This window comes from Balaenoptera acutorostrata, chromosome 5 (genome assembly GCF_949987535.1).
Source record: "Balaenoptera acutorostrata chromosome 5, mBalAcu1.1, whole genome shotgun sequence".
Classification (NCBI taxonomy): Eukaryota; Metazoa; Chordata; class Mammalia; order Artiodactyla; family Balaenopteridae; genus Balaenoptera; species Balaenoptera acutorostrata.
In genome coordinates this window covers 129,801,693-129,945,871 of record NC_080068.1, presented here as the reverse complement: position 1 = coordinate 129,945,871, position 144,179 = coordinate 129,801,693, and the positions used below count along the sequence as shown (strand labels likewise).

General features: G+C 36.1%; 3 protein-coding genes across 6 annotated transcripts; all 3 read right to left on the bottom strand.

Annotated features, from left to right (window-relative positions):
* Positions 1–5,985: 5,985 nt before the first annotated feature.
* Positions 5,986–23,743, bottom strand: PLK4 (polo like kinase 4). Of its 4 annotated transcripts, XM_057547225.1 has the most exons (17): positions 23,486–23,743; positions 22,725–22,820; positions 21,880–21,975; positions 21,684–21,798; positions 18,461–19,487; positions 17,631–17,731; positions 14,983–15,350; positions 14,035–14,139; positions 13,558–13,660; positions 12,202–12,351; positions 11,158–11,291; positions 10,971–11,062; positions 10,672–10,819; positions 9,743–9,883; positions 8,458–8,564; positions 6,895–7,025; positions 5,986–6,338 (listed from the first exon to the last, which is right to left on the bottom strand). In XM_057547225.1, the coding sequence occupies exons 1-16, from the start codon at positions 23,513–23,515 to the stop codon at positions 6,923–6,925; spliced, it is 2,916 nt and encodes a 971-aa protein (XP_057403208.1). In that variant the 5' UTR covers positions 23,516–23,743; the 3' UTR covers positions 5,986–6,338; positions 6,895–6,922. The 4 variants fall into 4 exon arrangements, with proteins under 4 accessions (XP_057403208.1, XP_007172439.2, XP_007172440.2 ...); XM_007172377.3 differs by lacking the exon at positions 5,986–6,338 and having other exon boundaries at positions 6,383–7,025; positions 23,486–23,742; XM_007172378.2 differs by lacking the exon at positions 5,986–6,338 and having other exon boundaries at positions 6,383–7,025; positions 14,983–15,119; positions 23,486–23,741.
* Positions 23,744–51,414: 27,671 nt separating this feature from the next.
* Positions 51,415–106,662, bottom strand: HSPA4L (heat shock protein family A (Hsp70) member 4 like). Its single transcript, XM_007172379.3, has 19 exons — positions 106,320–106,662; positions 95,407–95,464; positions 92,955–93,095; positions 89,656–89,778; positions 86,748–86,847; positions 86,251–86,384; positions 84,227–84,471; positions 84,008–84,084; positions 83,223–83,374; positions 82,615–82,721; positions 81,491–81,624; positions 79,320–79,519; positions 73,628–73,726; positions 71,171–71,308; positions 67,488–67,613; positions 67,081–67,188; positions 64,793–64,912; positions 59,781–59,942; positions 51,415–56,702 (listed from the first exon to the last, which is right to left on the bottom strand). The coding sequence occupies exons 1-19, from the start codon at positions 106,424–106,426 to the stop codon at positions 56,511–56,513; spliced, it is 2,523 nt and encodes an 840-aa protein (XP_007172441.2). The 5' UTR covers positions 106,427–106,662; the 3' UTR covers positions 51,415–56,510.
* Positions 106,663–113,536: 6,874 nt separating this feature from the next.
* On the bottom strand, positions 113,537–139,610 carry SLC25A31 (solute carrier family 25 member 31). Its single transcript, XM_007172380.2, has 6 exons — positions 139,367–139,610; positions 130,567–130,694; positions 121,154–121,271; positions 118,908–119,062; positions 117,318–117,443; positions 113,537–113,737 (listed from the first exon to the last, which is right to left on the bottom strand). Exons 1-6 carry the CDS (start codon positions 139,608–139,610, stop codon positions 113,537–113,539), a joined length of 972 nt encoding a protein of 323 aa, XP_007172442.1.
* Between the last annotated feature and the right edge of the window lie 4,569 nt (positions 139,611–144,179).

The window sequence follows — 144,179 nt, the reverse complement described above, 5'->3', positions numbered from 1 at the left end:
ATACAGTGTTATTAACTATAATCACCATGCTGTACAATAGATCCCTAGAACTTATTCATCTTATAACAGGAAGTTTGTACTCTTTGACCAACATCTCCCCATTTCCTTCACGGCCTAGCCCCTGGCAACCATCATTCCACTCTCTGCCTCTAATAGTTTGTCTCTTTTAGATTCCACATACGAGTCATATCATATAGTATTTGTTCCTCTCTTTCTGACTTACTTCACTTAGCATAATGCCCTCAGGGTCCATCCATCTTGTCACAAATGGCAGGGTCTCCTTTCTTATGGCCGAATAATATTCATACACACACACTTACTTATATATTCCTTATCCATTCATCTGTTGATGGACACCTAGGTTGTCCATTGTATCTTGGCTGTTGTGAATAATGCTGCAATGAACGTGAGAGTGCAGATATCTCTTTGAGATCCTGCCTTCATCTTCTTTGGATATATACCCAGAAGTGGAATTGCTGGGTCACATGGTAGTTCTTAATTTTTTGAGGACCCTCCATACTGTTTTCCATGGTGGCTACACCAATTTACATTCCTATCAGCAGGGCATGAGGGTTCCCTTTCTCTACATACTTGCAAACAGTTGTTATATTTATCTTTTTGATAGCCATTTTAACAGGCATGAGGTGATATATTTCATTGTGGTTTTGATTTGCATTTCCCTGAGGATTAGTGATGTGGAACACCTTTTCATGTACCTGTTGACCATTTGTGTGTCTTCTTTGGAAAAATGTCTATTCGGATCCTCTGGCCATTTTTAAATCAAGTCGTTTGTTCTTTTGCTTTTGAAGTTTGCGTACTCTTACGTCCAACTTCTCCAGCTCTAAAGAAGGCTTAATCTGACAGAAATCATCCTATGATTAAATTTTAAAGATTTTCACTTTTCTCTGCCCCCATAGTAAGATTCTGCTTCATTTAGATTTATCAGGGCCATAGCCAGGTTTCTGGCTCTTTGGGTAAGTCCTGTGATCCTTCTTCTCTGATGTTCTGCAGCTCCTTCCTCTGTCTTACATTTTTTTAGGTAACTTCTAATCCTAAAGCATAAACTCCACTCTTGGTTTCGATAATATGCATGATAGAAATAACAATAATGGTAATGAGGAAAATGATAATGGCAAACTATTTTATAGAGTTCTTTCCATATTACAGGTAATGTGTAATGTACTGTTTAATTCTCATAGTAATCTTACAGAGTGAAGATACTATTATGATTCCCATTTTACAGATGAAGGAACAGAGGCACAGAGAAATTAAGGTACTTATCTAAGTAACACTGTCTTCAAAATCTACATTCTTAACTACTGTATTTTTCATAGTGATGAAAATAGCCCATAAAGTTGCAGTTAATTAATTGCTAATTGTAGGGTAATTTAAGTTACCTATACCAGTGACTCCTATTAGCAGAAATATTTGAGAAACATAATTTGAAGCCCACTGACGGGTACTTTTATCTTAGCATAATATCAATAGCTAGACCGTTTCCATGCAAGAATATGATATAGAGAAGTTTCCCAACTTCTAAAGATTTACAATATTGAATAAACTTCAGATAAACTGTAACCTTGCAAAAATGACTGCCCCCGTCTTTCTATTGAGAGTACTTTCTTCTCTGGGGGATTACACCAACACATATCTTAGCCCAGAGGAAGATAAGGAAGGGATCTTGGAGATTTCCCAGAACTAAAATAGGTGCAAGGTGGCCGGAGAATAGTGATTGAGAAAAAGAGTCCCGTTAGTTGAGGCTGTAGAGGGACAATGCGAGGCCTTTAGGCCCTAAGCATTAGGACTCCTCCAGTGGCAAGTAAGAGTTTAGTATTGTAACTTTAGGCATGATTGGAGCTAGAAGTCCAAATAATGTCATCAGGACTCAGTCTTTTTCTTTTTAGTTCAGCATACCTCTGTTTGACTTTATTTTTAGGCATTCTCTGTTTTGTGGCTTGTCTTGCCAAAAGGACCCAGGAATCAAATAAAGGAACTTATACTAGACAAAAATGAGACAATTAAAGCATTGAGTGCTTCCCTGGTGGCGCAGTGGTTGAGAATCTGCCTGCCAATGCAGGGGACACGGGTTCGAGCCCTGGTCTGGGAAGATCCCACATGCTGCAGAGCAACTGGGCCCATGAGCCACAACTGCTGAGCCTGTGCATCTGGAGCCTGTGCCCCACAACGGGAGGGGCCGCGATAGTGAGAGGCCTGCGCACCGCGATGAAGAGTGGCCCCGCACCATGATGAAGTGGGCCCCGCTTGCCACAACTAGAGAAAGCCCTCGCCCAAAACGAAGACCCAACACAGCTAAAAATAAATAAATATTAAAAAAAATAAAATAAGGCATTGAGAAGAATAATATCTGCAGCCAATTTAAACAGATCGAATGTGTGAAAATCTATGAGTTCATAATGATATTAAAAGTAAGAAACACACTGGTCACCTTTGGAGGTTGCTAGGGCTTTAACTCTTTACTAAAACCAGGAAATAAAGACTTTTAAGCTTCTCTTCTGCCTCTCCTATATCTAAACTTCAGGGTAATAAAATATTGATGAGGGAAAGTTATTTCCTATAGAATAATCCAAGCTAATAAATACAAGGGACTAATAGAAAAACCCCCATCTAGCATCCTTTAGTGAAATAATATTATAGATATGGGCACCATTCATCAGTGAATGATAAAACTACTGAGATGGAAGATTATTGAGGAACTTTCCAAAGGATGGAGGAAGCCGACAACACCTGAATGCACTGATCACTCTTAACATCATTAAAAGTGGGTCAGCGTTACGTGCCTCCTGACTTGATGCAGCAGCAAGTACTCAGCACCACCTATGAAAGTGTTCCTGCCAAACAACACTGAGTCAAAATCTAATCAAGCCCGTAGATATAAACTACCAGTTTACAGGAAATACGAAAGGCACAACTAAAAGCCACCTCTAGGAAGTAATCATCTAAGCCCAGAAGATGATATATTCTATAGACAAATGGTCCAGTTTCTTAAAATTAAAAAAAAAAAAAAATGGCATGGAAAAAATAAAAGTTGAGAGATCAGCAGTCATAGATGAAAAGAAACTTCAGAGATATATATAACAAATGCATTATATAGATCTTATTTTGGATCTTGTTTTAAGTCAAAGGTAAAAGGGGTATTTTTGAGGTAATCGGAGAAATTTGAAACTGGACTCACCATTAAATGATATTAAGGAATTACTGTTAATTCTGAGATATGTGTTATTGGTCATGCTTTTAAAAGCTCCTTATCTGTTAAAGGTACTAAAGAATTTATGATAGAAATTATATGATTTCTGGGATTTGCCTCAGAATACTCCAGTTGGGGAAGGATATCAGTAAGAGAGATGAAACGAGATTGGCAAGATATTTGTTGAAGTTGGGTGGGAGACACATGGAGGTTCCTTATCCTGGTATATCTGTACTTGTGTGTGTTTTTAAGTTTCCACACTTAATTTAACGTTTAGTGACGTCATCAGCTGTGCAGTTGAGAGTGAGCTGGCTGCAGTGTGATGTGTGAACTGGAATGGACGTGGAGGACATTTATCGTGTACGTGACCACTCTTCATTTCCTGCGGACCCTTCTACATTTGGAGAATTTCTCACATTGGGCCTCTCCTTCTAGATAGAAGCCAAAATGCATTCGTTCTCTCTACCTTTGCAGCCGAGGCATGAGCTTGTGTTTCTGGCTCTGCCAGTACACGCCTCCAATGTGAAACTTCATAAGGAACTGAGCAAGAAGAGGAAGTGAGCAGCAAAAGCAAAACTGACTTCAGTGAGGGAGCAAGGTCAGTGGCTGAATTCTGAGAAAGCAGCCAGAGCTCCCAGAACCTAGTCCCCTAGCTTCAGCAGCATGGCTGTGGGGTCTGTGCTGAGCAGGGTTGTTAGGATGTCTTCTTCTGGGGAAGCTCCTGCACTGTGATTCAGCCATTGTTTTTAGCTGCAAAGCCTGAATCTCTTTCCCTCCTCGAGGGTCTGTGAGCTGATATCCTTTAATAAATGTATTCTCTGTGTAAACTAACTAGGTTAGATTTTGATGTTTGCAAGTAAAAACCCTGACTCACACAGGAGGCAAGAGTAGATGTTTAGAGACAAGCAGGAGGCTATTGCAGTAGTTCAGATGAGTGATGCTGGTGACTTGAATTAGGGAACTGACAGTGGATTTGGGAATTAAAAGTATGTAAAATATATTTTAGAGGTAGAGTTGGCAGGATTAACTGGTGATTAGATGAGGTAAAAGAAGGTGTTAAGAATGAGTTCCAGGATTCTGACATGAACAGCTAGTGATGCAGATGCCATTTACTGGAATAAATACTGAGGAGAAACAGGAAGAGTGCAGTTGAACTAATGTTCTCATAGACAACAAAGGCATGCCAGACAGATATGCCCATAAAGCAGATAAAAACAGAATGTATTATAAAATGAGATGAAAGAAATTACAAAGTAATGGAAAGATTAAAAAATAACATCGTAATTTGAAAAACAGAAATGGGAAAATTTCCCAATGAACTAGAGAAATAAGATAATAGGAAGGTATGAAAATATTGCTGGCAGAGCTCAGGAAAGAATAAGAAACTTAAAAAATAATTTCAGACATGAAGAACAAATTAGAAGGAACACAAGAGTAAATAAGATGCCACAGATAACTTCTTAAGGGAAATTAAAGATGGAGGAAAATTAAAATAACAGAAATAGAGAAAAAAATGATGTGGAGAAAGTGATGGATATAAAAATTAGGCACAGGTGATTTAACATACATATAGCAGAAGTCCTTGAAGAAGAAAACCAAAAGCAATGAAACAGAACAAATTCTAAAAACTTTAATTCAAGAAAAATCTGCTGAAAGAAAATTTAAATATGCATATGAAAAGGAAATTCAACATGAAAGAAGGGAGGAAAGGAAGATAAAGCAAAGAAGTATGGTTAGTAGAAAACACAGAATAAGATGGGAAGTAAATGCAACAGAACTGTAATGACAAACAGTGAAAATAAATCAGAAATGATAATAAATGTAAACAAAGTAGACTACAGAGCTTATTACATTGGATTGAAAAAATTCAGCTGTATAGTATGTATAAGAGAAATACCTGAAACATAAAGACACATTAAGACTTATTAAGAAGATGATAAAAAAAAATACACCTAAATTCTGTCAAAGCAAAATGTATTTGAGTCTTTAGCCTTCAAAATTAAGCTAGGACTTCAATTATTTCCATTTTTAAGAGGAAATTCTTTCTTCTAATCATATTTTTATCCCTAAGAGAAGGGTTTACATAATTTTCCTCCCCAAAGTTGGATTACCTGTGTATTAAAATAATTCTAATAGATACTGCCAAATTGCTTTATCATTTACACTGTAATCAACAACACCTGAGAATGCCCTGCTCATTGTACCACTATTATTATTTTTTATGAATCTTTCATAAAGGGAAATGATTTTTGTTTTAATCTTGTATTTCTCTGACTACAAATGTGGTTGAGTATATTATATGGATTTTGATTCGTTATATGGATTTTCTCCTTTGTGAATTATCTGTTCATATCTTTGGCCCATTTTTCTATTGGGTTGTCTTTTTCTTATTAACTGTGCAACTTATGTTACAAATTATTATTTTTCTTCTCATTGCCGTAGGTAACAACCTCTAAAACAATGCTGAATAATTGTGACATTGGGTATTCCTGACTATTTAATGGAATTGGCTCCAATATTTCTCTGATTATAAAAATCAGGAAGCATTAACAGTCTTTATATTTAAGTAGTTTCATTCTATTCCTATTTTACCTTGAGTATTTCATTAAGAATTGCTGTTCCACTATCAAATATTCTTTTTTCTCATGTTAGTTAATTGCATTGTTGAGGTCTTCAGTGTTAAAATGTTTATCATTAAAATATACAGATATTTTCAGATAAAGGTAGAGAAACAATGTACTTACCATTTGAAAAATTAATTTAAAAAATTTAATTGGCTCTTCAACGGGCAAAAAAATTAAAAATGAGTTTACTATGTAACTTACTTTAAATTATATGTTTTTCTTTTTTTAAAAAAACTTTTGGCTGCGTTTTCATCTTCGTTGCTACGCGTGGTCTTTCTCTAGTTGTGGCGAGCCAGGGCTACTATTTGTTGTGGTGTGTGGGCTTCTCTCGTTGCAGAGCACGGACTGTAGGCGCGCGGGCTTCAGCAGTTGCAGCACGCAGGCTCAGTAGTTGTGGTGAACAGGCTTAGTTGCTCCACGGCATGTGGGATCTTCGTGGACCAGGGATTAAACCCATGTCCCCTGCATTGGCAGGTGGGTTCTTAACCACTGCACCACCAGGGAAGTCCCTAAATTAAGTATTTAATTAAATAAATCAAAAGATAAAGTAACACTGTATTTATTATTTTTTTAATAAAATGCATTTTCAGAAATGTTTCATCACAAACTAGTGCTACAAAAATAAATATAAAACAAATATACATGTTTACATATGTTACTTGTAACATAAATACACATTATTTACATGTTCAAAATACAGAAACTCCAGCATGTTTTGTCCATGATTCTTAGCATGTCTGCGAAGTAGGGAAAAAAATAAAAGCACAAATATACCACACACCATTTATATTTTTGCTTTAAAACATTGTTCAATACAAATATATGAACACAGTAATTTTAGGAGTATATGTTCTAAGAGCAAAGTTAGGTGTCCTATTTTAGTCTACGACCACTACATTTTGTAAGTGACTCAAATTTCATTCTGCTTTGTTCTCTCATTAGAATACATCCGTTATGGTATAGATTAAAATTCTCTTTTATGGAAAGGCTTTCTGAAGAAGTTTTTTAAAATGAAAAAAGTCACTTTACTTGAAAGCCAACAAAAATGTTATTTATTAAACTTACTTATATATATATCTAAAAGGAGCTTTAATCAATGAAGACTAGGAGTTGGATTAGAAAACATCAAAAGGATGGAAGAAAGACACTGTAATTTCTGTCTGATGTATTCTGGTAATTTTTCATTTTCTCCATACCTAAGTGAACGAAAGAGAAAAATATAAAATTATAACTTAGTCACTTGGTTTGTAAGAGTACCAAAAGGCACATTATATTTTTCAGTAATTCTTCAATGGCAAAGGCACTTCAGAGAGATCATACAAAATTATTTATTAGATACTTAAATTAAGCATACTCAATTTGTTTCCTTTACTTATTTTTATTTTTTAAAGACTTTTTTGATGTGGACCATTTTTAAAAAATTCTTTATTGAATTTGCTACAACATTGCTTCTGTTTTATGTTTTTGTTCTTTGGCTGCGAGGTATGTGAGATCCCAGCTCCCCGACCAGGGATTGAACCTGCACCCCCCTGCATTGGAAGGTGAAGTCTTAACCACTGGACCACCAGGGAAGTCCCTGTTTCCTTTTAAAATAGACCAATTTCTAAATGTATTTAAATAATAAAAAGAAAATTAGGTCAAAAAACTTGAACGGACTTTATAATTTCTAAAGCAAGCTGAAAATCTGGATTCCTCATTAAATTGAAGACCCTAATTTAAAGAAAATACTAAGCTAAACACATTATAAATACATTTCTATTAAATATTAAAAATTTCCAAATGACCATATCAAGTAAAATCTGAACTTTTATTTTCTGAACACGGGTTCTACCCATTTTATATCTGTATCTTTCCACTTTCTGGAGCATTTGAAAGAGTTGATTTAACAAAACCTCTTACTTAATGAGTTCTTTAAATGATGGTACTGCATATATACACACAAAAGCAGTTGGTAGATATCCACAAATTATATTTGTACCAAGTATTTTCTCTACAATATGCACTTTTCATAAAGTAGCGTGTTTGTACTGGCACTGTTGGCACCCCACCTCTTTTTAGTAAGTAATGGTTTGAAATGTGGAGACCAAACTACTGCTTATTCTTGCTATTCCCAGATCCTCCTTGTTAGCATACTTATTAGCCTGGCATATATCCTCATTTAGAATGAATATATACATTTCAAAAAAGTCTTTTAAACATTAATCACTTTACACTAGATCAGGGGATACAGCCTTTCATTTGGGAAAAATAATCTGGTTATCTTTTAAAAGACAGCTTCCTTGTTTCTATGTTCTTTTATGTAAATTGTCTAAGTATATTACTTTGAACTTAGAAGTCCATTACTTCTGAAAAGGGCCAACCTAGTTAGACTGAAGGAATAAGAAGGCTAAAGGAATCTAACCACTTGGAGTGGATAATCCGTACCAATTACCCTGCATTCCTGTAAATACTCATAAAATATGCATTAAAAAGACTATATGAGCCGCTATGAATACTTAACAGTTTAAATAATAATATGAACTTTGTCAACATGAAAATAGTAACTTTATTAAGTCATTTATTTCATCATATAGATAAAACAAAATTAGAGCAAAAAGCTGAATCTCAACCAGTATTTTAAGAACTTACCTAGATGTCTGACCATCTGGAGATGTATAACTAATAGAAGACACTCCTGCTTGCACGACCAGCTGGGACCCATCGTTAAACTGAACCCACACAGCTCCACTAGTTAACTAGAAAAGTAATAAGCAAGCAAAATTACTATAGAGGATATGAAGTTCTTAAAAGGTACTCATGTTTAACAGGTTTTTCATATAGTTAAAAAAAAAAACAAAACCCTTCAGGTAACTACAAATTTGGGGCTGTGATGGTAGTAACATTTGAGAATATTCATATCTTTTTCAGATTATTCCTTTAATGGATAGGGCATCATAAATTAAAATTATTCTACATAAATCCTGTTTCCCATTCATTTCCACTAGGATATCTGAGCAAGCTATTTTTTTTTTTTTTCCTTTCCCATAGTATTTCTAACCAAGAAGAGATTTAGGAAATAACCAAGCAACACTTTCTTAAATTAGAATTTCCCTCTATTCTTTGTTCTTAGGCCAAAAGAATTTCTATTGTGCTTGAGAATGTTACATCTTTGCTTTTAAAATTGGTTTCTTTAGTCACTGATGTTTACAATGTGCCACTCCAAACAGAGTACAGAGAAGACATGGACACTGGAATCAAATAGACCTGGGTTTACATCCAGATTCTGCAAACTAACTAGTAGGAATGTGCAAGTCAACCATCCATTATGAGCCATAATTTTACTATCTATGAAAGGCGATAACATCAACTTTACTAGGTTTTATTTTGGGAAATGAGACAATGTATGTGGAAAACATGGTACCACATAGCATGTACTCAACAAATGCTGAGTTCCCTTCCCGTTATTTCCTACCCCCATAAAGGACTAGGCTGTATTTTACTTCACTGCTAAGTAAAAATTACATGTGCTGTGCTCAAACATCTCCAAAGTTCAAGCTTTCAGAAAATATACAAATCTAAGTTTACACCTACATAAAATTCTTTAAGTTTGAAACTCAATGTAGACCTCATTTTTAGATGCAAGAATTCTTTTCTGCCATATAAAAGTTACTCTATTAATATAGCTTACAAATACTTTCTAAAACTTACGACACCCTGGGCATTCTCAAGTCCTAATGTTTAGCCATCATCATGACCTCTACTTTAAAAACAAATGGCAAAAACAGGTCACCTAGGCCCTAGCAGGCAATTTGTTATCAACAATATCTAGAGCTTTCCATCTGTATGCATATAAAAAAATGTGAAAATTATTAATGATATAATCAATGCAAAAAAGGTGTAAAAACTGTCTGCAAAGAGAAATCTAACTTCTCACCTGTGTAGCCCAACCAACATTTTTCACAAAAACAGACTTGAAAAGTTGTGCTGATTTAGGGAGACAATCTTTTAGACTACTAGGAGAGCTGTTAGTTCCAGAAGCTGCACCTGCAAGGCCAAGTCCTTCATTTGTAACCATCTACAAACAATAAAAGAAAGGAAGATATTATTCCTTAGCATTCTAATAAGCCAACTTCAGCAAAAGTAGATGATGACTGGATTTTCATTATCTTAAATTAATTTTTAAAAAACAAAATTAAAAAAATACAATCACATTACAGAAAATTGGAAAAGTATAAAATAGGAAAAAAAATCACACAACTACTGTTTTGATTTTGGTAGATTTCTTTTGTCTTTTTTTCCCAAGGTATAATTTTTCATAGCTGCAATTACAGTATGTATGTTTGTGTGTGTGAATACACACATACCCATATACACACACAGAGATCTATTTCTTTAATCTCGCACTTTACTACATTGCTATATAGTTTTTATTGGCATGATAGTTCATTGAGTAAAAATATAAGTTTGTTTAACCATGATTCTATCATGGATATTAAGGCAGTTAATGATATTTTACTAGTAAAAATAAAACAATGTGTATGTTAATATATTTAGCTTTTTCCCAGAGGAGTCAGGTTAGGCCTTGCTGAGGTAATATTTAAACTGAGACCTGAAAGATGAGAAAGAATTAGCCATTAAGGGGTTCGGGAAAAGAGTTCCAGGTCAAGTGAACAGCATGTGAAAAGGCCCTGAGAGTTTGGCTTAATCAAGGAACTAGGCACAGAGAGTGTGGGGTAGCTCAGAATGAGACTGGAAAAGTAGGTAGGTGATAGTAAGGCCACAGTAGGGTGTTTTAGTTTATATCAAGGACATTAGGCAATCATGGAAGAGTTTAAAGTACAGAAGTGACATATATTTACTTACAGAAGGATTAAGTATTGGTGCCTGTTTTGGAGAAGCAGCACTATTTATGATCATTCTATTCAGAGATGGTGTCTCTCTCATTGGGTAGTTTGGATCCACAGAAGGAGGAGGTGTGAAGGCCTTAGGTGAACTAGTACTACTAGGTTTTCTGAAGGAGAAAGATATGTCAAATACATTCCTTTAAAGCTTTCAATTTATAGAAAACAAAAGAATGTTCATGATGTAAACACTAAACTGGTTTTTTTAAAAAAACATTTCTACACATTTTAGCCATATTTAATAAATTTTCAAACATTTACCTTCCTACGATTATTGGGAAAAAGGGAGCACTTCCACTTTTCTTTTCCTCTTCTGAAATTATGGATTCCAGTACTAAACAAATACGGTGGCCCTATTTCAAAAGAGTGCTTTCTGTCATTACTTCATCTATGTCATTTGTATTATTATTAATTGGTAAGAAAAAACCTACTAAAAGTCGGTACATACCTCATTAGCTTGGTTCATATACATTTTTATTTCCTCTTTCAAGCTATTAACTTCACTTTCACCTTTTAAGGTGTAAGATTTGCCAGTCTTTTCGATCACCTGGATTAAATCTTCTGTTTTGTGTATCTTTGCTCCTTAAAAATTAAGCCGAAAACCCTTTATTATTTCTTTAAATATTCCTAGATTTATATTCATTATCATACCCCAGTACATAATGACTCCTAGATCAAGGTAACATTTACATTCACTTATTGGCCATTAATAAAATGAGGCTCTCAAAGTAGTATTCAAAAAATATAGGCCATTTTTCTTTTCCGCATGTAACTGGCTTAAGTTTGATACTTTTATATTTTTAAAAAACCACTACTCTCAAACAAAAACATAAGTGAAGGACAGCTATAATTATGTGTACTGTGTGAGTGTATGTACTATGTGTCCCTTAAAGGAGGAAACTTTACAGATTAAAAAGTAAACATCTTTATAGATTTAGAAAAGAAAATTCTCTGGTTCAACCTTATCCTTTTGTGACATTTATTATTCTAAAAATTTGGTATGTGTCCATTTAAATTTCTAATAAGAAACAGGATATTGTTTATTTCATGTTATTTTTTATATCAATCAGAATGTTGTTAAACTGGAGCCAAAAGGGGAAAGAGAATTAATATACATATTAGAGAATAAATTGTTTACAAGCAAGTATATATAAATTTTGATTAACATTTGACATACAGTATACTGTGCTGTATAATTTTTATGTATGGATATACACACACACACACACACACACACACACACACACCTCGCTGTGTTGGGGAGTTCCCTGGTGGTCTAGTGGTTAGGATTCAGAGCTTTCACTGCTGTGGCCTGGGTTCAATCCCTGGTCGGGGAACTGAGACCCCGCAAGCCATGCAGCGCAGCCGTAAATAAAATAAATAAATAAATCTCACTGTGTTGAATTTACAAAAAACAAAAAAACAAAAAAACCCACAACTACTAAGTTACAAACTAAAGGGAAAAAAATTACCATTTCTAAATGGCACTTACCATCATAAAACCAAACCTCAAAATCAGCACCAGGGGAATTCTCCATCAAAACACATTTAGCATATCTTGTAAAATAAGTGATTTTGGGAGATTTAGATCTTACAAGCTGCACAAATCTGGAAGCATATTGATATTTTCGCCAGTACTTTTCTAGGGAGAGAAAACAAAAAAGTTACCTAACATTAGGGAATAAAGTGTTGACATAAATTCCATAACAGTCTAACATTTATTTCTACTCTTCCTCAAAAATTCAAGTTGAAAGTTAATAATCGCATTACCCAAAGTTAACAATCCCATTACCCAAACAAAAATATTTTAGAGATGTAAGTCTACTATTTTAATGAAAACTAAAGACAGTATAATAAAATTCCTAAGAAGTATATAACAGAATCTGATGATTAGTATCATGATTATTTATTAAAGATTTTTTTGATGTGGACCATTTTTAAAGTCTTTATTGAATTCGTTGTAACATTGCTTCTGTTCTGTTTTGGTTTTTTGGCCATGAGGCATGTGGGATCTTAGCTCCTCAACCAGGGATCGAACCCGCACCCCCTGCGTTGGAAGGCGAAGTCTTAACCACTGGACCACCAGGGAAGTCCCAGTATCATGATTATTTAAAAAATCTCTTACTTTGAATCACTGACTCCTTATTAAAAGTAAGATAATGACTCCAGGAAAGTTTTAATAAATGAAATGAAAAGAGTTCTACCTGAGATATCAGAACCAAATGACTTTTAGGAAAAGAAATGTAGCACTTTTTATATTAGTAAAGCATAGAGTAGTAAATTTTAGCAGTTCCCTGTAACTATGGTCATTTATAGTATTTGATAGTCTTGTCTACGTGTTTTAATTTCTAACAGAGTTAGATTAGATAGGTTCTCTTATTTGTTTCTAAGTTACCTTAGGGAAGTCTTACTACTCAGTACTTAATTTCCCAATTCATAATATCCAGAAGCTAAACCAGGAGCCAAATTTGGTTAACCACAATTACAAGTGATCATTATGTAGCACAGTAATGATTTCAAAAGTCAAAAACCAGATACTTCACGTTGAATTTTTAACATGATTCTACACAAATTGTAACTATACAAGTGTACAAATTATATTTGTGTGACACATGACTAATATTCTAGAGTTTTTACTTAAGTAAACAATAAAATACCATTATAACACAGAATATGACTAAACATTGGATTAGTAAGGTATAGCACATCCCACCAGATATAAAGTTATAAGAACATAACCTGCATCCCGACTGAAGCCAAAATATTTACAATTTATGATACCCACAGTATAGAGTATATGTATATATAAATCCATTATCTAAGTTTATTCCCTGGTAAATCTACATACCTGGTAAATTGTCAAAACTGTACCTACTGATGTTGTCAGTAGGTGAGGGCGGTCTATCTGCAAGAGGAAAACCTCTTCCATCATTTGGATAATAAATAGTGATCTGGCAAAAAATTTTTAAGAATTCTGATTATATGCCATTAAGTTAGAGCACTGTATTTTGTTACTAAAATTATAAAAAGAGCTCACATGTATATTATTTTTATTGAAAATGCTAAATATTCTCTAAAAGTAATTTTTTTGCTTTTTAAACTTAAGCCTAAAGTTTAGATTTTGTTCCTAGTTATAATTATTTTTTACACCACACTAATTTATTTAAATGTTATGTAGTATGCTATTTTAGTTTTTGAATTCCAGAGATACTATCATATCAGGAAAAGTGACTAAAAATTGTTTTTTAAATATCATTAGAGAACGAATGGAATGCTAAATGCTTAAGTGATGAAGCTGCAAGATAATAAAGGAAATCCACATTACCATATTTCCATCACTAGATATTTGAAGAACTTCTTTCACATATTCTTGAGATGCATACTCCTTTAGAAGCTCCACACATACCTCCTCTGAATCAAGTATGCTCACCTAAAAAAAAAATAAAACTAAAATCAGTAACAATTCTCTTATTTACCAGAACAGTTCTGACATACATATTAGTTAACAGAAAAGTACTTAACCATGGCAGAAACAAAAATTAAAGTAAAAATCAAATAGCTGCTTCACTGCAACTGTCTAGACCACAGGTGTATTTCAGCACAACTGTGAAACATAAGGAGCAAAGGAAAGAAGGTATAATGATGTGTGAAATGATAACCAGTGAGCAGAAAGAAAGCAGAAGGTAGGGTGGAGAATTTAAGGGCTTGAAAAGACAATAGCACGCCAAATAAAGGCAAGACTGGGTAAAAGGGAAAACGGACAAACAGGATGAAGACGGAATTAAAAAATCAAAATCACCATTCCCAATGCACACATGACATTAAAAAGAAAAATCCTATACTTAATTTTGTGCATACTCCTTTTCTTTAAATAGTTTCAGATGTTAAAAAAAGTTATATTTTCTAGTTTATCTTTTTGAGACTAGATTAAATGTAAAACAATGAAAACAAAAGCAAAAGATAGTATTAAATATTAACTTAGTGATTAATATTTAACACAGTATTTAGCCAGTATTACTTTTAAATGTTTTTCATTATCAATAATTTAAAATTCAAAAATTACTATCAATTCACCATTCTTAAAGTACCCAGAAGGAAACAACAGCTATTTTTCCATAAACACCCAGTCTCTTTTAAGTGAGTTTATCAAGTACGTATCAAAAATACAGGAACATTATAATAGGGAACTGAAAAGATATCATTATGTTTGATACCAGAAACCATATACTCAAGGAAAATATCATCCAGTGATTTAGAACAATAATAGACATACCACAGCCTTCTTGGTTTTCTGTCTGATTGGTTTTAACCTGTAAGCAGTCAAAGGAGATGTAACGCTTCGTAATGTATGTTTCTGATAACCCAGTGGTGGCTCCACACCCCTCGCCTTGCTTTGTTCGGAAGAAGGATCTAAGCCAAAAATAGATTCTTGTTGAATTATCTCAGGTTTACGGTGAAATGCAGTCATATATTTCATGGTATTCAACTGTTTTGCAGAATGCGCATTATCAGAAGCATCGGGGCTCTTTTTGGCTCTTATATCAGCCCAGGCATTTCTTGATGTGTCCTGCAAATCTGGATGGCCCTGGAAATCTCTGTTTGGGCTAATGCTGTTGCGCTCAGTAGTTTCTCTTAAATGAGCTATAATATACATAGAATAAAGCAATTTAGTGAATAATTAAAAAGTCAAGTCTACACAAAACTGTCATGCTGGTTACAATAGCATTCTTTTTTCCTGAGGAACAAAAGAAATCTAGTTTAAAAAAAAAGCTTGTAATTTTTCAGTTTAAGATTTGGCAAAAGGGAATTCCCTGGTGGTCTAGTGGTTAGGATTTGGTGCTTTCACTGCCAAGGGCCCAGGTTCAATCCCTGGTTGGGGAACTAAGATACCACAAGCTGCACGGCTCGGCCAATTAAAAAAACAACAACAAAAAGATATGGCATAATAAAATAGTGACTTTTTTTTTTTTTTTAAATTGAGGATCTTGAATCAGATGCGTATGTTTGATTGATTGATTGATTGATTGATTTTGGCTGTGTTGGGTCTTCGTTTCTGTGCGAGGGCTTTCTCCAGTTGTGGCAAGCGGGGGCCACTCTTCATCGCGATGCGCGGGCCTCTCACCGTCGCGGCCTCTCTCGTTGCGGAGCACAGGCTCCAGACGCGCAGGCTCAGCAGTTGTGGCTCACGGGCCCAGCCGCTCTGCGGCATGTGGGATCTTCCCAGGCCAGGGCTCGAACCCGTGTCCCCTGCATTAGCAGGCAGACTCTCAACCACTGCGCCACCTGGGAAGCCCCTAAAATAGTGACTTTAAAAGGACATTTTAAGCCAGCCTGCGAAGGAATACCTTTAATCTAAGACTAAGAAAGAAAAGATATTAATATGAAATTAATTTTTCAATCAAAGCAAAAACTAGTCACCTAGGGTCACCTACTAATACTAAAGCAACTGCCAATGCTGCAACAAATACAGATTTGAGAGGAGTTCCCAGGTAATCATTCTACATAACATGTAAATTCACTCTCTTTAAGCTAAGGACTATTTCATCTTTACCTACAAAATATGCAACTAAAACCAAAACACTCTAAAATATATGAAATAGGTTTATTATTAATACTTAATATTACAAACATATTTGTACCCACATTTCTGAAACAGTTCTTGAACTTTACCCATTTAAATTTTATATAGTTTTAGAGTTCACATGGGAACATTATTATTTTTTTTAAGCCCTTAAAATGATTAGACTATATAAAACTTTGTAAGGCAATTTTTCTAGTGCTAAACTCTAAAAATCTATATCTCAGCTTTCCCCTTAAATGACTTTTAAGTGCCTCCCTCCATAACTCCCATTATGACAGAAAATATCTTATATCAAATAATATACTTTAAAATTGTAGCAGCACTACTAGAGTATTATAAACAGGTTACTTCAGACATGTCCATGTTACCAAATAAAAGTATCTATAAACACAATAGAAGGTTAAGTGCAAGATTAAGCACATGGCAGTTTTGTAGTTTTAAAAAACATAAACTTGAATTATCATCTTTGACAAGTACACATGAGAAGATTAATTCTTTTGGGCCCTTGAAAATAATATACATGAAAAAAACAGACTCTTGAGGTGACATAACAACTCTCTGCTTAAATTACAGCCATATTATGCACTTTGTCTGAGGTAACATGATACTTAGTAAAAAATTCTCTCCTCCTCTCCATATGTTTCTTTTTTATTCTCTTTTTTCCAACATTATTTTCCAAACCACCTTCTGTGAATGTCATGTTCAATAATGAGAAATGTTTAACTTTCAAACTCTGTATCTATAAATAAAATAATGACTTGGATGACAGCTGTTTAAAAATGTTTAGGTATATAAAATTAAAAAAAAATGTTTAGGTTTTAGTAGCTGTGTATTTTAGTGTATGTGAGGTCCCATTGGTACACTATGATGGTCCACATCACCTTCTACTTAAAAATAAAGTCAACCATCTTTTGATTATTTGATAGGCACTGATAGTAGGCACTTATTACAGAGAGGCTGCAAGAGCAGAGGGGTTAAGAGTAAAGTCTCTGAGCCAGACTGCTTGGGTTAGACTCCTGTCTCTTGTATTTATGGACAGTGCAGCTTGGCAAATTAACCTTTGCGCACTACTATTTCCTCATTTGTAAGACAGGGCTAATAATAGTATCTTCCTCATATGGTTTTTGTGAGAATTTAATAAGTTAATAATATATGTTAAGCATTAAGGACAGTGGCTGATACAGTAAATACTCAAACTGTGTTAACAGTTATTATTACTATTATTGTAACAGTTTATTGAAAATGCACTATTTTCTTAAGAAAACCCAAATAGAAAACTGCAATGCTTGGTAAGTGGCCAAGTCATTAACTTTTTATTAAGTAGTCCATTAAAAACTCACCATTTATTTGCAGATTCCCAAACCACTGTTGCACCATTTCAGTTTGAGCTGTCTGGTCTGGAAATGGAAAAGGAGTTTTTCCTGGACAAAGATGATTGGAGCTAAACAAAGAAAAAAAATTTCCCATAAACTAATAAAAAATTATCAGGTAGTAACCTTTTAAGATAAAAAAACACTAAAAAAGGGAGCTCTCTTCTGATATGAATACCTAAAAATTTTTACATTAACTGTAGAACCCAACATTTGCATAACTAAATTGTGTCTATGAAGCTAAATTCCCATGCCAAAATGCCCATAGCACCGTGACAACGTTTCTATATGGCTACTGTCCTCTTTTAATTTAAACATAAAAACCAAAGATCAGAAAAAGAAAAACACTAGTCACTAAAAACTTGCCTTCATGTGAGAAGCAGTCAATAATATGTTTACTCATCACTTAGGGTCAACTTCTCTTTCTCTATTTGTGTGTGTGTGTGTACAGTTACTGTTAAGAGTACTTTAGGAATCAGACATGTTTAATATATGATACATTGCACTGGAGACCTGCTTCATATAAAATTTAAAATGACACTAGAAATTCCCAAGTATTAAACACATACTACAAATACATTCATGAGCACATACACTCATTTTAAGAGATTCTTAACCACAATTCAAGATCATCATTCTGATTCTCTTCCTATTAAAAAATAGAAGTCATAGTTAAAAGTGCCCCAGGAATATCTGACAAGGTTAGAAAAAAGGTAACCCTTAGTTAGATGCAGCTTCATGTTTGTGCTAATACAATGTTTATCGAAAAGTAAAATGCTTTTTGATAGAATTATTCTTACAGTGCTTGATTGTTATCAGGTCTTTCAAAAGATCCAGAACCATTGGATGTCTTTTCTTTAAAGAAGTGAAGAATATTAGCATTGCTGTTTGTGGATGAGTATCTTTCTTCATTTTCATCTACTCCTGATCTTTTGGATTTTGAAAGCATTTCTGCTGAGTAACATCGTTCCATTGTATACGTTTTCGCTCGCGACTGACTATTAGAGATGCCAGATCTATCAGAGGAATGGGCTCTACGAAGGTATCGAGAATGTGGCCTTTCTTCTGCCTCCTGGATTGCTCTTCCCCTTCCACTATTACTGGTTTCTTGTTCTTGATTTCCCCACTGAGTATAAAGGCTGCTTCCATCTCCTGAAGAAGAAAAATCACTTGAATTTTTATTCTTTGGAAATATAGTCATTTTATTTGGGAGTGGCTGGTCAACCAAAAGTCTTCTTCTGTCAAATAAACTACCACTCATACTGGTACTGGAAGAAGCCGTAATCGCAGTAGAAATTGTGGCATGTCCACTATCAATCGAGTCTTCTACAGTTCCTAAATCTTTACTTTTTGTTGAAGAATTTCGGGACATAAAAGGATGATCTAATACTGAAGACAGACTTAAACGATCTGCTGGATTTCTACGAAGTAACTGGTGAATAAGGTCCTTGGCTTCTCTTGACAAAAAAGTTGGCATTTCATAATCTGCCAATACAACTTTATTTAACGTGTTCTTGATGGTGTCAGTGTCAAAAGGTGGTCTTCCAATAAGTAATGTATAAAACATACAGCCCAAGGACCAAATATCAGATTCAAGTCCATGTGCACTTCGAGTTGCAATTTCTGGGGAAATGTAATTAGGAGTTCCACATAAAGTATAGTGCTTTTCATGTGGCATTTTCAATTGAGTGGCCAGCCCAAAATCAGCGATCTTGATGTTCATATTACGCGTAAGTAAAAGGTTAGAAAGTGTGAGGTCCCTGTGTAATATACCATGAGAATGGAGATACAGCATTCCTGTGATGATCTGGTGCATGAAGTGTCGAGCTGTTAGAATGCAAAAAATAAAACTTACAATTTAGAAAATCCGAAGATTCAGTATTTAGAATACATTATGAAACCCAAGTACATATGCCAGTATGACAGTTAGTAAACTGGTTTGTAGCTTAGTTTTACCAGCCAAAATACCACTCTGATAATTTCATAATATTCTTTAATAATTCCCATTAAGACAACTAGGCACTCCTTTTAAACTTTGTCCTTTCCAACTAATGAGTTTTCTAAATACAGTTAAGGGAAGCTTAATTTTATTAGGAATTGGGAGTGACTAGAGTTAACTAGGGTAACCAGAAGTCCATAGAAAGAGAAAATACTTATAATTAAACAATTCATAAATAATTCAAATTGTAAAAAAGAGAAAAAAAGAAAAGCAAGCTGAAGTTCCTTTGATGTCCTCCCAAACCCTCCTAAAAAGTAGTCACTATTAACAGTTTATATATATTCTTTTAAACTTTTCTTCCATGTGCTTATGTACATTTAAATCTATAGAAATACACTGTAATAAATGTTTTTAAAATATAAAAATGGTATAAAAATATAGTTTATTACTTTTTTTGCCACTTCACAATATTTCTTGGAGATATTTCTATGTCAGTACACATAGATCTCCATCTTATTAAATTGCTATTGATTAATATTTGGGTCATTTCAAGATTATAAAAAAATATAGCAATAAACATTCTTGTACATGCTTGTTTTCTTGTGCATATATATGGGATGCTTCATTATGGTAAATTCAAGAAGTAGAATCACTGGGTTGAGAGATAAAATTTAGTATTTTAACGCCTTGCCAATCACCCTCCAAAAGACTGTTATTTTCAAGCATATCCTTGTTGAAATTAGGTAGTCTCAATCCAATGGGTAAAAAAATGGTACTCATTATTTTAGTTGGCATTCTTATGATTACTACTGATTTTGAGCATCTTTTCGTATGTTTATTGGCCAATTATACTTTCTCTTCTGTGAACAGTCTGCTTACATCCCCTGTCCATTTTCCTATACAATTATCTTTTCTTTTAAGGCATGCCTTATATTTTAAATATTAATTGGACAGCCATTTGTTATACAAATATTTTCTTCCTATCTTTAACTTTTAAATTTGTTGACAGTATCCTTTGTCATACACATTCTTAATTTTAATTAGTCAAATTGGTAATTCATTTCCTTCCTATCTTTTGCAAGTTGTCTTATTTAAGAAGGCCTTACTATTATACAGTATTATGAAAAATGCAGTACTCATCATCAATATGTATATGAATTTATTTTCTTATTATGTATTATGTTCTTATTTTCAGTCTAAGGATATGAACATTTCCTTAACTCTTAACACATATGACCAAATTGTTTTCCAAATGGGTTAAATATAGATCAAATGGACAAAAAGCCTATCAGCAACCACCTTTCTTAGCTTTCAATCTTAGCCTGCAGTGTCAGTTAGCAGGGTAAGATAATTTGAAAACAATCATTTGTGTGATGATACACGGACCTTACTTGATCCTGATCTGAACTGTAAAAAAAGTTACTTATAAGAAACTGGGGAAGCTGAAACTGACAATGTGTTTGATAGTAAGGAATTATTAGGTGTGATAGTGACTTTGTGCTTCCTTTTTTTTTTTTTAAGTCTGTATCGTTTAAAGATAAAAAGATGTCTATGATTTGCTTCAATATACTCTGAGGAACTGGGGGAATAAGAAGGGTACAGATGAAACAATGAGTTGATAGTTTTGGAAGCTCAGTGGTAAGTTCATAGGGGCTCATTATATTACTCTCAACTTCAGTGTTTGACATTTTCTATAATAAATGGTTTCAACAGATACTGTGTTTGACTTAGAAAGTACTTTATAGTCATCAACAGCATTCTAAAAAGCTTTTTCTAGATTTGAAAGGATACACATTCATCTGTGACCAATGACTTAATTTAAAATGTTTTGGCAAAAGATGGATAGCAAATTTCTTCTTCTACTTTACTTCTGTAATGCCTGAATTATTTATAAGAATTAACAGCTTTTTTAATTTGGGGGGGAAAAAAATCTCTTTTTATGGCCCAAAGTAATAATTGAAACAGTTTTACTAAATATTATAAAACAGTACATTCTTCAAAACTACAAAGAGTAAAATTTGTATTTTCCAAAAAAAAATTTTTTTAAGAAAAATGAAAGAAAGAATAAAAGAAGCACAGCCTACCTTCATTTTCTGAGAATGGTTTTCTTCTGTTTTTTAGATACCTGTTCATTTCTCCATTATGGCACATTTCTAATACTAGGTACACATAATTGTTATCTTCAAAATAGTTATACAGCTGAAATGTAAAAGGGCATAATAAATTATAATACAGAAAAATCCAATGCCCTTGGCCACTTTTATAAAATTTGTATCTTACCTCCAAGATAGAAGGATGTTTCAATTGGCAATGTATTTTCACCTCATTTTGGACTCTCTGTACCATTCCAGCTTTGTACATGGCTTTCTTATCTATCTAAAAATAACATGAGAGGTTTAAATGTTGATGATAAACTTTCAAATGTGAAGTTGTCAGGTTAACTTTGAAAAGAGAAAGTATACTTTAAAATATTCTGAAGTCCTTTTATCTTCTTCTTTTTGAGATCAATTTATTTCGTTGTCTATTTTCCCCATGCACCTAGCAGAGTGCTTGACAGAGTGGACATTCAATAAGCTTGCCCAATGCATTCTAATACACTCTACCAACTTAAAGAATTTAATAGCTCAACCATCGTATCTATGATAATAACAACAAATAAAATTTAGCAAACCTTTAAAACAAAACTTCCCTTCCCTTTTCCTACTGGTTTAGGTGTTTCTTAATTTGCCTATGTTACTCCTATTAGACTGACTTCTAACAATCAAGAATAGTATTTTAGCTTTTTACAGTGTAATACAGAACTATGCACAAGTGTATTCCTCTTATTATAAACAAATTATTATTTGTTCTTTGACTGCTACCAATTACTCCAAGTACATATAATTAGAACAGATACCAAATCTAATGAACATGAGTAAAGATAGAACACTTATTTAAGCATGGTTAAGGATCTCCTAAGAGATCCTTAAGTTCAACTGTTGGAACTACTGTCTTCTGCCTAAGCAATGGGTTTTTTTACAGCATAAAGAAAAGGCTGGCAGGTAAGGAGTTTCTAACATCTCAAGTAGCAAACCTCCCTAGTTACTTGCAAAGTAGAAGTGAGAAACTGATTAACATATTCTTACCATTTTGATTGCAACTTCCAAACCAGTGTGAATGGACTCAGCTCTATAGACACCAGCAAATGATCCTTTACCAAGCAGATTTCCAACTTTAAAATCCTTAAAAGTTAAAATTAAAGAATATGTGTGATGATTTTCGACGTAGAAAGGAAGAAAAATAGGAAGGGGCTGGAAAAAAGAGGCTAAAATGGATCGGGAGGAGAATTTGCATTCAAAATTCAAGCAGGTATCACACCTCGATACAGCAGGTGTCTGGGGTGGACAGCATGTTGACGCCTTGCGGGTCTCTGAGCTTCCAGGCTGGTCTCTAGATAGAGCACCCTAATGATCTGGTTCCTCAGCCTCAGCGTAGCCTCAGCATCCTCGTCCCACCTCCAGCCAGCCCCCGAGAGCTACTGCCCTGAACGGAACCCCGCCGCAACTCCCGCCGGAGGTAACCGCCATCCCCTTGGAGAAGGGGAAGATAGCCTCGCCCTGCTCTAGCGCGGCAGCTCCGGCGGGATCGCTGACATGAAGCCGCGGTGCCTAGGGACAGAAGGGCGGGGCCGCGAGCAACACACCTGTCCTACCGCCCCCGCGTCTCAGAGGGGCGGGCCGCTCCGCCCTCAAACAGCCGGGACCCCGGCGGTTGGGACCCTCCCAAAGCACTCCGGCGTCCAACCTGCAGCCGTTAGCTGCGCTCTATCCCCTTCCTGCCAGGGTCTCGATGAGTCCCGGCACTCCGACTCCCACCCGCCCTACTGAGGACTATCGAGTCTTTTCACCTCGATCTTCTCCCCGATGCAGGTCGCCATATTTCCAGGCCGCGGTCCGTGCTCCCCGGATTAACTCCCTTCACGCAGTCCTTTCGAGGCAGCGCTCCAAGTAGGCAGCGTGTCTTGGCGTCCATCAGGCTCGGCTCTCTAGGCCGCCGCTCCCGGCGACGACACCACAGCCACCGAAAGGTCTCCCGGGCACCTTCCGAGGCCTGGGCGGCGCCTCCGCGCTCCCATTTTGAAAAACTCCCGCCGGTTGCCGTTCTAGCGAGGTTGGAGGGGACGTAACGAGGCGGGGCGCTCCGCAGAGGCTGCGCCGCGGCGCGCATGCGTGGCAGACTCCTTATCCGCTCGCCCGCGGGCCGAGGGCCGGAAGTGCTTCGGCGGCTGAGAAGTCGGCTGGGAATGTTGGCAGTTCGGCTCTTGGAAGACCCGCGCAAGACGGATAAAAAAGGTAGCCTAAGATATGAGACATTCACAACGGGTTAGTTACTCACTTCACGGTCTGAAAAGCTACTTCTTCCAATTCTGTAAAGGATTTAAAACAATTTTTGAATTCCAAATGCTTAAACTTGACGGAACAGCATAGGGGGAAAAAAATCAGTACCTGACTTAACCACCCGTTTACACCTCTGTGCTTACTCCAGTTTCTCATACCTGTGATGAATGGATACGGTGCTTTAAGAAAATGGACTCCATTATTTATTTTGGTAAATTTCTATTAATTTTAATGCCATTTGTAGAATAACATTTGAGAGTTCTCACACACGTGCGATAATGTATTGATCAAAAAAGACCTCTGAAATTTTTAGAAATTTCTAAAAATCTTATATGTTCTGGTATAATGTTATGTCATAATTCTTGTTATTACTTTAAAATGTATATCTCAGAAATAACTAAAAAAAAAAAAAACCTCTGAGGTTGGTATGATACACTTTATGCAGATGAGAAGATGGTGGTATTCAGCAAGGATATGTAACAAACTGAGAACTACTCCACAAACTTAGGTCAGTTTCTAAATGGAAAGCTCTTTTCTTCTACATTAATGGATATATCAGGTTTACGTAAGTTTGTCTACCTACAAGCTGTATAAAAGCTGTTCAGAGAAAAGTCAACTTTTCCCTTCGTTCCTGGAAATCCTTCCTTTAGGGTTATATGTTACAATGCTTGAGGGGTTGGTTCGAGAGTCCAGTCTTCCAATTAGACTTGCTTTTGCTGTTAAACTTTGAGAAGTTCCTGTAATTTGCTGTCATTGTGGGGTTTTTTTGGGGGGGTGGTGGAGGTTGTGGTGTTTATCCTTTATTCTGTTAGTATCAGGGATTATATCGACTTAAAAAAAAAAAGAGTTTTTTAGAGCAGTTATAGGTTCACAGGAAAAGTAAGTGGAAGGTACTGAGAGTTCCCATATACTCCCTCCTCTCAAACATGCATAGCTTCCCCTATTATCAACATCACTCAACAGAAAGGTACATTTTTAATAAGGATGAACCTACTTGACTCATCATAATCATGCAAAGCCCATAGTTCACGTTAGGATTCACTCTTGGTGTTGTATATTCTGTGGGTTTGGACAAATGTATAATGACATATACCCATCATTATAGTATTTTCACTGCCCTAAAAATCCTCTGTGCTCCTATTCACCGCCCCTACCCCACCCCAGCAACCACTGATCTTTTTACTTTCTCCCTAGTTTTGAATTTTCCAGAATGTTGAATAGTTGGAATCACGTAGAATGTAGCCTTTAAAGATTAGCTTCTTTCACTTAGTAATATGCATTTAAGTTTCCTCCATGCCTTTTCATGGCTTGATAGCTCACTTCTTTTAACGCTGCATAATGTTCCATGGTCTGGATATATTAGTTTATTTATCCATTTACCTATTGAAGGACATCTTAGTGCTTCCAACTTTTGGCAGTTATGAGTAAAACTGCTATAAATGTCCACTTGCAGGATTTTCTGTGGACGTTTTCAACTCCTTTCAGTAAATACCAAGGAAAGCAATTGCTGGATCTTATGGTAAGAGTATATTTTAGTTTTGTAAGAAACTTCTAAACTGTCTTCCAAAGTGGCTGTACCACTTTTCATTCCCACTAGCAATGAATTAGGATTCCTGTTCACATCCTCACCAGCATTTGATGTTATCATTGTTCTGGATTTTAGCCATTCTAATAGCTGTGTAGTTGCATCTTGTTTTAATTTGCATTTCCCTGATGATATATGATGTAGGGCATCTTTTCACGTTTATTTGCCATCTGTATGTCTGTCTCCTTTGGTGAGATATGGGTTGAACAGTTTGCCTTGTTTTTTTAATCGGGTTGTTTGCTTTCTTATGGTTGAGTTTTAAGAGTTCTTTGTATTTTAGATAACAGTCTTTTATCAGTGTTTCTTTTGCAACATCCTCCCAGTCTGTGGCTTGTCTCTCATTCTCTTGACGATGTCTTTCGAAGAGCAAATGTTTTTCGTTTTAAAGAAGTCCAGCTTGTCAATTATTTGTTTCATGGATTGTGTCTTGGTGTTGTATCTAAAAAGTCATTGTCATACCCAAGGTAATCTAAGTTTTCTCCTGTGTTATCTTCTAGGAGTTTTATAGTTTTATTTTTAGGTTTATGATCCATTTTGAGTTAATTTTTGTGAAGGCTGTAAAGGCTGTGTATAGAGTCATTTTTTTGCACGTGGATAACCAGTTTTTTAATCACCATTTGTTGAAAAAACTATCTTTGCTTCATTCTATTGCCTTTGCTCCTTTGTCAATGATTAATTGACTGTATTTCTGTGCGTCTATTTCTGGGCTCTCTATTCTTTCCCATTGATCTAATTGTCTGTTCTTTCACCAATACCACACTGTCTTGATTACAGTAGATTTATATCACCCAATACCCTTAGTAGTATCGGTCCTCCAACTTTGTTCTCCTTCAATATTGCACTGGCTATTCTGGGTCTTTTGCCTCTCAGTATACACTTTAGAATCAGCTTGTTGATAGCCATAAAATAACTTGCTGGGATTTCAGTTGGGATTGCATTGACTCTGTAGATCAAAGTTAGGAAAACTGTCATCTTGACAATATTGAGTCTTCCTATCCATGATCACAGAATATCTCTCCAGTTATCTAGTTCTTTGATTTCCTTCATCATAGATTTGTTGTATTCCTCATATAGATCTTGTACATATTTTGTTAGATTTACACCTAAGTATTTCATTTTTGGGGTGCTACTGTAAATTGCATTGTATTTTAAATTTCAAATTGCACTTGTTCAGTGCTGGTATATAGGAAAGCAATTGACTTTTGTATATTAACCATATATCCTGCAACCTTGCTATAATCACTTATTGTTCCAGGAAGGTTTTTTGTTGTTCTTGTTTGGTTTCCTACATAGGTGATAGAATAATCTGCAAACAAAGACAGTTTTGTCTTCCTTCCGAACCTGTACATGTTTTCTTTTCTTTTCTTGTTTTATTGCAGTAGCTAGTACTTCCAGTATGATGTTGAAAAGGCATTATGGGAGGGGGCATACTTGCCTTGTTTCTGATACTAGTGGAAATGCTTCTAGTTTCTCACCATTAAGTATGATGTTAGCTGTAGGTTTTTTTCTTAAAAAAAATTTTTTTTTTTTTGGCCATGCCACGCGGCTTGCGGGATCTCAGTTCCCTAACCAGGGATTGAACCTGCGCCCCCTGCATTGGGAGTGTGGATCTTAACCACTGGACCACCAGGGAAGTCCCTGTAGGTTTTTTATAGATATTCTTTATCAAAGTTAAGGAAGATCCCCTCTACTGCTAGTTTATTGAGAGTTTTTATCATCAGTGGGTATTGGATTTTGTCAAATACTTTCTCTGCATCTACTGATATGATCATGTGATTTTCTTTTTTATCCTGTTGATGTGATGAATTACATTAATTAAATTTTGAGTGTTAAATCTCACTTGGTCATGGTGTATAATTCTTTTTATATAATTTTTTAATTCAATTTGCTAATATTTTGTTGAGGATTTTTGCGTCTGTGTTAATGAGAGATATTGGTCTGTAGTTTCTTTCCTTGTAATGTTGTCAACTGGTTTTGGTGTTACGGTAATGCTGACCTAAGAGAATGAGTTAGGAAGTATTCCCTCTGCTTCTATCTTCTGAAGGAGATTGTAGAGAATTGGTATAATTTCTTCCTTAAAAGTTTGATAGAATTCACCAGTGAACCCATCTGGGCCTGGTGCTTTCTGTTTTGGAAGGTTATCCATTATTGATTCAGTTTCTTTAATAGATAATAGACCTAAACAGATTGTCTGTTTCTTTTTGTGTGAGTTTTGGCAGATTATGTGCTACAGAAATTGGTCCATTTCATCTAGGTTATCAAATTTGTGGGCATAGAGTTGTTCGAAGTATTCCTTTATTATCCTTTTCATGTCCATGGGATCTGTAGTGATGTCCTCTCTATCGTTTCTGATATTAGTAATTTGTAACTTCTCTCCTTTTTTCTTAGTTAGCATGGCTAGAGTCGTATGAATTTTTTAATCTTTTCAAAGAACTAGCTTTTGGTTTTGTTGATTTTTCTCTATTGATTTACTGTTTTCAATTTCATTGATTTCTCTAATTCTTTTTTTTTTAAATATCTTTATTGGAGTATAATTGATTTACAGTGTTGTGTTAGTTTCTGCTGTATAACAGAGTGAATCAGCTATATACATACGTATATCCCCATATCCCCTCCCTCTTATGTCTCCCTCCCACCCTCCTTATTCCACCCCTTTAGGTGGTTGCAAAGCACTGAGTTGATCTCCCTGTGCCATGCAGCTGCTTCCCACTAGCTAGCTATTTTACATTTGGTAGTGTATATATGTCAGTGCTACTCTCTTACTTTGTCCCAGCTTGCCCTTCCCCCTCCCTGTGTCCTCAAGTCCATTCTCTACGTCTGTGTCTTTATTCCTGTCCTGCCCCTAGGTTCATCAGAACCATTTTTTTTTTGATTCCATATATATGTGTTAGCATACGGTATTTGTTTTCCTCTTTCTTACTTGCTTCACTCTGTATGACAGGCTCTAGGTCTATCCACCTCACTACAAATAACTCAATTTCGTTTCTTTTTAAGGCTGAGTAATATTCCATTGTATATATGCACCACATCTTCTTTATCCATTCATCTGTCGATGGACACTTGGTTGCTTCCATGTCCTGGCTATTGTAAATAGTGCTGCAGTGAACATTGAATTTCTCTAATTCTTATTGTTTCTTTTCTTTTGCTTACTTTTTTTTTTTTAATTTTTATTTATTTATTTATGGCTGTGTTGGGTCTTCGTTTCTGTGCGAGGACTTTCTCTAGTTGTGGCAAGCGGGGGCCACTCTTCATCGCGGTGCACAGGCCTCTCACTATCGTGGCCTCTCTTGTTGTGGAGCACAGGCTCCAGACGCGCAGGCTCAGTAATTGTGGCTCGCGGGCCTAGCTGCTCTGCGGCATGTGGGATCTTCCCAGACCAGGGCTCAAACCCGTGTCCCCTGCATTGGCAGGCAGATTCTCAACCACTGCGCCACCAGGGAAGCCCTGTTTCCATATCTTGACTATTGTAAATAATACTGCAGTGAAACATAGGGGTGCATGTGTATTTTTGACTTAGTGTTTTTGTTTTATTTGGATAAATACCCAGGAATGGAATTGGTGGTTCTATTTTTAATCTTTTAAGGAAACACCGTACTGTTTTCCATGGTGGTTGCACCAATTTACATTCCCATCATCGGTGCACAAAGGTTCCCTTTTCTCTATATCATTGCCAACACTATTTGTTGACTTTTTGATGACAGTCATCTGGCAGGTGTAAAGTGGTATCACATTGTGGTTTTGATTTGCATTTTCCTGATTAGTCATGATGAGCATCTTTTCCTATGCCTGTTGGCCATCTGTATATCTGCTTTGGAAAACTCTATTCAGATCTTCTACCCATTTTTCAATTGGGTTGTTTGTTTTTTTGCTGTTGAGTTGTGTGAGTTCTTTCTATATTTTGGATATTAACCCCTTATCAGATATATGATTTGAAATTATTTTATCTCATTCAGTAGGTTGCCTTTTTGTTGATGGTTTCCTTTGCTGTGCAGAAGCTTTTTAACTTGATATTTTGCCACATGTTTTTCTTCTCTTGGCTTTTGCTTATGGTGTCAGATTTAAAAAGTCATCGCTAAAACCTATGTCAAGGAGCTTACCACCTATGTTTTCTTGTAGGAATTTTATGGTTTCAAGGCTCGTGTTCAAGTCTTTAATCCACTTTGAGTTAATTTTTGTGTATGATGTAAGATAGTGGTATATAGTCTCATTCTTTTACATGTGATTGCCCAGTTTTTCCAACACCATTTATTGACAGATTGTCCTTTCCCCACTGTATATTCTTGGCTACTTTATCATGAATCAGTAGATTGTATAGGTGTGGGTTTATTTCTGGGTTCTTGATTCTGTCCCATTGATCTATGTGTCTTTTTTTTTTTTTTTTCCTGCACTGCTTAGCCTGCGAGATCTTAGTTCCCTGACTAGGGATTGAACCCAGGCCATGGCAGTGAAAGCGCCAAGTTCTAACCATAGGCCCGCAAGGGAACTACCTATGTGTCTTTTTAAATCCTGGTGCCATACTGTTTTAATTACTATAGCTTTGCAACATAGTTTGAAATTAGGACTCATGATGCCTCCAATTTTCTTATTCTTTCTCAAGATTGCTTTGGCTATACGGGTTCCTTTGTGGTTCCGTACAAATTTTAGGATTGTTCTATTCTTGTGAAAAATACCAGTGGAATTTTGATGTTTTAACAATATTAATTCTTCCAATCCATGAGCACGGCATCTCTTTCCATTTATTAGTGTCTTCAGTTTCTTTCATTAATATCTCGTAGTTTTCAATATATAGATGTTAAATTTTTAGGTCAAATTTATTTCTAAGCATTTTATTCTTTTTGATGCAGTTGTAAGTGGGATTGTTTTCTTAATTTCTTTTTCTGATAGTTTGTTATTAGTGTATAGAAATGCAACTGATTTTTGTGTATTGATTTTATATTCTGCAACTTCACTGAGTTCGTTTATTAGTTCTAACAGTTTTTTGAGGGAGCCTCTACTGTTTTCTATATATAATATTATGTCATTTGCAGATACTGACAGTTTTATTTCTTCCTTTACAATTTGGATGCCTTTTATTTATTTTTCTTGGTTAATTGCTCTGGCTAGGACTTCATGTACTCTGTTGAATAAAAGTGGCAAGACCGGGCATCCTTGTCTTGTTCGTGATCTTAGATGAAATGCTTTCAGCTTTTCACCTTTGCGTATGATGTTAGCTGTGGGCCTATCATATATGGCCTTTACTATGTTGGGATATGTTCCCACTGTACCTGCTTTGTTGAGAATTTTGTCATAAATGGATGTTGAATTTTGTCAAATGCTTTTTCTGCATCAGTTGAGATGGTCATATGATAATCCTTCATTGTCTTAAAAAAGTTATGTGTATCACATTGACTCGTTTGTGGATGTTGAAACATCCTTGCATCCCTGGAATAAATCCCACTTAATGATGGTGTATGATCCTTTTAATGTATTTTTGGATTCAGTTTGCTAATACTTTATTGAGGATTTTTGCATCTCTTTTCATCAGGGATACTGGCCTGCAATTTTCTTTTCCTTTGGCATCCTTGTCTGGTTTTGGTATCAGGGTTATGCTGACCTGTGAAATGTGTTTATGAGAGTACCCCCCTCTTCTATTTTTCAGAAGATTTAATTCTCCTTTTATTGTAAAAATATATCAGATACTAAAAATTTTCAGATATCATAGAATGATAATGATTTCCAGTAGTCAACAAAAATTTTTAAATGTGTGGTGGAGTGAGTTTTTCTTTTTTTTTTTTAAATTTATTTAATTTATTTATTTATTTTTTGGTTGTGTTGGGTCTTCGTTTCTGTGCGAGGGCTTTCTCTAGTTGCGGCAAGTGGGGGCCACTCTTCATCGCGGTGCGCAGGCCTCTCACTGTCGCGGCCTCTGTTGTTGCGGAGCACAGGCTCCAGACGCGCAGGCTCAGCAATTGTGGCTCACGGGCCTAGTCGCTCCGTGGCATGTGGGATCTTCCCAGACCAGGGCTCGAACCCGTGTCCCCTGCATTGGCAGGTAGATTCTCAACCACTGCGCCACCAGGGAAGCCCCGAGCTTTTCTTTTTTATGGAGAAAAAAATAGCTCAAAAATTCCCAAAGTTTTTGAAAGACTTTATTAAGTATACATATTCAAGAAACTCTTTAGATCCCAAGCAGGAAAAATACCATGAAAACCACACCTAGGCACATCGTAATCAAACCTAAGAAAACTAGAGAAAAAGAGAGAACTTTGAATGCAGCTAGAGAAAGGCAATATATTGCTGCAGGGAAACAATGATGTAAGTGATGCTGACTTCTCATGAGAGATAATGGAACAAGAAGACAGGGAATTGACATATTTCAGTGCTTGGGCGGGGTTGGAGGGCAAACCCTGCCAACTCAGAATTCTGTACCTAACAAAACATTAATTCAGATGAATAGAAACAAAGAGAATTCATCATCTGCTAACGTGCACTACAAGAAATGCCAAAGGAACATTTTCAGGCTGAGTGGAAATGATACCAAATAGAAATTTAGATCGTCAGGAAGGAATAAAGAGCACCAGAAATGGGAAATATATGGATAAGTATAAATAAATATCACTTTTTCTTAATTTCGTTAAAGTTTACATCAGTAATTAAAGTAAAAATCAAAACCTTTTACTTTGAGTTTTATGTTGTATATAAACGTAATATATATGACATTTACAGAATAAATGGAAATCGGGTAAGTTAAATATGTTTGGAAGATTCTTTGAAGTGAAGTGGTACAAAAGTAACCCCCAAATAGACTATGAAAGTTAAGGATATATATTGCGATCCCTGGAGAGACTGCTAAAAACAAGAACAAAAAATAATGCAAACAGGTGTGACTAGTAATGTCAGTGAAAATGGTGGAGTAGGAAACTGGGGTTTTGTACTTCCCTAGAAACACCCACAAAAAACTGGCAAATTGTCAGGATCAAATTTATTGGAATCCTGGAAGATAGTCAAAGGTTTATAGCAATTAAGTGAATGCTTCATTAGGAAAAGGGTGACTGAAGCACATAGGAGAGCTTTGTGGCATTTAAGTTACCTTTCTCACACTTCTCTGTTCCCAGGTTGGTCCTGGTTTTGAAGGCATCAACCTGTGTTCTTGGTGTGGGTTTCTAGTCCTGGAGGGAACAGAATAGACCTTGTTCTCAAAGAATTTTGATTGTCTGTTTCGATTTGTCTTCTGGTTCCTTGACATATAGATGTTTGCCTCTGTTTCACCCAATGTGGAATTCTCTAGGTGGAGAATTGGCTCCACGGAAGGCATCCCTTAAACACATTGAGAGACAAATGAACAAACCACTGCCACAAATGAACAAGATGCTGTGGCAAAAGATAACAGTTGGGACAAGCAATAGTTACACAGTAGTCACACAACCTCAGAGGACAAACTGGGAATAAGATACTTTGGGGCAATAGGGACTTTCAGAATTTCCTTTGTATACCAGGGAATCTACAAGGTTATCCACATGACCAGAGCAGAACACATACAAAATACTTGAGAAGACCCTAGCCTTTCAATATTGGTTGATCTTTAGTCTCAGTGCAAGCAGGAAGTGAAGGCTAGAGTAGAGTTTTATATGGCCCGGCTAAATGTTGAAGGAGTGCCCTCAAATCTGAAAAAAGAGAATCCTTTTTTATCTTGTTCCTTGTCTTGGCTCCAGCATCCAGAAATCTCTGTCAAAGCATTAGCTGAATACTAAGCTAAAGAAACATATACTTCTGAGAAAAAAGTATAGTCTTCACAAAAATAATGTAGAAAGTTCACTAAACAGTCAGTTACAACCCACCACAAGTAACAACAACAAATTCTGAGGAGGGGGTGGTGAGAGAATATTATTTCCAGAGGTACCACATTATAATACTAACATGTCCAGTTTTCCACAAAAAAATATGAGGAATGCAAAGAAACAAGGTATGGCCCATTCACAGGAAAAAAAATTCACAGAAACTGCCCCAGTGTCTGAGGAAGCCTGGACATTGTACTTACTAGACAAAGACTTAAAATCAAATGTCTTAAATATGCTCAAAGTGCTAAAGAGAACCATACACCAAGAACTAGAGAAAACCAGGAGAATTTTGAGAATGTCTGAACAAATAGAGGATCTTAATAAAGAAATAGAAATTATAAAAAAGATTCAAATGAGAATTCAGTAAATAACTAAAATAAAATTTCACTAGAGTGTTTCAACAACAGATTTGAGCATGGAGAAGAAAGAATCAATTAACTTGAATAGGTCAATTGAAATTATCCAGTTTGAGGAGCAGAAAGAAAAAAGCTTGAAGAAAAATGAACAGAGGTTAAGAGACCTGTGGAACACTATCAAATATTCCAACATATACATAATGAAAGTTCCAAAAGTAGAGGAGAGAAAGGGACAGAAAGAATATTTGAAGAAATAATGGCTAAAAACTTTCCATATTTGATTAAAGACATGAATCTTCACATCCAAGAAAGTCAACAAACTTCAAAAAGAATAAATTTAAAATGATCCACACTAAAACGCGTTATAAACAAACTATTGAAAAACAAAAACAGAGAAAATCTTGAAAGCAGCAAGAGAGAAGTGAATCACCACAAAGAAGGGATCCTCAGTAAGATTATTTCTTATTAGAAACCTTGGAGACCAGAAGATAGTGTGGTGACATATTTAAAATACTGAGAGAAAAAAAAGAAAACAAAAACGAAAACTCTGTAAACCAATACTTCCATATCTGGCAAAACTATTCTTCAAAAATGGAAAAAATAAGACGTTCCCAGATAAACAAAATCTGAGGGAGTTTGTTGGTTATAGAACTGCCTAAAAGAAATGTTAAAGGGAATCCTTTGGTTAAAAAATGAAAGGACAGGGACTTCCCTGGTGGTCCAGTGGGTAAGACTCTGTGCTCCCAATGCAGAGGGCCTGGGTTCAATCCCTGGTCAGGGAACTAGATGCTGCATGCATGCTGCAAGTAAGAAGTTCGCATGCCGCAATTAAGACCCAATGCAACCAAAATAAATAAATAAATAAATGTGTTTTTTTAAAAAATGAAAGGACATTAGACAGTAATTTGGAGCATATGAAGAAATAAAGAATACTAGTAGGGATAATTACATAGTTAAGTATAAAATATAATATTTTTTTTGTTAGTAAATTTTTTCCTATATAATTTAAAAGACAAATGTGTAAGTGGTAATAATAAGCCTATATTAATGGACACACCATGTATAAAGGTATAATTTGTGACAGGAACAACATAAGAAGAGATGGAGCTATAAAAGAGTAGATTTTTTGTATACTGTTGAAGCTAAGTTGATAGTTATTGGAACTAGGTTGTTATAAGTGTAAGATATTAATTGTAATCCTTAGGGTAACCACTAGAAAAATGACTTAAACTATATATATTGAAAGGAAATGAGAGGAAGTAAAAACAGCATGCTATATAAAAATCCATTAAACACAAAAGGAGGCAGTAATAGAGGATAAAAATGATATGACATACAGCAAACAAATAGCAAAATGGCAGAAATCCTTCCATATCAGTAATTGTTTTGAATGCAAATGAAGCTGAAAGGATTTTAAAAGATAATCAACTATATACTGTCTATAAGAGACTCACTTTAGATTGAAGGACACAAATAGGTTAAAAGTGGAAAGATGAGAAGATATTCCATGGAAACAGTAACCAAAAGAAAGCTGGGTGGCTATACTAATATGAGATGACATAGACTTTAAGTCTATGTCTATAGTTATAGGAGGAGGGGGATCAAGATGGCACAGTAGGAGAACCTGGAGCTCACCTACCTCACAAACATCAAAAATACATCTACATGTGGAACAACTCTCACAGAAAACTAACTGCCAACTGGCAGATCTCCTATACAACCAAAGTTGCAAGAAGGATCTCCATGTAACTGGGTAGGACAAAAGAAAAAAAAAAATGGCCTCAGGTTGGGACTGGTGCCCCTGGGAGGGGTCTGGAAGGAAAAGGAGGTCCACATGGATAGATCCTCACACTAGGGAGCTCCCTTGCCTATTGGTAAATCCACTGAGACAGATAGAAGGACTGGAGAAGCCTAGACTCTACTCAGGAGCAGTGTCACACGTGCTGGCTTGCAAACAATCAGGGTGGAAAGAGACTTAACACTGTCAGCTGCCGCCTTGCTGCACTTCCCAATCTGAAGAGGTGAACACCCCCATCCCTCTCATTCCACACCACAACCTGACACAGATCAGGGCAAAGATTCAGTCTCTCTGTGTAGAGACAGACCAGGGTGCCTGGGGTGTGATCTTGGTGGATCCACAGAGAACATTGTCAGTGCACCTATCGGGGTGGCTGGGCAAGCCAGGCAGACGCTGTCAGTGTGCACATGGGGTGGTACCACAAGAACACACAGCAACTAAGTGCCGAATCTCAGGCAGACAGGCCCTGGGAGAGGACTCATCTAGCCATGCAGAGACAGCCTGGAGGGCCTGGGGTGTGATTCAGGGGGAGCTGAGGAGCTCTTTGTCAGCCTATGCATGATGGTGGGCCCAGCCACAGCACACATTGTCAGCCCATGCACTGAGCAGCACCACAAGAATGCGCAGCAGCTAGGTGCTGAATCTTGGGTAGTCAGGCCCTGTGCAGTAGCATGTGGCATTTCGTTTCCCAGCAGGAGTGCCCCAGTTCTGCCCACTCTATACCACAGCTTCATGCCAGATCTGGGGCAGATGGGTTTTGGGAGAGGTCTGCCAGAGGCAACCCAGGTCTCAGGTGGCAGCACAGCCACAGTGCCTCAATCCCCAGCCACAGCCTATTCCACACCACAGCCTTTCACTACATCTGGGATGAACACAATGGAAAAAGAGATGCTACCTTGGGCTGCTGAGCGGAACCATGGATGCCTGCACAGGCAGCGCATAGGGTCACTGTGACCACACGGGCCTCATTTGCTTCAGCGATCACCTCCTTTGGGGTAGAGCACACACTCAACTGGATGGAGCCTGATTAAACCCAACCCTCAGGGCTTCTACTTGAACAACTGGGGAGCAGACCCTGCCCCCAACAGGGTGGTGACAGCCACAGAACAAAGAGGAGGCCCTGCCTCACATCCAGCGCAAGCTTTGAACACCACAATAGCAGTCACACCCCCTCTCAAGGGGATAATGACCGGCACACATTGAAAAAGACATGGCTGGCATCCATACCAAAACCAGCCCTTGCACCAAAAATATTGGACACACACAGTCTACACAGGGATGCTCCTACATAAAAACACCCCTTCAAAACCATAGTGGGTAACTTTCTCCTAAATTAATAGAGACAGAGAAAGTTAAGTAAAATGAAAAAACAGAGGAACTACTCCCAATTAAAGGACAAGAGAAATTCCCTGAAAGGATTCTAAAGGCAGCAAGAGAAAAACAAGGAGTTACAAGGAAACTCCCAGTTCCCCTATCAGTTGATTTTTTTGCAGAAACTTTGCAGGCCAGAAGGGAGTGGTATGATATATTCAAATTCCTGAAAGGGAAAAACATGCAACCTAGGATACTCTGCCCAGCAAGATTATCATTTAGAATAGAAGGAAAAATAATTTCTCAGACAAACAAAAACAAAGAATTCAACAATGCTAAACCTACCCTAAAAGAAATATTGAAAGATCTCTAAAAAAGAAACAAGATTCTAAAGAAAAGGGGAAAATCCCAGCAGGAAAGGCAAATATATGCTTGAAGATCACTTAAGCCATGACATAGATTTAAAAAAAAATCAAATAATTTTTGTAAAACATTATAACTACAAGTAGCACTAAAAGATAATCATGAAAACATAAAATAGGACATTAAAAAAATATGAGATAGGGGAGTTAAAAAATGTAGACACTTTAGAATGTGTTTAACTTGTATGACTATCAGTTTAAAGCAAGCAGATATAGTTATGGGTCGGCATCCTTGAAATCCAGAGTAATCACCAATCAAAACCTTATAGTAGATTCACAAAAACCAAAAAGAAAGGCTCTTAAGCATCCTATTGGGCTGACCAAAAAGTTCCTTTGTTCTTTTTTTTTAAATAAATTTACTTATTTTATTTATTTTATTTTTGGCTGCATTGGGTCTTCGTTGCTGCACACAGGCTTTCTCTAGCTGTGGTGAGTGGTGGCTCCTCCTCATTGTGGTGCGCAGGCTTCGCATCGCCATGGCCTCTCTTGCTGCGGAGCACAGGCTCCAGGCGCGCGGGCTTCAGTGGCTGTGGCTCTTGGGCTCTAGAGCGCAGGCTCAGCAGCTGTGGCACACAGGCTTAGTTGCTCTGGGGCATGTGGGATCTTCCCGGACCAGGGACCGAACCTGTGTCTCCTGCATTGGCAGGTGGACTCCCAACCACTGTGCCACCAGGGAAGTCCCATTCCTTCAGTTTTTAAGTAAAAATAAAAGACATTTTTCATTTTCACCAAGAACTTTATTGAACAACATATTCACCGTTTTGTTCTACTACCTTCTGCCATTTTTCAGGCAAATTCATAATTCCATCTTCCCAAAATTTTTTATCTTTTTGAGCAAAAAACTGTTCCAGGTGCCATTTACAGTCTTCCAGAGAATTGAAATTTTTTCCATTAAGAGAATTTTGTAAAGACCGAAATAAATGGAAACCGAAGTTGCAATGTCTGGTGAATATGGCGGTTGAATCAGAACTTCCCAGCCAAACTGTAACAGGTTTTTGCCTGGTCATCACAGAAACATGCAGTCTTGCGTTATCCTGAAGGAAGATTATGCATTTTCTGTTGACTTAATTCCGGATACTTTTCGTCAAGTGCCGCCTTCAGTTCGTCTAATTGGGAGCAGTACTTGTTGGAATTAATTGTTTGGTTTTCCAGAAGGAGCTTATAATAGAGTACTCCCTTCTAGTCCCACAATATACAACATCATCTTCTTGGATGAAGACTGGCCTTTGGTGTGGTTGGTGGTGGTTCATTTTGCTTGCCCCACGATCTCTTCCATTCCACATTATTGTACAGTATCCACTTTTCGTTGCCTGTCACAATTTGTTTTAAAAATGGAACATTTTTGTTACGTTTAAGTAGAGACTCACATGTGGAAATAAGGTCAAGAAGGTTTTTTTCGCTTAACTTATGTGGAACCCAAACATCAAAGTGATTCACATAACCAAGCTGGTGTAAATGATTTTCACTGCTTCATTTGGATATTTTGAGTATGTTGGCTATCTCCCGCATGGTATAAAATTGATTGTTCTCAGTTAATGTCTTGATTTGATCACTGTCAACTTAAACTGGTCCACCCGACTGTGGAGCATCGTCCAGCAAGAAATGTCCAGCATGAACCTTCGCAAACCACTTTTGACATGTTTGATCAGTCACAGCACCTTCTCCATACACTGCAGAAATCTTTTCTTGTACGCTTCAATTGCGTTTTTACCTTTCTTGAAATAAAGCATAATATGCCGAAAATGTTCTTTTTTTCTTCCATCTTCAATATTAAAATGGCTACACAAAAATTCACCAATTTTTAAAATATCTTTATTGGAGTATAATTGCTTTACAATGTTTTGTTAGTTTCTGCTGTACAACAAAGTGAATCAGCTATATGTATACATATATCCCCATATCCCCTCCCTCTTGAGCCTCCCTCTCACCCTCCCTATCCTAGCCCTCTAGGTCGTCACAAAGCATTGAGCTGATCTCCCCGTGCTATGCAGCAGCTTCCCACTAGCCATCCGTTTTACATTTGGTAGTGTGTATATATCAATTCTACTCTCTCACTTCATCCCAGCTTCCCCTTCCCCACCGTGTCCTCAAGTCCATTCTCTACATCTGCATCTAGAGTCTGTCATACAGAGTGAAGTACGTCAGAAAGAGAAAAACAAATACCATATGCTAACGCACATATATGGGATCTAAAAAAAAACGGTACTGATGAACCTAGTGGCAGGGCAAGAGTAACTTCACCAATTTTGGTAAGTTTTTAAAAAAATGCACGCCGATATGACAGCTGTCACAAAACAATCTAACAAAATTGTTTCGAATGAAGTTAAAGTCAACTAAGTGCTACTAGGCCCATCTTACAGAAAAATCTGAACGAGCTCTTTGGCCAACCCAGTGCAAAAGAAAACCATCAAACAACTAAAGGAAAAAAATGAAGAAATGAACAAAGAAGAAATACAAAAACAACTGGAAAACAAGGTTCAAAATGTCAGTAAGTACATACCTATCAATAATTACTTTAAATGCTAATGGACTAAATACTTCGATCAAAAGACATAGAGTGGCAGATTGGATAAAAAAGAACCTACAATATGCTGCCTGGAATAGTCTCACTTCAGGGCAAAAGACACATGTAGATCAAAAGTGAAGGGATGGAAAAAGATATTTAATACAAATGGAAATGAGAAGATAGTGGGGGTAACAATACTCATATCAGACAAGATACTTTAAAACAAAGTCCATAAAAAAAGACAAAGAATGGCATATAATGATAAAGGGACCAATACAAGGAGAAGATATTACATTTGTTAACATATATGCACCCAACATAGGAGTGCCTAAATATATAAAACAAATACTAGTAGGCACAATGGGATAAACTGATAGGAATACAATAATAGGAAGAGTCTTGAACACCTCATAGACATCAATAGACAGATCTTCCAGACAGAAAATCAGTAAGGCAATAGAGATTCTAAATGACACGGTAGACCAATTGGACTTAATTGATATCTATAAGGCAGTGCATTCAAAAAACAAAACAAACAGAATACACATTCCTTTCAAGCACTCCTGGAACATTCTCTAGGATAGACCACATACTAGGTCACAAAAAGAGCCTCCACAAATTTAAGAGGATAGGAATTATTTCAAGCATCTTTTCTGACCACAGTAGAAATCAACCACAGAGAGAAAACTGGAAAAAGATGAACATGTGGAGACTAAACAAAATGCTACTAAAAAAATTTTAAAATGGGTCAAAGATGAAATCAAAGAAGGAATCAGAAAATACCTCGAAACAAATGAAAATGAAAACACATAAAATCTACGGGATGCAGCAAAAGCATTTCTAAGAGGGAGGTTCATAGCAATACAGGCCTTCCTCAAGAAACAAGAAAAATCTCAAACATCCTAACCTAAAAGAGTTAGAAAAAGAAGAACAAACAAAACCCAAAGTAAGCAGAAGGAAAGAAATAATAAAGATCAGAGAAGAAGTAAATAAAATAGAGATTTTAAAAAAAGTAGAAAATATTTATATAACCAAGAGCTGATTTTCTGAAAAGATCAAAAAAAAAAAAAAAAAAAAAAGGACAAACATCTATCCAGGCTCACCAAGAAGAGAGAGCACCCAAATAAAATAAGAAATGAAAGAGGAGAAATAACAGCTGATACTACAGAGTTAAAAAAAAAATCATAAGATAATACTGTGAACAGTTACATGACAACAAATTGGACAACCTAGAAAAAGTGGACAAGTTTCTAGAAATATACAGCCTATCAAAACTGAGTCAATTAGAGGGACTTCCCCGGTGGCGCAGTGGTTAAGAATCCACCTGCCAATGCAGGGGACATGGGTTCGAGCCCTGGTCCTGGAAGATCCCACATGCCGCAGAGCACCTAAGCCTGTGTACCACAACTACTGAGCCTGTGCTCTACAGCCTACAAGCCACAACTACTGAAACCCATGTGCCTAGAGCCCATGCTCCACAACAAGAGAAGCCACCACAATGGGAAGCCCGCACACCACAACTAAGAGTAGCCCCCGCTTGCTGCATGTAGAGAAAGCCTGTGCGCAGCAACAAAGACCCAACACAACCATAAATAAATAAATTTTAAAAATTAAAAAAAAACTGAGTCAGTTAGAAACAGATAATTTGAACAGACTGATCACTAGAAGGGAAATAGAATCTGTAATTAAAAAAAAAACAAAACTCCCTGCAAACAGATGTCCAGAACCAAATGGCTTCACTGGGGAATTCTACCAAACATACAAAAAACAATTTATACCTATCCTGCTCAAACTATTACAAAAAATTGAGCGGGAATGTACACTTCCAAATTTATTTTATGAGGCCACCATTGCTGTGATACCAAAACCAAAGACACTACAAAAAAATTACTGACCAATATCTTTGATGAGTATAGATGCAGAAATCCTCAAGAAAATATTAGCAAACTGAATCCAAAAATACATAAGATCTACACCATGATTAAGTTGGATTCATTCCAGGGTCACAAGAATTGTTCAACATACATACATCAATCAGTGTGATACACCACATTAACAAAAAGGAAGACAAAAACCACATGGTCAACAGACACAGAAAAGGTATTTGACAAAATTCAACATCCATTCATGATAAAAACTCTTACCAAAGTGGGTATAGATGGAACATATCTCAACATAATAAAAGCTATTTATGACAAACCCACAGCCAACATAACACTCAACGGTGAAAAACTGAAAGCCTTCCTTCTAAATTCTGGAACAAGACAGGGATGCCCACTCTCACCACTTCTATTGAACATAGTATTGGCAATCCTAGCCACAGCAATCAAACAAGAAAAAGAAATAAAATATATCCAAATCAGAAGGAAAGAGGTATAATTGTCATTATATGCAAATGACATGATACTATATATAGAAAACCCTAAAGACTCCACACAAAAACTACTAGAACTGATAAACGAATTCAGCGAGGTGGCAGGATACAAGATTAATATACAGAAATCTGTTGCATTTCTTTACACTAGCAGTGAAATACCTGAATAAGAAATTAAAAATAAAAAATCCCATTTAAAATCACATCAAAAAAAAAAAAAACCCAAAAAAACCTAGGAATAAACCTAACCAAGGAGGTGAAAGGCTTACACACTGAGAACTATAAAACACTGATAAAGGAAATCAAACATGATTCAAGGAACTGAATTTATGGTTACCAAAGGGGAGGGGGGGTATAAATTAGGAGTATGGGATTAACAGATACATTTGCAGTCACCCTATTTCTAAATAAGGTCACGATCTGAGGTACTAGAGGTTGGGACTTGAACACATCTTTTGGGGGGAACACAGTTCAACCATAACACACACTTAACAACAGTACTCCAAAATATATGAAGCAAAAATGGAGAATTGAAGGGAGAAATAGTTCTATCAAAATATTTGGAGTCTTCAGTACCCCTCTTTCAATAGTAAATAGCTCAACTAGACAGAAGACTAAGAAGTAAATAGAGAATGTGCACAATAAATTACTGATATACACAATAACTTGGATCAACCTCAAAATAATCATGCAAGTGAAAGAAGCCAAAAGAGAATAGACTGTAATATTCTATTTATACAAAATTCTAGAATGAGATAAACTATTCTGATAAGAAATTCAAAACAATGGTTGCCTATAGTTGTATCAGAATTAATATACAGAGCATAAAGAAAATTCCTGGGATAACTGAAATGTTCTAATCCTTGAGAGGGCTTTATTACACAGGTGTATGCATTTGTGAAATCACATCAAATGTTAAGATTTGTGCATTTCACTTTATGTAAATATTACCTTAAAAATGTAAAGAAATATCAATACCTCTACTTAGCACTATGAGTGTTTAAGTGTTTAGGGACAAAGTTTACTGATAGCTACATCTTAGAAGTTTGAAATTCAGATATATTGATGAATTGATTGATAAGATAGTTATGTGATAAAGCAAATACAGCAATCAGAATGTTTGTGGTGAAGGTGAATTATGGATGCTCCCTACACAGTTCTTCCAACTTTTTGCTATGTTTGACGTTTTCAAAATAAACTAATATAAAAATATTTAAGCAGTGTGCTTCATTTTCATCTTCATCTGGCATTTTTTTCCTGCTTGACAATATTACATTTATTTTCTGCTTAACAAAACCAAAGATCAAGGAATAAATGGTTGCTATTTTAAGCCATTTAGTTTTGTGGTAGTTACGTAGCAATTATTAAAGTAATTGCTGACTAATAGAGAACACAGTTATTTTTACATTATCTCAGTTATCACAATTTGTAGTTTTTTAAATTAAAATACTGTTTGAATGAACAAAAATAATAAGCTCTTAAGAAATGTAAACTGAATAGGATTAAAAGCTTTAGAACATATCTCATTGGGTGTCTTGTGGATTCCTAGAGGTATATCTATTTCATATTTGGGTGACCTTGAAAAAGTGTTTGATTTTAGTAATAGATTTCTCTATACTTGCAGTTTCTATAAATGCAATTAATTTCCAGAGAACAGCTGATTTTTATATACTAATAATCTCATTATAGGAAGACAACCATATGAAAATAGGGGCTCCCAGGGAGAATATAGTTATATGAAGATGGAGGCAGAAGTTGGAGTTATGCTGATTTTTATATACTAATAGATCTTTTTGTTTGTGAAACTAGGACACAACATGCAATACAAAAGTATGGTAACATAATCACTACTTCCAGTCCACATGGAAAATTTTGTTGAGACGGTTGTTTTAAAGTTGTCTTTGAGTTTCTTTGAGAGTAAGAGCCATTTTATTTTAATACTTTTTATGTTGTAAAATATAGTATACCTGTTGAAAATTACATTTCAACACTTCTGAACAGTTTGATAAATAAAGTGAACACCCATATTACACAGTTCAAGAAATAGAATGTTGCCCCCACCTTGGAAGTTCCTTTCTCTTCCTGATCACAACCTTTTCCATTTCTCCAAAGTTAACCACTATCCTGACTTTAATTGTAATAATCTTTGCTTCCTTATAGATTTATGCTTGTATATGCATCTCTAAAAAGTGTAGTTTCATTTTGCCTGGTTTAACACTTTATGTAAATGGAATTAACATAATATGTATTTCATGTGTGTGTATTTCTCGTTCAGCATCATGTAAGAATCATCCATGTTGCATGTAGCTGTAGTTTATTATTTTCACTCCTGTATGGTATCAGAGTATTAGAGTATGACTATATCAAGGTTTATTTATCCATTCTACTATTAATGGACATTCTGGTTGTTTCTTGCTTGGGACCAAAGCCAGTTATACTGCTATGTAAATGTATTACCAGCATGTATCCTGGTGTCCGTATGCATGAATATCTTAAATATCTTGAACTGGAGTGTGTATAGTATGTTCAACTTTACTAGATAAATGCCAGCTGTTTTCTGAAGTGGTTTTAGCAATTTATACTTACACCAGCAACAGTGAGAGTTTCTGTTCCTCCAAATCCTTGTCAACACTTGGTATTGTCAAACTTTGAAATTATTGCCAAGCTAGTGGGCATATAGTGTTATCTCGCATTAATTTTAATTTGCATTTTCCCTGGTTACAAATAAGGTGATAACATTTTCATATGTTTATTGATCATTCCTCTAGTGAATTGCTTATTCAAGGGTTTGCCCTTTTGTCCAACAGGCTGTCTTTTATTTTATTTTATTAATTTATTTTTATTATTATTTTTTTGGCTGCGTCAGGTCTAGCTGTGGCGTGTGGGATCTTCATTGAGGCATGTGGGATCTGTCATTGCAGCACATGGGCTCTTCAGTGTGGCGTATGGGCTTCTCTCGAGTTGTGGTGTGTGGGTTTTCTCTCTCTAGTTTTGGCGCAGGGGGGCTCCAGGGCACGTGGGCTCTGTAGTTTGCGGCACATGGGCTCTCTTGTTGAGGCGCATGGACTCAGTAGTTGTGGTGCACGGGCTTAGTTGCCCCATGGCGTGAGGGATCTTAGTTCCTGGACCAGGGATTGAACCCACTTCTGCTGCATTGTAAGGTGGATTCTTTACCACTGGACCACCAGGGAAGTCCCTAGGTGGTCTTTTAAAAAATAGATTTGTAGGAATTTTTTGCTGGATTCTGGATACCAGCTATTTATCATTTATTTGTGTTTCAAATATCCTCTCCCACTTTGTGACTTATCACTCATTTTGTGTCTTAATTGAATTTCTTAATTTCATGGCAGTTGGATTTTTCAATCTTTTCATTCAGGATTGTACAAATCTTTTCCTACCTGGATGTCATGAGGTATTTTCTTCTAAAAAGTTTTGATACAAATATTGAATCATGAAGTTGTACACTGGAAATGAATACAATGTTGCATTTTAATTATACCTCAGTTAAATGAACAAACTTCTGTAGTTTTGACTTTCACAGCTAAGTCTTTAGTCTACTTGGATTTGATTCTTCTTTATACTGTGACATAGTACTTAGTTATGTGTTTTCCCCCTGTGGATGACAACTTTTCCCTGTACCTTTTAGTGAGTGTCTGACCTTTGTCCAATGTTCTATATTGTCAGCAAATGAATGGTCTTTTTGTGGGCCCTCTATTCTGTTCCATTGCATTCCTGCACCAATATTATGCTATTTTAACTAAAGCTTAATAGCTTTATATGTATAATGCTGTAGCCAATACCCTGTTTTTATTTTTCTTTAAGAGTGTCTGCAGTTCTTGGCCTTTTGCTTTTCAATATAAATATTAGCTTGTCATTCTCCAAAAGACAACTGCTGAGATTTTGACTAGACTTGCATTGCATTGAAATTGGAACTGTATTGAGTCTATGTAGCAATTTTGGGAGAACTGTCATTAACAAGATCAAGTCTTCCAATTTTTGAACATGGTATTTTTCTTCATTTAGGTCTACTATAATGTCTCAGTAATGTTTTATAATTTTTTCTATCTATGTAGATTATATAGAGACCTCTCACAGAGGTCTTTTTTTTTTTCCTGAATCGTTCGTTGATTTATCTTTTAATCTTTGTGTTTTCCTGTTTTTACAGTATTTTTACAATGAGTATGTTACCTTTTAAATTATTTATTTATTTATTTATTTGAGGTATAGTTGCTGTCCAATATTATATGTTTGAGATATACAACAGTGATTCATAATTTTAAAGGTTATACTCCATTTATAGTTATTATAAAATATTGGCTATATTTCCTATGTTATACAATATGTCCCTGTAGCTTATTTATTTTATACATAGTAGTTAGTTTGTACCTCTTAATGCCCAACCCATAACTTGCCCCTCCCCCCTTCCATCCCTTCATTGATAACTACTAGGTCATCCTCTATATTTGTGAGTCTGTTTCTTTTTTGTTAATTCACTCGTTTATTTTTTAGATTCTAAGTGATATCATAGAGTATTTGTCTTTTTCTGAGTTATTTCACTTCGCATAATACTCTGCAAGTCCATCCACGTTGTTGCAAATGCAACATTTCTTTTTTATGGCTGAGTAGTTTTCCATTGTATATATACACCACATCTTCTTTATCCATTCATCTGTTAACGGACATTCAGGTTGTTTCCATATCGTGGCAATTGTAAATAATGCTGTTATGAACATTGGGGTGCATGTATCTGTTCAAATTAGTGTTTTCATATTTTTCATTTATATACCCCAGTGTGGCATTGCTGGATTATATGGTAACTATACTTTAAGTTTTTTAAGGAACCTCTATACTGTTCTCCATAGTGGCTGTACCAATTTACATTCCCACCAACAGTGCAAGAGGGTTCCCTGTTCTCCACACCCTCTCTAGCATTTGTTATTTGTAGAGTTTTTTATGATGGCCATTCTGACTGGTGTGAGGTGGTACCTTATTGTAGTTTTGATTTGCATTTCTCTAATAATTTGTGACGTTGAGCATCTTTTCATGTGCCTATTGGCCATCTGTATGTCTTCTTTGGAGAAATGTGTATTTAGATCTTCTGCCCATTTTTTGATTGGGTTGTTTGTTTTTTCTTATTGAGCTGTATGAGCTGTTTGTATGTTTTGGAGATTAATCCCTTGTCAATTGCTTCATTTGCAAATATTTTCTCCCATTCTGCAGGTTCTCCCATTCTGAGGGTTGTCTGTCTTGTTCATTGTTTCCTTTGCTGTGCAAAAGCTTTTAAGTTTCATTAGGTCCCATTTGTTCACTTTTGTTATTTTCATTACTCTAAGAGGTGGGTCAAAAAAGATCTTGCTGCTATTTATGTCAAAGAGTGTTCTGCCTATGTTTTCCTCTAAGGGCTTTATAGGGTCCGGCCTTACATTTAGGTCTTTAATCCATTTTGTTTATTTTTGTATATGGTGTTAGGGAGTATTCTGATTTCATTCTTTTACATGTAGCTGTCCAGTTTTTCCAGCACCGCTTATTGAAGAAACTTTTCTCCATTGTATATTTTTGCCTCCTTTGTTATAGATTAGGTGACCATAGGTGCATGGGTTTACCTCTGGGCTTTCTATCCTGTTCCATTGATCTATATTTCTGTTTTTGTGCCAGTACCATACTGTCTTGATTACTGTAGCTTTGTAATATAGCCTGAAGTCAGGGAGCCTGATTCCTCCAGCTCCGTTTTTCTTTCTCAAGATTGCTTTGGCTATTCGGGGTCTTTTGTGTTTCCGTACAAATTGTAAAAATTTTTGTTCTAATTCTGTGAAAAATGCCATTGGTAATTTGATAGGGATTGCACTGAATCTGTAGATTGCTTTGGGTAGTATAGTCATTTTTACAATATTGGTTCTTTCCTGGGCTCTCTACTCTGTTCCATGGATTACTGTAGCTTTGTGGTACAGTTTGAAATCAGTGACTGTGCTACCTCCAGCTTTGTTCTTCTTTCTCAAGATTGCTTTGGCTATTTGGGGTCTTTTCTGTTTCCATATAAATTTGAAAATTATTTGTTCTAGTCCTGTGAAAAATGCCCTTGCTATTTGATACGGATGGCACTGAATCTGTAGATTACCCTGAGTAGTATGGTCACTTAAACTATATTAATTCTTCCAGTCCATGAACACATTATCCCTTTCCATCTGTTTGTTTTGTCCTCAGTTTATTTCATCAGTGTTTTATAGTTTTCTGAGTTCAGGTCTTTTACTACCTTAGGTAGGTTTTATTCCTACGTATTGTATTCTTTCTGATGGGATTGTAAATGGGATTATGGGTAGATTTTTAACTCAAAATCAATCTCTTTAATGCTTATGTTTGTTTTCCTTGATTAACTTTGGTAGAGGCTTGTCTGTTTTTAAAAATATTTTCAGGTACAGGTTTTGATTCTTTATTCCATTTACTATTGATTTCAGCTCTTATTTCCTTCTTTACCTTTAACTTCTTTAAGTTCATTTTGCTATTGCCTACCGTTTTACTGGTATTCTTAGGTCATTACATCTTTTACATCATTTTAAGTACATGCATTAAAGCATACAGGCATACCTCAGAGATATTACAGGTTCAGTTCCACACCATGGTAATAAAGTGAATATGACAAAGTGAGTTTCACACATTTTTTGATTTTCCAATGCCTGTAAGTTATCTTTGGGACTTCCCTGGCCGTCCAGTGGTTAAGACTCATGCGTCCACTACAGGGGGCACGGGTTTGATCCCTGGTCAGGGAACTAAGATCCTGAATGCCGTGCTTGGTGCAGAAATAAAATAAATAAATAAATAAATAAATAAAAATAAAGTTATGTTTACCCTATACTGTAGTCTATTAAGTGTGCAATACCATTGAGTCGAAAAAAATACGTACATACCTTACGTAAAAAATACTTGATTGCTAAAAAATACCTACCATCCTGTGACAACACACGGTTGCCATAAAGCTTCAATTTGTAAAAAAGTGTCTGTAAAGCACAGTAAAATGAGGTATGCCCGTATAAAATTCTAAATTAGTGCTTCTGCTGCATGTTACCAAGTTGCATTTTATATGCAGGTTCATTTACTTAAAGATTGCTGAGTGCTTATTATGTGCATGCTCATGTACTGCAATGAAAGAAAGAGTAGGTCCAAAAGAGATTGAGGTTTAAGGGGTACAGCTGCCATTTAAAGCAAGTTTATATTGTCGTTCAATTAGAAGTATTTTCTGATTTTCAACAGGATTTTACTTTTCTATAAGTTCATTTTTTTTCAATTCAAGCATACGGAATTTCTTTTGGCTGTGGTGTCATGTTTACTAAATATTGCATATGTAAAATAGTTTTACCTAATAGCTGAGTGACAGTTCATATAATTATATTAGATCTAGGTTTTAAAGTTCTATTCATTTCTCTTTATACTTATAGCCTACTACCAGTTATCACTGTTATTGTGGGCCTAAACTTCTTTTCGTAATTGTCAATCGCTTTATATATTTAGAGGCTGTTGTTGCAGAGTTATGTTTCTGGTGAATTGCTCTACCATTATTAAAACTCTGTATCCCAATACTCCCCCCCTTTTTTCCCCACTTTGTAAAGGCAACTTGATCTGATTAATAAGTTTCTTTTGATTGGCATTTTCTTATATTTTTTCATTAATTTACTTTCAACTATTACATCATTATGTTTAAGAAGTGTATTTGTAAACACTACATATAGTTCTTAAACTGCTAAGTTTATGGTACTTACATTGCCGTAACTACTGATATTTGGATTTCTTTTATTTCTCTTTGTTCTTTGCTTCTCTTTGCCTTCAACAGGGTTAATTTTCTTTACTACAAATTCCTAGTTATTTGTTCTTAATTTAACGTGAATCTTGTTATGTCTAAAACCAATACACAAATCCTTTTCAGCGAGGTTAAACAGGAGACCAAATGTAATTGTGAAGAAAAGTAAGGAAATGCTGCTCAACAGAACTGCTTCAAATTGCCTTTTGGGATTTGCAGAATGCATGAACCATCCTGAACCGATTTCTTTACCTTTCAGCAGAGGGGAGAGCTTGAGGATAAAGTATTAGGAGGTACTTACAGTCAACGGACATTCCTTCTTCACTTCAGGAAGGTTATCACCTCTTTGCTGTTTAATCACTAGGGATTATGGGTTAAAAAAAAAAAGGGCGAAATCCTCTCCAGTTCTCCCCCACATCAGGATAAGATGAACAGGAATGAACTGCCAACTGGTCAGCCTTCTAGACTTTGAAAGTATTTATTTCCGTTTCATTGGAAAGTTATGTGGGGGTATAAATATTTTTCTGAGTTGAGGATTTATTATCCTTCTTATTCTCACAAATTGTTCAAGCACTAGAAGATTAAGCACCAAATGCTGTAATCTAGACCAGGGGACCTCAGTTGTTTTCTTATCCCAACATGCTATTTGACACATTTTCAACTGGAATAGCAATTCTCAAAAAGAGGTTAGGAGAAACTTGGGCAGGGAGCTCCTCTTTGTGTACTGAAAATTTCTGAAGTCTAGTTCATTTATTGCTAGGTTTTCTCTTCTAATATAAAGTTATTCGCTGACAACACAGTATTAGCAAACTACTACTGTAGTTTTCAGAATCGATATCATTTGATGGTTTAAAAAGTTTGCCAATTTACTCCGAACCCTCACTGCCAAGCAAGTTTATGTAAATGACTCTGATGACCTGTCCACAAACCACCAAGTCAGTGAAGTTCACTAGGTGAACATTAAGCCTCAGGTGTGTAAAACTCATGGTTCAAAGAGTAAGTAGATAAATATATTTATACTTACATAACTTCTTGACAATGTGCACTTGCCATCCAAAAATGAAATGCATTTATCAATTGCTATTTTGTTCACTAGTATGAAGATGCCATTTTACATACATAGAAAATGTTTTATATACTTTGATTCTGTCAAATGTAAACATTTTATAAATGTTTGTGAACCAAAATTGTATGCCACATATATATTAGCGTCGTATATAATAACATTACTGACTTAACATCACAAACCATTCTCATGTCTGCTTATTGAAACTAAGGGTCTGTTATATGCAGTTTATAGACACATCACACTTGATTATGATTTTCTGCATTGCACCGGTCACTCTTTGTGCTGAAAACAAACTGGGAAATTGAGAAATCAAATGCAGTAGTTTTCTTTAAAAAAAAAAAAAAAAAATTAGCTAGTAGGTACTAAACTGCCAGAAGGTATTTTATACTAATGACTGGAGTCGGAGTCACTATGTGTATAAATTATTTTAATAATGGTTGGGGAAAGGAAAAATGACTTGGATGCCATATTAGTACTAAACAATTCAGTAACTTCATTAAAAATTTGCTTCTATATTAAACAACAATGGCTTCATCCTGCCAAATATAACATGTTTTACTTTTAATGTGAGTCTCCTTCCAAGACACTAAGCCATAAAAGTATTATTTCAGGGGAAGAAACCACAACACTTTAAAGTTTCCTTTGCTTAGCTCTCCATTTCTAATTACATTTTTACATCTACATTCTGGGTGGGTCCAAATGATTTCAAGAGCATGTTAACTCAAGGTCTTGGAAGCAAAAAATTTAAGAAATTCTGAAAAAAAACAAGGAGGATGCACAACACATGTATGTAATCAGAAAGCAGCAAAGAATTGAAGTTGTCTGACCTTTAACAACTATTTTGAATTTCTGACCCTTTTTGTTACATTGATATCTGGATTAAAAATGAGGGATGTTGATTACTTAATACACAGTACTCACAAAATTGACCTCTTTTGGTCTAGAACTACTTAAAAGTATTCAAAGGCCAGAATATGAAAAATCTATTAAGCCACTATTAAATTTTAGAGAAATTACATATGGAAACTTATAACATGGCTTTTCAAATATAAATTTGAGTCAAAAAATTCTTAACAGTAAGATTTGGTTTTAAAGTAAAAAGAAGACAGGTAATAAAATTAGCTATCAAAGTAATCGTAAAAGAAGTATTTTTTAAAATCCATGAAATAAAAGACTTAAAGAATAATCCAAAATAAAACAAAATATAATTGAGAGAAATATAATGATTATTTAAGAGTCCAGAACTGAAAGATAAAACAAGATAACAGGAAAGACTAAGATAATTTCCATTTATAGTGTATATACTATAATGCAATTAAACTATCTAAAACATGTTGAAGTTCACTAATCTCTTTATAGGATGGGTAATCAGTACACTTCCCTAATACTCATCATGTGACCTAGGACATGACAGTAAATTAGAGATTCCAAAGCAAAGATCATAACCATTTATTTTTGTTGTTGTTGATACGGATTTTGACCTGCCTGACAGACTGAGTCAAATGTTCATGATTCAATTGTTAGTTTTCTTTCTTTGACTTGAAAGCTCCAAGTCATTTAACGATGTATCTTAACAGACATGCCTTTTCTTTTAATGCTTACTCCAACAATATGCTAGAGGTACCCCTAGAGATCTGGAAGGTGAAAGAGCCATTACCCCCTATAGGTACTGACCACTGCCATAGACATTTAGGGGTTTTTCTTCTAAGCAGTTTGCTAATATTCTAAAAATTCCAGGTACCCTGTTATTGTATGAAACAATTACCCTTGAATTTAACAAGGGAAAAAAAACTTAAGACATCTGGCTATATTATAAACCCAGAGCTGTTTGGTTAGGAAACATGAGTATATGGAAGAATATTAATTTTAGTTTATTGTGTATTAGAGATGTGAAAGTAAAATAACTAAAGCTTTTGTTTGTTTTGGTTAAAGACCTGGTCTTGATCTGCATTAAATCTTATTACTTTTTATCAAAAGAAAAGATTATGTGCTTCCTGGAAGTTGTTTTAAAATTATACTTTGGCTTAACCTTGACAAAAAAAAAAAGGTAATTTTAAAACTGTTTTCTCTTTTTTGATCAAAAAGTCTGTCTCTTCTGAAATTGACTAAGAAGATTGGTAAATGACTGATAGTTATAAAACATACTGTAGTTAAGAGGATAATAAAACATTAGAATCAAACTTTATAAGCATCCCTACACCTTTGTCATTTGAAAAGTCATCAGTGGCTGACTTTAATCAATGCCATCAGATTTTAAATACTGATGTATCAATACAATTAGATATGCCTCTCATTAAGTTTTACAGAATCCACTATCACAAAACCAAATTCCACTTAAAAGTTCTGAAGTCTAACCACAAAACAACATCTACTTTAGAACTGAAGTTTTTTTGTCAGATTCTAAAAGCTGAGAAAGGTGAAGTTATATTTTTCTATCACTTCTAAATCTCTGATATGTAAAATTAATGCCAAGACTTTAATTGTTGTGGACTACCAAATACCAACTATTAAAAACAAAACAGAAAATCCTATTGGGAATGTTTGTAGGCTTAGTATTACGATTCAAATTTATGAAAACGGAGGGATGGTTAAATCTGTTTTGGGTCAACTGATATAACTGTATTCAAATGTCTGTTATCTTTAAATATAATCTTTCAAAACAGTTGAAGCTGTGCTAATTTGGATAAACTGTTTTAACATATCACTTTATTATATTGATAACTGATCCCCCAAATTCACTTTAAAGACTTCTAGCTAGGAAATATAATCATAAGTATACTAAAAATTGACCCCCCAAAGTCTAAGAAATCTTTATTTCTTCTTAATTACAGTCTAATTTTTACCTTTTTAAAATTGAGATTATCTGTTATTCCAATAGCCTACTTCTTTGGTGTGCTGTTTGTATCAATAGTTGTTTTAAAACTTAAGTATTCTGTATATTGCTAAGGAATTAAAACATCACAGACTTTCTTTTGTTACATTATTTAGCGAACTTTGTTTTTAAAATCACCATGTGATTGGCTATCAGGAGTTGATTTCTAAAACCAAATAATTTATACTTTTCCATAGAGTCATAGTGTATTAGATTAATACATTAGATTAATCATATCCTATTAATCCTATTAATCATTTCCTACATACTTAGTTCTTATTTGCTTACTACAGGAAAACATCCTATTTTGCAATGTATTTTTTAAAATAACTTCTAAAATAGTGGCTTATTTTGAAAAAAGATCTGTAATTTTTCATCTAAGCACTGCATATTTCATACAGATTAAAATTAAACTGAACCCATGCCTTCTACCCAAAACTATATTAAGGAGAACATTTTCTCTTTTATTACTGTATTCAATAAATAATTATAAGGTTAAGGGCTTTTGAAAATCATTTAAGTTGAATAAATGGGTAGGAAAAGTATACATATTATCTTTGGATATATTTAACTTATTAAATGAAGTGTTACATAACTGCAGGAATTGGAATGTTATAATTCTGACTAAAACACAGAACTATATAAACTGACTTAACGGAACTGAAAAATGTCTGGATATACTACACAATTCAGATGCAGAAAGGTTTGTTCCCACATATTCCCAATTAGTTTTGGAGGTACAGCTCCTAACAAAGTGGGTGGAGATTTTCTTCATAACAAAAAGCTGTGAACTCCCTATGTGTACTGTTATATATTCCCTTTCATAACTTTTATGCCCTTACTGAAGTGAACCATATATTCAACATACAAACGAAAAGTAACAATACATGCTTTAAAAAAAATGTATTTCATCATTACTAATGGATATAATTACTTCATTAGTTTGAAAACATTAAAAAATATATTGGGTCTATATGATTTTTTAATGCAAAAAAGGGACATCTCGCTCAAAAAGGATGAATAAAAATCCCTGCAAAATGCACTGCTCCATACTTTCCTTTCAGTGCAGACTACATTGTAGAAACAGAATCTCTCTTAGAGAACTAGTTGTGAGAAGTAACAACTATCCCTAAAGATATTAAACTCTCAATTTTTATTACTTAAGAAAAGCCCATATTAATTTTTTAAAAAATTCTTAATATAAAGATGATGTAGCTTTGGGGAAAACTGAGCCTTTCAAAATTTTAACCTATGTCAATCTAGTTGATTGGCATTAAGAACACAAGTGCCCATGCATTGTCTATGCTTCTTTTTCTTGTAGGTTGAAAAGTCATTTCATTCTGCTCCCATATCAAGCTTCTGCACAGAACTGAACAGTGTGAACAAGTCTGGTGATGAAGCACAGATTAAGTCTTTAAAATATCTTAATTTCACAGCCCCTCAACCCATATAATTTATATACGAAGCACCAAAACTGGAGCCAAGGTCTGAACAGGTAACGTAACAGCAGGAACTATAATTTAATCACATCATATCATATTACACTATGTAACATTCTATATTTTGCCCATTGATATGTAACACAGTTAAGTTTATTACAAGCAGTATTTCCTAAGACCTATGGTATAAGTGCTTCTTTTCAAGTATTACTGCTTATTTAGTGTTTATATGTTAACATTAAGTAAATCAGTGATAAATGTATATAATGCAATACACATTGTGCCGTTTCTCCCTGCCCTCTGTTAACATATTAACAAAATCAATTAAGAAGACCAAAACAACTGTTAAAACTAAAACAAGGTTATCAACATCACAGATGCATGTCTGAGTAGGTCAACAGCATTTTCCCCTTAACATGAAGGTATTTTCATCAAAAATGCTTCATCATTTTTGGGCCAGCATTACTTTAGCAGAAGCTGGTCTTCAGGACAAGTAGATCAGAAGTTTCAAGTGCTAAAGACACTGAATTACTCTGAGAAACATCAATCCACATGACTAATGAAAAGAAGCTAACTGCTGGTGTAACCTTAACATAAAATTGTGCGTTTTCCCTTTCAATGTGTGATTTAGTTCATTTATATGATGAAAACAAAGTTTTGAAGTTCTTATGACACACCAACGAGATGGACTAATTTGTCAAGGAACCTCTTATTTGTTTTAATATTTAAATTATAACAATACCATAACTAGAAAAAGGTCAGTGACTTGGTGGCTTTAAACCACATCAATTTCAATATTTGTTTTTCAAAATAATGATGCAATTAAATCTATGCTTCTGCAACAGTAGCACAATACAGTATCCTTTCCTGAATAAAGGAGCTGAGGTTTATCCAAGGAGAAGCTTTAAATAAGGTTGCCAACTACTTATCAATCTTGCATGTTTGACATAAAATATATTAGGAAAGCTTAAACTGACTTGTTAATGTATATTCAGCTAAAGCTTCACATTAAGCAGCAATGGAAATGAACAGAGGTGCACTCAATATAAAACACTTTTCAAAACTACTCCAAAAAACAAATGACAAAGAGTGGTTAAGAACAACTAAACATCTGTTGTGTGTACCAGATGTAAAAGAAGAAGAATGGACCCTGTGGTTACTTGTACTGTTTGAATTATGTGAAGGTAAAATTAAGACTTAGTCCACTTCCATCTCTCCAGAAGATTTAGTATGCTGTGTGCTGTCTTTTGTTGTATCTGGTTTAGTTTCAGTCCCACTCTGTCCATCCACTGGTCCGTTGTGTTCACTATTAGCTTTTGCCTTGTCTTCAGCAACCTCTACTTTCGGTTTGGGCTTATAAATGATGGGGTTACAGAAATGATCCAGTTCCTAAAGACATGAAGAAAATTGATTATATTAAAAATATTATGTAACAAGTTACCATTAACATTCTAAAGTCCACATTAACTTTCTAAATTTCCACATAATTCCACATTCCTGAATAGCTGTTGGCTCAGCTAGATAACCAACTAATTCTTAAACTACCTTAATGAAGGATTTAACTTCTCGGCTAGTGTTTGTCAGGGGTGATAAGAAACTATTCAGTCTTTAATAATACATTCTGTATTTACTGTTCCTAAAATTTTTTCCTCATAATTTGAATACAGTTTATTTTGGCAGGACTAGCTTATTTATTTATTTATTTATTTATTTATTTATTATTTATTTATTTTTATAAATTTTTTATAAATTTATAAATTTTTTAAATTATTTTTATTTTTTATTTATTTTTTTGGCTGCACTGCGCAGCATGCGACATCTTAGCTCCCCGACCAGGGATTGGCAGTTAGAGCGCGGAGTCCTCACCACTGGACCGCAGGGAATTCCCAGGAATAATTTCTAATTTCTAATTCATCCCTTTAAATTATGCTGAGAGCTCTGTTATGAAATTTACATCACGTAATACCTATTGCATAATTTAAAGTTTCTCAACATTTACATAAAAAGTTTTAATAAATGGAATTATATAAATATACACACTAACTTTATTTACTTTCTGAAAACAGCTCAGTAGCCTTTTCTGTTGAAGGAAAAATAAACCATGAAAGTAAATTCAACTTAATAATTTAAAAGAGATAAATTTTCCATATCCTTGCTTTTTCTACACAGAAATAAAAGACCATTTCAGATAAAGCTACTGAAACACTTAAAGTTCTTTCAAGACCAGTGTCACAGATATTGGGATAGGGACGGAAACATAGGAAGTAATATCCTTGGGGAGTGTTTTAGTGCACACTGTTCTTTAATACACTCTGCATCTCATCTGACTAGGAGTAAATTACTATAGATTCTTTGCCAAACTTTCTCAAAAGGAGAATACTCTTATTGTTTCATGATTTAAAAAAATACCCGTTTTGGTACAGGAAAAGTTGCTCAACATCACTAATCATCAGAAAAATGCAAATCAAAATCACAATGACATATCTCACACCTGTCAGAATGACTATCATCAAAAAGAACACAAATAACAAATTTTGGCAAGGATATGGAGAAAAGGGAACCCTAGGTACACTTTTGGTGGAAATGTAAATTGGTACATCCATTATAGAAAACAGTATGGAGGCTCCTCAAAAAGCTAAAAATAGAATTACCATATGATCCAGCAATTCTACTTCTTGGTAAATATCCAGAAAAAATGAAAATACTAATTTGAAAAGATACATGCACCCCAATGTTCCTAGCAGCATTATTTACAATAGCCAAGATACAGAAGCAACCTAAGTGTCCATCAACAGATGACTGGACAAAGAAGATGTGGCACGTGTATACAATGGAATATTACTACTCAGCCATAAAAAAAGAATGACAATTCACTTGCAACAACATGGAGGGTATTATGCTTACAGAGAAGGACAAATACTGTATGTTATTACTTACATGTGGAATTTTTAAAATAAAGCAAATGAGTGAATATAACAAAAAAGAAATAGATTCACAGATATAAACAAACTAGAGGTTACCAGTGGGGAGAGGAACTGGGGAGGGGAAAGATAGGGGTAGAGGATTAAGAGGTACAAACTAGTATGTATAAAATAAATAAGCTACAAGGATATATTGTACAACATAGGGAATACAGCCAATATTTTATAATAACTTTGAAGTATAATCTATAAAAACAATCACTGTGTGTACACTTGAAACTAATCTTGTAAATCAAACATACTCCAATAAAAAACACCCTAAAACCTGTTTTTGTTTTAAAAATGAATCAAATACCTACAGACATACTGAACTAGATTAAAAAGAATCACCTGAAATTCCATCTCCTATAGATTAACATAACTAACCTTTTGGTGAACATCCTAGATGTATGTCCATGCACACACACATCTCCAAACATACAAATCTATGAACATGCTAATTGATACAGTGAGATTACAGAATCTAAATAAAGTTATCTTTCCTTTTTCACTCAACAATATGTTGTATAAATCTATATATCTAAATAGATTTATCTCTGATATCTTAAATACTATATTGTCAAAATGTGTTGTAATGTTGAAATATGCATCAATTTATTTATCTAGTTTCTTACTGATAGGTATTTAGGTTGTTGCCAGGTTTTTGCTATCATAAGCAAGGGTATTTATCTGCATATACTTACGTAACAGTCAAATTAAGATGAATTCCTAGAATTGTGATTTCTGCATTAAAGGGTAAACTCATTTTAAATTTCTATACATATTCTGAAATGATGTCCCAGAAAAACGGTAACAAATTTAACCAAGTTGCTCAGGAAGAGCATCCATTTCTTCACACCCTTGGCAATTATGGCAAAGATTGTGAATGTAAACACACAGCCAAATCAGAGAGAAGAGATTTGCATTTCTTAGATTAGTAATGAAGATGAACACCTTTTCAAGTGTTTATTGGATATGTATTTCTTTGTCAGTTGTTTTACCAATGTCTTTACTCATTTTTCTACTTAGATGCTGATCTTCATTATCAAGTTTGTCCCCGTGTTTTTCATAGTGTTTTCTATAACCTTTAACATTTTCAGTAGTAATGTTTTTTAAACTGGAAAGTTTATCTCATAAGTAAGATTTTACGATGGAATTTTACACATTTCAAACTATGTCAAAGACAAATATATATTGCCGTTTTACAATGGAGGCTCAGAAGTATTATACAGCCTAGAAAAATCGGACATATTTGGAGTTCCGCATTGCTTTACTTCATTCTGTATTACACTTAAAATCTAAAAAACAGCTTTGTGTATATGACTAATTAAATCAAGGAACAGAGATGTCCCACCTAGAATGGTTTTTTTTCCCAAAATTAAAGATTAGCCTCAAATTCCTGTTTTTCTATATTCTTCTGCCAAGTTGATTATTTCTCAAAGTATGGCTCCCATTAAAAAAGTTTAGTGACTGAACCCATGAAAAAGAGAAGTTTATAGTTTCTAACCTTTGACTTTGCGACTATTTCTGAAACTTTCACCACAGGATCTTGAGTGAGACTTAGTTTGTTCTGTGCATTCATCTTACTGTTCAGCCAACTCATGGGTTCACTGATATATTTTTCAACTTTTTCCATTTCAGCAGGATCCAAATGATCGTATCTTTCATCCTATTAGGAAAAAAAACACTTTACATAATGTAACAGGTTTTTCAATAAGCACCAATTTATTGATAATTTCTGCTTTATTGATAATTTACAAACTACACAGAACTGAAGAAACTGGGAGAAAGAAAAATCAGTATGGGGTTTTAAAAGGAAAGGCCTTCTGAAGAAGTCAGGTTTGGAAAAGAATGGTGAAGAGTGTTAGAGGAAAAAGTAGTACTTAGCCAAGAAAGAAGCTGCATGGACTTAAATTTGTCAGGGAGTAAAGAAAAATAAGTTAAGCAGGCACAGAGCAAGCTAGACAGAAAATTCTGACTTTTACAACAGAATATGTTTAAGCTGTTGACAAGAATTACTGGGTTGGCCAAAAAGTGCCTTTGGTTTTTAAGTAAAAATAAAAGACACATTTTCCATTTTCACCAAGAACTTTACTGAACAACGCATTCACCCTTTTGTTCCACTACCGTCTGCCATTTTTCAGGCAACATCTTAATTCCATTTTCCCAAAACTTTTTATCTTTTTGAGCAAAGAACTGTTCCAGGTGCCTCTTACAGTCTTCCAGGGAATTGAAATTTTTTCCATTAAGAGAATTTTGTAAAGACCAAAATAAGTGGAAATCCAAAGGTGCAATGTCTGGTGAATATGGCAGATAAATCAGAACCTCCCAGCCAAGCTGTAACAGTTTTTGCCTGGTCATCAAAGAAACACGTGGTTATCCTGATGGAAGATTATGCGTTTTCTGTAGACTAATTCCGGACGCTTTCCATCGAGTGCTGCTTTCAGTTGGTCTAATTGGGAGCAGTACTTGTTGGAATTAATCGTTTGGTTTTCCAGAAGGAGCTCATAATAGAGGACTCCCTTCCAGTCCCACCATATATGCAACATCACCTTCTTTGGATGAAGCCCGGCCTTTGGTGTTGTTGGTGGTGGTTTATTTCGCTTGCCCCACGATCTCTTCTGTTCCACATTATTGTACAGTATCCACTTTTCTTTGCCCGTCACAATTTGTTTTAAAAACGAAACGTTTTCATGGGCTTCCCTGGTGGCGCAGTGGTTGGGAGTCTGCCTGCCAATGCAGGGGACACGGGTTCGAGCCCTGGTCTGGGAGGATCCCACATGCCGCGGAGCGGCTGAGCCCGTGCGCCACAACTGCTGAGCCTGCGCGTCTGGAGCCTGTGCTCCGCAACGGGAGAGGCCGCGATAGTGAGGGGCCCGCGCACCGCGATGAAGAGTGGCCCCCGCTTGCCGCAACTGGAGAGAGCCCTCGCACAGAAACGAAGACCCAATACAGCCAAGAATAAATAAATAAATAAATAAAAGTGAAATTCTTTAAAAAAAAAAAAAAAAAAAAACGAAACGTTTTCATTACATTTAAGTAGAGAATCACGTGCGGAAATATGGTCAAGAAGGTTTTTCTCACTTAACCTATGTGGAACCCAAACATCAAAGTGATTCACATAACCAAGCTGGTGCCAATGATTTTCAACACTTGATTTGGATATTTTGAGTATGTCTGCTGTCTCCTGCGTGGTATAACGTTGATTCTTCTCAATTAATGTCTCGATTTGATCACTATCAACTTCAACGGGTCTGCCCGACTGTGGAGCATCATCCAGCGAGAAATGTCCATCATGAAACTTCACAAACCACTTTTGACATGTCTGTTCAGTCACAGCACCTTCTCCATACACTGCACAAATCTTTGTGTTTCAGTTGCATTTTTACTTTGCTTGAAATCATAAAGCATAATATGCCGAAAATGTTGCTTTTTTTTCTTCCATCTTCAATATTAAAATGGCTACACAAAAATTCACCAATTTTGATGTTGTTTTTAAAATGCACGCTGATATGACAGCTGTCAAAATACAATCTAATAAAATTGTTTTGAACGAAGTTTAAGACAACTAAGCACTACTAGAGCCATCTTACAGAAAAAACTGAATGAACCTTTCAGCCAACCCAATACATAATAAAATTTTGTCTGAAAGAGACAACTGCAGCTGTCACATGTAGGCAACGATCTAAGATGTCGTGATTTAGACTGGCAGTCTCAAAACCAGAAAGAAATGACAATGCAACATATAGAAAGAGGATCTCCTCCCCATTCATCCCTCTGTCTGCATGTTTTTTTTTTTTAAAATGCACAACGTGAAAGTTGCAAGTTTTTTTTTTTAATTTTTATTTATTTATTTATTTATTTATTTATTTATTTATTTATTTATTTATGGCTGTGTTGGGTTTTCGTTTCTGTGCGAGGGCTTTCTCTAGTTGCGGCAAGTGGGGGCCACTCTTCATCGCGGTGCGCGGGCCTCTCACTATCGTGGCCTCTTGTTGCGGAGCACAGGCTCCAGACGCGCAGGCTCAGTAATTGTGGCTCACGGGCCCAGTTCCTTCGTGGCATGTGGGATCTTCCCAGACCAGGGCTCGAACCCGTGTCCCCTGCATTGGCAGGCAGATTCTCAACCACTGCGCCACCAGGGAAGTCCCTGTCTGCATGCTTTTAAAATAATCTCTAGCCTGAACCTCTTCCCTGAACTCCCTACTCTATATCCAACTTCCAACTTGAATTCTTATTTGTAATGTTTGAAACGACTTACCTATGTTTCAAATTCATGATTATCTCCCCACCTACTCTTCCAGGTTCTCCCCATTTCAGTAAATGGCAACTTCACCCTTGCAGGCCAAAAATCCTTGGAGTCATTTGACTCCTTTTTCTGTAATATTTACATAAAATCTATCAGTGAATCTTATTAGCTCTGCCTTCAAAATATATGCAGCAGAAATCCAACCACTTCTTCCCCCTACACTCTCCGGGTTCAGGGCTCCGTCACTTCTTGCTTGTGTCATTCTAATGTTTTAACTAGTCTCTCTGCTTCCATAGCCTTTAAAAGATAAGTCAAAATTTAAAATTCTATGCTCAAAAGCCTCCAGTGGATTCCTATCTTAGTGTAAAAGCCAAACTTTTATAATGGCCCACTAGGCCCTTCATGATCTGGCAACTGATAATCCCACCCTGCACTGTTCTGAGCCACAGTGGCTTCCTTACTGTTACTCCAACACATTCTCCCCTTTGCAACTGCTATTACCCCTTTGTTAAGTACATTCTCTTTATAGTTATCATACATCTTGAACCCTCAGCTTCTTTAATTCTCCCCTCACATGCTGTCATCTTATTAGTCTGCCTTTCTGACAAATCTCCTCCACCTACGGCAGTCCCTTACTTCTCCCATAGCCCTTATCACCACCATCTGACTACTTCATAGTAACTCATTTATTGTCTATCTCTTCCCACTGAAGCATATTAGAAACAAGTTCAGTGTTTTGTTTGATGCTGTAGTTCCAGCACCTTGAAGAGAGCCTGGAACATAGTAACTCAAAATTCTTGAGCATATGTGAAATCTTGCCTTGCTTTGAATAATATTTTAAACCTGCATCCTCAAGAAGACTGCTACAGCCTGGCGAACACTAGGTTATAGTAGTTGTATACAGATCTTCCAATACCAGGTGTGAAATATTCTTGGTGTTTTTATTTGTCTGCTTGTTCCTTCTTACTTTTCCATTATCCTTACATTCTATTTGTACTTATATGGACATTGACATTGGCAGGCACATTCACAATCCGTACCTGGATGATTCTTTTAGGTTGGCTGGATTGCACTCTTTATTTTATAGAATTTACAAATCTTTTATTTCTAAAATAAGTAATCACCCTCCACATTGTGTAGTGAAAAGCAGTATAGTTGTTAAGGGTTTGTATGTTTCAGATTGCTTAGGTTTTATCCTGACTGCATCTCTTAAACTACCTGTGTAATCCTTGACAAGTTTGCTTAAGCACTGCAATTCTCTTACATAATACATTCTTGTGAGAGTACAGTGAGATAATTCATGCAAAGTGCCTAAAATTTAGTAAGTGCTTGATAAATGTAAGCTATGATAACACCCTGCCTAAATCTTTCTGGTGCTGGCCTCTCCAGCCCACTGATGCAATTTTAACATCAGGGGTAAAACCTGGGGGAATTATAGTGAATATTTGTTTAAAACAGGAGTCAGCAAACTTGTCCTGCAGGCCAAATCCAACCTGCTGAATTTTTAAATAAAGTTATTTTGGAACACAGCCATGCCCATTTGTTTATACATTGTGTGTTTGCTCTTGCACTACAATGGCAAAGTTGCGTAGCTGTATAGAGATGGTAGGCCTACAGAGCCTAAAATATTTATTATTTGTTCATTTAAAGAAAAAGTCTGCTAACCTCTGATTTAGAGGGAAAAAATCATCAGCTTAATTTTGTCAAATCTTACTGTTACATCCAAATGGAGATACTATCTATATAACTAAACATTTGAGGCTGAAAAACAGTGGAAAGGTTAAGGGTAGTAAGATAGATTTGGGCACATATATAAAACAATAAATGATACGGGAGTTACAGATGACTGAAAGACTGGAAGACAAAGTGCAACCAAAAGAAAAAGAGGCCAAGGGACAAAATGAATGCTAGCAGAGTCCAGTTTCAAAGAGGCCTGTAAATTAAAAAAGGTCCAAAAAAACCTTTTGCACTATAATGAAACCCCTAAGAAGAAAACAATGAATTTGGTCACTGGATTAATTTATAATATAGTTTTAGGGAATTTTAAAAGATTAAAGCCACATATCTGCACTGTATTTTAAATTATCAGTATCCTTTACTGATAATTTTACAATAAAGAAAAAAAGTTTTAAGTTTGGTGCACAATGTCTCTGGAACTTGGTAGCAACAACTGCTATAGCTTTGTAGTTGAGAATTTTTAGATTTACCCCACCCTCTCTGCGTAATACACACATTACCATCATCACCAGTTTACTTTATGAATTCAATACCTTGTTTCTGTATGCTTCTATAACTTTCATGACAAGTTGGATCTTTTTTCCCAAGTCGTTTAAAGCTTTTGGTCTCTCTTCATGTTCCACGTACCTCATTTGAATAGGCTGGCCATATTTCTGTTAACGTAAGTTTTTTAAAAAGAAAAAGTTATTAACAGAAAACTTTTATTGGGCCCTTACAGAATGATGAATAGGAAAGAAAGGTGGTCAGATTAAAATATGTCCCCTCTTATTTTCCTACGTGGAGATGATTATTTGCTTATTGAATCCTACACAGGAATGCCTGTCTTCTCTCATTCATTAAGATTACCTCTTGATTCCTCTCAAATCCAAAGAAAAACTTTAATTACTTTAAAGTTACGTGTTAAAAGTCTATAAAACCATTAAGAAAACCATAAGGACTATATGCTGCGGGCAGAATTCATGTATTTGAAACTTGGTTTCAAATATTTATAATGCATATAACTCTAAAAGCAACAAGATTACTGGGATTTCCTGATATTTAATACCTACTGAATATTATTTATGTTATATTTATTCATTAGATTAAGATGTGTATTTTAAGTACAGTGCTTAAAAACAAAAAGACCCATTCAGCCCCTTGCCCCAGCTGCCTGGTAGGAGGGAGTTTCTAAATTTTAAAACAGCCTCCTATAACTTTGAGGAGGGGAATGCATTAGAAAAACAAATATTTTCTTTCAAATCCTTTACATATTTAAATAAAAATCAGCTTATTTTACAGCAATTTTAGGTTTTCAGAAAAGTTACAAAGGAAACAATAAAGAGCCAAGCACCTTTTCTCTAATGTTAACATCTTATACCATCGTGGTACATTTGTCAAAACTAAGAAACCAACACTGGTGTATAACTATTAACTGAACTCCAGATTATGTGGATTTCATCTTTTTCTGTTCCAGGATACCATGTTGCATTTAGTCTATTTACACATTATACTTTTTATTGTCAATGTTTTTGAAAGCATTTTTAATTCCTAAAAGCCATCTCAAAAAAACAGTAAAGCCTGTGAAAACATCTATAACATTCATTTCTATGGTTACTTATATACTTGAAGTGAAATAATCCATTCTGGGAGCTGCTGGGCTTTTCAGTTATTTCTGTTAGCCTCAGCTGCCTGGTTTGCTCCTCTAGCCCCAAGTATATGTATTTTAGGGAGATGGGGAGTAAAAACCACCAAGATAAAATACAGTAAAGCTAGTTTTGCATTCATAAGCTTAGGTTTTCAAGTTGCTTTTTAATTATTCCCTTTGAAAGTAATTTATTGGCATGAAGGTAATTTTTGCAAGGTATTAACTTCTTTTGCTTTTAAGTTAAGTAACTTCTTTTGCACACACCGCCCCCGCCAATCCCTGAAGGGCTTCCTTTTCCCATACGCTAGAAGTCCTTACTAATGTCATCACTTAGCATCTGTGTATTCACTTGCTACTCAAAGAATGGTTCAGGGACCAGCAGCATCAGAATCTCCTAGAAGCTTATTAAAAAATGCAGAATCATGGGCCCAAGTCAGATATACTGAACCATAATTTGCTTTTCAATAAGGGCCCCTGGTAATTCATGTGCACATTAAAGCACTGCTACGATTCACACAAAGAAGGAAAGACTAAAATTTCCTGTCATCCTTCCAATCTTAACTTTTAATCTTTTAAAGCATTTTTTTTTTCTGTGTGGGGGAGCGCTGGGTAGCAAGCAGAAGGAAAAGAGTAATAGTGGTCTTTTCTTAAAGTCAGACCACTGACCTAGTAGAAAAAGGGCAGCTGGTGGACACATCTCCTTATTTATTTGTAAAAGGACACTGAAGAGCAGGGGTACTATTTCTCAAGTTCTTTGCTGGCCTGGTGTCCCACTAATTTCACATTAGTTACAATGTGAAAATACAAAAGGGCAGTGTATTACTCCTCAAAATCGGAGCAGTCAAGAGGGAAAGAAGCAGAGCAATAATGGATAAGGGGTCAGGTTGACAAATCACTTCTTAATGACATCTCAGAAACATATGGCTTGTATGAAAGTAATATTAACACTCTGGTCATCTGCTAAATTTTTATATCTGAGTATCATGATAGACAAATATGATTATACATTATTTAATTTCAGTTATCATGTAGCATTACTCACCTCTCAAATTCAGAGAACACTTCCTTTTACACATACCTGCCTTAGTAATTTCTTATATATTTATTTATTAAACACATACACTGTGCTCTTACACCATAATTTTTAGGACAACTTAATGTTCTGTTCAACACTAACATGGACTTTAAAAAGTTTACCTTTAGTTCTTGAAGCTTATCCACATAAATCTGTTTAGCTTGGTCTTCTCCTTCTTCATAAAGCCAATTTTCTGTGTCTTCCAATATTGCAGACAGTTTTCTCAAGTCCTAGTTATACATTTAAGAGATACTGATTGAAAATGCTCTCCTTAGAAATAAAAGTCATCAAGGAAGGACAAAATGTTTTTCAAGTGTAAAAAATTATTTTTTTTCTAACTTTTTGTTTATAAACATCTTTCTCACCAGCCTTCTGCAATTTGGAAGAATAACTAAGAACCATTCCTAAATGTACTCAAAAAGATTGACAACAATAACACATTTGGTGCATTTATTTACATAATTCGTATTAGCATTCTCAAGCAAACATTTAAATAGTTCTCATAAAAAACTACAAAATTTAGACTTACTTCTTGTGTGATGAATTTTTCATAGACAGTGCCAAGCTTGTCCCTAAAATCATATACATATTCTTCAACAGCATTCTTCGCATCATTTCTTTCTTTCTCTAATTTATCCTGCATTATCATCTTCCCCTATTCAAAAAGTTTCAGATTAGCTGCCATGAAAACACTAGGGAAATACAAACCAAAACTGCAATGAAATACCACTTCACACCTACTAGGATGACTATAATCAAAGAAATGGAGCATAAGTGTTGGTGATGATTTGGAGAATTTGAAACCCTTGTACATTGCTGTTGGGAATGTAAAATACTGCAGCTTAGGGAAAAAACAGTTTGGTGGCTCCTAAAGAAGCTAAACAAAGAATTACAATATGGGGCTTCCCTGGTGGCATAGTGGTTGCGTGTCTGCCTGCCAATGCAGGCGATGCGGGTTCAAGCCCTGGTCTGGGAAGATCCCACATACTGCGGAGCAGCTGGGCCCATGCTCCACGACTACTGGGCCTGCGCTCCAGAGCCCCCGAGCCACAACTACTGAGTCCGTGTGCCACAACTGCTGAAGCCTGTGCACCTGGAGCCCATGCTCCGCAGCAGGAAAAGCCACTGCAGTGAGGGGCCCCCGCACTGCGCCAAGGAGTGGCCCCCCCCACTCACCGCAACTGGAGAAGGCCCGCGCGCAGCAACAAAGACTCAAAACAGCCAATAAATAAATAAATAAATAAATAAATAAATAAATAAATTCTAAAAAAAAAAAAAAGAATTACACTATGACCCAGCAATTTCACTCCTAGGTATATAACCAAAAAGTTGAAAGCAGGAACTCAAACGTATTTGTACACCAATGTTCACTGCAGCATTATTCACAATAGCCAAAAGGTGGAAACAACTCACTTGATCTGTAACAGATGAATGGATAAAATGTATACATACAAAATGGAATGTTACTCTACTATAAAAAGAAATAAAGTTCTGATACATGTTACAAAGTGGATAAACCTTGAAAACATTATGCTAAGTGAAATAAGCCAGATACAAAAGGACAAATATTCTATGATTACATTTATATGAGTTATCTACCAAATTCATAGAGACAGAAAGTATTGATAGATTGGTTTACTGGGGGTTGGGGGAAGGGAGGAATGAGAGTTATTACTTAATGGTTACAGTTTCTGTTTGGGGTGATGAAAAGGTTTTGGAAAAGATAGTGGCAATGGTGGGACTCCCCTGGTGGTCCAGTGGTAAAGAATCTGCCTTAGAATGCAGGGGACACGGGTTTGATCCCTGGTCAGGGAACTAAGATCCCGTGTGCCACAACTATTGAGCTCACGTGCCTCAACTACAGCCCGCGTGCCGCAAACTACAGAGCCCACGCACTCTGGAACCCACGCACCACAACTACAGAGCCCAAGCACCACAACTAGAGAAGAGAAAACCTGCACACCACAACGAGAGAGAAGCCCGCGCACTGCAACAAAAGATCCTGCATGCTTCAACGAAGATCCTGTGTGCCACAACTAAGACCCAATGCAGCCAAAAATAAATAAAATAAATAATAAATAAATCTTTAAAAAAGATAGTGGCAATGGTTATATAACTGTGAATATAATTAATGTCACTGAATTGTTGTACACTTAAAAATGGTCAAAATGGCAAATTTCACGTTATATGTATTTTACCACAATTTAAAAAATTAATAATGTAATACCAAAAGCCACTGAACTGTACACTTTAAATTGGTGAACTGTATGGTATGTGAATTATACCTCAATAAAAGCTTTTAAAAAAAATAACCATAGACTATGTCATTGTACATATTGGTGTTCAAATCCCAGGTTTCCCACTTACTACCTTTGAAATTGCAGCAAAGTCACCTAACCTAAGCCTCAGTTTTCTTATCCTAGAGCGCTTACTTCTATCTGTCTCGTATGGCTGTTAATAAGATTGATGTAATTCACATAAAATATTTAGTACAGTGCCTGACACATAACTGGTACTGAATAAATGTTGGCTTTGGTAAGTGACACAGTATAGCGGTTGTGATCTTGAACTTTGGAGACAGACTACCTGGCTCCAAAACAAAAGGTTACTCTCTGAACTTTGGTGATTCAGTCTACCTCTGCCTATTTCCTCATCTATTAAAAGAATACTTACACTTCATAGGTTTGAGGATTAAATAAGATATCAAAGTATTTAAAGATGTTAACAAAAATCATTATTGTCAAATCAAAAGCAAAGAAAGAATCTGAAGACTAATAAAAAACAAAATTTGTACTTTAACAAAAACATAGTATTTTAAACATAATACAACAATGCACTGATACTTGTGAATTTAAAATAGTGAGACAGGAAATCTAAAAAAGTGGATATATGTATAGGTATAACTGATTCCCTTTGCTGTAGAGCAGAAGCTAACACAACATTGTGAAGTAACTATATTCCAATTTGAAAAAAACATAGTGAGACATGGACTTCCCTGGTGGCACAGTGGTTAAGAATCCGCCTGCCAATGCTGGGAAACGGGTTCAATCCCTGGTCTGGGAAGATCTCACATGCCCCAGAGCAACTAAGCCTGTGCGCCACAACTACTGAGCCTGTGCTCCAGAGCCCGCGAGCCACAACTACTGAGCCCGCATGCTGCAACTAGTGAAGCCCGCACACCTAGAGCCCATGCTCCACAACGAGAAGCCACCGCTATGAGAAGCCTGTGCACCGCAATGAAGAGTAGCCCCCGCTCACCGCAGCAACGAAGACCCAACGCAGCCAAAAATAAATAAATACAATAATTTCTTTTAAAAAATAATAAAAAAAAAATAGTGAGCCATTTAAAAATTTAAGAAAAAATCTTATACACAAAATTTATCATTAGCTGCACTTCCCCACAATTCATTCCTTGGAGAAAATTAGTCTCAAATCATACAAATTAAGAATTATTCAGGATCTCTAGAAATGCTTGCTTCACATAAAGTGTAGCCTTTAATAATTAATGAATAGGTGATATACTTAGGTACTAGAAAGAGCAGCATTGTAAAGTCAAAAATCTCTTGAGGAAATTCCTAGAATAACATGCAGCAATTGGAGAGTATGTGGCACTTCAGAGAAAACGGACCTTCTTTAATGCCAGTCAAGCCCGTAGAAATTAGTAACTACCACTTAAGTGTAAATTTTAATATAAAAAAATTACTTTTTACACACAACTACTGGTAAAGAAACCAAACTCTTTTCCTCAAGAGACTGTAAAATGAAACATGTAAATATGTAAAGAAAATTTCAAGAATGACAACAGATTCTAAAAAGTATTAAATGGAAGTCAGAAAACATTCTGAATTGAACCTTAATCTTTAAGGACAACACATTAGAAGAGGGGAGCTGGTAATACTTTCCTATACAATGTCTGCTGGGTGTGCTACTGTTAAGACACAATAAAAGGGGGTAAGAATTACTAGTATTGGAAAGGCCTTTCTCTATAGTGGAGACAATCCATGTTTTTCATGTAACTAAGGTGAAAGTTACACTGTACATGACACAAATACAGCTCAGCATTTTGTCCAAAATAAAGTAGTTTAATAATCTATTTAATAATTCCTTATGAGTTATAGCCTAGTTCCACAAATTTGAGGGAGAATCATTTACTTCTACAAAAATTTCAGAACACACTACCACCTACTTCAACATCAATTCTGATTTATATACCTCATTTTCAATGTAGATGTTGAGAAGATCTTGGCCCAATTGCCTACACAGGCTACTCTGGATAGGTAGATCAATACTCTTGACTCTTCCTTTTTTAATGGTCTGGTTTAATCGCTCTTGATTATCTGAGGGTACAGACTGCAAAAGAAATGCAAGAAAAGTGTAAATATATTTTTAAGCTAGTTTTAAAAATTTAAGAGACTGATTTCTGATGAAACAAAGTAAAATCAAACAAAACTATTATCATCTACTATACTTTAATTAAAAACATTATTTTAATATTGATAGTATTTTACACCCTGTATACACTAAATCTTTCTACATAAAAAATATTGTGCTGGAAATACAAATTAAAACCACAATGAGGGCTTCCCTGGTGCTGCAGTGGTTAAGAATCCGCCTGCCAATGCAGGGGACACGGGTTTGAGCCCTGGTCCGGGAAGATCCCACATGCCGCAGAGCAACTAAGCCCGTGTGCCACAACTACTGAGCCTGCACTCTAAAGCCCGCATGCCACAACTACTGAAGCCCGCGTGCCTAGAGCCCGTGCTCCACAACAAGAGAAGCCACCACAATGAGAAGACTGCGCACCGCAACGAAGACCCAACCCAGCCAAAAATAAATAAATAAAATAAAAACCACAATGACATGCCATTTCATACCACTAGGATGACTATAATAAAAAAAAAAAAGAGGAAAAGAAGAGTTGGCGAGGATATAGAGAAATGGGAACCCTCATACATTTTTGACAACATAGTAAAATATTGCAGCCATTTTGGAAAACAGTTGGGCAGTTCCTCAAATTGTTAAACACAGAGATACCATATGACCCAGCAATTCCATTCCTAGGTACATGCCCAAGAAAAATGAAAATATACATCCACACAAAACCTGTATATCATTGTTCATAATAGCATTATTCGTAATAGTCAAAAAGTAGCAACAATCTAAGTGTCCATCAGCTGATGAATGAATACATGTGGTATGCATCTGTATGATACAATATTACTCAGCCATAAAAGGGAATGAAGTACTGATATATCCTACAACCTGGATGAACCTTGAAAACACGGTTAGTGAAAGAAGCCAGTCATTAAAGGATTACATATTGCATGACTGTGTTTATATGAAATGTCCAGAACATGCTTAGTGAAAGAAGCCAGTCATTAAAGGACTACATATTGTACCACTGTATTTATATGAAATGTCCAGAACAGGCAAGTCAATGAGACAAAAGATTAGTGGGTGCCTAGAGCTGGCAGGGAGAGGGTTGGGAGGAAAATAAAGAGTTACTGCTAATGGGTACAGGGCTTCTTTTTGGAGTGATGAAAATGTTGTAAAATTGTGATAATGACTGCATAACTCTGTGAGTATATTAAAAACCTTTGAATTGTACTTTTAAATGGGAGAATTGGATGGTATGTAAATTATATCTCAATAGAGCTGTTGAATAATTAAAGGCAAACATACTGAATAAAATAAAAAATTTAGAAAAATGGGTTTCAGGTTTTATATTACTTGAGCAACTAGGATTTATAACTGAATCTTTATAGCCTTTGGAAAAAATCTATACAGCTAACCATCACAGATTAAATTCTATTCAGGTTAGAAAAATCTGTCAAAGATGATAGTTTAGAGCTGTAGCCACATTCATCTGGGTGACTGGGGCAGGGTGTTTCTCCGTTCTCTTCTATCAGCAATCATTTTTTAATAAAATAATGACTCTTAATAATAGAGTCATTTACCCTTTAAAATTTTACTACCAAAAATATTATTTTGCACAAAAAAAATGCTTTATGATATGCAGCAAAATGCTTAGAGTGGTTAATATTCAGATGCAGCATTATTGCTAATTTAAGTTTTCTTCATTTGTCCTATTCCGGTTTCTATTTTCTGAGACTACATGATTTTTTTTAAAAAAATAAATTAAATAAATTAATTAATTAATTTATGGCTGTGTTGGGTCTTCGTTTCTGTGCGAGGGCTTTCTCTAGTTGCGGCGAGCGGGGGCCACTCTTCATCGCAGTGCGCGGGCCTCATCGCGGCCTCTCTTGTTGCAGAGCGCAGGCTCCAGATGCGCAGGCTCAGTAGTTGTGGCTCACGGGCTTAGTTGCTCCGCGGCATGTGGGATCTTCCCAGACCAGGGCTCGAACCCGTGTCCCCTGCATTGGCAGGCAGATTCTCAACCACTGCGCCACCAGGGAAGCCCCAAGATTACATGATTTTTAATGAGAAAAAAAAATTAATGAAAAACATCTTTTTTTCCTGCCAAAAAAATAATTTTATTCATTCTTTTAAAAATCTTCTATAGTGAATCACTGAAATGTATTTATTCTGGTTATATGCTTTCATAATACGAAATTAAAAACACCAGGTGTATTAAAAGCATGCATTACACAGCAAATGTATTAACTCAAAATATCAATCTCAAAAAGACACAACCACAGTATAACAAACCTTTGTTTTGGTTCCTGTATGATCAATTTCTTCTTCTGGAGTGTGTTCAGCATGACATTTTTGATGACCCTCTTCTTCCTGGTCAACCTGCATTTTATCCTGCAAAGAAAATATGTAATTGACAATATCTGTAGTCTTTTTCTTTCTTTCTTTTTTCTATTTGTTTGGTAATGAACAGCAGCTTAGAGTTCAAGCCTGTTTTCAAATGTGTGAACACAGTGAAGTAGAAGCTGTTTTTTGAGAGTAACTATAAATAATTAGATTAACAGGTAGTAAGTAAAATGAAAAGATCTATTTGATGCTATGTGAATAAATCTTGTTTCATTCACCTGTGGCCAAATAACTGCAAAATAAATGGAAAATTGTTCTCAAGTCAAATTCACAAACCAAGATTCACAAAAAAAGAGAACATTAAACTTGACATGAAAAATGTTTATAAAGAACTTAATGTGGAAAAATAAAGAGAAAAAGATACAAAATTTAAGTATTACACATAAATTCAATTATATTTTTTAAATGTAGGAAAATACTCAAACGAAATGTATCAAAACTGTCAAAGTAGATGTCTCTGAATTATCACAATGTAAACTTTTAATATATTTTTTTTAATGTCTAAAAGACAAATTTTCAACCCATAAGATTGCCAAGATGGACTTGCCACTTGGCAAACAATCACAAGTATTACGTTTTTCTGGTCTTTCTTAATCTTACCCACCACCATCCTCCTAAAATGGAGAAAGCTTGGAATTCAGGAATCAGGATAATTTAGGTCTTCATATATATATATGGAGTTAAGTATACATATAATGTCCAGAAGGCTATCCTGAATAAATGCTTATTTGTGCCAAAGAGAAAAACAAGTTAGAAGATAATTTACACCACTGTTCTTTGTAGTTAAAAGGTCAGCTACTGAAATTCCACCCCCCATCCTCCCTGCCCTTCCACCTTCCAACTCTACAATTTCCCCAACCCTATGATGGAAAAGAGGTGGAAAATGTGTTATAGTGGTGAGTTGAGGTAAAGCAGAAAGACAAAAATACGTTAATAACTCTATTTCATGTAATACTAAGAAAACAATGCTGCTAATTAAGGCCAAAATACTTTATCACTTAGCATTTTTATTTTATACTTATTGAAAGAGCTCTTCTATTGTGTATATATTCATATCTCTGAAAGAAATAAACCAAATAATATGGTTAAGGTATTTCTAAAACTACTTCACATTAAGAATCCAACTCTTCTGAATCACTTAATTCAGTTGTTGATGTTTGAATTATTCTACACAATATTGTCCTCTGTGCCATCAAGAGCATTAGTGACCCAGCCATTTGTTTAAAAATTGCTCCAGTATGGTCTCTAATGTTTTCTTATAAGCCACTGATACCTCTTCTACAAGTTTTTTTTTTTTTGGCTGCGCCATGTGGCAGGCGGTATCTTAGTTCCCCAACCAGGGATTGAACCCGTGCCCCCTGCAGTGGAGTCTTAACCACTGGACTGCCAAAGGAAGTCCTCTATTCTACAAGTTTTATGATGCTTTTTTCTTTATCTTACCAGAAGGAGTCAATAGACTATTTTCGGACAACAACCAGGACTGATATTCCTTCCTTGAATGGTCCTTAAACAATCTGTTTAATGTCAAAGGGTTGCAATTGCTTACTCATGCCATTAGGAATAACAACCAAGTTCACACATGTACAGACAGATAATGAGAACTTCTCATGATTACTGCCATAGGCAACAGTGAATATAAGATATTATCATTTGCATGACCCATCCCAATTTCAGATATATTAAGTGGAAAACTGTACATCTTACAATTGATATGAGAGTAACCTGTTAGTCTTTTAAAATAATTTTAAGAAGGTTCATAGGAATATTATCACTAGTGGGTAAGTTAATGGACGTGCCTCTAGACTTTGGCTTCTCCACGAGGGCTGAGACTGTCTTTCTATTGACTGCTATATCCAAACACACAATTTAGGTACTTCTAGTTATTTGCTGAATAAATGAAAAAGCACTTAAGAATAAAATCCAGAATAATTATCTAATCTGTCCCTTGACCTACCTTCTCAATTTCTTTTTGTTTTGTCATCTCCCCTTTTCTATATTTTATATTATCAGCTACCTTAGTATCTGTAACAATAAAAAAGGGTATCCTGCCGTCAGGGCCTTTGTTATTCTCTCTGTCTGGATAACTACCTACCTGCTCCTTACTCTCAAACTGCCTTTTCATCTTTCAGGCTAGCTTTCCTTTTCCTTCCTCACAGGTGGCTTTCCTCATCACTTAATTTCCACTATGCATCCCCTGCTGTTAATTTCCTTTATATTTATATGGTATCTTGTTGCTTCTTGCCTATCCTTTTCCATTAGAATGTAAGTTACAGATGGGTGGGGACCTTCTTTATCTTGCTTAATACCACTGTATCCTCAGTGCCTAGAACAGTACCTGGTACATATAAGTAATCAGATATTTTGAATTAAAAAATAGATAAAAAGATAAACAACCCAAATTGTCAACAACTGGGGAATAAATTGTGGTACATTAGTACGATAAATCGTCTCTTTGATCCTTCACTGTGCCATGAAGCCTAAGTTGTAATACCTTCCTAATATGTCCAGATATTATTAAATACCTAGAAGAAAAGTGTCCATTTTCTGAGACATCCTTATACTGTGTTGAAGAAAAGTTGGCAATCTATGTTATGGTTTTTCAGGAAAATCGAGGCCATCTTAATTTTTAATGAAAAAATGAGGCCCATAAAATAATCTCTCATAAATTGACTCTCATGCAAAGAGAGAAAAAAACAAAGAACTCCTACTGTTGCTCACTGATATATGTCTGGGTTTCATTGACCTCAGAGCCAGCAATGTCAGCAACTAGGGAACAGTAAAAAGAACCTTCAGCTATAAAGCTTCTGCTGTAAAGCTTAAAACAATTAGCTTCCAATTAGCTTCAAATACTTTGAATTTGTTCACGTTTTGGGAGGGGGGAAGGGAGAGACTGCTTTATAATGGTATTTAAGCCTTAAGCTTTTAAACTTCTGGATACAGAATTAAAGAGAAAAGTCCTAGAGAGACCCATTATGCAATACAGTACACAGGATGTCTTCTGCACAGTAGGGTACTCAACATCACCCCTTATGTTAAAAGCAACGATAAGGAGATAACTTACGTTATTAGCAAGAATAAGGAAATAAACTACAATTTATTCAACACCTATCATATCAGCTAAGGTAGGGATTTAAAAGGAGATTAATATATGTGAATGTGCTCACCCACAATGCTAAGTATATGATCCATAACGTTAGTTACCTTTTTTTTTGGCTCTGGATTATATAAATTATAAACGAAATAATCAGGAACATCTCACTTAAGAAGAAGAAATACCTTATACGGAACACCAACTACCTGGGTTCTGGTAAGCCGAAAACACTCTTGTAAGCAAATCAATCTCTGAATGGCCAAAGCAGATGTTATAAATTCATACATTTTATTCACGAGTGAGTTATTTTAAGTCCACATTCAAGAGATCATCCGAAAGGACTGGCTAACTGGATTTCAAGCCCACAGACAAACAGAAGCAGCAAATAAGAAATGCTAGGAGAGGTAGAAAATGCTAGGAGAGGTAGAGAGCAGCAAATAAGAAATGCTAGGAGAGGCCATACTCTCCTTGTTTTTAGTTCCCAGGATTCACTAACATGATACAGAGAAAGCTAAAGGTCTAAAACATTACACAGAGACTTTGAAGAAAACCGGGTGAAGAAAGTGAAATAGCTTTAAAAGAACTCACTCTAAAAGGCACTGTTGGTGGGAATGTCAATTGATACAGCCACTATGGAGAACAGTTGGGAGGTTCCTTAAAAAGCTAAAAACAGAACTACCATACAACCCAGCAATCCCACACCTGGGCATATACCCTGAGAAAACCATAATTCAAAAAGAGTCATGTACCACAATGTTCACTGCAGCTCTATTTACAATAGCCAGGACATGGAAGCAACCTAAGTGTCCATCGACAGATGAATGGATAAAGAAGATGTGGCACATATATACAATGGAATATTACTCAGCCATAAAAAGAAATGAAATTGAGTTATCTATAGTGAGGTGGATGGACCTAGAGTCTGCCATACAGAGTGAAGTAAGTCAGAAAGAGGAAAACAAAGACCATATGCTAACACATATATATGGAACCTAAAAAAAAAAAAATGGTTCTGAAGAACCTAGGGGCAGGACAGGAATAAAGATGCAGATGTAGAGAATGGACTTGAGCACATGGGGAGGGGGAAGGGTAAGCTGGGATGAAGTGAAAGAGTGGCATGGACTCATATACACTACCAAATGTAAAATAGATAGATAGTGGGAAGCAGCCGCATAGCACAGGGAGATCAGCTCGGTGCTTTGTGACCACCTAGAGGGGTGGGATAGGGAGGGTGGCAGGGAGACGCAAGAGGGAGGGGATATGGGGATATATGTATATGTATAGCTGATTCACTTTGTTATAAAGCAGAAACTAACACACCATTGTAAAGCAATTATACTCCAATAAAGATGTTAAAAACAAAGAAAATAAAAGGCATACAGAATGCTTTCAATTTAACAAAAAATAAATCTTAAATGGATTAAACGTCTGCCATACATTATTGTGAACTACAATTAAGAAAATTAGCTTTTCACCTATTACTCTTATGTTTATTTATGAAAAATTGACTGTATCTTCACTAACATATTAGGACAGTATTTCCTTCTCCTCAATTCAAGGAACGGAGGATGTAATAGGAAAATAACACATGGGAAGAAGAATGAAAGAAAATGCCATGGTCCTTTAACGAAGTACTTTAAGGAGTAGTGGTAGAATTCTGATCAATCTGGAAAAAAAGATTTTATAGTAACTGTTAGTAAAAACAGACAAAAAGACAACTTTCACAAAAGGGAGAAACTGTCTTGAAATTTAAAATCTTAAAATCCATTCTTAACATGCAGAAATATATGAAAAGCCTAGGGCAGACCTCCAATTATGATTTGAAAAAAATCCAACAAAAGCCATTAAAATAACTTACAAATAGTATATATAAAAAGATGAAAACTTTATGTAATGGAATATAATAACTTTCTCCTAAGATTCCTTCATTCATAGTATGCCAAGAGTAAATACAATGTTAGAGTCATATAACTCTTTCATAAAGAAACTGTCAAAAATCTGTTTTAATGTTACTGAATGTACAGCACATTCTTCTGCTCAACTGCCACAGATATCTCCTAACTAAGCTCTGAAAATTTCTTTATTAAGCATGTATTCTCAATCTAAAAACACATATGTATACAGTTCAGAATTTATCATTCTGAATTGGATTTATCTGTAAGCTAAAAAGCTAGCTATAATAAATGTTTTTAATAGAAATAAAGAATTTAGGAAAGATGGCTCCAGACACACATATGCATATTTTCCATATAATGCTATGAAAAATACACAAGCCTCCTAAAAACATGTTACAATGTGAAAAGATGTAGAGCATTTAAAATAGAATTATTCTTTAATGATTGTATTTTTAAAAGTTTATATACTGATTCCTATAGCAGAACTTCAGAGCAAAACCTCAGATATTAATATTTTCAACTATTAAAAGTACCAGGTAGAATTAAGACACTGCATATATTAGAGGAACCTTTTTGAAACAGAATTTCTACATACCACATCATCCTTGCTTTCATTCTTAACAGAAGTTTCTGTCTCCATAGGAACATCACTGTGATCCCCTTCTATATTCTGCTTCTCAATTACTGATGCACTAGCCACACTGAAGATTCCATGGATGTTAATACGAACTTTAACCTTAACTTTGGAACTATCACCATCAGACTGTGGGAAAACATTCTGAATAGTGAAGCTCCCTTAAGGAAAAAAGAGCTTTGATCAGTACATGGGCCTCAGATTAACTCATTCAATTCATTCATTCAATAGTTTTACTATCATCTTTCAGATGCTGGCAAAAGAAAATCATAAATTATCATATGCTGATTAATTTCTGTGGGACATGCATTTCCCCCAGATCACCTTTTTAATATACTAATAAACCTGGTATAAACACTCAGACAGGTTAAGCAACCTGCCCAAAATCATCAACAATAGGAAAAAGGAGAGTTGGGATCTTAACCAAGGACAATCTGGCTGAAGGCAATATCACTTTTAAGTTTTACAATGTTGCTACACTAAAACCAAAATACCAAAATTCAATTTCTGAGTCTAAAAACCAAATAGATATTACCTTTTTGCTATAAACTTTGCAAATCATAATCATCTTGGCAATTCATAAATAAAGCAATTTAAAATTTTTTCTGGATTTTTCCTATAGCAAAATTGCTAAGTTATACAGTCACTACTACCTACTGAGGTCACATTAATTTTTCACTTTAAGAAATCTGATGTTTTATTTTTCAGAAAAAAAAGTCTCAAATATATAATGTTATCCATAGTAACAGAGACACTACCAGGCAGAAAAACTGTATATAAAAAATTTGGCTGACCTATGTTAGAGGTTGAATTGTGACCTCCCTCTGGCCCCAATTCATATGTTGAAGCCCTACTCTCCAGTAACCTCAGAAGATGACCTTATTTGGAGATAGGGTCTTTACAAGGTAATCAAGTTAAAGTGAAGTCATCAGGTGGGTTCTAATCCAATGACTTGGTGTCCTTATTTGGAGACAGATACATACACAAGGAGAACGTCATGTGAACATGAAGACAGCCGTCTATGAACCAAGAACAAACGCCTGGAATGGATCCTTCCCTCACAGCCCTCAGAAGGAACCAGTCCTGCCAACAACTTAATTTTGAACTTCTAGACTCCAGAACTGTGAGACGATAAATTTCTATTGTTGAAACCACCTAGTTTGTGGTACTTTGTTCCAGAAGCCCTCGAAAACTAATACCATTTTCAATAATTTACTTCTACTGCTTTAAATAATGTACATGAAAAATTAATATTGTCCCCTTTTTTAGTCTATCAATAGAAGTAGCACATACAGAAAATTTTTACATTTAATATTCCTTCTCTTTTAAATGATGTAAATCATACTTTGTTTTATATCTTCTAAAAGATTACTCAGCTAAAATTGATATTATAGTCTCCTGTTTCCACTTTCGTATTAATCCAGTGATTAACTGGATTCTAGTTGTTGCCAGTGAACATAAGTTTAAAATCAGAATATGTAGTCAGTCTGGCAGCACAATTTCAGTTTACTGATTAAAGAGTTCTTCCAGGGGCTTCCCTGGTGGCGCAGTGGTTGAGAGTCTGCCTGCTAATGCAGGGGACACGGGTTCGAGCCCTGGTCTGGGAGGATCCCACATGCCGCGGAGCAACTGGGCCCGTGAGCCACAACTGCTGAGCCTGCGCGTCTGGAGCCTGTGCTCCGCAGCAAGAGAGGCCGCGATGGCGAGAGGCCCGCGCACTGCGATGAAGGGTGGCCCCCACTTGCCGCGGCTGGAGAAAGCCCTAGCACAGAAATGAAGACCCAGCATAGCAATCAATCAATCAATCAATCAATCAATAAAAAAAAAATCAAAAAAAAAAAAAAAAAAAAGAGTTCTTCCATTAAAAAATAACCCTCACCCAAACTTTTCAGGTCAATTACAGAGCATTTTAAATACGCATTTCAAAATGAATTAAAAAGATTCAAACTTGCTGTTATTCCAGAAATAAACTATGAGCACTAAAAAGTGCACGTTTAGAAAAAAGTATGATTATCTTTCTTTAAAAATCCAGTGCTGGCTTAGCTGAAATGTTACTTTGTTTCCTTGATTCAAATATTAACATATTTGTAAGAGGCTAAAATTTATGAAAAAACGTTTTGGAGTTCTCTTACCAATTCTTGGATCTGGATAAGGCACTTCATGTAAATTAGTATAAAATGCTTCTAGTTCAAATGGTTCTTTCTTGTGGAAAGTAATGACTTTTGAGAATGGGGCAGGATGGTTCTTACAGAATACTTCACATTCCCTAAAATGGAGTGGGAAAACAGTTAAAAACAAATAGAAAGTTGCCTATGAACCTAATTACAGAATCCATCTCATTTCTAATTCATGGTAAGCAGCAATTTTAAAGACCTCTGTGCACAAATGTTAAGAAAAAGAATTACTGGTTTTGCTATAAATAAACGTGCCTTTTGACAAGTTTAGGGCTCAAAGTTTTAGAACGTCTGACATAGTAACAGACAATTCTATCCTACTAAAATGAGAAAAATTATCTGAGAATAGGTATATTTTAAGGCAATATATAAGGATGTTTTTGCTCACATCTGAGGACCAAATTCTATCGATATTTTTGAAATTTGTGCAAAAATTTCAATTTCTTGGGGGTGCAGATGTACAGAACACAGAACAAAATCTTAAAAGCAACTTCAAAACCTAAATACAGGTTTATTTTATTATACAAACTATACTTCTGAAAAGCAGTCAAATATAATATTTGAAATACAGGTTTTATTTTGGTAGGAAAGTAAACAATTTATATCCTGGGCAGTTCATGGAAAAGGAAATGTTAATGTCAAAGCATGAAAAGACTTGCAGCTCACAACAGTCAGAAATGCAAATTTAATAATAAAGTACGATTTAAAAGTGCATGCTTTTATTTGGATATTCAAAGAAAATGACTGGACAGATATATACCCAGCTGTTAACAATAGTTACCTCAATAAAATGGGCTAAGGGAGTTGGGGTACGGCAAATGCAAGTTTTTAAGTTTTTATATTTCTATACTGTGATTTTTATTTGAAAATGAGAATGTTTTACTTTTGTAATAAAATACTAATTAAAAAAATATGCCATAATGGTTTACAGATTATATATCATTTTTATATTCTCCTTGTTTCTAAGATAGTATTCTAAAGTGTTTGACAAGTTTAAGAAGTATAAATTCCTCTAATTTAGAACAGTAGGTTCAATTGCTTATTTATGACAAGCTCTAACCAAGGCTTTAGAAGTAACTTACCCAGTCCCATCTTCAAAAGAGGTCTTCCATCTTAACGTGATTGAATAGGGAACAAGGTCTGTTATGGAAAATTCACGCACTTTAAATGCTGGTGAGAGAATCGCACACTGAAAATAAGATGTATACCATATTTAAATCAACAAACACCAAACATACCCTAGGTTGCCATGATTGAACTGCTTAATAAAGTTCTTATAATAAAATTGTTACATTTTAAAAATTTCTGGGTTTTTGGTAATAACTAGTTAAAATTTTAAAGTGTCAGAGCACTCTTTCTGTGACTTTACAAAAACTGATGTAAAAATGTGACTTTACAAAAACTGATGTAAAATATGTTTAAATCTCAAAAAAAGAATTTTAAATAGGAATAATTATAAGAATTCATAAAATAAATGCTTTTTCAGTATAATTACAGACATACTGTCCTATGATAGCTTACAAACAAATGGGACAGACACAACCCTTATATTTCAAGAATAATTTCCATTTAATTTTAGCTTATTGATAACTGGTTGGACAAGATAATATTAAAAAGTTCTTTGAGGCCTATCACCATATTTCTGGCAAAATATACATTCTAAAATTTAAAAAAAGACTAATAATCATACCTGTAATGCACACCCTCTTGCAACAGCTTCATCAGCATTTAATGTGGTACTTATGTCTTTAAGAAAGAATTTAGTGATTTGTTCCTTCACAGCAGGAATTCGTGTTGCTCCCCCTACAATTTCTATACTACTTATGTCTTCACGTTGTAAGTCTGGAAAAGGAAAGGTTTAATTGAGAAAAATAAGACAGCCTTTATAAAAATGTGAACAGTAGACCCCGGAAAGTACTTTTTTAAAAAAATGTATTTTTTTATTTGCTCAAAACAAGGTAAAATGGAAAGAAGATAAAAATAAATTTTGGAAAAAAGCAAAATTTAGTAGATATTAATTATCTGCTTATCAGGTACTGTACTTGGTCTAGATGATGAAGTGACCACAAGGACAGACAAACACCTCATGGACTTCAGAGTCCTTCAGTTTTAACTTCCACCTCACATATCGCCACAGAAGGTAATTTTAATTGATTACAAAAAACTTTTAACAAAAAGCAGTCATGTCCTCATTTCCAGTTTCAATCAATCTTTAAAATCTTACATATAGACACCTTCAAATATAACTAGCATTAGTTTTATGATGTAAACAATATGAATCAGAAGTTCTCATAAACTCTATTTCTAGTAGCCCTGCTCTTATGAATAAACAATGAGTTATAATCTCCTTCTCTAAAACAAGAAATACAAGTCTTCAAAAAGCACATGAATTTTTTATTGCTTTTACCATTGTCTACCCCATTCAAGTAACACCATGGTACAGTTTTGATGGTTAGTTCAGTAACTTCCACTTACTAGCTTGTTCCATTACTGCTTTTAACGGTGGGTCAACTCTGGCTAAGAGGGAAGCACATAATTGTTCAAACTGAGCCCTGTGGGAAAATGAAATAAAATTAATTATTTGGGGATATAAAAATTGAGCGTATCTTCTAAAATAACAGAACGAAGAAAAATCAGACATGAACTAAACATAAAATAAGGAAACACTTTTCAAACTGAAAGCATGCATGGTACCTGTTCATTTTACTAGAAACATCAAGGTCATTCATGAAACACTCAATGTTCAGTGGAAGGTCTGATGCATTTGCACTCATTAGCTTCTTTAGTTTTTCACATTCCTGATGTAAGCGCAACAAGGCCCGAGAGTTTTCTTTTACATTTATCTTATATTTTGTCTTGAACTCATCACAAAAGTAGTCTACTAAAACCTCATCAAAGTTCCTGCCACCCAAATATGGATCAAAGGTAGTAGCCAAGACCTGTTTAATTGAAAAACCAGAACGGAATTTTCAGAAATATTAGATGTTTTCAGCACCCCCTCCAAAATACCTTTTAAAATTAAAATCAAAACCAAAGAACTTGACAAAAATCACAGGGGTGCCAAATTTGGAACCACTTATATTAATTATCACTTATATTTAGCCAACATATCTATCCACTCTGAATTATCTGCTTTAAGTTATAGATCTATATACCTACGTGAAAGAATAATTCTAATTCTGAAATAACTGAGTTACAATGACTAAAACTTCATTATCTTACAACCTATGGTTCTATAACACTGAAGAGGTGGGCCAAAAACCAAGTTTAAGAGAGCAAGGAAAGGGTCCTAAGTATGTAACCAAAAACAAAACAGCCAAGAAGAGCCAATCCAAAGATTAAATCTAAAATATTGTAATTGGTCAACTTACAAATCAGGAATTACTGCCCCCATCCCGCATAAATATACAGAAGGAACAAAAAAGCACGCGAGGGAACAAAAAAGAAAACAAAAAAAATGAAGAGGAGAGACAAAAATTTAATATAATAAGCTTGTTGAGCAATAGGCCCCAGTTAGCAGTCGAGTGGAAAAGGAATAGACAAGTCACAGCACTTCAACGATATAGTTCTTGAAAACATAGGACCCAAGACATCTAGTCTCTCTCCCCGAGGTAGAGGGAAAAATAACTACTTATAATAGTCACGACTAAAAAAGTAGAATCCCACTGTTGGTGTGGTTCATCAGCTTTTTTTCACAAGGATGGGTGGTGGAATAGTGGTAAACATCACAGTAGGATGTGAGCACAGCCTGGTTGGGATGTCATCCCAGATTAGCATGAAGAGTCCATGGACAGACTTCTCATGAGGTCCAGTATTACCCAAAATTAGATGTAAAATTGTGTAGGTATGTGACTAGTGCAAATGTGCGTCATTCTGAGTGAAGGGCCATAGCTTTTATCAAACTTCCAAAAGGGCCTGTGACCTAAAAAATTATAGCTCTATACTCTAAGGTATTCACTAAAAAGGAAGAAAGGAAAATGTTCTTTTTTAATAAAGTTAAAATTCAACACTAAATACCAAGGATTAAATCAATTTGCAAAAAACTATTCTGTATTCACTATGAGTCATTTCCCTTTAATTTTCTGATTACAAGGATGTTAATATAGTACTATAAACGGCAAGATGAGAGGCTCTAAAAGGTACTGGATAACCCAAAGCATTTACTCTTCTGAGCTAATCTATACGTGTGTGTAATGGGGGGAGAGAGAGAGTGTGTGTTAAGTCTGGGTAAGATAATCAATGTAGAAATGAATACAAAACCAAACAAAGGCTGTAAGAAGATAAGCATATATAGGTAAATAATACCACACTGTAGAAAATTTTGATTAGGACTCCAGGATAGAAAGGTTTCTACAGACAATGGGAATCATTTTAGAAATGTTTCCTATGTACATTTATAAATATGTAATTTATGCTCCCTGATAGGTGACTGAACACCTCAACAATAATAAAAATAGCTAACACATAATATCTGCTATATGGCATTCCAAGCATCTTATAATCATTAACTCATTTTATCCTCAAAAGTTCTATGAGGTACTTACTGATAATATTCTCAGGTGAGGAACCTGAGATTTGGGGAGGTTAAGTAACTTGCTCAAGGTCACAGTTTTTAAGTGGCAGAGCCAGGATTTAAACCCAAGCATTAGGGTTCTCTATATAGTCTCATATGTTCTTAGACATTAAAATTAAATATAGCAAATCATTTATTTACTTACTTTAAGTTTTCCTTTGTTAAAAGCACAAACTGAGATCTGGTAGGCAGAATGTCCCATATCAATAAATATTACATTTCTTGGTTTCTCATCTAACGGAGGAAGATCCTGTTTATAAATTCCATATGCCAGCGCAACTATGTAAGAACAAAGAATTAGGTTAATTCCAGCCTAGCAATCACTTGGAAAACAATAGGTAAGTCATGTTGATACTACATTTTAACACACAGTAGAGTAATACAAATTATTAGTTTCAAAGTAAATTCACTTTTCATAAATTGGTTAATGTTTTTTTCTCTACCCATCTATAACCCTATAATATTAATGACTCTTATAGCCAATGAAAGACATGTTTAAACTCTGCCATAATGTTGTGCTCCAAAATGACAAGCTGATATCAGTACATGATAGAGTTAAAAAATAAATGCTTTGTATTAATTAGAAAAAAAAACTATAATAATATTTTTCTGACAGTGATTTTCAAATTGCAAACTGCTTACCTGCAGTAGTTTCATTCATTAGCCTTAAACAATTTAAGCCTGCAACCTGGGCTGCAGCCATCACAGATCTTCTCTCAGCATCAGTGAAAAAGCTCGGAATCTGGTATTGCAAAACAATAATTAAGTGTTATTAGTTCAATGTAATAGATTTTACTTAAACATTTCATCAATTGAAAAATGAACTTATGTACAGCTTAAGGCAAAGAGTGGTGTTCTAATTAAAAAAATGAGGAAAAAAATACTAGTTTTTTTTTTTTAAGGTTGGCAATTTCCACATCATAAAGTTTTGACCTAAAGTACGAACACAAATTTAAAGCAAGTAGTAAAATAGAATTAATACTGTAGGATTTCAAAAATATGTTAAATTCTTCTCATGTTGGTCTGGTCTATAAAAATACTTATTTGTTAATCTTTAATAATGAAACGTTAAAAACCCAAGAGTCTATTAAAATGAGATTGGTTAAATATGTTATATCCACATAATGGAATCCTACATAGATGTTAGAATCAGATCGATCTGAATTGTCATGGAATAGTATCTTTATTATATTAAAAAAAGGGGGCATATACAGCATGATTTCATTTTTGTGTATGTATGTACTACTAGAAGAATATATTCCCAAATGTTTACAATGGTTGTATTTCAAAGGGAGGGGGAACTATATTGCAGGGGACTTATGATGAGCATGTGTTTCTTTATAAGTCACGAAAAAACATTAAATATATTTCTATTAAAAAATAAACTCTTAATTTAAAACTAATAATTAAGATTACATATACTTATTACTGTCAAACTAAGAAGCACTTCCATTTGGTCTACAGACAAATTTCTAAAAAGCTAATTAAGTATATCCATATACAAAACTTGGGGCTCTTCCAATTTTAAGTAAGTAGTCTCCTCCAATCTTAGTGCTTTTTGAATTTAGAAATTTCATTTAATAGATAATAACACAAAAAGAACTTGAATTTTGTTAAGTTTGTATATCCTGATTTTGGTATTATCCTTCAGACAAAAACCTAAATTATAAGGTATGGTTCACTTAATTTTCACTAAGCACTTATGTACCAGTACTTTTCTAGCCATTAGGGATATGACAGTGCATAGAGCAGAAAATACCTCCATTTGTACAGCTCACATGGGTCTACTGCACTGAGTACAAAGTTAATAATGCCCAAGAAGTTCACAATGCCATGTTCTGATACTAATTTCTGACATGAAAGTAAAATCAAGTATGGCTAAATAAATAGGGATGGACTTGAATTTAAGATACATTTTTAAAATGTGCACCATTCTGACATATACTTTCAAGTGGCAGTATAATGGAAGAGTTATGACCACAAGTTATTTAACTTCTCTGTGTCTCAGTTTTTTCATCTGTGAAATTGAGGTTAATAATATCCTACCTACAGAGTGGTTCTGAGGATTAAATGGGTTAATACACATTAAATGCCTTTAATAGGGCCTGGACAATGGTAAACTCCATCATTTACTATTACAAAATGACTGGAAAACAAAATACTCAGCTAATATTTTTCTCTCATTTAAAAATTCTATATACACCTGACAGGGACTTCCCTGGTGGCGCAGTGGTTAAGACTCCATGTTCCCAATGCAGGGGGCCCAGGTTCGATCCCTGGTCAAGGCTAGATCCCACATGCGTGCCGGAACTAAGGAGCCCGCCTGCCGCAACTAAGACCCAGCACAACCAAATAAATAAATATTTTAAAAATAAATAAATAAAAATAAATAAATACACCTGACAAATTTTAATTACTAAATTCACTGAAGAGTTCATAATACGATTCTATTCTTCTGATGACATGAGACTCCTGAACTTACGTAGTCAAGTAACAGTACTAAGAATATATTCACATTTAGGTGACAACATATAACTTAAAAACTAGTTATCAATATATAATGGGATCTCAAGAGATAAGACAGGGGGTAAAAGATTAAATGTTTTGTTAAGAATCTTTAAAAGACAGATCTTTTCTTTCTGAAAAGTACTGCATGATCTCACCTATATGTGGAATCTAAAAAAGTCTAATTCATAGGATAGAGTAGAATGGTGGTTAACAGGGGCAGGGAGTAGGGGAAATGGGGAGACAGTGGCCAAAGGGTACAAAATTTCAGTTATGTAGAATGAATAAGTTCTAGAAATCTAATGTACAGCATGGTGACTACACTTAACAATACTGTATTATATACTGGAAATGTGCTAAGAAAGTAGATCTCAGGTATCCTTACCACACAAACACAAAAAAAGTAACCGCAGGAGATGGATATGTTAATTTGCTTGACTGTAGTGATCATTTCACTATGTATATCAAAGCGTCATGTTGTTCATCTTATATACAAACAATTTTTATCTTAAAGGCTCAAGTGGATTTTGAGGGGCAATAAATGTGTTTATTATACTGACTGTGATGATGATGGTTTCACGGGTGTATGAGTATGTCAAAACTTCTGCAAGTATACACGTTAAATACATCTAATTTATCATTTTAAAAAAAGGATCTTTTATTTCTGATACAGAATATACAGAATCTCAAATTCCCAACTGGGCATTTTCAACCTTTGACATAAATGTTAATAAGGTCGGTCCCTAGAGGTGGGACGTTAAGTGCTACCTGGAAAGATTCTTAGGGATAAGTGGCAGGTACAGCAGCCACCAACTAATCACATACATTAGTTTTTAAGATTCACTGATTATCACAGTTAACTTTAAGGGAAACTCAATCCTGAACTTTATCAAATAAAATAATTTTTTAACATAAAAGTAAAAATGGATTTAGGTTATTTACTGGATAAGGGCAGAAGGAATAAAGGGAAGAAAAATATTTCAATACAACATTAATACACTGGAAAATATGATTCAAGAGTGTTCATTACTGAGGTAAAACTTACTGAAATCACACAGTCAGCCACTGGTTTCTTCAAAGCATTTTCTGAAGTCTCTTTAAGCTTAGCCAACAGCATTCCAGTAACTTGCTCGATTGCAAAAGGTCTCTCTTCTTCTAGGTATCGCACCTAAAGCCAAAAGTGGAGATACTTATCAAGAGTCATTTATTCGGGGCTTCCCTGGTGGCGCAGTGGTTGAGAATCTGCCTGCTAATGCAGGGGACACGGGTTCGAGCCCTGGTCTGGGAAGATCCCACATGCCACGGAGCAGCTGGGCCCGTGAGCCACAATTGCTGAGCCTGCGCGTCTGGAGCCTGTGCCCCGCAACGGGAGGGGCCGCGATAGAGAAAGGCCCGCGCACCGCGATGAAGAGCGGTCCCCGCACCGTGATGAAGAGTGGCCCCCGCTTGCCGCAACTGGAGAAAGCCCTCGCACGAACCGAAGACCCAACACAGCCAAAAATAAATAAATAAATAAATAAATAAATAAATAAATAAATAAGAAAATCCTTAAAAAAAAAAGAAATAAAACCAAACATTATCTTGGCTTTTATCTCTAAATGGATATCAAATGGATATCAAAATAAGCATTATAAGTAAACTTAGCTGCCCATTTTTCCATATATGTTCAGATTCACATCTGAAAGTAGATCAGTCTGATTATTAGACAAGAAGTTATATACCAAAAGGATTGCTCTAGTATCATTATGTCTCATCTCTGAAGTTCTGAAGTTCCAGTGCCTTACACATAGTATTACAACCAAACAAATTATCTTCAAGAGTGTCTTTACATGCTCCAGATCCCCATCTCCCACAAAAGCAAGTTTTATCATTCACTACCCTTATAAACAAATAAGGGGAAAAAGATCAAATAATCTTTCTTTTGGAAGTTAGAACTCTTCTTGGGTTTAAAATGAAAACTTTAGTAATACAGTTTTGTGAAAAGGAAATGAGAACACAGCCAAAAGAAAAAATTCCTTATTTAAAAAAAAAGAAATTTAATATATATTACTGTATATAGATGTATACATGGAATTTTAAAATTATTTTTTAAAATAACCACTTCATCTCATACACAGGTTTAAGACTAGGTTGAATTTAAGCACATAAAATGAACTTTACAGTGCTTCTTGACCAAGGAATACTGTGCTTTATTCAAGTAATCAAACCCTTTCATAATGACAACCACAATATTTATAAGCAATACAAAGTCACCTTAAAACCCATACAATAACTACATCTAATTTACAGAAGAAAAGGCTATGTCTTTTACCTTTGTACCGCAATGGAGTGAATACATTAAACTTTGGAAGAGCTTTAAAGAACTTCTCAAGCAGCACAATGCATGTTTGTATTTAAGTGTATAAGTATGTATAAATAATTATATAAAATTTACTTTGAAACAGACTTAAAATTGATAGCCATTTGTTTACAAATCAATTTACAAGTAAGTTCAAAACCAAGCATTACATGAAATTACTGTCTTTAAACATGGGAAGAAATCAAGCACACTGAAACAAGGGAAAATGAATCAAGTACCCAGGTGCCTTAGTCTGATTATAGGAGGCACAACAATACAGTATTTTTAAAAATAATATAAAAGTTAGATGAAATAAACATCAAAGTTTATTCAAACAAATGTCAGAAAAAATAAGTGGATAAAATGCTTGAGAAGTTGAATGCTAAAGATCTTCAGTCTTCAAAAGATGAAGAAACTTAGTTTGACACAGGACTGATAAACGTTTTCAAAGCCTCTTCAACTAGCTTACATGCACTCACTATGACTGTATAAAAATTGTATCACTTAAAAATTAGGTTTTGGCTTTCTGTAAAAATAATTTATTGTGTTTTTATCAAACTACTCACAAAGCATAATTTTTAATTTTCTTTTGAAAGAATAAAAGCAAAAGAATTTAAGTAGTTTAGAATAAAACTGCTCCACAGAGTCATTAACCAGAAGTTATCATATCTAAAGGACATGTGAATATTATTCTTTATCTCATTTATTGCTATCATGACCCATCCAGCTTCCTAGTCAGCAACTCCTGATCCACAAATTTCACCTCCTGATCCACAAATTGCACAATTTTTCAACTTGTCTTTAATCTCTCATGGTGTCTTCTTTGAACTACTGTAAGTCTCATGTCTCCTTACTACAACTCATCATCCATCCTGTAGTCAGAACCCTCTTCTAAACATGGAAATATATATCAAGTTTAAAATCAGCTATTAAAATTTTTAACTTTGAGATATAATTCATATCACATAAAGTTTATCTTTCTGAAGTATATAATTCAGTGGTTTTTAGTCTATTCAAAGCTGTACACTGATTACCACTAACTGTAGTACATTTTCATCACCCTAAAAAGAGTGACCCATTAGCAGTAGTAGTAGTAGATTCACCCATTCCCCCTTACCCTTAACTCCTAGCAACCACACATCTGTTTTCCATGTCTATTGATTTGCCTGATTCTGGATAGCCAAAAAAATGGAATCATACAATATGTGGCCTTTTATATCTGCCTTTTTTCCAGTTAGCATGTTTTCAAGGTTCATCCATGTTGTAGCATGTATCAGTACTTCACTCCTTTTTATGGCCAAATAATATATTCCATTGAATAGCTATACCACATTTTGTTTATCCACTCATCAGCTGATGGACACTTGGGTTGTTTCCACTTTCTGGCTATTATAAATAATGCTATTATGAACATTAGTGTACAAATTTTTGTGTGCACATATGGTTCAATTCTCTTGTGTATATACCTAAGAGTAGAATTGCTGAGCCATATAATAACTCTGTGGTTTGGGGTATTCTGTTAGTTTTTGTTAACCAATCTATAACTTTCTGTCTCAGGATGTAGAAGTAAAAATCCAGAATCCATCTCTTACTTGGAAGAAGAGTTTGCTTTAATACTTCTATAATATGTTATAAGATTCTTCTAAATTAGAGAAAACTCATTATAGAAATTAACATACTTTGGGGGCCTATTTTTCTAAATCACATATGCTTCTGCCTTTATTCCTTAAAAGTGGTTCACCTCTAAAAGTTCTCCAAATAATAATCCTTTTTTCTTGACAATAAAAGTTATTTGGATTAAAAAGATTATTATTCTAAATCAGATTTTTTTTTTGCATTCACTAAAGCATATTACGAAAACTGCCTGTATGTTTGGTATATAGGTACTGCATCCAGAGGAAAGGAGTTAAATTAAAAATTTTTTAAATATTTAAAAACAGGCAATATTATCATATTTGGTTTCTTTAATTTGAACATATGTTTGCATTCTGGGAATATAAGCTTACCTTAACTCCTGCACTTCCATTAGGCATCTTCTGCAGCTCATAGGGAAGCCTGATCCTTTCAGTCTGCACAACAGGATCATCAAATGATCGCCCATGAAGCTTTTTGAAACCATGAATTGTATTTCTTACATTCGTGACTATCTGTTGGCAGTAAACACTTTTATTTATCAATTACTTAATTAATGCAAAATAAACACTATGCTAATACTTGAGAATCACCAAGTCTCCTTATCCTATATATCCAAGTTCAGAATCACACACAATCATTCATTCTTCTGGTTTCTAATTGATAGAAAAATTACACTATTGCCCCTCCAACTCTGCTCCTACCTTAGGAATGTTAGATTCAAAAAAGAAAAAAAACTTTAAAACTTTTTAAAAAGAACAAAACTGTAAAACTTTTCAAATAATACAATGAAAATCTATCTACAACTCATTTCTGGTTTTCTTCAACACTTTTGGGCTAATAAATTAGTATCTTTGATTTCTTTCTTTCCACTTTCATTCGTGTTTTTATTTAAACTATGTTTTTTATTGCCATGTTTTTCTTTTACTCTCAATATCTTATTCTTTGTGTTACTATGTTGCTTCCACTGCTGAAAACTGCTCCTAGGCTAGTAAATTAAAACTCCTTCCATGTAACATGATGCTAAGTTAAAGTGTCTTAATTTGTAAATAGCTTGTATTTTGGCAAAGTAATTTTTTTCTTTAACTAGAACATGTAGTTCAAACTATAGAATATTATTGAGATCCAGTTGTTGCCCTCTTAGTGATCTTTAAAGCCAAGTAGATCTTGATCTTCAATTATGAGATGAAAACTACTAGGATGCTGAATTACCATGTTGATCTCTTTAGCTTTTTTGGAGAAGTAACTTATAGTTTGCTTTCTTCAGAGAGTCTGAGGTCTATGATACACTTAGAACATCAGCCAGGGGACTTCCCTGGTGGTCCAGTGGTTAAAGAATCCGCCTTCCAATGCAGGGGACACGAGTTCGATCCCTGGTCAGGAAACTAAGATCCCACATGCCGCGGGGCAACAAAGCCTACACGCCACAAAACTGTTGACTTGCGCGCCTCAACGAGAGAGCCCATGTGCCGCAAACTACAGAGCCCAGACGCTCTGGAGCCAGAGAGCCCAGGCGCCACAACTAGAGAAAGAAAGCCGGCATGCCACAACTAGAGAGAAGCCCGCAAGCTGCAACTAGAGAGAAGCCCGAGCACCGCAACAAAAAGATCCCGCATGCCTCATCGAAGATCCTGTGTGCCGCAACTAAGACCCAACGCGGCCCAAAAAAATAAGGAAAATTAAAAAGAAAAAAAAAAAAGGAGAAGAGGAGGAAGATCAGCCAGAATACGAGATGTAAACTTTAGTGAAGGGGTCCTTTTAGCACAAACAACATTTGTTTATGTGTAATATGAAAATGGAAAAGAAAGAAAAAACACATTCATACACAGGCCAACTGTAAGACAATCTTGACAAAAAAAATCTTAAGCAAAAGTTCGTGGATAAATGAGTCAATTGAATAATTGAGTACAAAAAGTCATGAGGAAAAACGCCCCATTAAACAGACTTATTCTGTAATAAAGAAGACCCAGGTATATATTAAAATGTAAGAAATAATTGTTAAGGGTTTTGGTTCATGGTAATAAAGTCCAAGGAAAATGAACCTATAGCATGGAATGTTAAAAGTGAATGTTTTATGGGCTTCCCTGGTGGCGCAGTGGTTGAGAATCTGCCTGCCAATGCAGGGGACACGGGTTCGAGCCCTGGTCTGGGAAGATCCCACATGCCACGGAGCAACTAGGCCCGTGAGCCACATTTACTGAGCCTGCGCGTCTGGAGCCTGTGCTCCGCAACAAGAGAGGCCGCGATAGTGATGAGAGGCCCACGCACCGCGATGAAGAGTGGCCCCCGCTCGCCGCAGCTAGAGAAAGCCCTGGCACAGAAACGAAGACCCAACACAGCCATAAGTAAAAAAAAAATTAAAAAAAAAAAAAGTGACTGTTTTATGTAAACGGATTTCAGAAGCCTAGAAATATAAATACTTAAACAGATTCCATGTAAAGTAGTAGTAAAATAGTAGCCACAGAGGATTACTCTGGATATTAATTTCTCCATTTTTTCCCACCTTCTTTTACAAACACATCATTCACTTGTTGTAGAAGTATATATTCTAGATAGGCGGCTATCCCTCATAGAAAGTGACCATACAAGGAAAAACTGACACCATTTGGTAGCATACTCTGACTTCACAACTAAAATTTTTTAAAAATAAAATTCAAGAAATATTTTACAACCCAAAGCAAAACATATCTAATAAGATACAAAGATATTAGGACCAGTCATATTCTTTACTCTTTTTTTCACTCTTAAGTACATAAAATGGGAGCTTAGTTACCCATATGAAGTTAACTCTGCCTATAAGTCAAAACATCTACAGGAACAATTTACCTGGCTCTTAGCTGCATTTCCAATGGCTCGCGTTCTTGATCCCAAAGATATACAGGCTCTAAACAGGAAAAAAACAAAAAGTTTGTTCTCAAGGTATTTTTATACTAATGTGCTATTACTCTGCTTCTCTTTATACAAAAATGAATTAAAGGAATGAATATAATTATGTATTACTCAAAAAACAGGTTACTGAAATCATAATTTTACATATTTTTAAACTTTCCTAAGTAATAGAATAGTGGTCAGAATAAATGTTAGAATTTTTTTAAATGTGCTAATACTTGGCAACACTGTATTGGTTCCAAAATTGTTTTTCAAATTCTACTGGTCTATGACTTACTAAAAAAACTAACTGTATTTAGTAAGGCCAGGCTCCTTGGATCTAAATCCTGGCTCTGCCAATTAACAGCTGAGTAACCTTGTAGAAATTACCTAACCATTATTTGCCTCAGCTTCCCATCTAGAAGATAGTGTTGATAATAATACCTACTCACAGAGTTGTGTGAAGATTAAGTGAGTGAATATAGGTAAATGCTTTGAACAATATGACTGTTGCTTTTATTACTGCAAATGTAATTCTGCTTATAAAAACAAGTGTAGAGTAACATTTTTATAAAAAAACTTTCAAAAAAAATTTCATGTTGTGATTCGAGAAAATGTTTCCATGGTTTCAGTTGTAATTACAGGTAATTATTCATTCAATCAAAAAATATTTACAGGCATTGTGTGTATACTAGCTACAATCACTGTGCTTGGAGAATTTAGTCTATTGAAAAAAATTCAACATATAAAATAAAATTATGAATGATACTAGCAAAAAAAGAGAATAATCACTTCTAGATAATAAGGCTTAGGAAAAGCAGGTGGAAGATGTGATTTCTGAATTAAGACTTGAAAGAAAAGAAAGCATTTTAATATGTATCTGTTTTGTGGAAAAGGACATTCCCAGTATATGTCTATTCTCAATATGACAGCCTGAGTGATCCTCTTAAAGACAAACTCCTCTGCTAAAAACCCTTCAAGGGTGTCCTATCTCCCCAACAGCCAATAAAGCCTTTCATGGTTTGGTTCTTAGCTGCTCTGCTCTGTAACTTCAATCTAGGCACACAGGTCTCCTTGCTATTTCTGGAACAGGGCAAGCACATTTCTGCCTCAGGGGCTTTGTACATGCTGTTCTCTCTTTCTGGAGCACATGCCATGAGCTCTCACTTCTTTCATGTCTCTGGCTCAAATGTCAGCTTATCCGAGACACCTTCTCTATCTTATATAAATAGCATTCTTGCTCCTCCCCAGTACATACATCTCCTGTTTCCCCAATTTTATTCTTCTCCATAATGTATCACCATCTGATACAATTTATTTTTTTACTGACTATCTCCACACTAGGATGTGAATGCCATGTAGGTAGATAATGTATGTCCCATTGCCTTGATCTGCACTATCCAATATCGTAGCCACTAGCCACATGTAGCTAGTAAAATTTAAATTGACTAAAATTAAAAATTCAGTTCCTCAGCATTAGTCACATCAAGGGCTCAAGAGCCAACTTTCAAGTGCTTAACAGCTACATATGGCTACTGGATATGCAGAGAACAGAAAATACATAGAACATACACTGTAGAATAGAAAGTTCTGGATAGCACTGGTCTATATATCTGGTACATAACCAAGGTACTTATTGAAAGAAAGGGAAGATGGCTCCTAAGGTTAATGCTCACTTGGAGACTAGGAAGAATACAACTTCGCTAGTTTCATAGGACATTTTGGTAGACATATCAGAGGGCCAGATTATACAGTGTCTCAAATGATATATTATAAATTTGAAATATATTTCAGTAGGTTATGAGAGTTCATTAAAGCCTTTTGAATAATAGAATGAACACTCCATGCTTACATATAATACAAAGTGAAAAAAAAAAAAGATCCCAGAACAGTGCTTTTCAAGGGCTGAACAAGATATTGTTATATTGGGGACACAGGATTTTTCAGGGAAGGCAAGCAGTTAGGTTCATTCAGCCAATTTAACAGATGAATGCTGAGTAACTACTACATGTCTGGCACTCTGTTGGGTACTAAAGCTATAATAATAAGGGGAAAAAAGTCAGACATCGTTTTGGCTCCCTTGGAACTTATATTGCTATAGAGTCACAAATGAAAGTAAACTAGGTGGTACAAAAACGTGTACACATGGTGCAATGAGAGTAGACAACAGCACGAATTGACCTAAAAGAGCATCAGGAATGGCTTATCGGAGAAAGTGATGAGATTTGAAGGAAGAGTAAATGATGATGGATTCAATTAGGGGTGTGTTTGGTGGAGATCATTTTGACTACAGGAATGGGTGGAGGGCTAGAAGTTATCAATAATCTCTATCAGTATAGTAGCAGCTGAGACAGAAGGAAAAGGAAATAAGAGATTTTAGGAGCTAAAACTCAAAGGACTTGGTGGTGAACTAGGCCTTCGCAGTGCAATCCAGCAGCCACCAGACCCACGTGGCTATCAGCCACATGAAACGCAGCTAGGCTGTATAAGTACCTCACACTAACCAACTGTGCCACTGGAGCTCCAGTGCAGCTAGTCTGAATTGGATGTATTTATTTTAAGTGTGAAATACACTCTGGATTTTGAAGATTTAAAATTTAAAAAGAAATGTTACAATATCTCATTAATTTTAAAACACTGATTACATGTTGAAATAAGATTTTGAATATACTGATTTAATCAAGTATATTAAAATTAACTTTGCCTGTTTCTTACCTTTTTAATGTAACTACTAGAACATTTTAAAATATGCATGTGGCTCACATACATTATATTTATTTTTATTGAACAGGCTGGAATAGATCATAGGAGGAGGTAAGTGTCAAGAATAATGTCTAGGTTTCCAGTTTGCATAAGAGGGTAGATAGTGGTGCCATGCAATGAGACAGAAAACACTGTGAGAGGGACACGTTTGGGGATGGACCATCACAAGTTCTATTTTGGACATGTTGAGACTGAGGTACCTTTGAGACATCTAAGCAGATATATATTTAGGACTAAAATGTTAAATGTGATGAACAGATGAACGAAATGGAAGTTACTTTTAATTGTGATCTGGCCAAAACAGGATATAGTAAGAATCAGCGGTTCAGGTGACATCTTCATTTCTCTTGCAAATAACTCCTTGATTCAACACAGTCTTTGCCAGAGTAGATATCTGCATACCTGATACAGCAATCCACGCGGATGGTTGGTATTCCACCCTAAAACTCATCAGAGAAAACATGGACTTGCCATCTCTTAGCCTGCTTTATAGTCCATCTTACTCTCATCTCCATTATTTGGATACACTTCTGAATACTTTTTTCAATACGAGGCTACCAACATTTCAATGCACAGAAAATCTTATTCTTAGGTTGATTCTCAAGAGTTTAACTTCTGTTAGAACACTCAGTTCCAAATAAGATTGATTCAACTATCATTTATTAAGCGCTGTATTCACTGAAATATGTTTTGCACCTGTATCACTTCACAAGGAAAGCTAAACGGTTATCATTATCAGATATTCTCTTAGGTTAAAAGCAGACAACTTTTAAAGTTCAAAAATTTAATGTTCTAGGGGCTTCCCTGGTGGCGCAGTGGTTGAGAGTCTGCCTGCTAATGCAGGGGACACGGGTTCGAGCCCTGGTCTGGGAAGATCCCACATGCCGCGGAGCAACTAGGCCCGTGAGCCACAACTACTGAGCCTGCACGTCTGGAGCCTGTGCTCCGCAACAAGAGAGGCCACGATAGTGAGAGGCCCGCGCACCGCGATGAAGAGTGGCCCCCGCTTGCCGCAACTAGAGGAAGCCCTCGCGCAGAAACGAAGACCCAACACAGCCAAATAAATAAATAAATAATAATTTAAAAAAAAAATTTAATGTTCTAACTTGGAAATACCCAGTTTCAATACAGAGAAAATTCTCCTCACATACTAAAGTTCTTCAAATCCCTTCCTTCAATTTTTTTTTTTCAAAAAGATTCTAGAACACAGCCGTTAAATAAATATCTGCCAAGGATTCTCAGAAAAATCAAAGTAAGTTAAATACCTATTCTCTTTCAAAACTTTTACCTGACCTTTAGTAATACCAAGGAAAATACACACATATTAGGTTGATATAAAAGTTCTTATAGAAAAGGATATTCAACAGTTTATCCAACTATGTATCACATAATCCAATTATATTATACTTTTTATATATTATTTCAACTACTATTTAGAAATTCCATTTTATACCTAAAAGAAAAAAAAAAAAAGGAGAGTTCACAATGCAGCTTAAATCTATTATATCCAGTCTGATGTTGCCACCACAGTGGTAGTCCTAGATTCTCAAAGAATGCCACAAAACTCTAAACAAATAAGCAAAACTTCTGAATGTCCTATATCACTTTTAGTAGAGGAGGGGCATAAAAATCAAATGACAGGATGTTACTTTAAGAAAGTTGTACTTGTATTTTCCCTTAAAATCTACGATTAACTTTCTGTCTCTCTTATAAAGCCTATTTTTATAAAGCCAAGCATGGTTAGGTTGGAGAAAATACATACTGCCAACCGACTATGAAACTTCTCACCTAAGAGGGCAACACTAAATTTGTTTGCTTCTTTATAAAGCAAAGGATTCAAAACCTCTTGATCTTACCATTTACACTTTAAAAATAGCCCTATTTTTTAGAAATCTCCGCTTTCCTTTGCCAGTCCCATGAGACCATAATTACTATTTATAGCCTCTTTGGCTATCATTGAGTAGATGCTAAGAAATACAATAGCTGAATTAATGATATGAGAGGACAATCAATTGGTTTAAATCAAAAGGTCCGCTCCTTACATGGCCAATTTGGCTCTGAATCAAATTGTCAACCGCTGAGCAACTACTTTCAACTATGGTTGCCAAGATGTCTATAGAGCAGGGTTTCTCAACCTTGGTACTGCTGACATTTTGGGCTAATTTTTTTTGAGGTAGTGGGGCTATTTTGTGCACTAGAGGATTTCAGGAGCATCTCTGGCCTCTACCTGCTGGAAGCCAGTAGCATTCCTCCTTTCCCCCTCCCCGTGTGACAACCAAAATATCTTCAGATATTGTCAGATACGCCCTAGGGGACAAAATTTTCTCCAGCTGAGAACCACTGCATCATTTCTCAAATAGTGTTCTGTACAAAATGATTCCTTAGTGGTTCAAATAAGTTGGAGAAAACATTCTTAGAGTGTTTCAAAGCCTATAAACAAATTAAGGGATCTGAGAGTTTGACAGTAAAGAAAACATCTAGTTATTATTTCTCAAAATTAACTATCTGGAAAAAAGTTGCCCTAGAAGGGGTGGGGGAGGAATGTTCTCAAAAGGACTGATTGTTGCCATTTCCTTTTTAGCTTGCTACTTAAAGGTATAAAACTTCTAGGCATATATGATTTAGTAATAATATAAACTTCCAAATCTTTCAATATGGACAATACATAAAACATTTTAACAGATAAAAATAATAAAAATTCCTTTAATAGTTTCCAAATGCTTCTAGTAAGCGTTAATTCACAAATTAGTTTATAACTTGAAACCATTAACAGAAATCACACAGACATTTATATAGGTAGACACAATATTTAAAAAGCTGATTAGGTACGTTAAATGAGACATACTGTCTAAGTATTTAGATTAATTATTAGATTAGATACATTATTTTAAAAGCTAACTATCTTACTTAAAATTCATCAGTTCAAAGACAAATAGCCATGCACAGTAATTTTAAGTCTTTTGATTATGACTGCCTAGAACAGAGGTTTGCAAATTACCCCTTGCCACTTATTTTTGCAAATAAAGTTTTATTAGAACACGGCTATGGTCATTAATTTGTATTTTAGTGACCACATGCTAAAAAGACTACCAATGGCATGAAGCACCTTCAACTCGTAATAGATATTATGTAATTTGTACCTATCATTCCTTGCCTTCTAGAAACTTTTCAGAATTTTTCACCCACAAATTCAAGGCAATGACTGGAGATTCATTTTGTTTTGTGCATAATATTCATACTAAAAGATTTTATAGTTCTAGCTTTGGCCATGCTAAAGTGTGAGATACCTGCCCACCCACTCCTTTAGGCACAATTTCATTTTTTAAAAAAAGGAGGAGGGGGGAAGCTGTTCATTGAATTTTTTTTGTCAACAGCAAAATATTTTGAAATGTACACTAATGGTAGTGTATAGATAAACGGAATGCTGTACAACCATTAAAAAGATGAGATAAATTAGAGTCATATGAGCAAGTCTGCAATGTCCACAGTATATTTTGAAAAAAGCAATTACAAAATATGTATAATGTAATTCTACGTTAAAAAAAAAATCCCAGTTATATACATATACTCGCAAATGTATAGAAACACACTAAAGTTTAGGAGGTGTCTGGGAAGAGAAAAAGGAGATTTACTTTATGTAATTCTTCAGTATTTAAAATATTTTAAATCAAAGTTAATGTAAGCTAATAGTAAAACATACAAACAAAACCATTTCATATAGTACAAAGAATATTTAATTAAAAAACTGTAAAAATATTCTCCTACTCCAAACTGCTATTATCATAAAAAGTCCTCCTACCCAGCTAGCCACTGTTAATGTCTGTAGTTTTGTCATTTTCTGTGTACAAAAATTTTTATTTTCAATACCCCAAGGTAAGTGATTTCTAACTTTTGTGCATTGAAGAGGACATCTCACATATTTGAGGTGTAGTGTATAAATAATATTTTCGCATATTTTCAGATTATACATACACTGGAAAAGAAATAGGGAAAAAGTAATGAAGAAAGAAAAACAGAGAATTGAACAGTAAGTCGGATCCTACAGAATGTTGATGACAAAACAAATACGTACACCTAACAAAAATGTCTTGAAATAATAGTTTGATTAAAAGGTCCAATTTCCTTATTGTAAAATAAGTTCATAAAAATTCAAAACATTACAGACTATGTATTAAAAGCACACTCTATAACTCTACTGTCATGAAATATCCATTGTTAATAGTTTATAGTCTTTCCATACTACTTTCCTCCATAGGTTTACACTAACTTATTTTGTGTACATATTTTTTAATGAGTTTCTAAATTGAAACAAGATTTTTACATGTTCTTAAAATAACTTAAAAGCATATTAAAACATTTAAAAACAAGATAATACTTCTTAGAAAATACCCAAAAATAGATGACTTGACTGATATTAAAGATCCTTCTCTCTACAGTAACTGCCCAATTTGTCCCATTACACCCCCCTGAACCCAATATATAGATACCATCCATATGCCAATGGATAATGTAAGGACATTGGGGTTCAGGGGTCAAAGCAGCCTGAAACTGAATCCATTTCACTGCTTACTAGTTCTTGGCCAAGATACTTAACTTTGCTTAAGTCTTCTTATGGAAAAAGACAGTATTATCAAACTCAAAGAACTGGTGTGATATGTGTGACAATGCAAACACAACGCTTAGCACATAGAAATCACTATTATCAATACAGGCAGGCAGCATGTTTTAGCTGACCACATGCTTTAATCTGATACTGAATGAGGATTTCTGGCTGCAGTTTTCTTTTCCCATGTGTGAAACTAATCACTTTGATATAACTGAGTCTAGCATGGAAATTCCAGTCCCTACATCTATACTTAATTGAGCAATACAAACATATCTAAGGCCTTAAGAATGTGCACACTCAGCAATTCTACCTCTAGGAACTTACTTGAAGGAATTAAGGGTCAAAAATTTAGTTATAAAGATAGTTATCACAGCACTGCTTATAAAAAGAAAATATAAACAACCTGAATATCCAATAAGGGATGAATTAAATTAAGGAAATGATTATACAGACACTAAAACTAATAGTATAGAAATATATTTTATATATAAAGAGGACACCAAATAGAATATAAAATATAATCTACCCTTGAAATACACACACAGAGAAAACCATCTGGAAGTTTTATTTCTGGATGGAAAAATTATAATTTTTATTTTCATCTTTTAACATGCCTGTACTTCTACAATGAACATGTACTATTTGCATAATAATTTTAAATAAGAAAAAATTCAGAAAAAATAAGTTAATATTTTATTCAATTTATGCATGTTAATTTCTTTCTTCCTCTTCAACTTATGCATGAGATAAGAGAGGCTAGTACAAGCACTCCCAACTTTACAGAAGGTGAATCTGAAGAACAGTTTTAACTACTTGCCCTTGGTCCCTTAATTGTAGACCAAACTTAAGCAATTATCTTTTTCATTAAATTGTCCTTCGTTTATACGTGGGATTCTCCCATGAATCCATAATCAAGTATGTTAAAGGATGAAACAAATGTGAAAAAGTATGGATGTTGAAACCAACTAAATCAAACATTTCCTACCTCTTTTCCACAGGATCTTTTCATCAGTATTTTATTTTATTTTATCCTATTTTAATCTATTCTATTCTATTTACCTCAGGTCATGTGGGATATTAGTTCCCTGACCAGGGATCGAACCCGTGCCCCCAGCAGTGGAAGCTCGGAGTCTTAACCACTGGACCACCCAGGAAGTCCTCACAGGATCTTTTTATAATGTATTTGCATCTCATTATATTACCTTGTGTCATATTACCTTGATTTCAGCAACTGGAATATGGAAAAAAAATTTTTTGAAAAGCTAGTTTATGTGTATTATTAAACACTGTGGTGTATTAGAAAAGTTACAGGTCCTCTAATAGTTATGCTTTTTGCAAGACAGGCATTTAACGAATAAATGTCTAGGGATCAGAAGCGGCTATGTTTTCACTCAAAAATGTAAGCCCTGTAAAGCAAATATACAGTATAAGAACACTGGACTACAGTGAAGTATTAGTTCAGTAACAATAAAAGATATATTCCTGAGATAAATGACAGTACACAGCCACAGAAAGAAGGGAAGAGTTGTTGATACAAAGCTAGGAATACAATCCTTCCACCTTTAGAACTTTCTACTTTGGATTAGGCTCATTAAATCTAGATATTAGAAGTGACTCTCTTACTCACAATCAGAAAGATCATTAAATCTCAGCCACACAGAATTTGCCAATGTGCTTAAGAATATTAACAAAGAGACTTCTAGAAGACTTAAATAAGCAGCCTAATTTCTAAATAACTCTCTAAAAGTTTGGCCAGGCTCTTTAAATTTAAAGAGTCATGGACCCACTACTAAGATTTCTGAGCCTGGAAATGCAGTATCTGTTTTACAATTCTGGTTTCTGATCTTTTAGGATAAGGCTTTAAAGATAAGGGGAACGTCCATCCTACCTCTCACTTTTTCTCCATAGGCTAAGTCCCTGAAGCCAAAGACTGCCCCCATTAACCTTTACTCTGCTGAAAGAGGAGAGTGGAATTTCCTAGTGCTTTTCTGGCAGAAGCCCATATCTGCTGTGGCTTAAAACGTTGTAGAGGTGAAGTCATAAATAGTTCACAATCACTACTTCACCTTCTCATTGTGCATAAAAGCCAGAAAAAGATGTAAAAAGAAGAGTTCTAACAGTATTATGAAAATTAACTGACCTATGCTCACATTTGAGAATACAAAGATCCAAAATTTCAGTAAAAGAAATGTAATGCATATAATCTAGAAAAAGGTGGTATAAAACCTTATAGATTATTCTTGGAAAGAAACCGAAGCACAAACTGATTCAAGTAAGCTATCGTCAACATCTCCTTGACATAATTTAAATTACTCATAAAAGTGTAGTAATATAATTAGTTAAAGGCTTAGCTTAACACTGACAAGATTAGTCTTATATTTAAAGTATTGTATTTTGGACCATTCAGAAGGGTCAAATTAACATGTTTAGTTGCCTCTCCATAGGAAATAAGACATGGACAGTTGGTTTCCTCATAAAATTACCGGTAACAGGAGTCTACAATAAGAAGCTAGTTTTTCATACCCTGTCTTACTTAATTCTATTCTTTGCTAACTTCCCAGATCAGAGAAACGATGGAACATAGGGAAACATGTTTCCATGACATAATGCCACTCCTCCTAAGTGTTTCATCAAGTGTTCGTAATGGAATCACTTCACAGTCATGTTTATACAGGACAGCGGCCTCCGACTCCCCAACAGTTCATTCTGTAGAAATATGCTTTTGGTAGGTTCTAACTCCCCCGCTTTCCTTTAATGGATGAACATTACCAATACTTGAGGCCAACGACTCCCATCCCTGATTCTCTCCCTATTAATGTACCATTAACCTACGCCCCTGGAAACCGATCCGATTACCTCGAATTCTCAAGGACACTGAGGTAAAAACCTGAATATCTCAATCTCTTCTTTAAAAACAAACAAAAAAGGTTTTCTGGGTCAGATGAACTTGCAACTCATCTTCTGATATTTGCAGTCTAAGCTTTCATTTCCTACTTTTTTGAGAGAAAGCTGTCATGCTGACAGATGGGGAAAGGAGGAAGGGCAGAAAGAATAAACAGTTTTTTTACTGAGCGAGCGGGGATGCCCGCCCGCGGCCAGTAATCCCACACAAGCCCCACTAGGGGTAACCAAAGATCTTTCTCCAGTGTTCCGGACATCGTGGTGGTCCCACTCCAATCCCTTTCCCGAAAACTAAAGCAGGGCCGCCGGCGGACAGAGGCGTGGTGGGCGGCGTGGGGGGGGGAGGGGGCGTGGGTACAGAAGGGAGAGATGGGCCAGCTATCCGAGTTAAGTCCCTTGTCCTTGAAGGAAAAGCAGCTGTGCGGAGCGAGTACGTCCGACTCCCACCTGGGCCCGCCAACCCACGGTCCCTAGAGACTGCAGTTGATGGACTGCACCTGTCATCTCCGAGTTCCGCGCATCAGAAGAAACCAGCGGGCGGGACAAGCGTAAGGGTCGGGAGGAAACGTTTCCTAGGGTTATGACCAGACAAGGCACTTACGGGGTACACCTGTCGCTGTACTCATTGGCGATGGTTTCGATGCCGCCACTCCTCGCTACTGCGATGTAGCAGTTGAGAAAGCCGAGGTCAATGCCGACCACAGACATCCCGCCGCCTAATGGTCGGGGGGATGGTGCTGAAGCCCTCTGTGCGGGGACCGCGTCCTCTCCTAGGCTGTTGCTCCTGGAACTGCGACTCCTACGAGAAGCAAAGGAGAGATAACCCGAAGTCGCTGCGCATTAAAACGAGGGCAGCACGTCGGGGAACCCTGGAGGAGCTGGAGGCCGCCCGCGCCGCAGCTTCAGCCACCCAGGTCTCTCTCCACTGCGGCTCGGCCGCCTCCAACCGGCAGTTACTTGGGTCTGCGCCTGCGCGTTCGGTCGCTGGGGAGGCGCGCCAGCTCCCCCTCAGCGCCCGAGGCTGCTCCCGGCCTCGACTTCGGCCGCTTCCGTCAGCACTCGGGCAACGGCTGCCCGAGGAGCTGCGGGTTCGAGAAAGATCTGGAAAATGGAGGCGGCTGAGGCAGCCGGGAGTGGGAGGGAGGAGAGGGGGGAGCGGGAAGGATCGGGCAGGAGAGGAGGAGGGGAAGCAGAACTGGCTAGCTCGGTCGCCACCGCGCGGCAGCGGGGCGCACTGCGGCTGGGCTAGGTGAGAGCGGCCGCCGGCGGTTTGCCCAGGTGTTCGGAAGGACCCCTTCCGATTGTTTTGGCAACCGGGGGCGGCCGGTCGCAGGGGCAGGACGCTGCCCAGGCCTGCCCGGAGTCGGGCGCGCAGCCTGGCGGTTGCTGACCCGGCAACCACCTCCTCGCTCTTTACCCCCGAAGGGCCCGCCCGCAGCCTTGGCACCCCCGCCTCCCCGCCCCGCCGGCCTCCCCGCCCCGCCGGCCTCGCCCCCCCGAGGCGCCCACGTGCCGCCGGCTGGCGCGCCCGCAGTCCTGCCGCGCCGCGCCCGCCCCTGTGAGGTGGCTCCCATTGTGCAGCCGGCAGCGGCCTCGCCTCGCCCTAAGGGGCGCCGCCGATCCCGGGGGGCAGGAGTCCTTTACTCCTCACAAGTGACAGTGTCTCGTGTGAAAGCCAACGGGACTTTTTTTTCCGCCTCACCAGGGCTTGAGATACCAAAAAAAAAAACATGTCAAGAAACAACACACTGACAACTTTCCCTTCGTGTAACTTCCCTCATATCATCCTAAAAGGTGCAGTCTCCTCCACTAACCCTTACCTCTGAAAACCAGTTTTACAGGAAAGTAACCTTACGTCTGTGTGTCGCTGTGACACCAAGCAAGCCTGTGCATGGCCTCCAGCCTCTGCCCTTTGGTCCGCAGAAAAGGAGCCTCCGCTGCCCCAGCTGTCTGCTTTCTTCATTTGATCAGCATCTGTCGTCTGCCTGAAGTTTAACCAAGATGTACTTTACACTTACGAAGTTTGGCTGTCCTGTTCCTTCTCATTCCTTTCTTTGTGAGTTTCTTCTTCCTTCTTGTTCACTTCTTCCTGGCTTTCCTGTTCCTTGTCATTCGGTGCTTCGTGGTCCTGTCCCTTGTCGTTCAGTTCTTCCGGGGTTTCCTGTTCATTCTCGTCCAATTCCTTGTGTGATTCCTGTTACTTCTCGCCCGATTCCTCATGTCTTTCCTGTTTCCCATTGGTTGGTCTCATGAAAGAGACTTTTTTACGAGGTTTTTTCGTACGCTCATTGTCCTTATTTGTCCACTTTCTAAAAGAACTTAGACTTCTTACCACTATCAATGCTGCAACAGACGCAGCAGCAAGGGTGGCTATAGCTCCTGCTGCTGTTGCTATGAGGAACGTGAAATCCATTTTCAAGGGCGGTACTGTGGAAACCGCAATGTCATGTTTTGGCTCTGGTCTTCCTATGTTCAAGAATCACACCGCTCTTCCGTCTCACAAGCACACCGGAGAAGTTGGTGACACCCGTTGACGCCGTCCTCTGTCCTCTCTGACGCGGCGGGTGTCGCGGCCTCGCCTCCCAGCAGGCAGTGCGTGAGCAGCGCGGGGACTGGGTGCCGCTGCTCCCAACAGACCCCGGGTCCCAGGGCTGCTGGGCGGCTCCCGGCTTCTCCCCGCTCTCCTCAGGTGCCCCTGCGGCCACCATCCTATTTAGGCCCGCCAACGTCTGGATTTAGTCCAGAATATCCTGAAATTCTCCTAGGACCATTTATTTCTCCATGCTGTGTGTACAACTTGAGGGTGTGAGAATAATTTTCCTATTAAAAAAACGCAAAATATCGGAGTAAAGAGTTGGGGTCAGGAGCAAGGGAGTATTACATTCTCTACATTTACTGGGAGGAAATGAGAGTACCTCCTGGCTAGGTTTGGGGTCACATAGACTTGGGTTGTAGTCCCAGCCTCACCTAAGTTAGTAGGTGACCTTGACCTTCGGCAAGTTACTTAACTATCCAAGTCCCAGGTTCAAAACCTGTTAAAATGAAGACGGCAAATACACCTATGAGGCTGTTTTTATTATTAAATAATGTGAGCATAGCCACAATGCCTGGAACCAAAAAGGCCAATACATGGTAGGTATGCCCAGCTGCTGCTACAACATAGGAATTACGTTGATTTATGTATATTGATCAATGTATCCATCAATCCTGCTGTATTCTCATAAATTCTAGTATTTGTAGAGTTCCTTGGATTTTCTGTATATAGAACCATATGGCCTGGGAAATAACCAAATTTTTTCTTCATTTTTAATCCTACTTCTTGTTTTTTCTTAATTATGTTGCCTAAGCTCTTCAGTACAATGGTGAATATAAGCTATAGCGGTGAGCATCCTTGTCTTGTGCTTAATGTTAAAGAAGATACTTCTGCGTTGATATAAAAAAGCTAAAATTATCCTCTTTTCCTTGCTAAGAGTTTTTTCTTGTAAGTGGATACTGAAACTTAACAAACGCTATTCATCATCTATTGAAATGATCTTTTTTTCTCCCTAAATCAGTTAATGTGGTGAGTAATACTAATATATTTTCTAATATCCCTGTATTCCTCGGATAAACCTGTTAGGCCACCCATGATGGTTCTGTTTTTAGATATACTGGATTTAGTTTGTGATTATTTTGTTTAGAATGTTTGTATCCATAAGGTTTAATTTTCCTTTCTTTACTCTTCTTGTTAATATCAAGATTATACTAGCTTCATAGAAGAAGTTGAGGAGGTTTCCCCGTTTTCTTTTCTCTGGCAAAGTTTTGGTAAGACAAGCCTGAAAACCATCTTGGCCTGGAGCTTACAAGTAGATTTATGACCATGGGTTAAGTTTCTTTAGGGGATATAGTCTTTGTTTTCTATTATTTCTTGTATCAATACTGATTTATATTTTTATTGAAAATTGACCATTTCATGTAGGCCTTCACGTTTGTTGACATAAAGCTGATTATTCATTTATTCAAAAAATCTTTTCTATAGCTATATGTCCAACGTTCTCATTCTTAATATTTGAATCTCTTTTCTTGGCTCCTATCACTAGTGGTTTCTTAAAGTGCTTTTGGGTTTCTTGCCTTTTTATTAGTCTTTGTTTTCTATTTCATCTGCTCTTTATTATCTCCTTCTATATTTCTTTTTTTACTTTGTTCTTTTTCTAACACCCAGCTCATTAATTTTCAGTCTTTCTTGTTTTCTAATACATATATTTGCAGCCATAAATTTCCTTCTAGATACCATTTTAGCTGAATCTCTACCTGAATTTTCAAACAGTTGAGCTAGAAGAGCGGGCAATGGCGATAAAAAAAAAAAATCAGCTTTACTGATATTAGAGAAATGTGTCTATGGGCTTATAATTATTGCACTCCAGAATTAAGCGGACTTACCTGCCTAGTTATAGTAATATACCTAGTTTTACATTGGGGCCTGCCCCTGAAAAAATGCAAGAGACCAAAATGTGTGTAAGCTCCCAAGAAAACTGAGAGACTAAATTATTCCCCAATTCACCAAGTTACATTACTTCTCCCACCAAAAAGTCTTTTACAGCCAGTGTTTATCTTGGTTTACCAATATGTTTACCAATTTGTTTACTTCATTGCTTCTTGCATACCTCTTTCCTTCTGGGTTTTCTTTCAGTAAAGGTCTCTGAATGGTGAATATTTTGTTTCTAAAAATCTTTAACTTTGAATAATAATTTGGTTGACAATACAATTCTTGATTGACAGTAACTGTCCCTTATCTTTTGGCATCCATTATTATTGATGAGTCTAAATAGTGTTCCTTTGCAAGTCATGAGTTTTATTTGATACTTTGTAGTTTCATTAGGATGTGTCTAACGTGGATTTTTAAAAATATACGTACAGCTGATTCACTTTGCTGTACAGCAGAAACTAACACAACACTGTAAAGCAACTATACTCCAATAAAAATGAACAAAAAAAAATGATTTCCCAAAGTTATACAGCCAATAAGAGCTGAGTAGGGATTTGATTCCAGAGCAGGTGTACCCTGTTTCCTGAAAAGAGGACTACTGCAAGAACCAGATGCTGACCCGATTCCAATGATGGAATGAACAACTACCTGTGCCTCTCTGGGCAAGCCACAGAATCTCTGGGGTGTAGTTCCTTCTTCTGTAAAATGAAGATGGTGGATTCTGCATTCTACAAGGCCAACTGTGAGCTCTCAGGTTATATTATCCTAAAGTATACTAGTTGTACAGTATTAGTAAAAAGAACTTTAAATTAGATATAGGGAGTCCAAGATTTGCCACTAACTTTTGTGATTTGAGGCAAATCATTTAACCTCCCCAGTTATTATCTACCTCACTTCAAGGGTTATTTCTAATATCTATGTCAGTGCTTTAGAAATCTGTGTAATACAGCACAAATATAAAGTACTATCCCATCATCTTCAATAAAATTTATAGCATTAAAATTTTTTTAAATTTACCGGGAATTTTTTATTAACCTGAGGATGGATAGATTTTTTAGGTTCTGGAGAAGTCTCAGACATTGTCCTTTGATTACTGCCTCTCACCCCTTCTTTTCAGTTTCTTCTAGATCTCCTATTAGAATGTGTAGGGTCTCTTTATTCTAACTTCTATGACTCTTAGCCTCTTTTTGTCATGTTTTTAATTTCAAGCACTCTACCATTTCTAGATGTTCTTTCAGACTTGTCTGTTCTTTCATACTGTACTATTTGTATTATTTTGCTTCCTTTAAAAAAATCTATTAATCATTTTAAACATTCTAACTTTATAGCCTTTTAGAGTATTTTATCACATTTTTAGTTCTTAGAGTTAGGGTGCTAATTGCTAATTCTGATTGTATCTACCAACTCTCCCACACAGTGCTTGTTTCCTCATATGATTTGTTTTCACCATGAATTCATCCTCAGTAAGGCTGCTTTTTCTGTGGAATTTTTGTGTGCCCTGGGTCATAGAAGTGTCCCAGAGAGGTTTTGTATTTGTTTCTGTCAGAGCCCTGAGGAAGTCTCACTGGTCCTAGAACAGTTTTACTTATTCAGTTTGGAGTTCCTGTATCACAGATAGTATTTATGTATATATTCTATACTTTGTTGTGACACAAGCCTGGGGGTTATGATTTCTCACAGATGACTTTCCTTTTTCCTACTCACTGCTTTAAGATGGCTGGCAATCCTCCTTGTCAATTTAGGTTTGGTGCCTATCTTCCTAGTTTCTCCTCTTAAATAAAACTCCTTCCAACCTTTCAACTTTATTGGACAGTTTGTGTGGTTGGTAGGCACAGCATGTTCAGTCTCAGTCACCTAGGTTAACATTTTATTTTCTTTTGTCCTAACTATATACATGTTCCAGGATTCAAAGAACAGGCTTTTGGTCTAGCAATTTAGTAATTAAATTCTGTTTGCTCTCTATGGATGTCATTCAAGATTTTAAAGACTTTTTGCTTCTAAGCATGTTCCTAAACAAATCAAAAACTTTTATCTTTTCTTAGTTTATCTTTATACGGGACACTATTCCTAATATTTTATTATTTTAACTGATTTTCTTTGGGCCATCTTAAATCTTCCTTTTGTTGTGGTAAACAGAACTACTGACAGTATAGAAGCATCTTCTATCTTGTTATATAACTTTTTCCGTTATGTTGACCACTGCAAGAAATCATGTTGAGAGTTTTCAGAAGAGTTAACTTTTTTCCTCAAGTGATAACACCAGTATATTAAAAAGTATAGTTTGGATTATTTTCCGTGAAATATACTTTGCCCTGTGCACCAGTAAGTTCACTCACCCTGTTTTGGTTTTGCCCACTCACAGCCTCACAAAATCCTTCTATAGTTTATCCCCATTAGCTTAACATTCCTTTACCCACTAAAACTTTAAAGTCTTGGGGATTTCAAATGTACTGTCTTCTACAACATTTCTGAAAAACAAGACAGACTCCTGTACAAAACCTTGAAAACCCTGCTTTCTGTCTTTAAGCCAGTTCCCAATTCTAACAAAAATTTGGTTACTCTCTGCTTATTAATAAGTTAGAATCAAGGAAAATAAAGCTCAGGCATAAGTTTTAAACTTCCTTTATTATCATCAATACAAAGTACACAAAGTAATTTTCAAGGGGATATTTTTGTTCCAAGATATATTCACATTAGCAAGAGTTTATTTATTTTATAGATAAAAGTTAGCAGATATGCCATTTTTATACCTTTTACTTTCCAACTACAGTTTGCAGTGTCATTAAAGTCATTATCAATTTTTTTATGATCAGATCTAGAATCTGTGCTTATTAAAAGCTATATGATACCATAAACACAATACATAGAAATAACCTGAGCTGCTTTAGTAGAGATGTTGTAGAATAAAGCTTACTTATGCCCATAGATATCATGATGACATCTCCTAATAAGCTTTTAAGAAATATTTGTCATATCATATGATTTTAAAAGATGGGGAGACAGTTACATTAAAAGAATATCATTTTAAAAGAAGATACTTTCACTTCTTAGATTTTAGCATTATACATTTTACTTTTTTTAATCACAAAAGAAAAAGATTTTAAACTAATAAAAATAACAGGTACCACTTAAAATAAGTAAAATTTCTCATTCAAGTGAGTTTGAGTCTAAGTAGGAAAGAAACCACATTTATTTGATTTTTTAGTATTTAAATCCTTGAAAAAAGCCTATGCTTCACTGCAGAATTAGCACTTTAAGAAAATACTGACAGTAATAACACACTATCAAAATGTACACAAATGGCAGCTATGTAATTTGTATATTTAATAAGTTAACTATATCCATTTTTCAATTTAATCTCCTGATGAACTACCTCCAATATCAATATTAAGGAGGTCTTTAATTTTATCATATAATACCAACACCAAAGCACCCCCTGTACCACGAAGGATATTGGAGAAGGCACCACGAAAAAATGCGCCAATTCCCTCGTGTTGGTATATCTTCACAAAGCAGTCTAAAGTTCCTTTATATTGCCGTTCAGCCTCACCACTCTATACAAAGAAAGACAAATAGTTTGCCATTATCTTAACATCTTTTATCGTAAGACAGATTTAATTTAGCAACAGGGATAGATTAAAATTAACACTGTGTTGAGTAAGTATGTTGAGTTAATGGTCATATATTGAGTATTGTTCCCACTGACTGCAGAATACTCATGCTTTTCAGGCACACTTGAAAATGACCACATATTAGGCTTAACAAATTTTAAAAGATTGGCATCACATACCATGATTTATCCTCTCACCACGCTGCAATTAAGAGAGAAATCAAGAACAAAAAAGGTAACTAGAAAAATATCACGTTTGGGTATTAAGAAAAACACATCTTAGAAAATATTTAAAACCTAACTAACAACCACAAAACTCCTCAACTAAATTTGTAAGATGCAGCTTGAGTGGTAACTTTAACCACCAGAAATAAAGGAAATAATAAACGCAAAAGAAAGCATAAAAAGTCAAAAGTTAGTTATCTGAAATACTTTGACAAATTTCTAGAAACACTGTTTCAGGAAAAACAAGGCGCCCAATAGAAGTGCCAAAGGTAACATCATTGCAGATGACCCAGAGATTAAGAAAGAGCAAGATGATATTATGAACAACTTTATGACAATTATTTTGAAAACACAGAGGAAATAAATTCCTAAAAAGTGTAATTTACCAACAGACTAGGAAAAAACTTTAGAATACTAAATTCATTAAAGAAATTCAATCAGTTGTTGTAAATCTTCTCATAAATTAGAAAACCACGTGTCCAGATGGCTTTATATGTGAGTTCTACTAAACATTCAATGGAAATTTAATTCCAATCTCACAGAAATTATTCCAAAGAAGAGGAAAAGTGGGGAGACTCCCTAACATATTTTATGAGGCTTGCATAGTCCTGATACCAAAATTAGACTAGGATAACACAAGAAGGAAAAAAATGACAAGCTTGTGTCACAGAAACCATGGATAAAATATCCTGAACAGAAACCAGCAAATCAAACCCAGCAAGGGGTACAAAATACAATACATCATGACCGAGCTGGATTGATCCCAGGCATATAAGAAAAATGATATGATCATCTCGATATAGAAAAAAACATGACCACCATTCATGATTAAAAATTACTGTAATCCAGGACTTCCCTGGTGGAGCAGTGGTTGAGAATCTGCCTGCCAATGCAGGGGACACGGGTTTGAGCCCTGGTCTGGGAGGATCCCACATGCCACGGAGCAACAAAGCCTGTGCGCCACAACTACTGAGCCTGCGCTCTAGAGCCTGTGAGCCACAACTACTGAGCCCACGTACCGCATCTACTGAAGCCCCGGTGCTCTAGAGCCCATGCTCCATAACAAGAGAAGCGACCACAATGAGAAGCCCGTGCGCCGCCATGAAGAGTAGACCCCCACTCTCCGCAACTAGATAAAAGCCTGCGCACAGCAACGAAGACCCAACGCAGTCAAAAAAAAAAAAATTAAAAAAAAAGAGGAAAATTACTGTAATCCACAACAGAAAGGACCAGTCATAATATAATAAAGGATAACTACAAAAAATCCACAGCGAACATTAAACTTTGTAATCTGTAACATTGAAGGCATTCCCAGTAAGACTAGGACCAAAACAAGGTTGCCAGTTATTACTTATTTCATGTAACACTGAATCAGAGGTCTCAACCAGTGCAGAAAGGCAAGAAAAGGAATAAAAGGCATAAGAATTGATAAGGTAGGGAAAAAAGCCTGCTATTATTTGCAGATTATATCACTGTGTGTGTAAAAACAAAAAAAAACTTCAAAGGGTGTACATATAGGTTGGTGTTTGTAATATGGCTTAACAAAGTTGTGGGATATAAAATCAAAATGTAAAAATTAAAGAATACTGTTATGAATTGTGTCCCCACAAAATTCATATATTGAAGACCTAACCCCAGAACCTCAGACTGTGACTAAATTTGGAGACCGGGTCTTCATAAAAATAATTATGGTTAAATGAGCTCATTAGAGCAGACCCTAATCCATTATGATCACCCTTATAAGAAGAGAAACAGAAAAAGGACCATGAGAAGACACAGGGAGAAGAAGGCCATCTACAAGCCAAGGAGAGAGGCGCTCAGAAGACACCAACCCTGCTGGACACCTTGACTGACTTTTAACCTCCCAAAGTGTTAGAAAATAAATTTCTGTTGTTTAAGCCACCCAGTCTTCGGTACTATGTTATGGCAGTGGTATGGTTTTATACATATAGCAATGCACACATATATATAAAAATCCACACCCACAATTTTTTTTCTGAATTATTTTGACAGTAAGTTGCAGCTATCATTGCCCCTTATTTTTAAACATTTCAGTGTGCATTTTCTAAGAATATTTTCTTACATACCCAAAGTACAGTTATCAAAATCAGACAATTTAACATTGATACAGTACCATTTACTTAATCCACAGTCTATTCGCAAATTAATTTTCAAAAGTGTTTCAGTTTATTAAACTAGAGCTAGACATAGATCAAGAGGAAACACAGATATAAAGGGAACAACTTTAAGGATAGTCCATAAATGAAGCAATAGGATAGATATGCTTTACCTTTTCAGGTGGCCCACTGGGTTCTTCCAGGACCATTTTGTAGAGGATAATGAGGATAACTACACCTCACAGCATTGTTTTGGGAATTAAATGAGTTAAAGTGTAAAATGCTTAGGACAGTTCTGGCACATAATAAACATAGCTTTCTGGCCTCATTATTTTCACTTGCCCTCGTGAAACCTATCATATGGGTATACTGAAATTCTTCTCAAGCCATACCTCTAGGTATGTTTTTTCCCCTATGCTGAGAATGTACTCTTCACTGTCTGGAGAAAAAGCCTATTTACTGAGATTTAGCTCTCTAAGAGGCCATATCTGATCACTTTAAGCATTTGGGTACCCCTCCCCTATTGCATTCCTGGAACCTATGCACATTTCTACTTAAACCATTAACAGTATGCCTTCAATACTATGCTATGAATTTGGGTGCAGGTTCTGCCTTATTTTATTTGTGTCACCAGAGCTTGGTGAATAGGCACTCAATTATTTGTTGAGTGAATGAATGTAACAGGTAACAGCAATGGAGATTGATTTTATCAAAATTTTGGTTTGGGTATTTACATTTAGAACATACATCATTATAAACAAGTCTTCATCCTTGGAGTTAAAAATTATTTACTTTTATTAAAATATACTACAACAAATGATTACATATGTCAGTGGCCTATGACTGGGCTTATTCTACTTAATCTAATAATATTCAGTTAAGATAAACACATGCTCATCTAATCCTTGCCATGCCCCTCCACTCTCCAAACAATAATACATACTCATACTATAGGAGTAAAAGACATTTCTGTTCTGACAGCAGACATGGAAGAAACTTTGCTGGATGATGGCTGCTTTGGGATAGAAAAGAATACAAGACAGAACACATCATGTATTTATTTTAGTAAGTAAAACAAATGGCTTATGCCTTTCAGCCAAAATGTCTCTAAAATTTTAATAAATTACATCTGAATATCAGATACTGGAAAACTCAATTAAGCTTACAAATAATATAAAATACCTGCATCATCATACGTCTTCTAACTGTGTCAAAGGGATAAGAGAGTATTCCAGAGCATGTAGCCAAAACTAGAGCAATTGAAAAGGAGACAAGAAAAGGAGTTTCCTTTGGTTTTGGTAATAAGCCCTAGAAAAGAAAAATTATCAAGTAACCATCTAAATTTCCAAAATATCTTAAATCATTAAGTCAAAGGGTAATTCTTATAAATATATGAAAGAGGGCTCAATTATACTTAAAATGCAATAAAAAACAGTTGGATTTAATGTGGAAAGATTAAAATAATAGTGGAAGATCAATAAGAAATGAGAATCCCACACATGGCTATATTTTAAAAGCATATTTGAAAAAGAATAGCATATCTGCTATTACAGGAGATTTGTTATTAATAGCACTGAAAACTAGAGATGGCAGCCAGTGACCAAAAAAGTTCCTCCATGGTTCTTCCTCATAGAGTTGGAAAAGATGAAAGAATGCCTGTTATTATTAACAGATGATGCGTGATAAACAGCTTTAAAGCTCTAAGCTAGTGAAGAAACATTCCTAAATTTTACAACTACTACAGGTGATAACAGAGGAAAGCAGAGGGTGATTAAACATAAATTTTTCTGTGATTAAATAAATATATATAAGATCCTGTAATTTCCATTAATCTATTTATCTGTCTAAAAAATACACTACCAACGAAAAGTATTATGTCCAGACCACAAAAAAAATAACATTCAACTATTGATACATTTATACTAATGAGGGAGGGCAGAGACAATACATAAAACTATTATAAAATTTCCCTCAAGTTTTAATCTTATTTAGTAAATAATACTGGGATTAATTTCATTGCTTCCTTTTAGAAGCATTATGATGTAGTGATTAAGAGCACGGGACCTGTGCTTGCCACATAAATAAATTACTTAGCCATTCCTAGGTTATCTTTAAAATGGGATATATTAAAAGCTATCCTAGAACACTGTGAGGATATAAAGAACTTAAAAAAGTTCTCAAAACTACGTAATAGCTCAAAAAATGGTAGCCATTATTACGATCTTTCTCTTTCCTACCTTATGAAGTGCTATTTACATCTGAACTGAAAAGACAGATTGCAGAACAACCTGGAGAATACAATGCAAAATCTAACAGTACCCAATAGATCACTGAGCTATAGTAGCATTTATCATATTTAACTAATTAATTATGCCTTGCCTGCTTTCCATTGATGATAGTAAACTGATGATATGCATGTAAAAAAGTGATAATAAAATGAATGTAAAATCAGAAAAACTCTATGCCTTCCTATATACCAAAGATCTAATTATGATATAACCTAATCAGCATGTTTTCTATTTGAGTCTTTCAGTGCAAACAGCACAAAAACCTAACGTTTATATTTATGCTTTATATCCAAAGTCAGATCCATAATACAGTTATAACTTAATTAGGTTATGGCAAAGTCATGATTAAACAGAATGCTATAATATCTCTTATGTCATCATTTATTTTAATTTCTATAATTAAAAGTAAACATACCTGCTGAACATTAGAATAAAAAGAAACAAACAATTTATTTAATATATACTAGTTAAAGTACCAAATTACCTTAACTGTGTCATAAGCTCCAAAATAAGAGGCTCGGTACACAATGATGCCCTGAACTGAAACACAAAACCCTTGGTATAAACCAACAATTCCATCTGATTTTGCTATTTTCATAATACAGTCACCTAAACCCTTGAATTGTCGCTCTTCAGGACCTAAAATAAAGCCATTTAAAATTTATCAGCAACATTATATCAGATAAACACTTTAATCAAAGTAAATTAATTAAACATTTTACAGATTTAAATTATCTGGAACTAACATTTAGAAATCTTTATAACAAAAAAAAAGGCACAAGTCAAAATCTTTCCATTCATTTAAAGATAATTAAGATGTCAAGTAGTATCTTAAGATATTTTAACTGAAAATATTAATCTCTTATAAAAGCAATCTAATTCAAGCAATCTGACTGGCTTAAAACATTTCAATAAAATTATGAGAAGTTACTAGTCAGCTTAGGCATGCAAAACTCTACAACTTGCTTCAGCTGAAAAGCAAAAGGACGGATAAAGCAAAAAGACAAAGCTAAAAACTAGTAACTTTAAGGATCACTGACATTTTAGATGAGGTGTCATATTTTTCTAGTGTTTGCTGGTTTTGTTTTTATTTTCCCTTGACCTAGAACTCCTTGATATTTTATAAATATTATATATAGAATACAATCTTTCAAAATAAACTAAGTTCTCCCAATTTTGAGAGAAAACAAAACTACAGAATTGAAATTAAACCAAGGTACGTATGTTATTTTCACTTTCTTAACAATAACAAAAAAATTTGGAATGCCAGTTAAACATCATAGATGAAACTCCTATTCTCATCTTTGTTCAAACTGCCACACCTTCTGAGGTATTTTCTCTAATCACTTATCTAAATTGATGTCACTCTCTTCTCCTAAATTTTTTTCATGGCATATTTTGCTGACAGTATATTTTAGTCATTTATTCTTTTTCTTTACTACTCGTGATCTCCACAAGACTGTAAGGTACATGAACCAGGAGCTCCATATTTAATATGGTGTGTGTGTATATGTGTGTATATTACACATACACAACCTGTATCTCAAGCAGGGCCTGGTTCACCTCAGGCACTCAATAATACTCGTTGAAAGACTCTCTGATCCCTTAAGAAATTCTATTAAAATAATAATAAAGAAAAAACAGGTTTAAAGCCATATAAGCAAAAAAGAGTACATGATGAGAATAAAATCCACAAATTTTAGCAAGATGGAAGGGAGGTGGAAGATGGTAACTCACTAAGTGGAGCAGAGAAAGTTGAAACCTAATTTCTTGCGGAGGGAGATACTGTTGAGAAGCGAGCCATTTGATTCCAATAACCACAGAAAGACTTAAAATTCGAGGAATTAAGTACTATTGTGGTGAGAACAAATTAGCATCTGGATGCTCAAAATCCACCACCTCACCCTGAGTAGCCAAGTGACTTACTCCTCTGTCATCCTCAGAACTGAACACGAGGCTCCAACTTGTGTTGCGCTCACATGGGGCCAACTGAGTGACCTCCACAATTACTGAAAATGACTCACACAAAGATACATCATTGTGCATGTCATATCATCAGGGATATAAGGTAATTAAAAAGAGAAAAAGTCACATAAAAAGGATCAGCAGTAAGAGAATGATTTCTTAGGAGCAGTATTAGAAACTAGAATCCAGATTAATGGTTTCAAAATTGTGAAAAAAAATAATTTTAAATCCAGAATTTTACATATGGCCAAATATTAAGAGGGTGAAACATAGACATTTTCAGATATGCAAGATCTCAATTTATCTCCTATCCACCCTTCTCAGAAAGCTCAGAAAGCTATCAAACAACATATCTACCAAAACAAGGGTGTAATGAAAACACAGAAAGATGTGATAAGTAAGGACAGAGGAAAAGGGAACCTCTAGGATGAGAGTTACACATCTAATGTAGAGAGGAGCCACAGTCAAGACAGGAAACTAAGTGCATGAAGGGATCTAGAAGACGGCTCTCTAAACAAACTGGAAATAAGTTATAAGCAGTCTCTGTGCTTACTCTTTTTGTTACTACAGTATTGGCCTTCCCCTTCCCTCTTTTAAGAGAAAAGAAAAAAGTAGTAATCTTTAGGCTTTATAACTTTACCATTTGGTTGAGAATAAAATTTTTAGATGGAACACAACACTGTTGTTATAAGCATAACTAAAACAGATAATACAGTGTTCAAAAACACAAAGAAGAAAGAGTTAGTATTTCTAAAAATCCCATACCTTTTCCAATATCAACACCTAATCGGGTTCGGGCAAAATCTAACGGATATACTACACATAAGGATGTTGCCCCAGCAGCTCCACCAGAAGCCAGGTTTGCCAAAAACCACCTCCAGAACTGAAACATATTAATTAAAACATGGTTATTAAACTATAGAATCTGATTTTTAAACATCCTTATTTTTATAAGGTTAAAAAGCCAGATTTACAAACTGCTTTTATAAAGTGATCACCTATAATAACGCATATATTATCACGCAAAATACTTCCCTTCATGTCCATGTAGCCTTTATTTCTTACCAGGCGGTCTGGGAGATACAGCTTAGACGCTGACATACTGAAATTCCAAGATATTTTAATGTCCTCCAGCAAAAGTAGCCCAAGTTAGCAAAAGAGGCCACATAAGATATTTTGCTCTTTAGACTGTATAAAGTTTTTCGTTAATAATATATTTTAGTTATGACTAAAATGTTAGGCATCTGTGGAGGCTTTAGTGGTTCCCCTTCTTGGCGGCAGGGGAGAGGGACAGTTAATACATCATAATGCCACAGTTTCACTTTGTAGTTTTAGTAGAAATAAATTTAAGTAGCTCAAAAATATAGATTATGTTCAAATGCCAACATGTAAATTGGCAGAAATCAATTATAATGTGGTTGAGTGGCATGTAAGACCTTATTGATCTACTAGTTCACGTGGGCTGTTGAAGTTCTTTTTGATAAACATTTGAAATGTGCCCTGCTTAAGTCCAATAAACTGCTTTTCAACATCTAGAGCTCACTGGAGAAGAAAGGAATATTTGAATTGGAACTGTCATAGAAAATCTAGGGTACAAGGCCACAGTAACCATTCTAGTCAAGCTCAGTTTCTTGCTTCTCTGGCTCTTATTTCTAACAATTTTAAGTCTCAGATGCTTTGGAACTCTCAATTTTCTCTTGGCTTGGAATGCCCTTCTTATTTTTAAATTTTCTTCCTATCTTTTTAAAACAAAAAGTTATCAATTTATGCTCTAACTCAAATTCTATTTCTTCCACAAATTCTCTGGAACTCTCAATTTTCTCTTGGCTTGGAATGCCCTTCTTATTTTTAAATTTTCTTCCTATCTTTTTAAAACAAAAAGTTATCAATTTATGCTCTAACTCAAATTCTATTTCTTCCACAAATTCTCTGATCTCCAACCCACCCAAAACTGTATGTAATCATACCCTCTCCCCATAAATATTTCATCTCTCAGAGAATTAAAGGTGAATCATGTGATCAATATGTAAAATGTGTCAACATGTTCCAGATTCTCATTTTTTTAAAATAGTATTTACAATAACTTTCTACTTTCAATTTATAATTATTTGTGTACCTGTCTTGTCTTATCTTCTACGGACTATAAATTTCTTCAGGCCAGAATTATTATTTTTATTTTTACTTGTTGAGATATATTTACACACCCCACAGTTCACCCACGTAAAGTACTCAATTCAATGGACTGTTGGCATATTCACAGAGCTGTGCGATCATTACCAGTTTCAGAACATTTCCATCACCCCGAAAGGAACCTTGTACCCACCAGCAGTCACTCCCCATCTTCCCAATCCCCCTGAGCCCTACATAACCATTAAGCTACTTTCTGTCTCTACAGATTTGCCTATTCTGGACATTTCCTATACACGAAATAACACAATATGCAGTCTTCTGTGACTGCCTTCTTTCATATAACATGTTTACAAGGTTCATCCGTGTTGTAGCATGTGTTAGCACTTCATTCCGTTTCACTGGCAAATAATATTTCACGACCACATTTTATTTATCCATTCATCAGTTCATGGACATTTAGGTTGCCTACATTTTTTTGAGGCCTAGATTCTTAATTCATTTGCTTATTTCAGAAAGCAAATCATGGGGCCTTGCCCAGAGTAAGAGTAATGCATTCAATAAATATTTGTTTAATGAAGGGTACTCAGACTCCCATCGTGTCTTTTAAGTGAAACTCATAAGTTCTACTGTATAGGTAGCCACAGTTCATAATCACACAGAGATTAGACCAGAAGGTTGACTCTCACCCCAGGGTAGCTAATCCATAGTCTAGAAGATGATCTGTAACCTGGTAGAAAAAGTAGAACTGGGCCATAGTTTAAGTCTTAGGAATTTGACTCCAGAAGTTCTATGCCAGTTATCAGTAAGGACAGAAATGGAAAAGATATTAAATAATTTTTTTTTAGGTTTCAGTCTACTTTGAGACTGTTGAAACCTATAGATACTCTTCCAATAAAAATCACATATATATAAACAGATACTTTTAGTGTAAGTTATTCCTCAAGCATGCATGGATCTCAGGTAAAGAACCTCTCACCATCTGAAAGGTTAGAAGGAATCACTATGATATTAACACTGAACTTAAAAGAAACAAAGAAAATATAGGTAAGTAAAAAAGGGCAATAATGAGAAAACACAGAGCAAACACACCCAAAAAGCAGATCATTAGAGACAGAGATAGACTAAGTGACCTGGGAGACAAAGATAAAGAATACAGTTTGATCCCTACAGCTGTCCTTGGTTCAAATTCCAGTGCCAGTGTATCATTGCAAGAAATACTCATTTTTCTTGAAGTAATTTAAGTCTCTGTTTCTTACAAGCAAATAAGCCAAACCAAATATGATATGCAGCACAAAGATTTATAAAGTGCATTTTAAATTCTATTTAACCTTTCTTTTTTCCTTCCTAGATAAGAGAAAGAAAACAGATCCATGACTTCCTGGGTGAATGATCATATAATTTATTATTCAAACAAGGACCCCTATGATAGTGAAAGTGGGGCCTATGAAAAAGCAGGCAGGCACAACATGTATAAATAGTATGGCCAAACTACTAATGGAAGGAAGGAAGGGAGGAAGGGGGAGGGTGGAAGGGAGGAAGGAGAGGGAGACAAGAAATAAGAATCTATGCTGAATGATAATCCTGCAAGTGTTTCTGTAACAAGTCTGTCCCTCCACAATTAAGCTTGAAAATAAAACAGACCCAGGAGAGGTTGTATATCAGCATAAATGAGTTTTTAATGATAAGTTAGTAATTTCAGATACTACTATACTGTAAAAGGAGAGGGCATGAAAAAGAATCAGGCAAGGAGAGGAGAACAAAAGAGTCTAGGGGGTTTGGAGGAAAATAATCCTGTTTATTTTCAACTGTTGACAAATGGATGATAAACAGACTTGATGCCTCCAAGAACAAATACCCTGTGACCAAAGTTCTTTCTAACAGTTTGTCTGGGCATGGAAGAGAGCTGGAAGTTCTAGTCTTCTCTGTTGAGGGTTGTGCTGGTAGCTGCTAAGGAGTGGCAGAGGCATATTTTATGCCCAGTTCAGCTAAGACTCATCTAGTCTAGTCACCTCAGCTGAGAGAGGAATAGAGTGCAGCAGAAAGAACTAAATTTGGGAGTTAGAAAGACATGAACACATGACTAGGGTAAGTGCTTTAAGCTCTGTCTTGCTTTCCTTATGTGTACATTTGGGATAAAAATAACTACCTCAAAGAATGAGGTAAAAATTCAGTGAAACAGTATATAGTAGGCACACACCTGCCTACCATGGTTATTTTTTTAAAACTTTTTACTTTGAGATAATTCCAGATTCACATGCATCCTAATACATACGGAGTTTATAAACTTTTCAACCAATTTCCCCCAATGGTAATATCTAGCATAACTATAGCAGAGGAAAGTAACACTGATAAATATCTACCTTATTCATATTTCACCAGTTACACACACTTATTTGTGTGTATATTTAGTTCTATGCCATTTTATCATGTGTGCAGATTCACGTAACCACCAATCACCACGGTGAACAGTTCCATGATAAAGACCCCTCATTGCTACCCTTTTATAGCCACCTCCCTCTCTCCTAGCAACCACTATTATAATTTCCATCTCTATAATCTTCTCACCTTAATAATGCCATATACATGAAATCAGAAAGCAAATATAATTTTTGAGATTGGCTTTTCACTTAGCATTCAAAGTTGCTGTATCAAAAGTCTGTTCTTTTTTAAAACTGTGGTAAAATATACGTAAAATTTACTGTTTTAGCCATGTTTAAGTATATAATTCAGCATTAAGTACAATACTGTATAAGCATCATTACTATCTATTTCCAGAACTTTTCATCATGCTAAATATAAACTCTGTACCTATTAAATAATCTCCCTCCCCTTCAGCTCCTGGTAACCTCTATTCTACTTTCTGTCTCTATGAATTTGCCTTTTCTAGGTCCCTAAGGGGATTATACAGTATTTGTTTTATCAAAGGGTTGTTCCTCTTTATTGCTGAGTAATCTTCCATGGTGTGATGTACCATAGATTGTTTAAGCATTCACCTGTTGAAGGAAATCTGGGTTATTCCCAAATTTTTGTCTATAATGAAACAATCTTCTATGAACATTGTATACATTGCTTTTTTTGTGAACAGAAGTTTTTATTCTCTGGGATAAATGCCCTAGAGTTGGATTGTATGATAAGCATATGTTTAGTTTGTAAGAAACTGTCATGCTCTTTTCTAGAGTGGCAATATCATTTTCCATTCCCACCAGCCATGTAAGAATGACTCAGCTCCTCTGCATCCGTGCCAACATCTGGTGTTGTCACCATTTTAGCCATTCTGGTAAGTGTGTAGAGATATCTCACTGTGGTAGATCAACCACTTTTAAATCACATACACTGTATTTGTTTTTTCTATCTTCTCTGCTTCTTTTAAGACCAGGTAAGAAACCAAAAATATTGACTTTTTTTTTTAAGTTCTTTTTTTTTTCCCCCACTTTTCATGGCAGGGGGTTGGAGGCAGAGATAGGATACAATTTTGATGTCCAAGGGGAGAAATAAAAGGGTCATTAGTATCCAGATTTAGTAAATAATATATATTTAAACATTACACTATTACTTGTGACTGAATACCTTTACATTCTAAATAAGATAGCATGCTCTTTATAGGTATACTAAAAATGTTTTTACCTCAGGCTCTACTAATATGAAATTTATTACAGAATTTTAGCACGGATCAAAGTTAACTTCAAAACTTTTAGAGCCGGGCTTCGCTGGTGGCGCAGTGGTTGAGAGTCTGCCTGCCAATGCAGGGGACATGGGTTCGAGCCCTGGTCTGGGAAGATCCCACATGCCGCAGAGCAGCTGGGCCCGTAAGCCACAGTTACTGAGCCTGTGCGTCTGGAGCCTGTGCTCCGCAACAACTGAGGCCGCGATAGTGAGAGGCCCGCGCACCGCGATGAAGAGTGGCTCCCGCTTGCCACAACTAGAGAAAGCCCTCGCACAGAAACGAGGACCCAGCACAGCCATAAATAAATAAATAAAATTAAATTTAAAAAAAAAAACCAAAAAACTTTTAGAGCCATGTTATTTACACTGTTAGGGATAGATGTTAGTAACATAAATTTTCTGGTTAATTCTAATTGCTCCATTTGGCTTAGTCTTACAGGAATTATCTTTTGGGGGAGATGGGGTGGAAAATGTTCAATAAAGAGTTAACTCAGCAGGCCTGTGTTGCCCAAACCCTATACACACTGAAAAGATCTTAAGGACCACCCTTGCTCAAACTCGAAGGTTTGTTTGAGATAACCGTCTGAGCACTTGGAATATCCTACCTAATTAGAGTGTCTTTATATGCCTGAAGCTTTGGGTAACACCAGATAGTTTATACTAACCTTGATTTATGGTGAACACCCCTTTGTATGCTTTGAGCTAAACTATATCAGTTTGACCTCTTGAGTGGGTGGGGGCAGTGGCTGGAGACTGAGTAGCTAAGGTCAGTCACATTACACATGCCTATGAAACTGACTCCCCAAAAAGCCTGGCCACCATGGCTCAAGTGAGCAACCCTATTTGGCAGCACATTATATGTGCTGTCATACATTATTGCTGGGAGAATTAAGTGCTGTCCAGGTGACTCTACGAGGAGAGGACAGCTAGAAGCTTGCACCTAGTTTCTCCTGGATTTTGTTATGAGCCTTTTCCCTTTGTTGATTTTAATCTATATCCTTTTGTTGTAATAAACCATGAGTATAACAGCTTTTCTGAGTTCTCTGAGGCCTAGTGAATCACTGAACATGAAGATGGTCTTGAGGACCCTCTGACATAGGTTCTTAGTCAAGAGACGTTCCAATTATTAGAGTTGCTACCTAAAGATGACAGAAACATTTTTCTGAGTGCCTACCATAAAAGCACAGCACTGGGACTTCCCTGGTGGTGCAGTGGTTAAGAATTAGCCTGCCCATGCAGGGAACACAGGTTCGAGCCCTGGTCTGGGAAGATCCCACATGCCATGGAGCAACTAAGCCCGTGCACCACAACTACTGAGCCTGCACTCTAGAGCCCGCGAGCCACAACTACTGAGCCTGAGTGCCACAACTACTGAAGCCCGCGCACCTAGAGCCCATGCTCCGCAATGAGAAACCACCGCAATGAGAAGCCTGCGCACCGCAATGAAGAGTAGCCCCTGCTCACCGCAACTAGAGAAAGTCCGCATGCAGCAACAAAGACCCAACACATCCAAAAATAAATAAATAATATTAAAAAAATACCAATTACTTAAAAAAAGAAAAGCACAGCACTACTGCAAGCATTTTATGTGTCTTTACATGTTTAGTCTCATCTAAACCTTACTCATCTAAACCTCATGAGGTAGGTATTCTTATGTCCAATTTTCAGATGAGGAAACTAAGGATCAGAGAGGTGATATTCAAAAATTCACACAGCTAAATAAGCTGAGTGCCAGGACCTAAATCCAGATCTTCTGAATCTAAGCGTAAAGAATTTTCTTTGTTACCTTTATACCTCCAACTACATTAACAGCGCAAAGCACTCAATAAAGGAAATAAAGGGTCTAAAAGGAAATTAACAGAAATAGCAACAAAGAAATGTTCCATAAATAGTTGCTTTTAAAGAATCTGCTAGGACAGCTTGGTTGGTTGGCTGGAGGAAGAGAAAAAGACAAAGGATGAGGGGGTAGAGAGACTTTATAAGGGCAGGTGAGGGGAAGACCTTGACAGTAATGTAGGTGGTCTAGTGTATACAGAGGTAACAAAACAGGGCTTCCCTGGTGGCGCAGTGGTTGAGAATCTGCCTGCTAATGCAGGGGACACGGGTTCGAGCCCTGGTCTGGGAGGATCCCACATGCCACGGAGCGGCTGGGCCCGTGAGCCACAACTGCTGAGCCTGCGCGTCTGGAGCCTGTGCCCCGCAACGGGAGGGGCCGCGATGGTGAGAGGCCCGCGCACCGCGATGAAGAGCGGTCCCCGCACCGCGATGAAGAGTGGCCCCCACTTGCCGTAACCGGAGAAAGCCCTCACACGAACCGAAGACCCAACACAGCCAAAAATAAATAAATAAATAAATAAAGTAGCTATAAAATGTAGAAAAAAAAAAAGAATCTGCTAGGACAGCTTGGTTGGTTGGCTGGAGGAAGAGAAAAAGACAAAGGATGAGGGGGTAGAGAGACTTTATAAGGGCAGGTGAGGGGAAGACCTTGACAGTAATGTAGGTGGTCTAGTGTATACAGAGGTAACAAAACAAATGGAGACCAGGACAAATGACACATAGTTCATACGAGTAGGAAATTTTGAAAATGAGATTTTATAACCAAGGGAGTGATTACCTTGAAAAGAAAAAGCACCTTTGTGATAAAAAAAGAGAGTTCTCGGGCTTCCCTGGTGGCGCAGTGGTTGAGAGTCTGCCTGCTAATGCAGGGGACACGGGTTCGAGCCCTGGTCTGGGAAGATCCCACATGCCACGGAGCAGCTGGGCCCGTGAGCCACAACTACTGAGCCTGCGCGTCTGGAGCCTGTGCCCCGCAACGGGAGGGGCCGCGATAGTGAGAGGCCCGCGCACCGCGATGAAGAGCGGTCCCTGCACCGCGATGAAGAGTGGCCCCCACTTGCCGTAACTAGAGAAAGCCCTCGCACGAACCGAAGACCCAACACAGCCAAAAATAAATAAATAAATAAAGTAGCTATAAAATTAAAAAAAAAAAAAAAGAGAGTTCTCTTTTTTGAAATTAAGTTTTATTGGAATATAGTTCCTTACTAGAGAATTCTCTAAGTTAAATTTATCATTTTCCTGTATTTGACTTGATCTTCCTACACACTTTAATCTCAGCCAAATAGAACCTCAGTCATAAAGAAGAAACAATTTGCTTCTTTAGGAAATAAACTACTTTAGTATTAGGAAATACACGTTTGTTGACTGCTTTTTTTGCTTATCAAAACCAGATTAAATGCTGAATTTTTCTAGTGCAGCAGAATAGGGATTATAAAATGTAAATTATATTAAAATTAATATTTATTCAGAGAAATATTGTGTTGAGACAAAACATCTCTTAGTTATTAAAACTGTGTTAAGAGGTTTAGAGAAACTGGTAAAAGGTAATACAATTCTATGTTTTCCATATGTAATTTCTCTAACAATACATATTATAGTATGCTAACAGTTACTATGTTTTTTCTCAGGTATTATTAATCTTTTTTTTTTAAGGTATTTATTTATTTATTATTTCTATTTATTTATTTTGGCTGCACTGGGTCTTCACTGCAGTGCACAGGCTCTTTGTTGCAGTGTGTGGGCTTCTCTAGTTGTGGCGCATGGGCTCTAGAGCACATGAGCTCAGTAGTTGCAGCTCGTGGGCTTCTCTAGTTTTGGCGCACGGGCTCCAGAGTGCACGGGCTCAGCAACTGCAGTGCATGGGCTCTCTAGTTGTGGTGCGTGGGCTCCAGAGTGGGCGGGCTCAGTAGTTGTGGCGTGCGGGCTTCTCTCTAGTTGTGGTGCACGGGCTTAGTTGCCCTGCAGCATGTGGGATCTTAGTTCCCCAACCAGGGATCGAACCCATGTCCCCGGCATTGGAAGGCAGATTCTTAACCACTGGACCACCAGGGAAGTCCCTAACAGTTACTATGTTTTAACTATTATTTTTTTCCACCATTTGAGCACCTCCTCTCCAAATAAAACCCCACAGGTAATGAATGGATAAAGAAGATGTGGTACATACATACAGTGGAATATTATTCAGTCATAAAAAAGAACGAAATAATGCCATTTGCAGAAAGATGGACTAGAGATCATCATACTAAGTGAAGTAAATCAGAAAGAGAAAGACAAATACCATATGATATCACTTATATGTGGAATCTATAAAATACAACAAACTAATGAATAAAACAAAAAAGAAGCAACTCACAGATATAGAGAACAAACTAGTGGTTACCAGTGGGGAGAGGGAAGGGGGAAGGGCAGACAGGGATGGTGGAAAAAAGGGGTTACTATGAGACAATATGAAATCATGTGTGCAAAACTTGAAAATTGCAAAGTACTATATAATTTAAAGAATCTTTCATTCAATTAAAAAATAACAAAATAAAATAAACAATAATTACCTGTTTTTCTTTATTAACTCCAGACATGAACAGTTGTTTGTATTTGTCTTTGAAAGCAAAGTTTAGAGCTTGTGTTGGAAAATATCGGATAACATTTGCCAAATTGCCACGCCAATAACTGAAGAAACCTATAAAAGAAAATATACTAAACATATTGTATTATTATTAAATAATTTGCATAGTTTTAACAAACTTAGCTGTTCGAACTATCTAAAACATCTTTTCTCGTGAGAAAAAAAATAAAGTTTACATGTGTCTCCAACTGAAGAAAAAAGGCAGTGTTAACTCCACGTACCCCATTTCAATTTTGTTAACTTCCAACAGGAAGCCTTGAATGCCTAAAAACCTATGGAAAGCATTACCAGTTGAATACAGGGCTCTTTAGTAGTAGAAAAACAGAGCTTACTAGTATTTGTCAGAGAAGCTAGTAACCCTTAGCCTCATTTCCAAATAATAAAATACAATTCCTATGGTGACAAGGCTGTTGGAACAAAACTGTTTTGTATCTACACTCCTGAGAATGAGAAAGGGATAAAAGAGTCTTATCTTTATATTTTAATACCTAGCCAAAAAAGAATCAATTTACAATTCAAGGCAGTCTCCAGAGGCTTGATGGATAGTAGGAAACTTTCAAGGTCAATAATCTTCCCACTTCAAATCTCCATGGAATGACCAATCTTTATAATTCAGTCACTGTGTTACCCTGATAATTCAGAACTGCCTTTATAATCCATAGCTGCCCTGGAATACAACAGGCTAGCCCTTCAGGACCCATAGTTGTTTTTACAGATGGTTTGACCCTGCTACTCTGAATAGGATACCTCTAGTTCCAGCTGGGAGAATAGAATACCCAGAATCAGTCTTCTAAAGATAAAAATACAAATGAAGATAATCTCAGTTGACTGGGACCGGTGCTCAGAAACTGAAAGTTAGATTAGATAAACACACAAAGGGAAAGATATTTATTTGTTAAATAACTATACTTTGTGGGATAAAACACTGAATATTGGTGATCCCAAGCTAAATATAAAGCAGTTGCACAAAGACAATTAAGAAGTATATTAATAGCCAAGAAATCTCAGTCCTCACAGCTGATTCAGTTACAAGGCATTCAGTTGTAGGCATAAATTACTAGGGCATTTAACACATAATGGTAATAGCTACAACTTCTTGAGCATTTAATATGTGCCAGGCACTGGCAAAGGCTTTATATATTTCATTTAATCATCACACTATGCTTATGACATACGTTCTCCTGTAATACCTATTTTATACATGCATAAATTGAAACTTTTCTAAGTTTAGAAACTATAACCAGGATTTTGAATCAAGTCTTCTGTCTCCAAAGCTCTAGTTCAGCTTTGGGTTTCTGGAGAAACAAATCTTAGAGAAGTCCTAAAATTATTAAAGTATGGTAAATAAAGCTCTATTTTTTAAAAAATGGAAAATGATTACTGTAAAAATTTTTGAGGCAATATTAACAAAACAATAATACTAATTTCTAGGAACTGTTTTTTATTCATTTAATTCTCATAATCACCCATGATGTAGGTACTATTAGTCTCTCCATTTTAAATGAGTTAAAAACAACTTCTAAGGCAGAAAGAAGTTAGTTAAGTAACTTGCCCAGTGTTAACACTTAGTCAGAAAACTGTAGATCTGGATTCAAACTCAAGCAATCTGGCTCAATAATTCAGTCACTTAACTACAATACTTTTCCATAAATAATGTAATCATACAAATATTTCTGTACTAAGAAAGGTGAACAATTTTTCTTTAATGCAAGCAAAATAAAAATCTTAAAACATGAGAAATATAAGCAAATTATAAAGGAATATTTCTTGCTAGTTATGGCCACGTTGAATTACTGAGGGAAGTTGGTGAATCTAACCTTTGGAGGTATTTTTAGAGATTTTTAAGTTCTTCATAGTTAATAAAAAACACTTAATAACATAGTTAAGCATTTTTATTTTCTGAGGTCAGACCTGTGGAAGAGAAATGTTGAAAGTAAAATGTGACTGTGTAAATGATACTGAAGAATAAGACTGATTGATTGATTGATTGATTGCTGTGTTGGGTCTTCGTTTCTGTGTGAGGGCTTTCCCCAGTTGCAGCGAGTGGGAGCCACTCTTCATCACGGTGCGCGGGCCTCTCACTGTTGCGGCCTCTCTTGTTGCGGAGCACAAGCTCCAGACACGCAGGCTCGCTCAGTAGTTGTGGCTCACGGGCCCAGTTGCTCCGTGGCATGTGGGATCTTCCCAGACCAGGGCTCGAACCCATATCCCCTGCATTGGCAGGCAGATTCTCAACCACTGCGCCAACAGGGAAGCCCAGATTTGATTTTCTAGACCATGTTTTATAGTAACACAACAACAGACTACTTGCAGAGGATCTTAAAAGGATAAAGAAGAACATACTGGCTGAAGAATTGCCGATCTGATCAAATGGGATTTAAGTTGAAATCATCATTTGTTTAAAAAAAAAACTAATAAACTGAGTTTAAAAAAGTGTCATGTATCAAAAATGTATTAGAATTCCTATTTTATACATGGCTCTTATTTATTAATAGTCATTTTGGAAATGGTTGATTCAGCTAGACGGTACTGAGATATTACAGGTTTCAGATTATGAGTTATTAGTTATAATTATATAATTATGATTACAGTACTGAATTAATATTTATTTCACAAAAAGAAGGTCATATAAATATAAAAGTAGTATAAAAGTTTGTAACTTTGGCTAATGTACTGAATATAAATGGTAGATTCTGATGACAAAGACAACTGCAAATTAACGAGACTATGACAGAGTGACAGATTTATCACTAAAGGGGTTTGCTAGCATTGACAGAAGAACGTATTCCTTTTAGCAAAATTGTATTTGCATGAAAAAACCCAGAGGATTCATCAAAACAACTGTCAATGTCTCAATGAAAAATCTAGAAATAAATAAATCCCTAGAAGTATAACAGGAAAACTGGCAGCTCTTAATGAGTTATATATGAAAAAGTATCTCACACACATAAAATACTTTTGCATGTATTTCTCAGGATTCATGGATTCCCTGGAGCTACAGATATCAGGTTAAAAACCCCTGCTTTAGTCTCTTTTTCCACAGATCATACTTAAAAAACTTATTCCCTTCTTTGCATCTCACTGCTGTACCATGCTTTTAGGAGCTCCAATGTCCTTAGTAAGAGGGCAAAGAGGAGGAACCTCAAAGTGGAACTCTGAATGCATCTTCTATAGAAATATTATTTCTGGGGGCCAGGTTTCAAGGTTTTATTCAAATGTACTCTAAGTACACTGTGTACTATGTAGGCTCTTTAGATAGATTACAAAAATCTACTCTATATGTAATGCAAATTTATCTCAAATACATTCATTTACAAATGAACATGAGGAATACATGTTTCTAAATTTAGGAATGTATTCAAAATGATTAAAGAGTTAAAATTTATTGAGCACTAACTATGCAATAGACACATGGCTGAGTATTTTACAGGCATTATCTTGTTTAACTGCCGCAACTACCATATGAGGTAGGTAATATTATTAGACCTTGTATAGAACTGAGAAAATTGAGGTTGAGAGAGGTTAAATAAAAATTGTTCAAGGTTACAAGGTAAGGGAAAGGTTGGGACTTAACTCCAGAATTTTCTAGATCTATCTGACTCCAGGCCTAGAGCTATTAAATCTCTATTGCCTCTAGGTAAAAATCCATTTTGGATAAAAACAGTAGTACTTTGTGGTCAGAATAAAACAAGGGAAAAGCAAGAGTGATGCAAATGTAGCAGTATTTAACTCTCTAGTCACACAGAACAAAAGGACAGTTTCCTAATATCACAAAATTGATAGAGACAAACATAGGGGTTGTGGTATATTTCTCTGGTAATAGCAGAACATCTAAGTTTTTTTTTACTTAATTGCTAAGTAAAAATAATCTCTTCAAAATTTAAGGGTGAGAAAAACCTACTCTGAACTTAATTCTGAGAAAATAATTAAGAATTAATACAGAACTGATGGGAAAATGGGAAAAAGTTACTGGGCCATTTACTGGTCCACTTCTAGCCAAGAATGCAAATGCTAGGCATGTTTGGGTATACAGTTGACCCTTGAACAACATAGGGGTTAGGGATGCTGATTATCCATGCAGTCAAAAATCCAAGTAATAACTTGTAGTCAGCCCTCCCTATATGTGGTTCTTCCATATCCATGGTTCTGCAACCATGGATTCAACCAACCAGGGATCAAGTACTGTAGTACTTACTACTGGGGAAAAAAAAAATCTGTGTGTAAGTGGACCCACACAGTTTAAACCCGTGTTGTTCAAGGGTCAACTGTATATTCTAGACTAGCAGGCTCCAACATGCTTTGACAGTCTGCCTATCAGTTAAAAAAACGTAATCATGACTCTCAAATATGTACATACTTAAAAAAGTAAATTATATACCTTTGCTACTATACTACCCTGTTATGTACATTTGTAAAACACATCCAAAAGAGAAATTAAAGAATGAGATAAAGATTCTTCATTTACACAACACTGTAAATCAACTATACTCCAATAAAAATTTTTTTAAAAATTCTTCATTTAAAAACCTTTTATTTGGTACCAAGTGCATAGGAACAAAGTTCTTGGTCTTATAGAGCTTACATTTTGAGAAAGACAGACAATGAACAAATAAACATGTTAAGTGGCCACAGGAAAAAAACAGTATATGTAGTTGGACAATGAGGAAGGGCTATTTAGATAGGGTGGTCGGGGAAAACTTTTAGATATTAGGGCACAACTGAGCATTTGTTTTAATAGTTAAAAAATAGTATTTTCAGATATCTTGCTAATCATGATGTTTTCATACTATCATCTGCTATTATCTCAAGGCACCCTTAGGATGAGGTTCATTCTTAAAAATAGTATATGTGAATCTATATTTCAAATAGTATTCTTGACAAATTTAAATATTCAAATAGTCTTATTATCTCTATAAATCCATTTAACTGAGCCAACATAAACTATAATATGTTCATTATACAATAACTGAGTAAGGGTACCCGTTATCCCCTTTACCCTGTGTAACTCCTACTCTTTTTTTCAGGATACCTTAGCATCCTGTGATATATAACTGACATTTGGCCAACCATAGGTGCCAGTGCCAATTCATTTACTAAATATCAGTAAAGTTTATGTTCCCATTTTATTGAGATAACACATTTACTTAACATTTTCTTTCCATACACCAAAATATCATCTTCAAGATATAAAAACCTCACTGCTTTAGCCTTCAGGAAAATATGTTTGGAAAACTTCAGATTAAAGACAGCTGATGAATTCATGGCCAGGAATACCTAAAAGAGAAAAGAGTTCTGGTAGGCTCTTAAAAATGAGATTTAGAGATAATATCTTTAAAAGCCTATGTTACAATATATTAAATAAAACAATTATATTAATTAAAATATATTTACCGATGCATAGCTTGCTCAGTGAAAAAAATCACAGCACAGACACCAAAATGTTAACTGTGGTGATGTTAGCAGTGCTAACTTTTTGTTTCTCTCTGTTTTTCAATTTTCTATAGTAAACATGCATTATTTGTGTAATAAAGGTTTAAAAAGTACTAAATAAAAGTACACATACAAAGTTGGAAGGTCATAATACCAACTAAAGAATAAATTTTAAAAAAAGCATTAGTCAGGGCTTCCCTGGTGGCGCAGTGGTTGAGAATCTGCCTGCTAATGCAGGGGACATGGGTTCGAGCCCTGGTCTGGGAAGCTCCCACATGCCGCAGAGCGGCTGGGCCCGTGAGCCACAATTACCGAGCCTGCGCGTCTGGGGCCTGTGCTCCGCAACAAGAGAAGCAGCGATGGTGAGAGGCCCGCACACCGCGATGAGGAGTGGCCCCCGCTTGCCACGACTGGAGAAAGCCCTCGCACGGAGACGAAGACCCAACACAGCCATAAATAATAAAAATTTTAAAAAAATTAAAAAAAAAAAAAGCATTAGTCAGGATAAATCCAGAAGCTTTCAGAAGCCAAGGAAAGCTTATAAAAAGTATCAAAGACACCCAAGGAGATGTTTAAAGCTATGTTCAGAGGAAGAATGAGCTCTCTCCTTGAGGTGTAAAGAAAGAGATAAGGTAAGAAGATAGTGAGAGAGCATCTAATTGTGCCTTCTGAATTCACTGCCTCTTATGCTCATTCCATATTGCCTAAAGAAAGGAAAAGTTATCAGTAAAACTCGAGCAAACAGGAAAAACAAGAGAAACTTCAGAACACTGAGATTGCAATGTATCTTGACTTTCACAAAAGAGACAGAAGGTAAATTCCAGAAAATAACAGCCTCAGAATATGATTGCCTAGTAAAGTTCCATAATGATTTAGCACAGTGATTCTCAGTGCTACCACGTTCAAGTCTTCTATACATAATAAATATTTTACAATGCTTCCTTTACTATCTAGAAATAGAATTCAAAGACAATGACCCCTTCACTAGTTCAAAAAAATCAATATAATGCCCTTTCTGCTATATACAAAAAGAAAATAAAAGAGTTTATTATAAAATATATATATTACTTAGTAAATTGGTGAGGCGTGATCATACCACAGACATAACAGTCCGCTGCTTGCTTCTATTTATAATGAATCAGTTGTGCTTAAGACACACGTTGACATTTGGAAAAAAGGGCTTAATAAATATATCTATACAATCATCATGAATTCAATAGTTAAAAATGCAGATGATATAAGTGGTGACCAAATATCACACACAGAACTGCTAACATGAGTTTTCACAATGATGAACAACTCTCAGTAAAACGCTGAATAAAACAAAGTACAATCTTTCCTCTACTTACAAGATAGCTGCATTACTGGAATCACTGTGTACTAGAATTCTGCCCCAGACAGTTTGTGTTTATAGGTAAATAAGAGTTAGTTTCTAGGCTTAGATCATCATAAACAGGTTTTACTGCTACATGAATGTCCAGTGGGAGATCTGAGTCATGAGGTTGCAGGATAAGTCTTTGTTGTGTAGGACTGGCCATGTACAACAGCAGCAGCAGGATGTTTAGCAGCCCTGGATTTTGCCTTTCATATCATTGCAATTAAGGATTACTCCCCTCTATCTTTGTGTTAAACAAAAAATTCCTCACAAGTTTCCAAAAATGCCCCTAGATGGCAATATTATCCCTGTTGTAAATTACTAATCTTTTAGCATAGAATATACCATGGTGTACTCATAACAAGGCCTTGTATATACTAGAAAACATTTTCTTAAAATTCTGCTTAAAGAAAGCTGGAACCAGAATACTATTCATAATGGTCTCAATTTACAAGAGCCATATGGAATATATTTAGGTTTAAATACTACAAAAAACATTTAAAATATAAAATGACTTAGCACTGGTCAGCACAATCTATCCAGAATATTTAACTTTACCTGACTAAATATTTAAAGCAGATCAGCAAATAATAAAGAGGCTCCTACTGCTCCAAAGAGAAATGGGAAGCTTGCTCTGATAAAATAAATGGGAGCGAGAAGATGTGAACCACTCACTTACCATTAAAGATCTAAACTCAGCTCCCAGATGGGCACTTTAAATACACAATTTAGATGATGTCTTAAGAGTCTACCCTCAACCTGAAATACTCTGCTTGTGGGATCTTAGCTCCCCGACCAGGGACTGAACCCATGCCCCCTGCAGTGGAAGTGAGGAGTCCTAACCAATGGACCACCAGGGAGTTCCCAGGAATCCTTTTTCATGGGAGGAAGAGTAACCTGCCCTAGACTTAGGAGTGAAAGAAAGGACTGCACTGGAGTTGAAGCCACTTCACTTCTTGTTCAGAATACACAATAAATAGACCTCTTTCCTTTTTAGAGTTCATATAGAGGTTTCAATTGAATCCAGCGATATCAGAAAATTTCTGATCAATTTATCCTCTTATCCACTTAGCTAACTTAAGGAGCCATTCAGTGAGAGGAAGGCATTGAATGATTAATAAAGCATTTTCATTATCTATTCCTTGAAATCATTTCAATATTAATGGAAAAAAACTCCACAAGGAACCAAAATATCAAAACCTTAAGTAAAGACAGAGCCTGACGCAAAAAAATAAAAATTAATACTGATCCCGACTTTCCTTAAAATTTTTATATCTTGCTCATCACGGGTTTTTCACATTAATTTCGATTTTTAAAAATACTGCATTAAAATATTATTTGTTTCTACTACTGAGGTTTTTTTTGGCATCCCCCTAAAATTTGGGCAGACGTGAGTGCCTCCTTGGTCTCAGCCCTGGTCTTCAGTAGTTCTTGAGAATAAACAGAACCTTTTTTCACTGAATACGTACTAGATACTGAGAGGCCCCAATGCTTCCATATTTGGAATACTTCTCTTAAACGTATTATTTCAACAAATATTTAAGCAACTTAAAGCACCTATTAACATACAGCCAAGGGCCTGATGGCATCTACCCCAATACAGGGAGGTCAACCATTTTCCTCCTGAGCCAGGCACAGGTGCACGGAGGTGCAGAGCCTCCCGCGAAGGAGAAATTCAGAGAAAGAGAAGGTGGTGGTCTCCCCTGCCCCAGGACTGGTCACGTGTAGGCCTTCTTGGCCCTGGGAAAGCAGAGCCTCTTAGACCGGTTAAGAAATTGAATTATCGAAGGCAAAGAAAAACTCATCACCGACACACACGGCCGTGGCGCCCGCAAGCGTCCCCGCCCGGCCCACCCACCCCTTTTTCTGGCAAGCTGACCCGGCGCGGGGAGAGGCTGGCGCGGCGGCCTCGCGTACACACCCTGCTCACGGGGAATCCGCAACAGGCAGTCCACGAGGCCTTTGTACTGGGCCTCGGGGCTGATCTGCTTGGACGACGCCTGCACCTGCAGCAGCAGCTTTACCCGCTCGATGGGCGCCACCGTCGTCTTGGACACGGCCGCCGCCACCCCGCCCGCCAGCAGATCCTTCACGAAGGACGCGGCGTCAAAGAGCTGCTTCTCCGCCTTCTTCTCCAGCTTCTTCTTCGGAGGTACACTCTGCATGGTGGGACGGTGGACGTAAAATCGGGCAGCAGAAGCTCAAAACGAGAGCGGGAGAGACGGACAAAAGGAAGCCAAAGCCCGCTTCAGCGTCGTCCCGGCTGGAAAGGGGCGCTCAGCACGCCGGGAAACCAGCGCGCCGGGGGCGCGTAGCTGCGCAGGCGCCTCCAACCGCCTTCCGCCACCCGGCGCCGGCCACGTGACTCCCGACACGTGGTTCCTCCGTGTGGTGCAAGTCTTTTAAAGTGTCTTGGCAAGTGTTGGTGCGGGGTTGTCCTTGCGGCAGGCAGGACTAGGAGGCTAGTGGGTTCTGACCCAGGAAGGTGCGGGAACGGTCGCGCGAGAACCAGTTCTGTATAAGGAAATTTAGTAGCCCAAACCAGGACAGAGCAATAAACCAACTGTGTGGGATTAACCGAGTTTAGTTTTAGTTCCCAGGGTAACCCTTAGGCCAGGTACTGGGACGCCGCCTGTTAAGAACCCTGCGGCAGAGCAGGGGGTGAGCAGCGGGCCATCCAGCGAAGCTTCATCTGCCGCTCCCCATTGCTGGAAGTACCGCCTGAACCGTCGCTGGCCTTACTGCCTGAACCATTCCCAGCTTCCCAGTCCTCGGAAAAATTGTCTTGCACGAAACTGGTCCTTGGTGCCAAAAAGGTTGAGGACCGCTGCCTTACACCTTCTGTTAGAAATTGCTTTAGTTTTTTGCTCGTGTAATTTAGCAGGGGTCGTTTGTCTAGTCACTGTCTGGTTTTACTGACTGCACCCCATAACACAACATGTTCCTCTTTCTCCTGTATTTTATTTAAATTGGTACTTCTGTATAGAGCAGTGGTGCTCAAGCCAGACTGCACACTCAAAGGTGGGGAGTGGGGGAGTGTTTATCTAACTGATGATTGGCTTAGGTCCTGACTGTTAAATCAGGATATCTAGAAGTGAGCCCTGGTGTCTGTATTTAAATTTGAATTCCCCAAGTAATTCTTTTTTTTTTTTTTAGATTTTTTTTTTAAGCCTTGTGTTTTCTTTTCTTCCTTTTTAAAAAATAATTAATTAAATTTTGGCTACGGTGGGTGTTCATTGCTGCCCATGGGCTTCCACTAGTTGCGGCAAGTGGGGGCTTCCTTTGTTGCAGAGCACAGGCTCTAGGCACCTGGGCTTCCGTAGTTGTGGCACTCGGGCTCAGTAGTTGTAGCTCACGGGCTCTCGAGCGCAGGCTCAGTAGTTGTGGTACACAGGCTTAGTTGCTCCGCAGCACGTGGGATCTTCCCAGACCAGGGCTTGAACCTGTGTCTCCTGCATTGGCAGGTGGATTCCTAACCACTGCACCACCAGGGAAGTTCTCCCCAGGTAATTCTGATGTGCAGGGTTGAGAATCAATGACCTGTTCGAGAACGGTGGTTCACAAACTTTGATTTTAGGATCTCTTTTCACTCTTAACATTGAAGACCACAAAGAAGCTTCTGTTTTGGTGTTGTGTTGACATTAACCATTTCAGAAATTGAAACAGAAAAATTTTTAAATCAACTCATTTAAAGTAACAATAATAAACCCCTACATAAGAAACATTTTAAAATAAAAAGTAACTTTTCAAACAAAAAAACGTAGTGAGAACAGCCTTGTTTTATATTTTTGAAAGTCTTTTTAAATGTCTGGCTTAATAAAGACAGCCGGATTTACATAGCTGCTTTTGCACTCCATTTGCTGCGATGTCACACAACATGTAGCTGGTGGAGAACTCCACTGTACGCTAATGAGAGAGTGAAAGAGGCAAATAATGTCTTAGTATTATTAATAAAAGAATATATTCCTGATTCCTCTTTACAGCTTGTTTGATGGTTTCTAATAAAGGAAGATTCCACCTTATCATCTCTTACTCTGTAGGACTTGCAGTCTTGAAACACATCTATAAAATGTGACATGAGTTACTGGCTTTTTTGAACTTGAGGTTACATTTGCTTCTTTATTATCTTAAGTGTGTCCGAACACTTTTAATAGTACTTGTCACTAATAAAAAAACAAATATTTAGGCCAGAAGGATTCCAGAGCAGGAATTCTGTTAATATTTTGATTACCTCACATAAAGCTAGTTGGCAAGTCCTACTGGTACCATGTTTGGTGCTACCTTCCTTTCCATAGTGGCTTATTTGACTCAACCGGTTTTTCAGCCTGAGTCTCTACATTTTACATGCTGCTGCCAGATTAATCTTTCTGAAGCGATTGCATTAATCACTATTCCTAAATTGAAATATTTAAAGTCTTCTCATTGTGTTGACTTCAAAATCCTTTGTGAAACCCATTACAAATTCAAGAAATGATGGGCATTTTATCTGCAAAAATCTGAAAAATGAAACATTTCATTCACTTTTAAGGTAATTCGGAGGACTTGGGGAGAAATTTAAAGGGTGAATTGCCTGAATCACACTCCAAGCCAGACTGTCTTTTTAAGGTGCCAAGAGAGGTCAACGGAACCATCTCTGGTCACAGGGAACATAAGTATCTCGGAGGCCGCAAAAGCAAGTCTTCTGCTGCTTCCCAGGGCAATTTTCTGTCCCTTCCTTTCTTGCCTCCCTTGCCTCTCTCCCCTGACATTTGACCCCATAATTGACATGTTCATAGCATAGTCCTTTATGATATCCTCTAGCTTACTTTTGACATGTATTCTTTGTTAGGAGACAGCGAAAGTGAAAGTACTTAGAAGTGTAGCTTTTTTTTTTTTTAACCCTATTAAGAGCTCTGAATCAGCTCTTTTCAATAGATAAAGCTGAAAATGTTTATTTTAATTTGCTGCATTGTATTTTATTTACTGATTTAGGGAATGAAAAAGTTCTGGTGATTTATATGTTGATATTAAAAGTATAGAGTCTCAGGGCCTTTGCACTGTTCACTCTTCTTTCCTTGGCAATCAGCTTGGTTAGTTTTCTCACTTACTTGAGATGTGGGATCACCTCAGCACCACTTTCCCTGGCCACCCTGTCTCCCACACTTCGTATCCCATTTTCTTGCTTCACTTTTTTTTTTTTCTCTTAGCTTTTGTCAACATAGTTACTTATTTGTCTTATTTGTGGCCTACCTCTCCCACGGGAACATAAGCTCTATGAAGGTAGGGATTTTTAGCTGTTTTGTTCACTGCTGTATCTCTGGCATCCAGAACAGTGCTTTGTACAGAGCAGAAATGTAATAAATGTTTGTAGGATGAATGGACAAAAAGGCAACACAACTGCAAACAAACCTCTAAACCATCTTTATTAAAAACTATCAATATAGTATAAAAATATCTTCAATTATATAGAATATAGAAGTACAACTCTACAAAATTAAATTATTTCCACACAGTTTAGTATACAGATTAAAGTTTTAGTAACATTCAATAATATATTTTAAAATATCCGAAGTATAAGTCATTGTTTTAAAAGTATTTAGTGTGGAATATTTTTTCTTAGCTTTCCAAAATTTTGTACAGTAGAAGGTATGATTTAGCTGACTCCATGGTTTTCAACCAATGGATATTTAATAATAACAACAATAAATGGTGGTGGTAGTAGTAGTAGTAGTAGTAGTAGTAGTAGTAGTAGTAGTAGTAGTAGTAGTAGCAGCTAACACTTTTATAGCACATAGCATATGCCAGGCACTATTTAGAGGAAATCACACAGACAACACATGACTATTCACAATATTATTTTCAAGAATGTTCAAAGTGGACAAACCTAGTAAATTGATTTCATAGCTTTTCCCATTTGTATTAGAAATATAAAAAAGCAGGCACTGCAAATTTACTATCTTGCCAGCATGCATCACCATCAAGGGTCCCTTGGCACAAATAAGAAACATTCTCTTCTCTAACCTGACCAAAAGAAACAAACAAAAGAGCGATAAAGAAAGAGAAAGGGGTTAGAAGCTAAAATGTAATTTCATGGGGCTAAAAAATATATGATGGTGGTAAGACAGCACTTTTTTTTTTTTTTAATGCTGGTTATATAGGCTTTTGCATTACAGTCTTTGGTAAAAAATAACTTTTGCAGGATGCTAATAAACTCCAACTTAAGAATGTTTCTATATCTGCTAAAGTATTCTTTGTCCCTCTTTATTTAATAAAATGGCAGATAGGCACTTCTTGTCTAATAATCAGACTGATCTACTTTCAGATGTGAATCTGAACATATATGGAAAAATGGGCAGCTAAGTTTACTTATAATGCTTATTTTGATATCCATTTAGAGATAAAAGCCAAGATAATGTTTGGTTTTATTTCTTTTTTTTTTTTTTTTAAGGATTTTCTTATTTATTTATTTATTTATTTATTTATTTATTTATTTATTTATTTTTGGCTGTGTTGGGTCCTCGGTTCGTGCGAGGGCTTTCTCCAGTTGCGGCAAGCGGGGGCCACTCTTCATCGCGGTGCGGGGACCGCTCTTCATCGCGGTGCGCGGGCCTTTCTCCATCGCGGCCCCTCCCGTCGCGGGGCACAGGCTCCAGACGCGCAGGCTCAGCAATTGTGGCTCACGGGCCCAGCTGCTCCGTGGCATGTGGGATCTTCCCAGACCAGGGCTCGAACCCGTGTCCCCTGCATTAGCAGGC

Excerpts from the sequence above, each read along its gene's own strand:
- HSPA4L (XM_007172379.3), bottom strand. The coding sequence starts at position 106,426 with ATGTCTGTGGTCGGCATTGACCTCGGCTTTCTCAACTGCTACATCGCA. Across the intron at positions 84,085-84,226 it reads GTTTCTAGTAAAATGAACAG|GGCTCAGTTTGAACAATTAT; the intron begins GTACCATGCATG and ends ATTTTCCCACAG. Across the intron at positions 67,189-67,487 it reads AAAAATTCATCACACAAGAA|GACTTGAGAAAACTGTCTGC; the intron begins GTAAGTCTAAAT and ends ATGTATAACTAG.
- PLK4 (XM_057547225.1), bottom strand. The coding sequence starts at position 23,515 with ATGGCGACCTGCATCGGGGAGAAGATCGAG. Across the intron at positions 12,352-13,557 it reads CAGTTTTGACAATTTACCAG|AAAAGTACTGGCGAAAATAT; the intron begins GTATGTAGATTT and ends TTCTCTCCCTAG. Across the intron at positions 7,026-8,457 it reads CCAGATGGTCAGACATCTAG|GTATGGAGAAAATGAAAAAT; the intron begins GTAAGTTCTTAA and ends TCGTTCACTTAG.
- SLC25A31 (XM_007172380.2), bottom strand. The coding sequence starts at position 139,610 with ATGCAGAGTGTACCTCCGAAGAAGAAGCTGGAGAAGAAGGCGGAGAAG. Across the intron at positions 130,695-139,366 it reads GCGGATTCCCCGTGAGCAGG|GTTTCTTCAGTTATTGGCGT; the intron begins GTGTGTACGCGA and ends TTTCTTTTATAG. Across the intron at positions 113,738-117,317 it reads GAAGACGTATGATGATGCAG|AGTGGTGAGGCTGAACGGCA; the intron begins GTATTTTATATT and ends TTCTTTGTATAG.